The sequence below is a fragment of the Sorex araneus genome, chromosome 11 (assembly GCF_027595985.1).
Source record: "Sorex araneus isolate mSorAra2 chromosome 11, mSorAra2.pri, whole genome shotgun sequence".
Classification (NCBI taxonomy): Eukaryota; Metazoa; Chordata; class Mammalia; order Eulipotyphla; family Soricidae; genus Sorex; species Sorex araneus.
The window spans coordinates 879,525-982,482 of NC_073312.1; the positions used below are offsets into that span (position 1 = coordinate 879,525).

At 66.3% G+C, this 102,958-nt stretch overlaps 2 protein-coding genes across 3 annotated transcripts in view; both read right to left on the reverse strand.

The window, feature by feature from the left end:
- Nucleotides 1–308: 308 nt before the first annotated feature.
- On the reverse strand, nt 309–64,807 carry INPP5A (inositol polyphosphate-5-phosphatase A). Of its 2 annotated transcripts, none has more exons than XM_055119041.1 (16): nt 64,479–64,807; nt 42,990–43,031; nt 39,331–39,431; nt 38,743–38,830; nt 25,621–25,684; nt 24,538–24,641; nt 21,510–21,562; nt 20,603–20,722; nt 16,038–16,122; nt 10,448–10,543; nt 9,842–9,916; nt 5,473–5,546; nt 2,670–2,781; nt 1,713–1,781; nt 1,277–1,313; nt 309–1,143 (listed from the first exon to the last, which is right to left on the reverse strand). In XM_055119041.1, the coding sequence occupies exons 1-16, from the start codon at nt 64,557–64,559 to the stop codon at nt 1,097–1,099; spliced, it is 1,248 nt and encodes a 415-aa protein (XP_054975016.1). In that variant the 5' UTR covers nt 64,560–64,807; the 3' UTR covers nt 309–1,096. The 2 variants fall into 2 exon arrangements, with proteins under 2 accessions (XP_054975016.1, XP_054975017.1); XM_055119042.1 differs by having other exon boundaries at nt 1,226–1,313; nt 64,479–64,806.
- A 29,022-nt stretch (nt 64,808–93,829) lies between these two features.
- The window catches only part of LRRC27 (leucine rich repeat containing 27), a 12,734-nt gene continuing 3,605 nt past the window's right edge, over nt 93,830–102,958 (reverse strand). Inside the window, exons 3-9 of the mRNA XM_004617822.3 lie at nt 102,220–102,278; nt 100,926–101,078; nt 99,070–99,430; nt 97,745–97,808; nt 95,756–95,868; nt 94,843–94,972; nt 93,830–93,961 (exon numbers count right to left, since the gene is read on the reverse strand). Of these exons, the coding sequence (XP_004617879.3) occupies nt 93,830–93,961; nt 94,843–94,972; nt 95,756–95,868; nt 97,745–97,808; nt 99,070–99,430; nt 100,926–101,078; nt 102,220–102,278 (1,012 nt within the window). The remainder of the gene's footprint in view (nt 93,962–94,842; nt 94,973–95,755; nt 95,869–97,744; nt 97,809–99,069; nt 99,431–100,925; nt 101,079–102,219; nt 102,279–102,958) is intronic.

Sequence of the window (102,958 nt, forward strand, 5' to 3'; positions counted from 1 at the left end):
GGTCAATTAAATCTAATTCAGGAGGAGGCGGAGGCGGGGCGGGCAGGGTGTGTGTGTGTGTGGGGAGGGGGGGACGGGCAGCAGCACCGACCCCAGGCCAGACCAGAGAAGGGGAGCGAGTGCCTGGGTGGGTGGCTCCTCTGGGGCCAGCAGCTGATTCTCTCAGCGCCGGTCAGTGAAGATTCCGGCTGCAGAGCGGCGCCCAGGTACCTCGGAGGAGCCCAGGGAAGGTCAGTGCTGTCTGCAGGGTTCTGGGAGCCGGGCCGGGAAGGCGTGCGAGGGCGCGAGGGAAGAGACCGAGGCAGAACTCTTGTCACCATGATCAGGTTTATTGCTTAGGAAACAAAACGGCCACTTCTAAAGGCCTCCCAGGTGACCCGCAGGACGCGGGGCCCCACCCCCAACAGTAGTGATTCATCTAGGGCAGGAGCCCGCCTCGCGGCCGGCCGCCGGGGTCTGTAGTGTTCTGAAGCGGGTCGGCCCAGGCAGCCCGAGCTAGCGGGAGCGGCAGGCAGAGCCGGCTCTGGGCGGTTCCGCTCTGGGTCCAGCTCCCCACCACAGAGCAGGAGGGGGCCGGGCGGGGCTGGCGGGGACACTCGCTGCCCACCGCTCTCAGCCTGGAAAGTCTATTTAGCCTAAGTTTGGGTAAGATTTATAAATTACTTTAAAAAGTATATATTTATATATATTTATAGATATAAAATGGGAAGCAGCCGCAGTGATTCAAAAACCATGGAGCATGGCAGTAGAGTGACTGACAGAGGGTCGCGGAGTGAATGCGGGGACCCGGGTCTCCGGCTGTCCCCGTCCCCGGCTGCGGAGGGCCTGGCGCCTGTGTGCGCTGCGCGGGGCCGCAGCGGGATCCTTGCTGTCTACGAGACTTTTGGCAACAGCACTGTGACTTATTAAAAACCCAGTATTTCTACTTGATGTCACATGAGCAGACAGGACAGTGAGGTATGTGAGGCTCGGAACAGTCCGGAACAGTCCGGAGCTGAAGCGGAGTGTGCGGCCAGCCGTGGCGGCGGCTCAGGGCTCGCGGATGGACGGACGACAGACGGACGGACGGACGGATGGACGCTGCTCCCGCCGCCAGCTACGGGGGGTCACGAGGGGGCTTCTCGTGCCGCTGCCCTCTCCTGCCTGTGTGGGAGCAAGGGTCAGTCACGGGCTCACACGCACCAGGAAAAGCTCAAAAGGAACTCGAGGGAAGGAGGATATTTACCCACACGTCACTGCACTACACAACACTTGCGCACACGGGCGTGAGGTTTACCTGCCCCGGGCGCCAGGCGGAAGGCCAGGAACACGGGCTGCAGTGGGGAGAAGAGAGACGTCAGGACCCCGGCCCGGCCCCCCACCACCGGGAGTGAGCACTGCCCGGCCCTGCCACAGGCAGAGCGTCCACGTGGGACATGAACGCCGGCACTGCCACCACCTGCAGGTCGAGGGCAGGCCCCGGGGCGGCCCACGAGCGGCCACCTGCTGCGGGTTCCCAGCAAGGCCACCGGGTGAGGGCCACGGCTGCGGCCACGTGTCCGGACACCCCAGACCTTCCATGCTGGACTCCCGGCGCCTGGCCCTCGGCTGCAGAGCGTCTGACCCTGCGGTCAACAGGCGGGTCCGGTTCTGGCCACCTCTGCGCCTTACCCTCGCCCGCCACCAGCCCTCCTGCCTCGCTCGGGCTGCCCGGCCGCGGGGGGCCCCGTCACCTTGTGGTCTCCCATGCAGACGCTGGGCCCCATGTGGTCGTAGGTGACCACCTTCTCCTCGCTCTCCGACTGGGGAAGCAAACAGAGGGCAGAGGTGGGGGCTGGGGCCTGCGGGAGCAGCGCGGCCCCGCTGCCCACCGCCCACCGCCCGCCCGGCTCAGCACTGGGGCCACTGCGGCCAAAGGCTCTGCAGGGGGGATGTGCGGGGTGCCAGGCTGACCACACCGTGGCCACGGGCCGCCGCTCTGTCCCCGCGCCCGGCATGGCGGAGACGGCTCCTTCAGCAGGCCCCAGGACCGGATCCGAAGCGGCAGGAACGCGGTTCCGGCTGCGTGATCGAGACACAGCCAGCGTGCCGCCCGTCCCCTCCCGCGGGACAGCGCTGCCTCCGCTGTTTCCGGGCCGGGCAGACGTGGACGCGGCGACGCAGCCGAGCGTGGTGTGATGGATGAGCCTCGCGCCTCAGAAGCTGCTGGCGTCTGCTCGCCCGGCCCTGCTGCGGGGGCGGGGCCGTCCCGGGAGCAGGGTGGGGCAGGTGCGGGGGCGGGGGTGCCAGCGTGTGCTCAGGCTGACCCTCGGCCGTGTCCACAGCTCAGGCCTGGCCCAGCTCCGGCTGTGGCCAGGGTGGGGCTCGCGGGGGACAGGCAATCGGGGCGCCCGGGGTTGGGGTGGGCGAGGGCCGTGGACAAGCCTGACCCCACACATTCCCTGCAGGCCCCAGCTGACCCAGCCCTGGGCGGGGCTGTGGGTGCTGACAGGAGGGGTGGGCTCAGGGGGTGCCTCCTGGCAAGGGGCACGGCAGAGGGGTGTGTCCCGACACTCCCCCCAGGCTGCAGCCCGGGGCCAGGCCTACCCGCAGCGCCTCCCCGCTCCACACAGGCCCCAAGGGCTGGGAGTGGTCCACCCACAGCCCACCCCCCAGCCTGCCAGCGAGCTGGGCCCCTGCAGGGCACTCACCCTCAGGACCAGCTCCTTGGCGGTCGGGGACATGAGCACCCGGTCACACCAGGCTGGGCAGCGCGTGCTCATGTACAGCTGGCCCTGGCTGCTGTCCTCGCTGTACGGGTAGCTGCGGAGACAGCGGGGGGGGGGGGGGGCAAGTCACGTGAGGAAGCTCCTGGGACAAAGACCACCTGGTGGCCGCCGAGGGCCAGCTCCCGCTGCCGCCTTCTGGGGGTGCTGCCCACAGGGCCCCCCGCAGGCCGGTGCCGGACACCGCACCAAGCAGCCCTGTGGGCAGCAGGGTCCTCTCACAACACTTCGGGGCTGGGGCCCCGGGGGTGAGGCCCGGGGGCAGGATCAAGCGCTGGGGCGGACAGTGCAGCGGTGAGGGGTGGGCCAGGTGTTTGAGGGCCCCAGGGCCCCTGCTGAGGTGCGTCCCTCTGGGCCTGCACGTCTGGGTGGCTGATTCGTGGGTTCTCAAGGTTGCTCCCACCTGTGCAGGTGAGCTGGGGCCCTGGTCTCCCCGTGGGGGTTTCAGACAGCTGACCCTCAGAGGGCCGGGGGGCTCAGCCTGCTGCATCCTGAACCAGACCCACCTGGACCCACACCCCAATCAGGAGACTGGCCTCCACGGGCACCCCAGGACCTCTCCAGATGGGCTGGACACTGCGGAGCCACGGTTCCCACAGACCTCACTGACCCGGGTTCGAGGCCGGGCACTTGAGGACAGGAGGTTCTGCCGGACACAGGGGAACGGCTGACCCATGTGTGGCCAGCTTGCTGGGGCTAAGGCTTTCACCTGGCACCCTGAAGCCCAAGGAAGGGCCAGCCACTGTGAGTGGGCAGCAAGAGGCGGGGTGCCCGCAGGTGGGCACTGCCAGCCCTTCTCTGAAGGTGCCGCAGTGGGCGTGCGGGCGTCATGGGGTAGGGCTGGCCCTGCACGCTGAGCTGAGAGCAAGCCCGCGGGGTGATAAGGCCACAGTCGCCCACCACCCCGTCCTGCAGGGTGTGGGTGGCCGAGTCCCGGGTGGGAGACTGAGGAGGCTTAGGGGAGCAGGGGCCACGGCTGGGAGAACATCCGGCAGCTCTGAGGGGCCCTGCAGGCTGACAGGGGACCCCCACACTTGGTTCCCAAATATGGTCACTGAACTTCCTGTAGGAGCCAAGTCCAAGGAACACATTCGACTGGGCAGGGGGCCGAGGGTCACTGGCTCAGCAGCTGAGAGGCTGGAGGCTCGGCCCCCTCTCCGGAGGCCTGCTCGGGCCCAGCACTCGGCCCAGCTCTCCCACATGGCTGCCCCACTGTGGCCAGATGACCCCTGGATGCTCTTAGCCCGTCATGACAGATGCATGCTGGCGGGGAGGGCTGAGGGGGTGGTCTCCAGGCATCGGCCAGCACCTCCACGGGGGTCCTCCCCGAGCATGGGGTCCCAGGGGTGTCTCACTGCTAAGGGCCAGACAAGGGCAGGACCCAGGAGTCCCAAGGGCGCAGTGGCGGCCCTGGAGCTGCCTTTCAGCCTGGGGTGGGCGTGGGCTCTGCAAGAGCGACCTTCTGGAAGGAAGTGTGGGCCTGCGGTGCGCCCACTCCCCCGGGAGCAGGGCGGTCAGGCACAGGCTCACTGGGGGCCCCAGAGAAGTGACCCAGGCTGGGGTCCCCACTTCTGACAGCCAAGCTCTGTTCTGATGACCCACACCAGCCACACAGCACATGCACACATACCAAGACCACACGCGAGACTCGAACACGCAGGGCTCCACCCACACAGTCCCGGGACACACAGGTGCTACGCCACCAGCTCTGCACACATGGCCCACCACGTGCAAACTCTTACACGCCTGCACACGAGCCCAGGTGGCCCAGGGCACCAGGCCCCGCCTACCACCCCACAGCACGGCAGTGCCAGGGGGCCCTTCTGGGGAGGGAGGGGGCGTGACAGTGCGGAAGCGGCCGGGTCGCTGATGGTGGCGCCCCCTCAGCACCTGAGCAGGGCCCCCTTCCTGGCGGGGGGGTCTCCTTGCTGGAGTCGGCCGGGCCGCAGGGGCTGCTCACAGCACAGTCTGACTCCGCTCTGGCCGGGCAGAGACACTCTGCCACTGACCACAGCCGCCGGACAGCCCGCGCCCCAGCGAGACCCACCCCCGAGACCCGCCCCCCAGAGACCCACCCCGAAACCCGCCCCCCGAGACCCACCCCCCCAGACCCGCCCCCCGAGACCCGCCCCCAGTCAGCCTGGGGTCAGCCCCGAGCCCTGGACTGGGCATGTCCAGAGCTGCCTGCACCCCAGATCTGGCCCGCCCAGACCCCCGACTCAGGGCCGCACACGCCCCCAGTGGGCAGGGCGGGATGAGAAGGCCTCGCTGCCCACGTGCTGGGGCCCCTGGCACCCCCTATGCCCCCTCTGTGCCAGGTGTTCTCCAGCTCAGCCCTGGGCGCACACTGCACACCTGCTCCTCCCGACCCCTCGGCAGGGCCAGCGCAGTGTCCCCGGAGGGGCCGGGGTGCCGCCATCCCCGGGGCAGACTGGGCCAGGGTTCCCGCTGAACAGTCCTTAAAACTGCCCACTGGTCCGCGTGCCAACTGCTGAGCACCGCGGCGAGGGCTGGCCGGAGAGATGCTGCTTGGCAGCTGGGCTGCGGTGGCCGCATGGACGGGTGCCTGTGTCCGGGGCGGGTACCACCCCCCGCAGCCCAGACCCCTGGCCGGCGAGGGGGGCCCGACAGCCTCGCGTGCACAGAACGTGGAGCACAGCCGGCGCCCCCATAGCCGAAGGGGTCAGGAGCAGGACCGAGGGGACGCCCTGTGCCGGGAGGCCCTTACCTGGGAGGGAAGCAGATGTCCAGCTCACACAGCCTGTCCTTAAACACGGACAGCTCTCTGTCGAACTCTAAGAGCTGCGGAGACACGGAGAAATGGGGAGTCACGCCGTGAGTCCCGGGGCTGTGGCCAGCAGAGGGACCCAACCGGGGCCTTGCCCAGGGGCCTCCTCACCCGTCCTGCCCCATGGCCGTGGGCACCCCCCACACGTGTGACCATCAGCACATCTGCTCTGGTATCTGCGTGCCAGGCTGGCGGTACCTGAGCCGCTGCCCCGCCCTGCCCTGCCTGAACCAACGGCGGCTGCCTGACTGCTGTCCTAGGGTGGCTGAGGGGCAGTCCCCCCCGCAGCGCTTTGGGGGAACCACCACTGCAGGCACTTGGGGGAGCTGACAAATTCTGGTGCCCCCCCACATCCCTACGATCCAGGGGACACGAGGACAGACACAGACCTCAGGCCCTGCCAAGTGAGGAAGAGCACCCAGGAGGGCCCAGGGCACCGCTCATCACACAGTCACCCAGTTCCTAGGGAACAGTGGCAGTTAAACAAAGTCCCTCCCAAAGTGAGTTACACACACACTCAGAATCAGAGAAACAGGGACAGTTACACAGCCACCAGAAACAGGGACGGTGATACACACCATCACTCAGAAATAGACAGAGCTACACGCAGTGACACTCAGAAATGGTGAGTTATATGTGCATTCAGAAATGGTGACAGTTACGCTGTCACTCCAAAACAGTGACAAAACTACACACAGCAGACACACTGAAAAATGATGACAGAGTTATACACAGTCATACACAATTGCTCAGAAATGGTTACAAAGTTGCAAACAGAGCCCGTGACTAGGAGCTACATGGTTAAGTCCAATTACTCACAGCCATACAGTTACAGTTACTGGGTTATAAATGCTACAGTGACATTCGGTTACTCTAGTGACAGTTACTTGGAAATTGTTACCAGTCACCCTCAGTTACATTCTGCTACTTAAGAGTCATCTGAAGTTACACCGTTGCTGTTACTTAGTGACACTTCTAGTTACACAGAACAGACTGCAGTCCGGTCACACAGACACAGTTGTGCAAGGCTGCACACTCCAAGCCAGTCAACCCCAGCTCATCCACATTTGCAGTGACTCGGCCACACAAAGCTGCTCCCCTACCAGTCACGCACAGCTCGAGGCAGGGGCAGCCCGCTTCAGCACCTCCAGAGGGGCGCCCCCGCTTGCTCTGGCAGTTTTCACCAGCCACTTCCTTTCCCCATGCTGGGGGCACGCGGGGCCAGCACCCACCTGAAGTCCCCAGTCCACTTTCCACCTGTCCCCGTTCCCTGTGTCCAGGGGACACCTGCTGAGTGTCCCCGTGTCAGGAGCTGGCTGCTCTCCACCTGTCACCTCCTCCCTGGCTGTCCTACCCGCTGGCCGCTGGTTCCAGGGCACTCCTGAGGGTGCACATGGACACTGGATGCCAGCCCGGCTGCTAGGGCCACGCTCTGGTTCCCAGTATCAGTTCCCCAGCCAAGCTCCCGTCCCCAGCACGGCACGTGGGGATGCCCGGCCGCACACTGGCCTGTCCCCTGCGGCAGGTCTCTGTGTGACATCTGGCGTGCTGTCATTCAGACTCAGTCCGCCTGGGGTGCACTGGCAGTGCCGGCACTGGCGTCTCGCCCAGCAGCTGTGCGGGCTGGCGGCAGGGGCCAGACCCCTCGCAGCCCCCGACGGAAGGCTCCTTCTCTTGACTGTCGCCAACTCGCGCTGCCTGAGGTCACAGGTCGACTGTGGTCACCACGCGCGTGTCCTTCTTACGGGATGGAGCAACCGTGCTGGAGCACAGCGCTGGGTAGGGAAGTGTCTGGGCACTGCCCACGGTAAGACCCCGTGTGTGGGCACAGGCGTGGGTCCGTGCGAGGGGCCGTCCGCTGTCCCCCACTCAGGCGGGTTCTGGGCCACTTGGAACCCCAGCCAAGAGGGCTGCAGTGGCCCTGGCGGTGAGACCTCGGCGGGCTCTCAGGGTGCTGTGTGCTCTGGGGAAGGGCTGCGGCCAGGGCAGTGCCGTGACGGAGGTGCTTAGACCCCATCCCTTTCCTTGGCCCAGGCGGTGAGTGAGAGTCAGACCAGGTGAGGATGTGCTGTGGGGAGGCCTGGGGCCTGTCCTGGGGGGCTTCAGGGCGGCCTGCGCTGGCCCCAGACCCGGAGGGCACGGCCGGGCAGTCTCGGAGCTCTGATCGGGAGTCACACTGCGTCCGGCCCTGCTCAGCCTGCGTCTGCGGGGGCCGCTCGCAGCGTGCTGACGGATTTCACGTCTCGCCGATGTCCCTTGATTACAAGGTGAAGAAGCGCCAGGCGGTGCCTGGGCGGGGCCGGAGCAGCCGGCTCGTCCGTATCTGTCAGCGCGCCCGCACGCGGCCCACGCCGCCCGCACGCGGGAGAGCCGCAGCTGGCGCGCAGCTCGACACAGAACGTCTCCATCCACGCGGCCGCCTGCCCTGGGACAGTCACGGGAAATTTAATCTCTCCAAATCCTCACCAGGGCACTCCATCCTGCCGCCTGACAGCCACACTTATAATTAATTATACAATTTCGATGAGAATATCGACTAAACAAAGCTATAAATCATAGAAAAAGTCAATAGGCATGGACACATTCAATCATGTCCCGGCCAATGATTACTACCCTTAAAATACAATAATTATTTTCAGGAGCCAGCTCGAATTAAATTTCTGTCAGTCGGGTACAAGACCGGTGGTTGATGGCGGGGGCGAGCGGGCCGGGCTGCGCATCCATCCTGGCCGCGGTGGGCCGCAAGGCCGGGAGGCGGTGGCCCTGCGGGCGGCCCCGCCTGGAGTGTGGCACGGACGGGGCGGCCAGGCAGGGGCGTGTCTGGGGGCCGAGGCTGGGGCCAGCCACGCGTGTCCCGTTGCTGCCGTGACGCACAGCAAGGCCGTGGACATCTGCCCATGGGCCCCTCTGCCCTCCGAGTCCTCCTGACGTGAGGATGCGTGTCCCTCCAGGGGACCCTCGACAAAGGGAAGACGCGGCTGTTCCTGGGCAGCGACTCCTGCCCTCCCAGACGCTGAGGACCCTTTCGGCAGGGCCTGGCCCCCACTGCCCAGTGCCACCTTCCCATGCCCACCGCTACCCTCAAGGGGCCGCTGTCCTCCTGGGCCCCTGGGGGCTCAGACCCACAGGGTGGAGGGACACTGAGCCTCCCTCCAGTACAGCCCCCCGTGTAGCAGCCCCCACGCGGGGACAGGAGGCTCTGAGCCGGGGCCCGGGGCCGAGGGGGGACGGCAGGGAGAGGGGCTGAGAGCAGTGAGGATACCCGGCCTGTCCAGTGAGGAGCGGGTCTGTCTGTGAGAGGACATGGCCTGGCCCGTCACAGTCAGAGACTCGCCTCTGAGCACCTGATTCATTCTGACATGAAGAACCCTTATCAACACAGGGGAAACTGAGGTACCGGAGACAAGGGCACCTGCACGATGTGCCCTGACTGCAGAGTGTGTGAACTGAGACAGGACTCAGGACCCCAAGGGGGTCTAAGGGCAGCCCGCAGTGGGGGGTGAAGGGCCCAGGGCAAACAGGTGCCATGGGGCTGAGGGTGCCCTGTGGAGGCTGAAGGGCCTGCATGTGCACACACATGCACACAGGTGCACACAAAGGGACACACACATGGGTGTACATGCAGGTACGCACAGTATACACACGGGGATACACGGGTGCACACGCAGGGACACACATGGGTGTACATGCAGGTACACACAGTACACACACAGGGACACACATGGACACAGGTGCACACGCAGGGACACACATGGCTGCACATGCAGGGACACACAGGCACACAGGTGCACACGCAGGGATACACACAGAGTACACATACAGGGACACACAGGCACACAGGTGCACATGCAGGGACACACACAGGTGCACACACAGGGACACACACACAAGATACAGACACACACAGGTGCATACATACAGGACTATATATGTGCATGCAGACATGCATGTAGTGATGTGTGCATTGCATGTACATGCAGAGATGTGCACACTGACAGGACATGCCTGAATATATAGGCACACAGACGTGCAGATATGAGAGTACACATTCACACATGCACCAACATGTACAGGTGAAGAGACATGCAAATGCACAGATAAGGGAGGCTCTCCCTCTCTCTCTCTCTCTCTCTCTCTCTCTCACACACACACACACACACACACACACACACACACACACAGGACAGGGTCCCAGTCAGAGGCTGCCCCGCCCTCTGCACAGCTGGGGGAGTCTGTGGGCAGGGCACTGGGCGGGCAGCAGCTAAGCCCGGGTCAGCAGAGAAGGGCCCAGTCCCGGGGCGGCACTCACCGCGGTGCCATTGCTGTCCCGGAAAACATCCTGGTTGAAGTACTCGAACAGCTTCTTCTCCAGCTGCAGCATCACCTGCAGAGCCGGCGTCAGCAGGGGCCACCCGGACCCTCAGCCCGCCCTGGGCCTCAGCCCCCCCGCCCCGCCCTGGGCCTCGCCCCCCTGCCCTGCCCTGGGCCTCAGCGACCCCCCCTGCCCCGCCCTGGGCCTCAGCGACCCCCCCGCCCCCCCCTGCCCTGGGCCTCAGCAACCCCCCCGCCCCCCCTGCCCTGGGCCTCAGCCCCCCCCCACCCTGGGCCTCAGCGACCCCCCCTGCCCCGCCCTGGGCCTCAGCAACCCCCCCGCCCCCCTGCCCTGGGCCTCAGCAACCCCCCCGCCGCCCCCCCTGCCCTGGGCCTCAGCAACCCCCCCGCCCCCCCTGCCCTGGGCCTCAGCCCCCCCCCGCCCTGGGCCTCAGCGACCACCCCCCCCCCCCGCCCTGGGCCTCAGCAACCCCCCCACCCCCCCTGCCCTGGGCCTCAGCCCCACCCCCGCCCCACCCTGGGCCTCAGCGACCCCCCCACCCGCCCTGGGCCTCAGCCCCCCCCCCCGCCCCGCCCCACTTACCTTCCGGTCGTTGTCGGACTCCCTGAAGATGAGCTTCACCACCTCGTTGGTGTCTGCCGCCCGCACAGTCTGCATGGTGGCCTTGGTACAGAGGGTCTGTGGGGAGAGGGGCCTCATGGGGGCGCAGAGCCCACCACCAGCACCCACCCCGGCGCCGGACAGGCAGGGAAGGCAGCAGGGCTGGTGGCGGCCTGGAGACCCCCCGGTGGCTTCTGCCACTTGGGCGGTTGGACCCTCCTGGGTGAGGGGCGGCTGACTGGGTCCCTAACTGGGTCCCTTAGGCCACGGGTGGGGCTGAGCTCGGCAGGGGCCGGGGGGCGGGGGGAGTGGGCGTGGCCTGGGGGGGCTCTGCAGCGCTCACTCCCCAGTGGGCCGAGAGTCCCCCCAGCAGTTGCTGGCACTCAGCATGGAGCAGGGTCAGGTCAGCCGGCTTCCAATGGCCCCGAGCAGTGCGGGCACCACACACTGACAGCAGGGCTGGGCAGCGGGAGGGGCGGGCTCAGGGCACTCAGGCAGAGCCAGGCCCCCGCCACTCAGGGCCCTTTCCAAGAGAGCCCCCAGAGCTGCTCCACGGGGAGCTGGGCAGGATCGGACAGAGCCGGGAGGAGCAGGGCCTGGCGGCCGAGTGGCCTTCACGGCGACGGGCCCGAAGTCGTGCAGAAGGCCCCTGGCCTGCTCCGAGTGTCCCCCAGGACCCCGCGGGCTGGACGGGCAGGTCCAGGGCACTGGCGGGTGCGGGAGTAGGGAGCCCCAAGCAGCTGCGCTGTGCCGCGGTTCCTCCAGGCCCCCCACCCCCCGCCCGGAGCTGGTGGGGCACAGGTGAGGGTCCCAAGGTGCTGAGATGAACTGAAGCTTCTTGGGAAGTGGATCAGATTGGTGGGATTCAGGAGGAAGGCCCAGGGTGGGGGGGCTGAGGGGCCTGGTGAGGCCCCCCCAAGGCCTCCTGGTGGGACCGAGCAGAGGTTTTGCATCACCCCGAGGGGCCAGCAGGACCCCAAAGATGACCACCTCACGGGACCCTGCCCACTTGGCCCTGGGTACAGTCGTGCACCAGCCCTGGCTGCAAGCTGGGGGTTCCTGGGGACTGACCCCCTCAGGCGAGGAGATGAGCCGGGGCAGAGAGACAGTGCAGCACCCACGGGCCCTGGAGACCCCCCATTGGCCTCCCTGCCGTCTCTGCCAGGGCCACGCGAGCCCTGCAGGGACGTGGCACCGCGGAGGACACAGAGCTGACGGCGCAAGGCCAAAGATCAAGCAGGGCCTGCAAGTCCCGGGGGCAGGTGCCCCGTCACCCCCCACCCCACCCCGGTGGCCGGCATGCAGGAGTGCGGGGCCAGCACCCCGGCCTGCTGAGCCGGGTGAGGCCGGTGCCGCCCCCGCAGGACAGTGCTCCCCTCCCTGACACCCGGTTTCTCAGGGTCCTGCACTGCCCCTCTCCAGGGACCAGGAATCTCGGTGGACGTGCCCCTCACGGCGACTCACGCCCCAACTTCACCGAGGGGCACTGGCCGCCATGTCCTTTGCGAGGACAGCTCTGACCACTGAGAGGCAGACCCCTTTTCCTTAGACGCCAGTGAAACCAACGGCCCTCACCACGGACTGTTCCCTGGAGACCAGCAGGACGGCCGGGGAGGCCAAGGAGTTGGCCAGGAGGCTGCCCCCATGGCTCGTCCTGCAGTGCCCCCGTCCCCAGCCTCAGCTGTGTCTGCTCCACGCTGCCCCCACCAGCCTTTATGAAGGTCCAGCTCCAGGGCCTGCCGGGACGGCCATGCAGGAGCCCAGAGGTGCCAGCCTGGGGAAGGGCACAGGCCTGGGTGGGCACTGCCCACAGCACTAGGGCACCAGCCTCCACGGAGCAATGCCAGCACCCCCCCGCCCCCCGCCCTGTGCACATTGTCAACTGTTTGCCCAGAACAACAACGCGCCATAAAGACCCTTTCATCCCTGCGGCACCCATGGCAACAGCCAAGGCCCTGCTGGCGTCAGCGGGAGGCGGTTCCCAAAGGAAGCGCGAGTGGGCCCAGCCTGCGTCCAGGGAGGGCGGTGCCGGCCAGGCCGGGGCTGCCCCGTGTCCCAGCACGAGGTGTCGGCAGAGGCCCCGCCCCCAGCCCGCGACCCTGGGAGCCCAGCTTGTCAGAGGCAGGGCGCGTGCGAGCACAGGACACCTGCCTGCACACAGCCAGCCCCGGGGCCCTCAGGTGTGGCCCTGAGCAAAACACGGAGATCTACCCTGTGAGAGCGAACACGCAGGAAGCGCCCCCCACGGCCCTGGCACCCCATCCCGCAGCATCCCGCCTGGATGTGACATGCAGAGCAGCCGAGATCAGGAATGACACCCGGCTGGTTTCACGGCTGCTGTCACGGGCCCCATGAAACCAGCCGCGGCGGGTGCGAGCAGCGACTAAGGATGTGCTCAGCATGCAGGGCACCCGCAGCAGCTCCACAGGCGGCCAGAGGCAGGCGGCAGGCTGGGGAGCGGCAGGGGCACGCGCCTCGGGCTGACGCAGAGCTCTGGAGCTGCCCCCCCGGGTCTGCAGTTAAGGCTGACGTGCTGGGGTCTGCAGGGCCGGGCCGGGAGGCAGGACTGGCCACTGCAGCCCGCGGGGCAGGAAGCCCGTGTCCTGCTGGGCTGGGGAAGCAGCAGGGGCGCCCAGGTCCTGCACGAGGTGCGTGGGGTGGCCCTGGCACAGCTGTCCCCGCCCCGCTCTGAGCAGGGCTGCCCCCGGGGAGGGCAGTAGCCTGGCAAACGCGGGACCGTCCCACACCGCCATGCCCCGCCCGGGCCCGCACCTGCCCTGCCCTGCCAGGGAGTGGGTCTGAACACGCCGCCACGCTCCACAGGCCATCCATCACGGTGAAGGACGGCAGGTGGGCGGGCCGGGGCGCGCGGGGACGAGAGCGCCTGGCACCACCGTCACTCTCTGTCACTGGGGCCAGCTGAGCGCCCAGCTGCCAGTTGTCACCGCGCAGAAAACATGCTCTGTGAGCCTCGTGCCGGCGTTCCTCAGCTCCGTGCCCACGGCCCGGCAGGCGCACAGGATGAGCACGTTTGATTTGCGTGTTTAATTATGGCTGAAGCAACACGCTCAGAGCTGGGCGCCGCCCTCGGTTCTGCTCCAGCGGCTCCGTATAAATTAGCATCTGAAATAGGAGCCGGAGCCAGACACGGCCTTCCCCGCCCTGCCTCTCCCACCCACACCTCGGGAGCAGCCCGCACAGCCCTGCCCGCAGCCCTGCCCGCACCTGCACCCCTACACCCACACCCACACCCTGCACCCGCACCCACACCCCTGCACCAGCACCCCACTCCCTGCACCCGCACCCACACCCCGCACCCGCACCCCACACCCCTACACCCGCACCTACAACCCGCACCCGCAACCCACACCCCTACACCAGCACCCCACACCCTGCACCCGCACCCACACCCCTGCACCAGCACCCCACACCCCTACACCAGCACCCACACCCCTACACCAGCACCCACAACCCTGCACCCGCACCCCACACCCGCACCCACACCCCACACCCCTACACCAGCACCCACAACCCTGCACCTGCACCCCACACCCTGCACCTGCCCCCCACAACCCTGCACCCCAAACCTCACACCCGCACCCACAGCCCTGTACCTGCACCCCACAGCCCTACACCCACACCCTGTACCTGTCCCCACACCACTACACCAGCACCCACAATCCTGCACCCGCACCCCACACCCCTACACCCGCACCCACAACCCTGCACCAGCACCCCACACCCCTACACCAGCACCCACAACCCTGAACCAGCACCCCACACCCTGCACCCACACCCACACCCCTGGACCCACACCCACAACCCTGCACCTGCACCCACAACCCTGCACCTGCACCCCACACCCTACACCAGCACCCACAACCCTGCACCCCAAACCTCACACCTGCACCCCACAGCCCTGTACCTGCACCCCACAGCCCTACATCCACACCCTGCACCCTCACCCCACCCCTACACCTGCACCCACACCCCTATGCTCACACCCAAATCCTGACACCCGCACCCCACATCCCTGTGCCCGCACCTCTACACCCCTACACCCACATCCCACACAGCCCTACACCCACACCCCACACCCCTATATTGGCACCCCACAGCCCTGCACCCGCACCCCTGTACCCTCACCTCTGCATCCCTGCAGCCACACCTCCAAACCCCTATCCCGGCATCTCGACACCCCCACCCCGTAACTGCACCCCAAGGCCCCATGCCGCACCTACGCCCCTGCACCTGCACTCCACACCCGCTTCTCCAACACCTGCCGTGACCGCCCACAGGGCAGCCAAGTGCCCTCTGCCTCGAGTGCTGGAGGCCCGGTGTCCGGCCACTGGTGACCTGCACTCTAGCCCTGTCCGCTCCCCCCAGCACTCAGTGTCCTGCTGCAGTGACAGCACCTGAGAGCCGGCCCGGAGTGGACAGGGGCCCAGCCCCCGGGACAGCAGGTCAGGGTCAGAGTGCAAAGGGCAGGGGCAGTGGCAGGTGGCTGGGCAGAAGAGTCTGGGCCCCGCAGCCCCACGTGCCGAGCAGCGCGGGGGTCCTGGTGGCTCACCCTGCTCCAGGGACCGCTGTGGGCTTCAGGAGCGCAGGCGTGGGGCGAGAGCCCAGCAGGGACCCGGCTGAGGCCACGCGTGCGTCCGCCCCCCGGGGCTGGGGCCAGGGCCCGGCCTGTGGGGACGCTGCCCTCCGCAGCTCCCGGGAGAGCGGCCAGACGGCCTGGTGGGTCCCCCGGCAGCTTCCGTGTCTCTCCCCGGGCAGGCTGGGTGGTGCGGCCCACCCAGGGGTCCCAGGGGCTCTGGGCATGAGCAGCTTCCTGTCCCTCCACAGGGCTGCCTGGGGCACTGGCTCAGGGCGGCCTGAGGGAGGGTGCTGGGGCGGGGGCGGCCCCGTCTGCCTGCTCACTGTGCCGTGACCACCCCGACCAGCCCCTCTGCAGATGCGCCACTGTCCCAGAGGGGCTCGGAGGGGTCCCCCGGCCCTTCAGGGTCTGCTTCTCGGGGCTATGGGGGTGTCCTGACGGCTGCAGACCCAGAACGTCTCAGGACTGAGGTGGCTGCTGCCCTCTCCGGGGTCCGGCCCTTCCCCCTTCCCGGGCCGTGGACCCTGACACCACCCACAGCAGAGAAAGTTCTGGGGTGACCTCAGTGTCTCCCCTGGCCTGTGCCTGCCACACAGACACCCGCTCTGTCCAGGAATATTCTAGAAGCCTCCTGATGGCCAACGTGGGTCTTGTGAGGCCTGGAGCCCCGCCCCCCGACACAGGATGGACACAGGTGGGACAGAGGCTGTCACTGGGGGGAGGAAGGGGCAGAGCTGGCATGGACGGCCACACTCGCTTGTCCAGTGCTGGCACTGGGCCCCTGGACACCAGCATGGACTTCACCATGCTCTACCCAGCGGGGACCTGCTCGGGAGCCCCAGGGCGTCCAGGCCCCTGGTGAGTGAAGCCGCCGGCGCCGGGGCACTGCTCCAAGGCACGCGGGCCGTCCTCGGGTGGGCTGCCCTCGTCAGGGCCGGCCCAAGTGCAGGCCGCGCGGGGCCCCGCGGCACCCACCTCCACCACGGACTTGGAGTCCAGCCGGAAGTTGAAGTCGCCGAAGACGAAGTAGGCGGCCTTCTCGAACCTCTGGTCGACGATCCTGCGAGGGAAGGGGAGGCGCCACGGGCTCAGGGTGGGCGGCTCCGGCCACACGCCCACCCCGAGATGGGGTCACCACGACGGGCGCCAGACAGCCCGGTGGGTGGGAGAGCCCGGGGCCGCAGCAGCGGGAGAGCTGACTCCCCCGCTCGTCACTCTCCGGCCCGGTCGGCGGGGCAGGGAGGGCACCCTGTGGCCCCGCGGTGGTCAGTGCCCGGGAGAGGCCGCTGACCGAGGCGCAGAGCGGCTGCCCTCCTGGCACCGGGCAGCACCAGCTTCTCCTGATCCACTCCTGGGTCGGGGGAGCCCAGGGGCCCGTGTGATTCCAGGGACACGCCAGGAGGTGGGGATTAGCAGGCGCCACCAGCACGGGCACGTGTGGGGCAGTGGGTCACGCCGGTGCCCGTCACCCCCGTGCGTCTGGGCCGGCTGGGCTGCTCCCGCAGGCTCCGCTCTTCCTTCCGGGACAGAGGGGGGCTTCCTGGCGTCTCAGCAAACTCGGTCCCACATGGCCCGTGGGCCTCAAGGCTGGCCCCTTCCTCTCTCGGCTGCCCTGACCCTGGGTCCCTGTGTGGGGCACGTGTCCACTCGGGCTCACCGGGGTGGCCACAGCCTTCCCTGGGCCCCTGGGAGGAGCCTTGTGCTGTTCCCACGTCCTCCCAGGCCAGACACGGCGCCTGAGACGCCCGTTCCCACAGGGGCTCCCAAGGCGAGGCCTCCTGGCCACTGTGTAAGAGCCGGGGGCCTGGGCTCCTGGGCCCCTGTACTGATGCGCCCAGCAGGTGTGGCTCAGGCCCTGGCTTCAGGCCGCAGGCTGGTCTCTGTGGCCACGCGGGTGGGGGCTGCCCTCCATGCCCTGTGCTGGCTGGTGAGTGCCCAGCAGGCCTCGGAGGGTGGGATGGGAGTGTGGGGACGGGGCAGGGACCCGGCCCGAAGGGAGCGGGCGGTCCAGGCCGTGACTGCCCAGGACGTGCTGGTGGCTGACTGGGCACCCGGGGGTGGACACTCGGCTGAGTGTCTGACCTGTGAGGGAGAACACGAGGGCAGGAGGAAGCAGGACGAGTGTGTGCGAGGGGTTCTCTGGACTCGTCCCTGAGGCTGCCACAGGCGGTGGGACCCACGTTGGGGACGCAGGGACCCCGCCGAGGCCATCAATAACGCCGTCCCAAAGGTCGGCGGCGGCCACGGTGAAGAGCTGTCAGGCCGAGCAATCGCCTGAGTGCCAGGCGCTGCCCCCACGCGCCCACTTTTAATTCCGACATAGCGCCATTTAGCACAAGAGGAAAGGGCTGCTTGAGAATTAATTACCCTGTCAGCGGCTATTATGATTAAACAGGCGGCCATCAATGCCGTGTGTCTGACTCAGAACGAGAATTACAAGAAGAGCCATAAAAATCCATTTTTAGGCCTTGAAAATGGTCTCTGTGGTGACAGGAAGGACTACGTGGTCGCCTGGGGCTCGGGGACGGCCCGGGGCAGGGGACACAGCTTTGTTGGCCGGGGGCAGAGCTATCGCACCCCCAAAGGTTCCTGACTCTCGTTCCCGGGAACCTGGCGTGGGCGGGCCTGTGTCTACTGGGCGGGGGCAGGAACGGGGCCTGCCCTGCTGGGCCTCCGGCATGGCCCCAACCGGGCATGGCCCAGGCTTGGGCACCAGAACAGGGGGTCGGTCAGCCCTGAGACCCAGGCCTGGTGGGTGGACGAGGCTCCCCCTGCACCCTGGAGTCTGCGCCTGCTGGGAGCGGCCCAGACTCCGCTCTGCCCTCGGACGTGAGGGCTGCGGGGAGCCAGTGCAGAGGACGCGCTCAGAGCACGGGCCGGGCCGAGGAGGGGCCAGAGCACTTCTGATGGGGCGTGGGAGCAGCTGAGGAGGGGCCGCCTTGGGGTCACAGCACCACACCTTCTAGAAGTTTCTGGAAGCTCTCTTGGGGCATCTGGTGAGGCCTGCGAAGGTCAGGCCTCGTGGCCAGCAGCGGGCTGCCCTGGGAGAAAGGTGCTGTCTGCACTGCCAGCGGACACGGGCGGTGAGGGCCGCCGGCTCTGGGCCCAGGCGACACCCAGGCAGGCCCGGTGACCAGGAGGGCTGGAGCAGAAGCAGGTGGATCTACGAGTGAACGTACAGGTGCAGGTGAGGGTGTGGGTGCAGGTGAGTGTAGATACAGATGTGAGCACAGGGGCAGGAATAGGTGCAAATGCGGGAGTTATGCACGTACAGGTGTGTGCAGGTGTGGGTGCAGGTGCAGGTACTGGTGTGGACATAGGTGCGGGTGAGAGTACAGATGCAGTACAGGTACAGCGTGGGAGAAGGTGCAGGTGAGGGTGTAGAAGCAGGTACAAGTGTGGGTATAGATGCAGGTAAAGGTGTGAGTGCAGGTGAGGGTGTAGAAGCAGGTACAGTTGTGGGTGTAGGTGAGGGTGTAGAAGCAGGTACAAGTGTGGGTGTAGGTGAGGGTGTAGAAGCAGGTACAGCTGTGGGTGTAGGTGCAGGTACAGGTGTGAGTGCAGGTGAGGGTGTAGAAGCAGGTACAGGTGTGGGTGCAGGTGAGGGTGTAGATGCAGATGCAGGTGTGGGTGTAGCTGCAGGTACAGGTGTGGGTGTAGGTGAGAGTGTAGGTGCAGGTGAGGGTGTAGGTGCAGGTGTGGATGTAGGTGCAGGTGAGGGTGTAGGTGCAGGTACAGGTGTGGGTGTAGGTGAGAGTGTAGGTGCAGGTGAGGGTGTAGGTGCAGGTGTGGATGTAGGTGCAGGTGAGGGTGTAGGTGCAGGTACAGGTGTGGGTGTAGGTGAGGGTGTAGGTGCAGGTGAGGGTGTAGGTGTAGGTGAGGGTGTAGGTGCAGGTGAGGGTGCAGGTGCAGGTACAGGTATGGGTGTGGGTGAGGGTGCAGGTGCAGGTACAGGTGTGGGTGTAGGTGCAGGTGAGGATGTAGGTGCAGGTGAGGATGTAGGTGCAGGTGAGGGTGTAGGTGCAGGTGAGGGTGTAGGTGCAGGTACAGGTGTGGGTGTAGGTGCAGGTGAGGGTGTAGGTGCAGGTGAGGGTGTAGGTGCAGGTGAGGGTGTAGCTGCAGGTACAGGTGTGGGTGTGAGGGTGTAGAAGCAGGTACAGGTGAGGGTGTAGGTGCGGGTGAGGGTGTAGGTGCAGGTACAGGTGCGGGTGTAGGTGAGGGTGTAGCTGCAGGTACAGGTGTGGGTGTAGGTGCAGGTGAGGGTGCAGCTGCAGGTACAGGCGCAGTGTGGGAGCAGAAGCAGGTGTGTGCGGTGTGGACGCGGGGATCTGGGAATGGCGGCAGAGGCGTGTGGGGGCAGGGCCGTGAGCACTGACGGCTGATGGATGGGTGCCCCGTGACAAAAGGGGCCGGGAGGGCCCCTCCTGGGAAACTAATTGCTCCCAATTGTGCTGGCAACATTATTTTTCTGGCGATCATTTCCTTTGAATGCCCCAAACGAGCATGAAGCAAGTCTTTTGACCGGACATAAAAGTTAAATGTCCCAATGTTGATCAAATTAACTTCGGGCTGTGACAATGGTCTGTGTTTGTGAGGGGGTGACAGGGACAAAGGGGTGCTTTGTGCTCGGATTTCACAGTTGTGATGTAAAATGTCTCTGTTGAACTAGCCAGGCCACATTTCAAAGGGGAGACAGAAGCGCCTGTCAACGGGAGAAACGCTGGTTCACAGCAAATCTGGAGGGAGCCCTCACAGCTCCAGGGCCTGGCCAGAGGGACAGGGTGCGAGGGACGGTGGCGGGGGGGGGGGGGGGGGGGAGGGGGGAGGGACGGGGAGCTGGAGGGTGGGGGGCTGCCGGCGGGGGTGCGGAGGGACGGGCACGGGCTCGGCTCCTGCAGGTCCGGGAGCCCCGGGCTGGGGCCCCACCAGGCCATCTTCCCTCCTCACCTTTCCAACGTTAAAAGTAAAACGGGGAAGTCTGAGCCAGAGCCTGGGGCAGCCCTCGGGGTGTGGCCGGAGCGCGGGTGGGGGTCCCCGTGGCACGCGCAGGCCCCTCCCCGCGGAGAAGGTGCCGCGGCTCAGGCGGCTCAGGCTCCCGGGGCAGAGGCCAGGCTGGTGCCCCTTCCCGGGGGGGGGGCTGTGCAGCCGGGACAAAGCTGCGGAGGTTCCCAACGGCCTGAATGGGCACTGTTGGTGGCAGCGCCATTCACAGCCCCGCGCATTGTCCCCCGGCCGGAGAATGCGGCTGCTGATGGCTGCCAAAAGGTTAGCAGCCCCGTGAAAGGCAGCCGCGCATTCTCCGCGCCCACAGAGCCGCCTTTTGTGCGCCCGCACTGCCGGAGGTCCGGATCTGTGGCCGGCTGGGGGCTCCCGCGCCCTGGGAATGTGGGGCGTGCTGAATGGGCCCCCAGCCCCAGCTCTGCGGGAGGTCCCAGCACGACCCCCAGGGCCCCTCCCGCCCCTCCCCCCACGGCGTGGCAGCACTGTTCACCCTGGGAAGGCGCTGGCGGGGAAGGGCGGGCAGAGCGGGCAGCGCCTACCTGTCGAGCACGTAGCCCAGGGCCCTGTGCCGGATGCCGGCATACACCGAGGGGCTGCTCTCCCAGGCCACCAGGTTGGACGCGTCATGGAAAAGATGGATGTTCACCAGGTCGAAGGCGCTGCAGGAGAAAGGACAGGGAGCCGGGAAGGACAGTGAGCCGGGAGGGACAGGGAGCAGGGAGGAGGGACAGGGAGGACAGTGAGCCGGGAGGAGGGACAGGGAGCCGGGAGGGACAGGGAGCCGGGAGGGACAGGGAGCCGGGAGGGGACAGGGAGCTGGGAGGAGGGACTGGGAGCAGGGAGGAGGGACAGGGAGCTGGGAGGAGGGACAGGGAGGACAGGGAGCCGGGAGGAGGGACAGGGAGCCGGGAGGGACAGGGAGCAGGGAGGAGGGACAGGGAGGACAGGGAGCAGGGAGGAGGGACAGGGAGCTGGGAGGAGGGACAGGGAGCTGGGAGGAGGGACAGGGAGGACAGGGAGCTGGGAGGAGGGACAGGGAGCCGGGAGGAGGGACAGGGAGCTGGGAGGGACAGGGACAGGGAGCCGGGAGGGACAGGGAGCCGGGAGGAGGGACAGGAAGGACAGGGAGCCGGGAGGAGGGACAGGGAGCCGGCTGGAGAAGCCCCGGGGCCGGCCTGCCCTCCAGGGAGAGGCTCTGTGGCCGTGCCCACTGAGGTCCTGGGGCCCAGCTCCCTCGGGGCCCTTCTCCCAGGAAGCTACAGGGCTGAGAGCTCGGCCCCCTGAGGGAGATGGTCCCAGGACGCCCGAGGGTGGAGCACTCGGCTGGGCTCCTCTGGGGACCCAGCAGAACAACTGGCATGAGACACAGGACAAGACGCCCCCCACCTCCCGCCCCCGCCCGCCACACACAGCAGGGAAAGGTCATGTCTAGCAACGGGCACCTACCAGTCGGCGATGCACCACCTCGTCCGGATGAAGCCCTTCCTGGACCATTTGCACTGAAAGGCAAGAGAGGCCTCGTGACCCTCGAGAGCGTGTGCACAGGGACACGGCCCGCCAGCCACGCCTGGGGCACGGGCAGACACGCCTCCGGCAGCCCCGGGGCACGGGCAGACACGCCTCCGGCAGCCACGGGGCACGGACATGGCCCCTCCCAGCAGTGTGAAGGACTCAGGGCTGCAGTGCTGGACACACAGGGATCCCCAGATTAGTTTCAGCTGGGGACAGGAGGAATGCAGAACACCACCTCCAGGAAGCCCCAGACTTTCAGACTGGATTGCTCTGCGGGGAGCCCCACGGCCCAGCCTCAGAGCAGGGTCTGCAGGTAGGGCTGGCACGGAGGGGTGGTCTGATGCAGGACCCTCAGGGACACACCCAGAGGGTCAGGTCCCTGTGTGGGGCCGGACAGGAATGAAGCTTTTGCCTGGCCCTCCTTGGGGGCTGCCCCAGCAGTCAGGGCCAGGTGACAGCAGCTGCCCCCACCCAGACTCCAGTGCCCCCACCGGTGCTCTCTGAAACAAGCGCAGAAGCCGTACAGCCCGGCGGGCGCTCCAAGGCCCCACACAGAGCCCGAGACCCCCGTGCCTGCACCCGCAGGGCCTGGGCCGACACCCCCGGGGGCACCAGGGGCCCGTGCTGGCCACCCTCATGAGTGGGCTGCATTCTTGTTTGTGGTGAGTGGGGGTGATTTCCCCCAAGTCTGTCCAGGTGGACGGGACATGCTCACACACACGGGCACCAGCCTGTGGAGCCACACGCCCCCCACCAGCGGTCTGTGGTGCCTTCATCCGTCTTCCTACAAATGACCCTTCCTGGCGCCCAGGAACGAGCTGCCAAGGGCCTGAGCCGGGGATTCCGGTGCAAGGACTTTCACTCAATGGCAAACGGGCCCCAGGGAAAAGGCCCCACTGGGGAGTGTACGACGGCAGCCCTGGGCCTGACTGAGGGCACCAAGTGGCCCTCAGGCTGGACGCTGCCCTGCTAGGACCACGCCTCCAGGAGTACCTGTCCCTGCTGGGCCTGCCAGGGTCCCTCACAGCATGGACAGTCCCTCTGCAGTCACCTGGATGCTTCGTGTGTGCGTACCACACATGCAGACACGTGTGCATACCTGTACTTACAGTGCAGAGGCACATCCAGCAATGGTGCAAAATACACACACGTGTGCACATGCATGGAGAGCAAAGCACACATGCAGACACGTGTGCATACCTGTACATACAGCACAGAGGCACATCCAGCAATGGTGCAAAATACACACACGTGTGCACATGCATGGAGAGCAAACCACACATGTACACATAGGTGTTGCACACGTATACACACGTGCTATGTACATGGTTAGCACATGTGCACATGGGTGCCACACACGGACAGCAGACACGTGCACACAGGTGCAGCACAGACACAGACACAAGAGCATGCGTGCAAAGCATGTCCACGTGCAGCAGCACAGAAACAGGCCTGCACACGCGGCCGCCCACCAGTCCCAGGGAAACACCTGTGCCAGGGAGCTCAGTCGGACAGTGCTCCCATCCCGGGGCGGAGGGCGTGCGGCCCCCTCGGAGCTCACACCCCTTGGCTCCGGCCTCACTGCCCACAGCCCGAGCGAGCTGCCCACGGCAGGCAGCAGGCGGCGGGCACGACTCCCCTCGCCACCCCGAGGCCCCGCTCCGTCCCCGTAATGGGATTCCTTAGCAGCAGATGGATTGCGAGTGCGGGCGGCTTCATCTCCTAAAGGCCGGCATAAATCACGGCGGGGAGAGCGGCGCTGCGGGAAGGCTCCCGCCACGCAGCCGCGCCGTGGAGGGCCCGCTTCAGAGCATTAGTGGAATTAATTCATCTTTCATAGGAGCTCGGAGGGACCGTGATCTATGGGAACAACCAATTTCTCACTACGGCCGGGAGGAAAAAAGTGCCTCACCCCGATCGACTACACAAATCTGCCTTTTAAAAATGGCCTCACTTGTCTGAGCGCGGCTCCCGGCGGCACGCCGAGATCCATCCCACGCCCGGAGCAGCCATAAATCAACAGTGCGAGTTTTGTTAGTTCTGTGTGCCGCGGCTGTAATTATTAGGGCTTGCATTACGTCTCCATCATGGTAATTACATTTAGATTATACTCCCGCGACGCAATGAAACGAGGAGAAATCAGCCTGGAACGAGTCCCCCCAAACACGTCCGCCTCGGCGAGGACGGGCCGTGGGGGACCCTCCCGGCTGGGGTCGTGTGTGGGGAGGGGCCCGAGCGGGAAGCAGGAAGCCGCGCCAGGCGACTGGACTCAGGGGACGTGGCTTCTAGCACTGTCAGAGAGGGGCGCCAGGCGGGGACAAGGACACACGGCCCTGTCCTGACCAGGGTCCACCTGGGCCCCCCGCGCCCAGCTGTCCCTGCCAAGGTGACCTGGGGCCCGGGCTCTTGTCCACGGGGTGGTCACTGCCCGTCCCTCCAGAGCCTCAGGAGACGTGCCCTGAGGGCTGAGCAGGGGCGGGGGCACCCACCCCGCGTACCCCCCGTAGCGCCCGGGCACTCTCAGCCCTGCAGCTCCAGGCGGCCTCTCTGGGCTGCGGCCTGGCAGCCCTCAGGGGCCCCGGGGAGCTGGGAGAGGCAGACAGCGTGGGGCTGAGCAGGCCATGCTGGGGCCAGGCCAGAGCCCGCCGGGGTCTCAGGAGCCCCCTGGACACACAGGCCCAGCACTACAAATGTCCAGGCCTTCCTCGGCCTGCGGCAGGGACAGAGGTGCCTCCAGGGCAGCGGGGGGGCAGGACTGCAGATGGGGACGGGGCCAGAGACACAGAGACATACACAGGCCCTCGAGTGTGCCTGGGGCGAGGGTGTCCAGCCTGGAGGTTGTGTGAGTGTCCAGCCCCAGGGCCCGCGTGACTGCCCTGCCACCGCAGCCTGTGGAAGCCGGTGGCCGGGCCTGACCGCCACAGACCTCCCGGGTGTGCGGGATGGCGCGGGGGGCACGAACCTCGGGGAAGTAGCACTGCGGGAACTTCTCCTTCTCCAGCATGGCCGTGCTCTCCAGGGTGTCCGAGTAGATCTCCTTGCCCGTGACCTTCTTGTACTTCTTGGCTGGACGAGAGAGGGCCGTGTGTGGACACATCGCAGCGGGGGACGGGAAGGGCAGAGGGCAGCACCCAGGCAGGCCCACTGCTCCGTCTGGCGGTGGCCTTGGGCCCCTAACCTCGGGTCCTTCCCCTCCTTCGCCCCCGTCAGCCGGGCTGACCTGTGCCCTCTAACCTGTGTCCTCTGACCCGTGCACTCGCCACTCATCAGATCTTACGTGACTCTGTCATGTTATTGACACCCCTGTGTCGTGCTCGTGTCCAGGAGGGGGAGTCCTCGGGGCGAGGGAGGCCCCCAGCTGCCTGCCCAGCACCTCCTGAAGGCCCCGGGCGGGGGCTGTCCCGGGGTCCCCACTCCCATAGTGGCGAGCAGACGCACGCCAGGGGCCCAAGCAAGCCTGTGAAAGCCAGGCTGGGCCGGCTCGTTCCCAGAAGATCCCTCCCACAGCGGGGCCCTCTGCAGCGCGCCCTGGGGTGTGGGCGGCCCACAGCAGCCCCCACGGCCAGTCCTGCTGGGCTCCGAGCTGTGGACCGTGCAGTTCTCGGCCCCGACCACCACGGGTCCTGGGAGATGGCCAGAGGTCTCAGTGACCAGGCACCACTAGGGCTCCCAGACCGGGGGAGGTGGGCAGCGCCCAGTCCGGTGCCTCTGACCCTGCCCAGTGGATGGGTGGACGCCCCGCAGAGATGGGGCCTCCCGGCCAACGCAGGGCCTTGGGGACGGAGACGGAGCCTGGACATTTGCCGTGACTGTGTTCGGCGGAGTGGGGGGGTGGGGGGAGGGGAACTGCAGGCCACAGCCTGGGCCCCAGAGCGAGGACCCTGCTGGCCACGTGTGCTCCGTGTCCCGGCCCCACTTCCTCACATCCGGGACTCCCAGGCCACGTCCTCCCCGAGCCCAGAGCAGGGGGACGGGCCAGCCCAGAGGAGCTGGACACGTGGCCACAGGCGCTCACGGGCGCTCAGGGCGCAGGGCCCGCTCTTACCTTTGAAGTCGAACTGGTAAATGTTTTTTAGGGATTCGTGGAGAAAATAGAAGCTTCCCAGGGCCTGCAGAGCCGAGAGAACAAGAGGGAGGGTGAGAACTGGCCCACAGACCCGGCCCCACACCGAGCCCCACCCTCGACCTCACTCGGGGACTCCCCGGCCCCAGGTTCCTGGCAGGTGCCCCCTACACTCCGGGCCCTGGGCAGCCCCTCCACAGAGCAGGGTGCGGCTATGTCAGGGCGGCGGGGCCTGGCCGCCGGATGCCAGCCGAGAGGGTGTGGGCAGGGGTCGGCCCTGGGCCCCCTGTAGTCCCGGCCGGGCCTCCGGGAACAACGGCTGCCCCTGGGACCCTCATCGCTGCATCTGCAGCCAGACGGAGGCCACCATCGATCACTGCAGAGGCCCAGCCTGGCTCAGACCAGGGGCTCTGGCCTCGGCACACAGAGGGGCCTAACACGGTGGGCGCAGGGCACCGGGGCCCACATGACTCGGACCAGCCTCCCCTGTTGCTGCAGCCCCTCTCAGAGCCGGCTGTGTCTCCAAGAGCCGCCAGCACGGGCGACCAGGCCCCGGTGGGGGTGGGCAGGGGGAGTGGGCGGGGAGTGGGCAGAGTGGGGGGAGCAGGTGGCAGGAGCAGGGGCAGTGGGCGGGGGAGCAGGAGGTGGGGAATGGTCAGGGGAGTGGGCAGGCAGGCCCAGGAGTGTCCCTCGGGGGAGGACCCACGGGGGCACGTGTCCTCTGTAGCACCCGGGCACACTCAGCCCTGCAGCTCCGGGCGGCCTCTCTGGGCTGCTCACTACACGCAGCCTCACGTGTGCTCACTCTGATGTGGAGCTGGGGCCAGGCTGAGGGCTCGGGGTCGAGGCTGCACGCCCACCGGGCAGCAGACCCACTGCTCCTGCGGCCTCAGGGTATGCCGGCGGACCCCCGGGGCAGGACGCCCTGCCCACTCCCCGGCCTGCAGTTCCTGCCAGGCACACAGCATGCACCTGTGCCTCCCGCACTCCTCCACCAGCCTGGGCCCTGCCCGCGTGGCCTCGCCTCCGTCTGCAGTGCCGCCCGCCCGGCCCCTCCTCAGCTTCTCTCGGGACCCTCTCGCGAGGGCTGCTCTGCAGGGCCCAGGCCCCCGGGGACTCTGAGCTGGTCTCCGGGGCCCAACAGGGAGGCCTTGCGGGGGCGTGTCCTGCTGGGTCCTGCACAGACCTAAGCCCTGGCCGTGGGGAGTGGCCAGTGCCCCACGCCTCCTGCACAGTGCTCCCGAGAACAGAGCAAGAAAAGCACCTGTGCCCCCAGGGAGGGACCAGATCGCTGGGAAAGTCGCCCGAGATTCCTGCTTTGAGACAATTTAGGAGAGTGAGTAATAAATCAAAGCAAAGTGACTCTAACACTCATTAGATTACAAACAATAACAGATGAAACCGAGCTTTTGTTTCAATCAATGGAGGCTTCATTGATCTCCTCCTGGAAAGCAACCTCATGGCCCACAGGCTAATTGGATGAGGCTGTGGGGCCGGGCGGGCCCTCGGAGCACTGAGCAGGAGCCTCTCCAACAAGAGCTGACTTCTCCGCAAGGCCCTGCCGCCCCGGTGCAGCTGCTGGGGCTCAGCGCGCACCGGCGGCCCCCGGGCGGCCCCCCGCCTGACCCGCGGGGCGGCCCCCCCCGACGCCAATGCACGTAATTTCATTTGGTCTGTGGCGACAGCGGCCCTGAGCAGTTAATGGAATTGCCTGTCCATCGTCCTCATCCACTTACGGAGCTAACGACATTCTGCCGAGCGGGCGCTTTATGAAGCGTGCGCCGGGGGCTGGGGCCCTACACGGGGGCTGCGCCCCGTCTCGGCCCCGTCGCATGTCCCCAATTAGGCAGCCCAGCCAAGGTCACTCAGCCGCCAGCTCCGAGCACAAGTCATCACGGCAGGCGGCAGATCGGGCCACGGCCACCCCGGGCCTCCAGGGGCCCCATAAATCCCAGCAGATTAATCCACTGGTGACCATTTCTCATCACACGGGACGAGACGCCTCGAGACGCCTCGCGGGGGCCAAAGGTGCCGGGAAGGGCTGCGCGGGCCGGAAGCTGCTGGCACGCAGGGCGCCCGCCACCTGTCAGCGACGGCAGACCAGAGGCAGCCGAGTGGGAGAGGGCGGGACGGGGCCGGCCACGCGGGGTGGCTGCAGGGGGGCCGGAGGCTGGGAAGGGGCAGGGCCTCCTGGAGAGTGTCCAGGAGAAAGGTCAGCACACAGCCATGCTCCACCCAGTACCGCGCTCATGGGAGGGGCAGGGCAGGCGTGGACACTGCTGGCTGTGGGGGTCAGGAGTGGGCACAGGCGGTGGGGCAGGTGGTGGGGGCAGCAGTGGGGGCAGGTGGCGGGCACAGTCAGCGTGGGCAGCGGGTGTGGGAGGGTGGTGTGGGCACAGGCGGTGTGGGCAGGCAGTGGGGGCAGGCGGTGTGGGCACGGCTGGTGTGGGCAGCCGGGCAGAGTGGCACGCCCCGCAGCCCTGGGCAGGTGCTGGCGCCCCCGGCCTGAGGCCAGCAGACGGGAGGCCCGAGGGGCGGGCAGGGCTGCTGTAAGCACAGTCTGCGTGGCCGTGTTTCCCCATGTCTAAACTGTTGCAAAAGTAAATCAATAAACTTTTATGCCGATTAAATTATGTGGAGAGTTTGCATCATAATTAAAGCAGCTCTGACTGCTACCTTTGTCTTGTAAAAATCATTAGCTTTTCAATTACAATTTCATCCTCACAAATGTGCCTGGCACCAGGCCGTGCATCCCAGGCGGGTGATTAGCGGAAGGAGCATTTGAGAGGGAGCAGCACCGACATGGGCTGTTTACAAACTACCCTCCATTAGGGGGGCAGGCAAGCGTCATGTGGACGGAGCTTAATTGATTTTTAAATTCCGATTAGATTGGGAGCACGCCATTTCCCCTGCTCCCGGCCCCCGCCTGCGGGGTGCCACCTCCCGGGCCCTCTCTGTTCTCTGGCGGAACTGGGGGCTTCCCTCTGCCAGCCTTGCCAAGCCCACCGCCGAGGGCCACTCCAGTGGCAAGTGGTGCCCTCTCCCGCCACACCTGTGCTGGGCGCTGCCCCGGGGCCCCTTCCCGAGGAGCTCCACGGCGGTCTGCCCCGGGTGCTGGAGGACGTGTCCCCTCGAGCTTCCTCCTGCTGCAAGGCTGGGTCTGAAGGGGCCTCTGGAACCAGTGCTGAGCAAACCCGGCCTCCTCCACCCTGGGATCTCGAGGGCTGCCACACCCCCTCTGCCCCACTCCCCATTCTCCAGCTCAGGCTGGGCGGGCGAGATGGAGCACTGCCTGGGCTGGGCTTTCGAGGGGCCCTGCCCCCAAGCGCCCCCGAGGCTGGTGCCTCCGAGGAGCCCACCCTTGCTACCGGGCCCCTCTTCTGCACGACCAGCACACGCAGCCCCGCGCCTGGTCTGGGCGCCAGCAGACGCGCCCAGCCTGCAGAGCCTCCCGTGTTCAGTGGGGTGGGGCCCGGGGGCTGGCCTCCCTGCTGCGCCCCAGCCCCTGTGCCCTGGACGCTGCAGGCCAGAACTGTGGCCGGGACGGAGGCCCAGACTTGCCATCCAGCTGGGGGTGGCGGTGCCCAGCTCTGCTCGAGCCCCCACGCCTAACGCGTCCTTGGCCCGGGGGCCACTGCCCGCCAGGGGCTGAGAACAGGGGGTGTGGGCACGCCCGCCGCCGTCTGCAGAGCTCCCCTAAGGCCACGTCGCCGTGCACTTTTGGGGGGTCCCCAGGAGGCTCCTGGGTCTCAGGCCATCAGGCCAGACACCGCGGGCCAAGGAGGCCGCCTGTGAAGGACAGGGCGCCGCAGAGTCCACGATGGGCGGGCGGCAACGGGCAGGTGCCAGGTCAGGCCCACAAGTGGGACGGGAGGGGGCCCCAGGCTCAAGGGAAAGGAGGGGCCCACCCAAGGACCCTGACGGTCAAGGAGCCAGCAGGGCTCAGGATCTGGGCAGACAGGTGAGACCCGAAAGGGATGTGCAAGACTGGCCTGGACACCGCAGGGCTGCGGGCTGTCTGCTGCAGCATAGCACGCACCTGTAGGTGTGCACACGCATGCACGTGATGTGTCTACATGGGTGTGTGCACACATGAGATATGCGCGTACATGTATACTTGTGGGACAAGAACATGCTGTAATGTGTGCACATATGTGAGCTGTGTATTAGGCATGCCCACATGTGAGATATACAGATGTGAAGCATGGGCAGACATATGTGAGGCCTATGCATGTGTATGCATGTGAGATGTGTGCATGCATATGGGTTTATATGTAGAGCGTGTATGCTATAAGGTTTGCACAGGTATGTACATGTGTGTGCACATGTTAAATCATATGTACACAGGTCAGGAATGTGCATATATGCATGTAAGGTACACACGTGTTTTGTACATGTGTTAGGTGTGTGCATGCATGTGCCTGTTAGGGGTATGTGCTCAGTTAAGTCCACCCCATCCTGCTGTGGGCAGGAGCTGGTGGCAGGGCTGGGGAAGACGGGCAGCCTCAGTTACTCTGGGCTGCCAGCCTGTGCTTCTGACAAGCCATCTCTTGGCTTTTTGGGGTCTCGGTTTTCCAGGCTATGACACAGGAGCTGCCTCGGCTAGCAGTGCCCAGGGCCATGAGGGGTGACAGTGCAGTCCTGGGGGGCCATAGACCCCACGATACCCCAAGGAAGTTTCGGCTGCTGTCAGGTCGTGGATGGGGTCAAGGCCCAGCCTGAATTTCCCCGACGAGTAGTCGGAGGGGGCCCGGAGTGCCCGTGCACGGGTCAGAACCTCTGGGAAGGAGCCAGTCAGCAAGGGACCTCGACAGCTGCTGGCCCTGGGGCTCCACACCGGAATGCAGTTGTGGGGGCACAGCCGTGGGCATGAGTGTGGGGGCACAGCCGTGGGCATGACTGTGGGTGCACAGCCGTGGGCATGTGTGGGGGCACAGCCGTGGGCATGACTGTGGGGACACAGCCGTGGGCATGACTGTGGGTGCACAGCCGTGGGCATGTGTGGGGGCACAGCCGTGGGCGTGTGTGGGGGTACAGCCGTGGGCACGACTGTGGGGGCACAGCCGTGGGCACGAGTGTGGGGGCACAGCCATGGGCACGAGTGTGGTGGCACAGCCATGGGCATGAGTGTGGGGGCACAGCCGTGGGCATGACTGTTGGGGCACAGCCGTGGGCACGAGTGTGGGGGCACAGCCGTGGGCATGACTGTGGGGGCACAGCCGTGGGCATGACTGTGGGGGCACAGCCGTGGGCACGAGTGTGGGGGCACAGCCGTGGGCATAACTGTGGGGGCACAGCCTTGGGCATGACTGTGGGGGCAGAGCCGTGGGCACGAGTGTGGGGGCACAGCCATGGGCACGAGTGTGGGGGCACAGCCGTGGGCACGACTGTGGGGGCACAGCCGTGGGCACGACTGTGGGGGCACAGCCATGGGCACGAGTGTGGGGGCACAGCCGTGGGCACGACTGTGGGGGCACAGCCGTGGGCATGACTGTGGGGGCACAGCCATGGGCACGAGTGTGGGGGCACAGCCGTGGGCACGAGTGTGGGGGCACAGCCGTGGGCATGACCGTGGGGGCACAGCCATGAGCACGAGTGTGGGTGCACAGCCGTGGGCATGACGTGGGGGCACAGCCGTGGGCACGAGTGTAGTGGCACTTCCATGGGCACGAGTGTGGGGGCACAGCCGTGTCGGAGTTGGCGGGTCCCCCCACCCCCCACTCCACCGCCCAAGCCCACGGGCTGGAGCTGACCCTTAGGGAAACTAACTGTCCTTGGTGTCACCTACAAATGGGGAGAAATAACAGACCTATGAAAGTTACACCCAAAACACCCTCTCCAACTGGGCTCAGTGTACTTAGCGAAAAGGTCAGCGCCCGGGAATCTGCTGGATAAATAAACGCCGGCAAACACAAGGATGACGGAGAGTCGGGGCATGGCAGCGAATGAATAACCTGCAGCCACTTCCCCAGCGCCATCATCCCCCTTCCGAGCGGCGCCTGAGATTCATGTTGCCGCATGCCGCCACTTCATTACCAAGACGCTCCATCCCTCTTCCGTCCGCGCCGGGCGGGGCCGGCCCCTGGAGGGCCCTTCCACGTTTAATTCCCCATCAGCCGCTCCAGTGAACAGCTTAATCTCTGCTTGTATGATCAATACTATATCAGTGTAAATTAAAACGACAATTTTAAAGTAATTAAGCCTGTTAATGCTCGATTCAAATGTCATTATTTGCGCAAGGGATTGAGGAGAAATTGCACGGTGTCCAGGGTGATGGCGGGCACGGAGCCTCCCCAAGCGGCCGCTCGGGGCCACACGAGGTTCGAGCAAAGCGGATTAACTTCTGCCTCGCCCGCCGGGGTGCCGATCCAATTTCTAAAGAGGATAACGCAATTGGATAAATCTAATTCCAGCTACAAACTCAATTACTGTGATAATAGATGAGAACGAGGAGGGGTTCTCCAAACAAGGCCCATTTGTAGAAACACACTTAGCCCGGGGGCGGCTGTCGGGCTGCATCGGGTCTGTCCCCCTGAAGCCCCGTGAGCAGCCGTGACAGCAGCGGGACGCACTGTGCCCCTCGGCGTGTGCTCTCCGGCGGGGGAGACTCCACAGGCACTGCTGGGCCCCGCGCTGCCCCAGTGCCAATCTGGCGTGCACGGCAGAGGCTGTGTCAGACGCGCCCAAACAGCAGACAGACAGACAGACACAAGCTCCAAGACATGGGCCGCAGGAAGCCGGGGCCGTGGGGCGAGGCCAGACTGCGGCTCCCAGGAGCACAGCCTGCTGTGAGGCAAGGAGACGCTGCTGCTCCCGCAGCAGACGGGCCCGACTCTGCCTCTCGGGGGGGAGCAGGGGAGGGGGTGCCCACCGCAGCTCAGGCCGAGGGCACCGACTTCCCAGTCAGCAGACGTGGGGCTCCCCCCTGCCTACTCTGTTGGGGCAGAGGGGGCCACAGCGGGACCATCCCACAGCCCGCCCAGAAGCCCTGGACGAGCCCCGCAGCCTCGGGACCTGACCGGCAGGGCCACTCTGCCAGTCCCTTGGCAGCCAGGGCAGCGGGAGCCGGGAGCCAGGCCGTGGCCGCCACCCCGCACGTGCGTGGCTTCAGTGATTTCCTGTCAGACGCGCTAACGAGCGCCTGCAGCCCCGAGCTCTGCAGGCTCAGCGGCCGCTGTCCACGCAGCGCTGGGCTCCCCAGCCTGCCCATGCCTGACAGGGAGTGGGAGTCCCACCAGGAGGCCGCGGTCTGCTCCGGGCTCAGCGCCAGGCTGCAGTCTCCAGCACTGACCCGGCAGGGCCAGCAGGACCCGGGGCCCCGCTGCAGCAGGGGACAGCAGGGGCAGCTGTGTCAGCCCCCAGGGCTTGTCCTACCCTCGACCAGAGCCTCAGGCCACCCCTACACAGGCCCAGAGCGACTCTGTCCACTGCTCCATGCAGGCCCCGCGCGTGAGGCCCCGGAGGGTGTCCAGGCCCAGGGGGTCCCAGTGTCACAGCCCAGGCCTGCCGGCAGCCAGGGCCAAGCCGTGCAGGGCCAAGCCAGTGCTCGGGGCACGCTCTAGCTGCGTGGGGACCAGGCTGTGACCAGCAGCAGCTGCAGACCCAGGGGCCACAGACCGGCGGTGATTCCTGCACTGACTCTGGGGCAGAGACAGGCTGGTCCCCGGGCCAGCGGCCCCTGCAGGGCAGAGGCTGTGACCTGATGGTGGGTGGACGCCCTCCGTCCCCAGCGGGGCTGCGGGCCCTGGCACGGACCATCTCCAGCGTGGCAGATTCCACCTGGAAAAGGTCTTCTGGTGCCGGGCGGCCACAGGCGCATGGCCGGGACTGGGCTGTGGGTGTGGGGCCCGGACGGCCAGAGCAGGACTCTCCTGAGAACAAGCCCCGGGGCAGGCAGAAGGGTGGAGCCTCCACTGAGCATGTGGACAGAGGTGCAGGAAAGCGCATGACCACTGCAGCCTGCCCCCCACACACAGGGAGGCGCCCCCCAGCCTCCCCCAGGGCCACTGGGCCGCAGCCCCACCCCGCAGTCTCCAGCCCAGGGGCCCAGGGACACTGTGCTCGCAGCACCTTGGCAGGCAGCTCACGTGAGCCTGTCTCTAGACTTTCCAGCCGGGCCTGTCATCCAGGCACTGGCCTCAACACCGCGGACCCAGAACCAACCAAGCCCCTCCCCTCCAGAGTCTCAGCACTCTGCCTCCAGTGCACGCCCTGGACGGGCCCTGCTCAACACGGGCCGCAGAATCCTGCGGAAAGCCATAGTTCCGGCACTCCCGCCACGCCACACGCAGCTAACTGCCCTGTGTCACGCAACACCACGTGAGCCTACTCCAGAACATGGTACTGCTCACACACGCCCCAACTGCTGCCATATGTGGCCTCACATGCAGCCCGACATGCTCAGCAATGTGTCACATCACACACTGCGCCACAGGAGTGTAAGATTTATGTACGCTGCCACATTACTCACACGCCATCATGTGAAGCTTTTCCCATGTCTTGTCATGCCATCAGTCACACCCACGCAGACTTTCAGCGTGGACGTGTATCCGGCACACGGATGTTCCTGAGGCCTGTGTAAGTGTCAGGCCACAGGAGGGTGAGCATGGGTGTGGCACAGCCTCTGACTGGGCTACAAACCCTCCCCAGGGAGGAGTCTTGCACACTGCCCGCCACTCAACTCCAGGAGTCTCTGCACCCCCCCAGGCAAGCCTCTTGTGCTTGGGGGGGCAGAAGGAATGTTCTAGAACTCGCTGATGGTCAGACAGCAGACTGAGTTCAGCCACGAAAGGTTAGTCTGGTCAGGCCCACAGAACAAATCCATGGACCAAGCCCACCAGTCGTCCCCTTGTTCCTGTCTACAGTCCACTGAGTACACCACCGGCCAGCGTGGCCTCCCACGACAGAGGCCCACGACTAATCCCGCCCACAGCCCCGCAGGCCCCGCCCACAATGCCCACCACTAACCCCATCCACAACCCCGCAAGCCCCGCCCACAACACAAGCCCACTGCTAACCCCGCCCACAAGCCCCACCCACAACACAGGCCCACAGCTAACTCCGCCCACAGCCCAGCAGGCCCCGCCCACAACACAGACCCACAGCTAACCCCACTCACAGCCCAGCAGGCCCCGCCCCCAACAGACCCACAGCTGACTCCCCCACAGCCCAGCAGGCCCCGCCCACAACACAGGCCCACAGCTAACCCCGCCCACAGCCCAGCAGGCCCCGCCCACAACACAGGCCACAGCTAGCCCCACCCACAGCCTCGCAGGCCCCGCCTCCAGGAAGCAGGGCTGGGCCCTGTGGCCTCTCAGCCTGGGTCTCCCCACGGGTCTTGCAAGACTCCTGGGTCCCCGGTCATCCCAGGCGCAGCTCACCCACAAGCGCGCGACAGCTGCCTCGTGTGCAGCCGGCCGTCCCCGCAGCTGGGGGTCCCGGGGGCTGCAGGACTAGGCCAGGGAGGCTCCTGCGTCCTCCTGCAGGGCCGGCCGGGCCAGCGTCCCCACCGCCGCGACCCGCGAGAGGGAGGCTGCGGCGCCCAGCGTGACGGATCTGGTGGCCCCTAAAGAAGGCAGGGCGGGTCACAAGTCAAAGATCGATCAATCAATGAGCCAGTGGATTAGCAGCGCCTCAGGAGCCGGGAGAAATCGCCGCCCAAATGCTGGGCTCGCCCCGCGCTCCAGTCCCAGCACTTTTAGGAAGTAAATAATGAAAAATCAATCGGGAGAAAAAACAGGCCGGGAGCCCTGGGCCTGGCGAGCGACACATTTATTGCTGGGCCCCATTTCTCGGCTGCCCCGGAAACTTCTGGAGGGTTATTTACTTTCCGCACCTTCCCCGATCGATGTTTTTAATTTGGATCCGAGTTATTATTTTTCACATCACAGCAGCGGGAGTGGAGCAAAGTGGCTCATATTTCAGTGCTAAAAAGATCGATACGACAGCTTCACCTTCACGGCTGCCCCGCCGCCACGCAGTCCCCAGGGCAGGCCGCGGCAAGCACTGCACGGCGACCAGCACTCCGGGCGCGCCTCCGGGCCCATCTGGGGTCCTCGCCGCGCGGGCCCCTGGGGAGGACGGGTCCCCAGGCCTGTCCTGGACACTCGCCACCGAGCCCTGTGCCCGCAGCAAAGTCCACCCACTTCCCTGACCCCCTGGAACCTTCAGGGCACAGAGGGGCAGAGAGGGGCGGGACATCTGTCACCCGCATCACCTGCAGCAGGTGTCCAGGTCAGGGTCAGGCCCTGACCTCCTGGGAAACGAGCCCAAAGCCAGTGTGTCTCCATGAAGACTTCCCACACCAGACGGGGTGGAACTGTGGGGTCCGGGATGAGGGTGTGGGGCAGGGATGAGGGTGTGGGGCAGGGATGAGGGGGTGGGGCAGGGATAGGGGACATGGGGCAGGGATGAGGGGTGGGGCAGGGATGAGGGGGTGGGGCAGGGATGAGGGGGGTGGGGTAGGGATGAGGGGGTGGCGCAGGGATGAGGGGGTGGGGCAGGGATAGGGGACATGGGACAGGGATGAGGGGTGGGGCAGGGATGAGGGGGTGGGGCAGGGATGAGGGGGGTGGGGCAGGGATGAGGGGGTGGGGCAGGGACAGGGGGCATGGGGCAGGGATGAGGGGGTAGGGCAGGAATAGGGGATGGGGCAGGGATGAGGGGGGTGGGGCAGGGATGAGGGGGTGTGGGACATGGATGAGGGGGGCGGGGCAGGGATACGGGGTAGGGCAGGGCTGGGATGAGGGGGGTGGGGCAGGGATGAGGGGGGTGGGGCAGGGATGAGGGGGTGGGGCAGGGATGAGGGGGGCGGGGAGGGATAAGGGGGGCGGGGCAGGGATAGGGGGCATGGGGCAGGGATGAGGGGGTAGGGCAGGGATAGGGGATGGGGCAGGGATGAGGGGGTGTGGGACAGGGATGAGGGGGGCGGAGCAGGGATAGGGGGTAGGGCAGGGATGAGGGGGTAGGGGCAGGGATGTGGGGAGCAGGGCAGGGATGAGGGGGGTAGGGCAGGGGTGAGGGGGTGGGGCAGGGATAAGGGGGTGTAGGACAGGGATGAGGGGGGGTGGGGCAGGGATAGGGGGTAGGGCAGGGATGAGGGGGGTGGGGCAGGGATGGGGGCATGGGGCAGGGATGAGGGTGGCGTCCCTTGTGCGTGGTGCTCTCTCCTGACCGAGCGCCAAGGGGAGAGGCCAGCGGGCACTGGGCAGGCCGTGGCAGAGTCCCCGGGGGCCCAGCCCTCCCCAGCTGGAGCAGAGCCAGGAGCCGGGCTGTCCCCCCACCCTGTCCCTGTGCAGCCCCCCGAGTCCTGTCCCACGCAGCCTCCGGCAGGGTCACAGGTCACAGCCCTGCCATGGCGCCTGCCCGCCCAGTGCTCCTGGCTGACAGCACGGGGCCGCACCCAGACCCGCAGCAGGCAGTGCCAGCGGCAGCCACGCCCGCGGCACCGGGGCACCGGGGCCACCGAACCCACCAGGAACCAGGCACATTCCAGGGGCCTCAGCCTGGGACCAGGCACGCAGGCCTGGGGGTGCGGAAAGTTCTGGAGCCTCAGCGCGGCTCTGCCCAGACGCTGCTTTGGCGCCACCTTCTGGGGGCGACGGAGGCCTGCACCCCTGCCGGCACAGCCGCCAGCTCCGGGCCCGCCCCTCGGCCAAGCGGTCCTCCAGGGGCCCCTCCAAGGGCCCCTCCAAGGCCAACGCCCCTGCCCAGAAGGCCCGTGGCCCCCAGGGCCCCCTCCGGGCCCCTGCCGGGAGCTGCTCGGGCCCAAGCTCCTCTGGGAGCAGTCGCTGCTGCTGGGCCCCACCAGTGCCGTGGCGCATCTCTGGGCGAGATGAATCCGTTCCCACCTCCTCTCGAAACGGCCTATCACGGAACCACCGCCAGCCAGAAATGCTGCGCCGAGCCCATTAGTCTTGTGAGAGCTAGAAGTCGTCCCTCTGAGGGCCGGGGGGCCCCGACGGGCCAAGAGAGCCGGGCGACGGGCACCCACCCGCGTGGAAGGGGGCTGAGTCCGTCCCCTCGGTGGCCAGGGGTCAGGGTCTGCTCTGGGAAGTCACCCTGAAGGGCGGCCGTGTGTCGGGCCTGGGAGGCAGCAGCCGGCCACACCCCCCGCCACAGCCCAGGGACGGGCGCTCGGGAGTGCGGACACCTGCCTGCACGGGACACGGGAGGGCTGTGTGCTGCACACGTGAGCGAGTGTGGACACGTGTGTGGGGTACGCGCAGGAAGTGTGCACGGCACGTATGCAGTGTGACGCTGCGGCGTGTGGAGTAAGTGCGTGCAGGTGTGAGTGCACGTCTGCGTGTAGCGTGTGGAGGGGCGGCTAAGGCGAGCCCCCCGCAGCTGCTCAGGGTGTGAGGAGGGGCGGCCTGGGAGGGGCTGTGTGGGCGGGAGCCCCCGGGGACACTGCAGGGCCGGGACGCACAGCTGCCCACAGCCCGCTGACCCCACGGCCCGCTGACCCCACGGCCCACTGACCCCACGGCCCGCTGACCCCACAGCCTGTTGACTGACCCCACGGCCCGCTGACCTCACAGCCTGTTGACTGACCCCACAGTCCGCTGACCCCACAGCCCACTGACCCCATAGCCCGCTGACCCCACAGCCCGCTGACCCCACAGCCCGCTGACCCCACGGCCCACTGACCCCACGGCCTGCTGACCCCACGGCCCGCTGACCCCACGGCCCGCTGACCCCACGGCCCGCTGACCCCACAGCCCACTGACCCCACGGCCTACTGACCCCACAGCCTGCTGACCCCACGGCCCGCTGACCTCACAGCCTGTTGACTGACCCCATAGCCCGCTGACCCCACAGCCCACTGACCCCATAGCCCGCTGACCCCACAGCCCACTGACCCCACAGCCTGCTGACCCCACAGCCTGCTGACCCCACAGCCTGCTGACCTCACGGTGCAGCTGCCGTGGCCAGCTGACCCCCTGGCCCACTGACCTCACGGTCCAGCACGCGGCAGGGTCCACCACCACCGCTGCTGTGTGAGGGTCGCCACAGCTCTGCCCTCCTGCCTACCTCCCTGTCTGGCTCCTCAGCTCCCTGCGGCCTGAGCTTTGGGGGTCCCCGGGCCCTGGCAGAGGTACTCACCGTGAAGTGCTCCTGGGACTTGTAGTTCTCGTCCAGGTAGACGCGAGCTCTGTTGTACTCCTTCATGGCGTCACTCGACAGCAGCTCTCTGCAAGCAGGCGGGCGGGCGGTGGGCGGGCGCCCCAGGGAGGGGTGCCAGGGGCACGGGGCGGCAGCCTGGCCAGACCCCGTCTACGGCACCGGGACCTCACGAGCAGGACAGGGCAGGGCTGAGGACAGGACGGGGCGGGCACGGGCTGGGCAGACACGGAGAGGCCCGTCCCCCTGCCGCGTGGCTGTGAGGGCCGGGGAGGCAGGGAGGGGCACGGCAGGGAGGGGCCGCAGTGGCCGCAGGCCACACATAGGACGGGCCCGAGACGCCGCCTGCACCGGCCCCAGCGTGGCAGGACCCCACGGGGACCCCCACAGGGAGCTGCGGGCGCAGGGTCCCCCAGGGAGGGCTCGAGCGCACGGAGGCCTGGGCCATGCACGCACGGGGCGTCTCGGGGCCGCGCCGGCCGTGACCCCTGCACCGTCTGTGACCTGCCCCCGCGTGACCCTGCCCCGCCCCGCGCCCGGCAGCATGCAGGAGGCGCCGCAGGGACTCACTTGACGAACTTGTCCACGTGGGCCATGGACGCCTCATAGTTCTTCCCGCCGAACTCCTGGCAGTGCAGAGCCAGGAAATGGGGCGTGTGTGCGTGCACCACCTGCAGAGGCACAGGGCGGGCGGGGTCACAGGGCAAGCAGGGGGAGGGCAGGCAGAGGTCAGGGTGGGGTCAGGGTAGAGGTCAGGGTCGGCGTGGGGTCAGGGCGGGGTCAGTACAGGCTCAGGGAAGTCCGGGCACGCGATGGGTTCAGAGAGGGGTCAGGTGAGGTCAAGGCAGAGGTCAGGGGACAGAGGCGCGTGCCTGGCGGTCGGCAGGACTGTCCCCATGGCCAGCCCACTGCAGCCAACGGGCTGGGGACCGCATGCTCCCCGCCCACAGGAAGCCACAGGGCTCCCCATGACACGCCAGGGGCTGCCTCCTGGGGGCAGCACTGAGCCAGTGGGCGGCGGCACAGCTGTGACAGGTCTGAGTGCCTGCGACACGCAGGGCCTGGGGTCCCGGCTACCCACCCGGTGCCAGACCACACAGGGCTCCCTCCCTGCGGGCAGCATGCCCTACCGGGACCCACAGCGTCAGGGTCCGCGTGGGCTCATGCCATGTGGTGCGGGAATGGGGGACAGGCTGTCTGCGGGGGACAGGCTGTCTGTGGGGGACAGGCTCTCTGTGGAGGACAGGCTGTCTGTGGGGGACAGTCTGTGGGGGACAGGCTGTCTGTGGGGGACAGGCTGTCTGTGGGGGACAGGTTGTCTGTGGGGGACAGGCTGTCTGTGGGGGACAGGTTGTCTGTGGGGGACAGTCTGTGGGGGACAGGCTGTCTGTGGGGGACAGGCTGTCTGTGGGGGACAGTCTATAGGGGACAGGCTGTCTGTGGGGACAGGCTGTCTGTGGAGGACAGGCTGTCTGTGGGGGACAGTCTGTGGGGGACAGGCTGTCTGTGGGGGACAGGCTGTCTGTGGAGGACAGGTTGTCTGTGGGGGACAGGTTGTCTGTGGGGGACAGGCTATCTGTGGGGGACAGTCTACAGGGGACAGGCTGTCTGTGGGGGGCAGGCTGTCTGTGGGGGACAGTCTATAGGGGACAGGCTGTCTGTGGGGGACAGTCTATGGAGGACAGGCAGTCTATGGGGGACAGGCTGTCTGTGGGGGACAGGCAGTCTGTGTGGGACAGGTTGTCTAGGGGGGGCAGTCTATGGTGGACAGTCTGTGGGGGCAGGCAGTCTGTGGTGTACATGCTGTCTGTGGGGGACAGGCTATCTGAGGGAAAGGCAGTCTGTGGGGCACAGGCTGTCTGTGGGGGACAGGCTGTCTGTGGGGGAAGACTGTGGGGGACAGTCTATAGGGGACAGGCTGTCTGTGGGGGACAGTCTCCGTGGGCAGGCCGTCTGTGGGGGACAGGCTCTCTACATCTGGGGGGCAAGGTGGCTGCACCTGGTTCAGGGCAGGGTCCGGGCAAGGACACGGCTGGGTGAGGGTCTGGATGTCCCCGAGTCTCCTTCTAGAAGGGCCATGTAAGCCACCCACCTGACTGACCAACGACCGCCGGGTGACCCCCGGGCCCCAGAGCAAACCGAGACGGGCTACTTGCAGCCCACTTGGCAGCACAGTTTGGAGCTCGGGCCACGCGGGGCTCAGACTCGGCTGCTCCCCATCACTGGGGAGACGTGCAGGTACCCACGGCCCCGTGGGGGCCCCGTACCTGTGGGGCTGCGGGAGCTGGGGGCAGGGCACAGCTCGGCAGAGGACACTGGCCTCGGGCCCTGCCCCCGGCAGCCACCCGGCGGCTCTCCCTGGCGCTGCCGCAGTCCCGCAGCCCCTCCACGCGGCGGGCTGGGCTCCCGGGGAGGGCTCTGCAGGGCCCACCGGGTCTTCCCTGGCCAGCGGGCAGAGGCCGTGCAGGCTCCCGCTGCCCCTGAGGGCGGCCCCGGCCAGCCAGGCCCCCACGCCCAGCCCTGGGCGGGCGCCGGCACACTCAGGGCCGAACCTCTCCCAGGAGCCAGTCGGGTCACAGAAGCACTTCCTGGCAGAGGAGGCTCCAGAGGCTTCAGCAAGAACAAGGGGCTCTGGCTGGAAGATCACAGGCAGGACGGCTCCCGCTCGCAGGCGCCCCGCGCCCGGGCTCCCTGCCCGCCCGCGGCCGCCCAGCCCCACCAGCGCGAGGGTAAAAATAGCCCAGCCGGCCTCAGCAGGGGCCGCTGCATGACCGAAAAAGGACAGTGTTGGCCGGAGGGTGAAGACAGAGGGGGCGGTGCCGGCCACAGTGGGGGAGGGCGGGGAGGCGCTGCTGCCCGGGCCCGGGGAGATGGGCTGACCAGGCTGGGAGTGGCCCCGGACCCCCGGCGTCACCCGGGACACCGAGGTCCTGGCCCTGCCCCACGGCCAAGGTGGCTGGCACGAGATGCCCAAGAGGCAGGGACAGCAGCACCCCAGGAGCCACACTGAAGAGCCTCAGCACCCCTAGTCTACACCGACAGGGTCCAGAATCCCCTCTGTCTACACGAGCAGGATCCAGAATGTCCTGTCTACACAGACAGGGCCCAGAATCCTGTTTACACTGACAGGGCCCAGAATGTCCCCTGTCTACACTGACAGGACCCAGCACCCTCCCCTGGTAGGCATAATCACCTCCATGTCTATACTGGCAGGCTTCATCAATCCACGTCTACACTGGTGGGACTCAGGATACACCCTGTCTACACTGACAAGACCCGACACCAGACCTCAAGGGCCCAGGGCCTGACAGGCAGCCCTCTGGGACGTCCCTCCTAGCACACAGGGGCCTGAGCAGGCCTGGAGTCCCCCGGCCCCAGCAGACCCCCCAGCCCAGGTGTCCAGACGGGCCAGAGGGCCCGGCCCAGGGCCCAAGAAGATGGCGTGAGGGTCACAGGACCGATCTTGGCACCGTCCCCTGGGTCTCAGTGCTACCCCAGACCTGCCCTCCCGTGACCCGTCACCCGAGTATCCTGACGTCACCTGACACTGCGGCCCAGACACCCCACTCCTCACGCCCGCAGGACGTCGCCATGGGCTGGGGGAGGTTCTGGGTGCACGCCAGGATCAAACCAGAGCCCAGGCCAGATTCGGAGGGGCCGAGAGATTCCAATCAGACCAGAGAGGAGGGGACACAGTGGTCGAAGGGCTCCGGGGCGGAGTGTGCTGTCACCCCGGGGAGGGCCCCTTGGGAAGGGTCTCCAGGCAGGATGAGGAGCTGCCCACGGTGCCCTCCTCCTGTGGTGTCACACGCCCACTCGGGGTCATGTGTCCTGACACACAGGGACACACGTGCACATCTACGGCAGGGCTGACTGCACAGTCCTCCCTCCCGCACTCCCTGGACGGAGCCTCCCCGGCTGGCCACTCTCCCGAAGGGGAGCAGGGCCACAGCCACTGACCCTCACGGGCCTCGGCGGCCTGCCAGCCCCAGCCCTGCTCTCCGAACTCTGGTTCCCGCAGCCCAGCCACCCGGCGGTCCAGCTGTGGCCAGAGGCCTTGAGCCGCCCTGCACAGCCCCACACGCGCCCGTCACTGCCCGGCCGGGGCCCCACTTCCCACCCTGTCCACGAGGCCCGCGTGGGTTCATGCCTTCAGCGTGTCCCAGGCTCCAGCGCCCCTGGGCAGGGCAGCACCCTCGGGGTCACGCGGCCTCGCTGCGGCCCCTCACCTGGTAGAACTCCCGCAGCCAGTTCTTCTGCAGGTTCTCGGGCTGCGAGGGGGAGAAGGACAGTCAGTCAGTGGCCAGGCGGCCGTGCCACCCGCCCACAGGGCCCCCGGCAGGACCCGCGGCTGCCCGGGCTGGCTCGTGCAGGACATGCTCCCTGGGAGACAGGTGGCCGTAGGGGCTCCGAGTGGGCAGCCTGCCCAGGGGAGGGGTCAGAGGGGCCAGTTCTGGGGGACTGGCTTGGAGCCTGTGTCTCACGGCCCCTCTCCAGAACCAGAGGTGACCGAGAGACCCAGCAGCTGTGACTCGGCAGGGTCAGAACAGGGTGCCAGGCCGTGGGCAGGGAGGCCGGAGACACCCCACTAAGGACAGCATCACCCAGCGCCCCCCCCCCCCTCCCGCCGCCGGAAGGCAGTGTGGCACAGAGCGGGAGCTGCAGCCTCCAGCTCTCGGATCTGTCCTGCCTCCCTCTGGGGCCCACACCCCAGCATGGACCACATCCCACCACAGGCCTCGGTCCACCACAGGCCCACCCCACCCTAGACCATGACCCACCACAGACCACACCCCACCATGGACACACCCGCCTGTGGCCCACGCCCCACAATGGACCACACCCCACTACAGAACACCCACCCCGTGGCCCACGCACCACCATGGGGAGATACTGTAAGGGGAGGCACTTGTCTTGCACAAGGCTGGCCCCATTCGGTCCTCTGAGGTCCTCCAGGAGTGACCACTAGGTACAGCACCAGTAACCCCTGAGTACTGCCAGGGGTGCCCCCTAAGCTCAGAGCCAGGAGGAAGCCCTGAGCATCACCGGGGGTGTCCCCTAAGCACTGGACAATCCAGACACTGCAAATGGGGACGACTGGACACTGCGGGTGGGGCCGGCCGGCCACTGCAGGTGGTACAGCCCAAACCACCAGAGCTGGATACGGTCAATGGTGTATACCCCTCAGACAGGGGTGTGGGGGCCAAGCACTGTGACAGGAGCACGTGGCCAGGTCTGACCAGTGCAGTGAATCTGTCACCAGACACAGGAAGAACGGGAGGGAGAGAATGGAGGTGACGGCCCTGCCTTCTCACACACAGCGGACCCCAGAGCACCGCCATGAGTGACACCGAAGTAACGCACCAAGAGCGAGCACCGAGCACTGAGCCAGGAGTGATCCCTGAGCATCACCGTGGGGTGCCCAAAGCCCCCCAGAGTGAAGACGAGGGTCGAGGACGTGCCCAGCACGTGAGCAGAGTCCAGGCAGCTCCATGCTCTCGGGCTCTCAGGAGGCAAGACTGCTCGGGTGTGGCGGGAGCTGGGCAAGCACGCGTCCTTCACACGCTACTTCTGGAGCCGATGCTAACGCAGCCTTGGGAACAGCAACGTGCTCTGACCGCTCCCGCACCCACCATCCTGGCCGGACCCCGGGCAGGGCCGCGGGGGTGCGAGCGGCCAGCACCTGGTGGGCGAGAGAGTTCTGGGGCCAGATGGCCTCACGCCAGCCCCATGGCTGCGAAGTGGCCTGGCCGGCCACTGTCCACCCGACATGACCTTGGGGCCCCGCAGGAGCAGGGAGGCCTTCAGGGGAGCCAGGGTTCCAGAGCGCACGCAGGAGCAGGGAGGGACCCCAACCCGGTCCCAGAGAGGCAGGAGAAAGCCCGAGACACGCGTCACACGCAGACGTCTGGCTCCGGGGCCCGGCATGAGCTGCCCCAGCAGGGGGTGTGGCCCAAACCCAAACCAAATGACTCCGCCTCCCCGAGCTCCCCACAGAGCAGTGGACGCAAGGCCACCGCTACCTCTGTGCTCCTCTTTATTCTGCTCGGCTTATGACTGGCCACACCGTGCTCGCGTCTAACTGAACCAGCTCTGAAGCTGGAGGGAACAACCAAAGCTTCAGTCGCCACACAGCCCGCCAACACACCCGGCTGCCGTGGGCACCAGAGCACGGAGGACACGGCAGTCTCGGGACCTTCCACACATCTGCCCAAACAGCACACGCGAGGCACGCGCCATACACCACCCAGCACATGCTCCACACATGCCACACCCACCACGGCCCACATGTGTCATGCACAAACCACACAGCACAGGCTAAACATGTACCACGCCACATACATGCTGCCCACATAACACACAGCACACACTACACAATTACACATGCTGCTCATATACCAGACGCCACCCACGCTACATACCCACATGCTAGAACCATGCCAGGACACATCACACAAACACAACAGTCACACACCCCTCACACACCTCATACACCCCTCCAATCACATCACACACACTCTGCCCCTTCACACATTACACACTCCTTCCCTCCCATCACACAGGCCATGCACCACACATACACACCATCTACACAGACATGCCGTATGCACCTATGCAGCGCAGACACACCACATATACACTTTAGACAGGCCGCATGCATCCAGACGCCAGACACACACCACACAGCTGTATGCCATGAACACCACAGGCCACACGCTAAACACATACACACGCACACTCACACTAGCTACACACATTCTTCCAAACGAAGGTGCCTCTAGGGGCAAGACGGAGAGAGCGGGAGGGTCTCCCAGCGTCTCCCAGGAGCCTGAGTGAGAGAGGCAGGGGGCCTGCCCACGGCCACAGGGCCCCTCTTCAGCAAAGCAGGGCAGAACCCAGGACAGTCCCGAGAGCTGCCCAACACAACACACCCCTGCACACCCGGACACTGGCCTTGCCGCCCAGCCCCTGGGAACAACCTCAAAGCCAGCTTCCGTAATCACAAGCATAGCCACAGGCAAAACTACAGCCACAACCTGTCACAACCACAGCCACACTATGCCACAGCAACAACACACCCACACCCACAGCCACACTAAGCCCTCTGCCACACAACACGAGAGCAATAATACATCCACACTCAGCTACGCCCCCAGCCCCACTGTACCCACAGCCACAGGACACACACAGCCACAGTCACACTCCACCCACAGCCATGCTACACCAAAGTCACGCTACACCCATAGTCATACTACACTCACAGCGACAGCACAGCCACGCTACACCCACAGTCACACTCCACCCAGAGCCACACTACACCCAGAGCCACACTACACTCACAGTCACACTACACCCACAGCCATGCTACACCCACAACCATGCTACACCCATAGTCATACTACACTCACAGCGACAGCACAACCACGCTACACCCACAGTCACACCCCACCCACAGCCATGCTACACCCACAACCACGTTACACCCATAGTCATACTACACTCAGCGACAGCACAACCACACTACACCCACAGTCACACTCCACCCACAGCCAAACTACACCCAGAGCCACACTACACCCAGAGCCACACTACACTCACAGCCATGTTACGCCCATACCACAGCATACCCACAACCACACTACACCCACAGCCACATGAGGCCCATAGTCACAGCATACCCTCTCCCACAGCCACACTACACTCACAGCCACACTACACCCAGAGCCACACTACACCCAGAGCCACACTACACTCACAGTCACACACTACCCAGAGCCACACTCCACCCAGAGCCACACTACACCCAGAGCCACACTACACTCACAGTCACACTCCACCCAGAGCCACACTACACTCACAGCCACACTACACCCAGAGCCACACTACACTCACAGTCACAACTACCCAGAGCCACACTCCACCCAGAGCCACACTACACCCAGAGCCACACTACACTCACAGTCACACACTACCCAGAGCCACACTCCACCCAGAGCCACACTACACTCACAGTCACACTCCACCCAGAGCCACACTACACTCACAGCCACACTCCACCCAGAGCCACACTCCACCCAGAGCCACACTCCACTCACAGTCACACTCCACCCAGAGCCACACTCCACTCACAGCCACACTACGCCCATACCACAGCATACCCACAACCACGCTACACCCACAGCCACAGCATACCCTCTCCCAGAGCCACACTACACTAGAGCCACAGTCTGCCCGCACTACGCCACAGTCATACACCACATCCGCAGTGACACTACACCCACACCCAGCCACACCAGACCCACAGCCATGCTTCACCCAAAGCCACACTACACTGAAAGCCACACTACACCCACGGCCACACTCCACCTGCAGTCACAACACGCTCAGAGCCACACTACAGCTGCAGTCACTCTACACCCTTGGCCACAGCCACAACACGAGTTTGCAGTAGGGAGAAAGGGAGCCTGCGTCACGGCCTGAGCGCACCAGGCCTCACAGAGACAGGGTGACGGGCAAGCGGAGACGGCAACATCAGCAAGACAGAAGCCCCGGGAGGGTCCACAGGAAAAGCTGGAAACAAGCCTCCACGGGAGCGGCAAGAGGGAGACTCAGGCAGAAGTGAGAGCAATGTCCCGCGAGCAAGAGCTCGGGAGCGACCCCGGATGATGCAGCGACAGACAACGGGGGCGTGAAGAGGAGGGCAGGAAACGCTCGAAGGTCTCAAAACCCGCGACAGCTGCCAAGCACGGATCCCAGGGCTCAGAGAAAGCCAGGTGGGCTGCACACTTGAGAAGCACCGCAGTCAAAATGCAGGACATCGAAAAACAAGAGACCCTTAGAGGGGAAACAGCACCCCCGCCCCAGAGGGACCAGACACGCAGCACTCAGCGAGGAGTGAGTCAGAAGGCTAAGAGCGAGCCAGCCGCCCGGCCGGGCCACACGCGGAGGCCAGCAGAGACCTCCCGACAGAAGCGGGGAAGAAGCGGGGCCAGTGCCAGGGGCGCAGCGGGGCAGCTGCGCCCGGCTCCGGGGCCCCATCTCCCATGGGGGCCTGGCGCTAAGAGGAGATGTCGGGCCCCTGCACAGAACGCCCTGGGGCTGACCGGGAAGCGAGTCTGCAGAGAATCCGTTGCCCAAACCAGTGACTGACGGCGGAGCACCCCAGACGGAGCAGCTGTCAGAGACGGGGCGGAGGCAGAGCCGGGGCCTAGGATGATGGAGGCGGAGGCCAGCTGCAGCCACAGCCCGAGCGTGAGCAGATGCTCTGGTGAGGTGAGCCAAGGACACGCAGAGATTTACGATCACCGGGGCCCACGACACAGGGTGACGTGCGGGGAGCCGGCCGCTGCAGGCACAGCCCCAGGCCACGAGAGTCGCACACGGGCACCGCTGGCTCCCGCTGGGTCTCACCCACAGCAGAGACCACGTCCAGCCCTGGCCACTGCGGGCAACGGCGATGTTCCTGTGTGGGCAAACACCCCCTGCCTGACCCCGCACCACTCGGAACAGACCTGCAGCACTTCCAGCCGGGCCGTGGAGCACACCTGGTCCTCGGGGCAGCAGTGAGGGCCAGAGCTCCGGGGACACACCCGAGACCAACAGGATCACCCCAGTGTCTCGGACACACTGTAGACAAATGTGAGTTCTTGGTTAATAGCAACCTTGGACATCCCAGGACAGACACAGATCAGAAACATCACCCCCCGGGTGTGGTATGAGCTCAGCATAGCCAACATCCAGTATCGCAGCCCGGTAGGCGCAACCCCACTGGCCACAGTGCCACACCCGGCCCGAGGCGCGCAGGGACGAGTGGCCAGAGGAAAGCAACCCGGCAGCCTCGTGCCACGGCGCAAACAGCTTGTGAGAGGAGCGGCAGCAGGGAGGAATCCCTGCTCCCGGCAAAGAAAGAACCAGTGGAAGGAGACCACGGAGGCAGTGTCCACAGAGAGAGCAGATGTGACTGTCCTGGGGGGTCACACGGGGTCGGCCAGCCTCCACTCAAAGTCCGGAGAAAGAGAAATGGTGAGGGAGAGATGGGGTGGCAGGGACCCGCCAGGCCCGGCAGCCCGAGCAGCGCGCAGGGGGGTCTGGGGGGCGGGAAAGACACGGCCCAGCCTGGGAGCCGGAAGCAGGACAACCCCAGACAGGGCGGCAGAGCAGGCCAGGAGTGGCCACGTCCCCCCGCCGGGGTCCCGGCTCTGACCCTGGCCCAGCTGCCCAGGTCAGCACAGGGGTGGCCCCCCCGGCAGAATGGGCACTTCGGGGCGGGGACCCCTCTCCCAGGGTTAATAGCCGACACCGGGAGTCCACACCAAGGACGGGCCCGCTGGAGGCTCCACCCTCCCGGGACGGGCTGGTGCCAGCACAGACCGGGGGGGGGGGGCGGGGGGCCCACCGCACCAGACACCAAGGAAGGGGAGGGCTGGGACCAGCTCCGCGCTGGGCAGGGACGCGGGACGCAGCCCACCCACCCACCCTGCCCAGGACAGGGGCCCCAGCGGTTCTCAAGGTTTTTTGCCCCTTAACACGTGTCATAAGCAAGATGGTGGATCAGGGCTTAGAACACGCGGCCACGTGGCTGAGTGTGGCGATGGCACCCACGGGACAGAGATGTGCAGGACAAGGGCGGAGGGCAGGGCGCGACGGGGCACGGGGCTCAGAGCACACGAGGCCAACTGCCCAGTGCAAAGGCAAGGTGCGCAGCGCAGACAAGCACGAGACGGCCACTGCCCGGCCTGGCCACGGCCAACTCACTCACGCCGACTGAACCAGGGCCTTCTCCGAGCAGGGACACAACATCAGGCGCAGGGAGACTCACAGGGGCCCCAAAGTGAGGTCCCAGACACTGCACAACCACGGAGGTCCTCGTGCCCCAGGGGGCACCAATCACTGTGCCACACCATCCAGGGGGCCACGTCCAGAGGGACACTTCAGAGGGGACACCGTCCAGAGGGGCAATGTCCAGGGGTAGACACCATCCAGGGGGGCACCGTCCAGGGGGGGCACTGTCCAGGGGGACAACATCCAGGGGGGCACTGTCCAGGGAGCCATCATCCATGTAAAGGTGCCCCCAGGGGTGCACCCTGCCCAGGAAGGGCCACCAAGCACAAGGAAGCCCAGTTTGGATGAGCAGCAGGGGCTCAGCCCCCGGGGAAGTGGCAGTGCCGTCACCCACAGGGACTCGGGCACTCCTTGCTCACTCTGGCTTCAAATAAGCAGAACTCCTCACTGGAACAGTTCCAGGGCCAGGCCCCACCCCTACCTCCAAGGAAGGGAGGGGTGTGTCTCAGACTAGTCTGTCTGTCTGTCTCTCATACACAGAGAGAGAAGGTCCTAGAAAGCACTAGAAGGTCAAAGCACTGTTGCACGGGGTCATACATGGAGCAGTCCACAGGGCCGCCCATCGGTCCACCTTCTCCCGCCCCTGTGCAGTGCCCACCTTGCCATCACGGGGCTGGTGGACTCACGGGGTGTCACTGGGAGCGGGAGGCTGACCACACGACACACCAGCAGGCGAGAAGGAAATCCTGACAGCCGAGAGCAGGCAGGAACCAGGCGCCCAGTGTGGAGCCCCTTCGGGGTGAGAGACGGGGGCCACAGAGACGAAGGTCGTGGAGACAAGGGCCACAGGGGTCGGGCCTCTGGCCTGCAATGGCAGCTGCACCGGGAGGGCACCTGGGGGGCCTTACAGCCACCCTGAGGGGTCCAGGCCTGTCCTGGGTGAGGTTGTGACCCCTGAGCCTCATGAGCAAAGGACGTGGCCCCAGACCACAGTGGGGCCAGCACCCTGGGCACTGCCGAGCCCCGTCCACTCCCTACGTGGACGCTTCTGTCCGCCAGCCGACGGAGCAGCCCTGAGCAGTGCCACACGCAGGGCCCTGCCAACGGTCCTCCGATGGAGCACAGCCCGCGGGGCCCACCAGAGCCGCCGGGAGCCCCGAGGAGCAGCACAGGGCGGTCAGCAGGGCCGGGGCCACCCCCGGGAGCCGGGAGCTCCCAGCCAGTCATTGGGGCCAGTGGGTGAAGATGCAAAGTGGCATCCTGCCCGCGGCGAGTGGCCGGGCGCGCACGGGTCTCGGGAAACATTCTAAGAACTTAGACTCTGTCCAGAATAGCCGCGTCTAAATATAGCCCCAGCCGGACACGGTCCGCCCTTCCGCTTCCCTTTCCTCTCGCCGCCCAGCGGAGCCCCTGGCAGTCCGGGGGAGGGCGGGGGGGCAGCTGCAGGAGGCCAGGCAGACCAGACCCGGACCCTCCCCCGGCCCTGCTGCCCGGAGCCAGAGCCCCAAGGGTCTCCGGCTGCCCCACACAGCCTCATTGGGGCCCTGCAGGGAAGCAACCAGCTCCAAGGGCTGTGGCCGACTCCCGGACACAGAACCTGCATGCAGCCCCCGTGCCTGCCCTCACCTGTCCTCCCGGCACCCCCGCTGAGGGGCCGTACGCCCAGCCCGGTCTCCCACAATAAAGGGGTTGGTGCGAGCAAGCACCCCGGGCAGCACCCACACCCCCGGGGCCATGGGTGGTGGTGAGGAGGCTGGAGCGGGCAGGGGTGTGGATGGGAGGAGGCTGGAGCGGGCAGGGGTGTGTACAGGAGGAGGCTGGAGCGGGCAGGGGTGTGTACGGGAGGCTGGAGTGAGCAGGGGTGTGTACGGGAGGAGGCTGGAGCGGGCAGGGGTGTGGATGGGAGGAGGCTGGAGCGGGCAGGGGTGTGTACGGGAGGCTGGAGTGAGCAGGGGTGTGGACGGGAGGAGGCTGGAGCGGGCAGGGGTGTGGACGGGAGGAGGCTGGAGCAGGCAGGGGTGTGGACGGGAGGCTGGAGTGAGCAGGGGTGTGGACGAGAGGAGGCTGGAGCGGGCAGGGCTGTGGACGGGAGGAGGCTGGAGCAGGCAGGGGTGTGGATGGGAGGAGCTGGAGCAGGCAGGGGTGTGGATGGGAGGAGCTGGAGCGGGCAGGGGTGTGTACGGGAGGCTGGAGTGAGCAGGGGTGTGTACGGGAGGAGGCTGGAGCGGGCAGGGGTGTGGACGGGAGGAGGCTGGAGCAGGCAGGGGTGTGGACGGGAGGCTGGAGTGAGCAGGGGTGTGGACGAGAGGAGGCTGGAGCGGGCAGGGCTGTGGACGGGAGGAGGCTGGAGCAGGCAGGGGTGTGGATGGGAGGAGCTGGAGCGGGCAGGGGTGTGGATGGGAGGAGCTGGAGCGGGCAGGGGTGTGTACGGGAGGCTGGAGTGAGCAGGGGTGTGGACGGGAGGAGGCTGGAGCGGGCAGGGCTGTGGACGGGAGGAGGCTGGAGCAGGCAGGGGTGTGGATGGGAGGAGCTGGAGCGGGCAGGGGTGTGGATGGGAGGAGGCTGGAGCTGGCAGGGGTGTGGATGGGAGGAGGCTGGAGCTGGCAGGGGTGTGGACAGGAGGAGGCTGGAGCGAGTGATGCCTGAATCTATTTCACGGAGCACAATCACCTCCCAGGGGCAGGGAGGCTGGTGGGCAGAGCTGGGGCCATGAGAGGCACCACAGTCTCCTCAGGCCCCGGGAGCACTGTGCGGAGAGCCGGCCAGTGTGGCCCCAACAAGGCAGAGGCGAGGCTGGCTCTGCTCAGGTCCCTTCAGCGCCCAGTGAGGTTCCCCACTAATGACGTCAGAACCTACACGGCCTTCTCGGCACCAAACTTCACCACACCCCAGGCAGACCGTTGCATTTGCTGATAGCGACATGTGACCACCACGTGCATTTTTTGTAGCAATCAAGCTGGCTCTGCTGGGAAGGGCGCGATGAGGAAACCCGGCCGACCGCCACAAACAGCTCCCAACTGCCGCTGTCGGTCCCTGGGGCTGTGTCTGGGGACGGGGCCTCTGACAAGGTGAATGCCATCTCTCCAAAACGGCCACATCTGTTCCCCCCCCACCCCGTGCCAGGCCACACACTGCGTGTTTTTTGCCGGAGAAGGGTATGTGCTCCACACTCCAGGTGAGGCGGACACAGCTGAACAACGCTCGGGCTGGTCCCTTCGTGTTTCCGCAAGGCCAGCGCTGCAGCCCGCGGCTCCTGGGCAACAGCGGGGTCTCGTGACGAGGCCCAGCAAGGAGGAAAACGCAGCAGAAGGAAAGGGACGTGCCATACAGGTGGGACCCTCGGAGTCAGCCCACGAGGCAACGGCGAGGTCAGGAGGGGTCCTAGCAGCTGGTGGAGCCCCTCAGACACTGCCTTCGGGGGGCTATGGGGAGCCCCTGAGACACTGTCTTCGGGGGGCTGTGGGGAGCCTCTTAGACACTGCCTTCGGGGGGCTGTGGGGAGCCCCTCAGACACTGCCGCCGGGGGCTGTGACACAGGCACCTCTGTGCATCCTGGTAACATGGGCAGCACATGCCCGCAGCTCGGAAAGCAGGTGGCGCCATGGGCACCCTGAACCCACGTTTCCGTCGGCCTGCGGGAAGTTTCCAACTGGGGCAGGGGGCCCCGCTCCCACCCAACACTGACGCTCTCTCTTCCCCTTTCCCAGCCTCGCTGGGTTCGCATCAACACACCGACTCTTCTAAACATCGTTGCTTCACCCGTTTTCTCCACTGCTTTTGTTTTCAATTGCATTGTTTCCGGCCCCGAAGTTTCTTATTTCCAGGGCTGGGAGATAGCCCAGGGGCTGGCCAGAAGCCTGGCAAGGAGGAGGCCCAGCTCTGATTCTGGGCACTGCGTGGGCCCACTAGTGCCTGCACAAGTGACCCCTGAGCAGAGCCCAGCACGCGCCCAGCATGGCCAGGTGTGTCCCAGAATGAAAAAAGAAGACTCCTCTCCTGCCTCGAGGGAGCTCCTGCACACCTGCTCTTCCGTCCAGAGATTCTTCGTCCTTTTCTTCCTTCTCCAGCTGGGGGCCCCGCCCTGCCCCGCCCAGCCCAGGTCCAGGAGGTGCCGGCGAGGCTGCCCGCGTACTTCCTGCATGCTCTCCCTCCAGTCCACTGGGCTCTCTCGGGCCCTTTGCTGGATTTTCAAAGTAGGACAGATGGCTGGTCTGAAAATGGTCCTTCTCAAAAATATAAGCACTTAATACCGAGAATTTCTCATTAAATTTTGCTCAAAAATTTCCGAACAGTTTCTGATTCTTGGCAAACTCTGCCCCCTTAGCCACAGGGGGGAAGCAAACTGCCTCATTTCTAAGTATCTGAAAATCTCTGCTGCATTTCTGGGACTGGCTCGTGCTGGATGCGAGGTGGACTCAGGACTGAAACCTCCAAAGGCTCCCCAATGCCCAGGGGCCAGGATGAAGCCCAGGGGCCGGCCTGCAGAGACGCCCCGGGCAGCACGGGACAGGCTGCATGGCCGTGTTCCAGCATGCATGCACACTTGTGCCCATGTGCCTGGACACATGGCTCAGCACGGGGGCTTGGCCGGGGGTGCAGTGGCTGAGCACCCCACCCGGTGCCTGGCAGGGGGGTTGTCAGACTGGGGATGTGGCAGAGGCCCAGAGCAGGTACCCTGTGGGGCCAGACTCCCAACAAGCTCCAAGTCGCTCCCAGGCCCACCCACTTCCCACTTCTGGCTGCTCTCAGACCCCCTTCAGAGGGCACCCAGGAACACGCCCCAAGAAAAACACGAAAAGCTAAGGCAGAGGGTCGCCGTGGCTCACCCCGTCCTCTTCTCATGCTGTGTCCAGGGGCCAACTCCCAAACCACAGGGTCAAATGGCCCAGGATGACCCCAGAGGTGAGCCAGGCCAGGATACTGCGGGGTCAGTGGCCCAGGGATGTCACGGGGTCAGCAGCCTAGGGATGGCCCAAGAGGTGAGCCAGGCCAGGGGTACAACGGGGTCAGCAGCCCAGGGATGGCCCCAGAGGACACCCCGGGGCCAGTGGTCCAGGGCAGGATGAGTGCATGCTCAGCTGACGTGCCCTGCCAACTCCTCACCGCTCTTCCCAGCCCCAAAGACACGAAGGCTCCGCCCAGAGCAGCAGCTGGCATGACCTCCCCCCCACACGCACCCAGAGAGCAACTCTCTAGGGCCTTCCACTGGTGGGCACAGGCACCAGGTGCCAGGCCCAGGCCCACCGTGGGCAGGAGAAAAGCCAGGACTGCCCAACAGGGCATCCAGGCTGGCCCCGGTCCCCCACCCCCCCGCCCCGCAGGACGGCACAGCTCAGAACAGTCTGGCAGGACACGCACCACTGTCCCGCAAGAAGCAGGGGCTCGGGGCGTGGGCCAGCAGGAGCCCGGGAGAGAACAGAGTCCATGCACCTGCAGATCGGGAGCATTGCGGGATGCGGGCGTGCTCATGGGAGGGCGTGCGCAACACGGGCATGGTGTGCAAGGGCATGCAGAGCGTGCACACACATGTGTAGGGGCATACAGACTTGGGCGTGCGCGTGAGGGCATGCAGAGCATGGACACACGTGTGTAAGGGCACATAGAACGTGGACACACATGTGTAGGGGCATACAGACTTGGGCGTGCGTGTGAGGGCATGCAGAGCGTGGACACACATGTGTAAGGGCACATAGAACGTGCACTTGCCTGAGGCATGCAGAGCGTGGACACACGTGTAAGGGCACATAGAACGTGGACGTGCCTGAGGCATGCAGAGCATGGACACACGTGTGTAAGGGCACATAGAACGTGGGTGTGCATGTGAGGGCATGCTGAATATGAGCATGTGTGTGCGGGCAAGCAGGACACAGGCCTGTGCTATGGGGGCATGAGGAGACAGCACACACGTGTCTGGCTGAGCCACGGGTGACGTGCCCAGGAACACACAGAGCCCCAGTTTCCACGGCAAACCTTCCTGACGATTCCAGGGCAGACAGCGGGGGCCCTGGGGGTGCAGGCAGAGGCGGCTGGGAGGGGGTGTGGGCGTCACCAAGCATGTGGGCCTTCATGGGCCTGCAGAGCTGTCCCGGGCCGTGAGCTGTGCGCCAGTGCCCGGGCAGGAGCTGCGGAGACTGGAGACGCTGGCAGGAGGACATCCCGGGCCTGCCGCCTCACATGCCGCTGTGGCCCCTTGGCCATGCCAGGGACCTCGGCCAACCCCACAGCTCCCAGCAGGCCAGGCTGGAGGCAGCCCCTCCACCCACAGCAGGAGGGCTCTGGGGGCAGCAAGCGGGAGACCCCCTTCTCCCCTGCTCCTGAGCTGTCGGACGGGGACACGCTGACACCCCAGCAAGACGCTGCTGCACAAGTGTGCCCGTCACGCCAGCTGGGGCTCCTGCTGCACTGCGGGGGGGGGGGGGGAGGCCCGAGGAGGTGCCCTGGCCCTGACCCAGGCCGAGTGCAGAGGGAAGGGCCAGCGGGGCCCAGACGCCCAGCGCCTGCAGCTGACGCGCCCCTCTGGCCTGCAGTGGGCGCCCAGCGCGGCTCCGCAGGCAGCAGTCTCCCCGTGGGTGGTCTGCCGTGGCACTCAGCCCCTGGCCTGGCAGCACCAACCACAGCCGAGCCCCCACTGTAGGGCGCGGACCGGCCGGGTGCCGGTGCCCAGGAAGGCTGTGCCCGGGAGAGGGCAGAGAGGAGCCGGCCACGGTGCGACCACGGTCCTGTCACGACCCAGCCGCCGTCCAGTGCTGATGGCCACGTGGCAGCCACAGAGTCTCAGCTCAGGAGCGGGGGAGAAGGGCAGCGGCAGGGCCGGAAGGAGGCGGGCGGGAGCCCCCGCTTGAATCAGGGCAGCAGCGGGAACCTCACGCACGGCTCCCGTGGGATCGAAACCCGCAGCCGAGAGGAGGCAGGGCCGAGGGCCGGCAAGAGCACTGTGCCAGCTCTCAGAGAGCAGGGGCACAGGGGACAGAGCCGGCAGGAGCTGCAGATGCCTGTACGCGAGACACGAGCGCGGGTGCGAGGCGGACGGGGGTGAGGCAGGAGACGTGGGGGGTGCGAGGCTTGACCAAAGCTCTGGACGTGGTCAGCACTGGGGGCTCTGCAGGGGCTGGGAGAGTGGGCGGACGCGCTCCCGGACTGGCCGGCGGGGTGCTCGGGCCCTCGCTGGCAGGCGTGCCCTGTCCAGCACTGAGCGGTGACCCTCGGGCTCGTGGGGCCTGAGGGAGACCCGCAGCTCTGGGGCTCGCGTGACAGGGCTGGGGGCTCCCACACGCTGGCTCAAAGCCCCTCGCAGGTGGTGCTCTAGACGACAGAGGGCCCAGGGCCGAAGGAGCACCCAGAAACAACTCTACTCGCGCCTGAGTCTGAGCAAGGGCGGCAGGGCACCCTGGGAGAAGAGTGCCCGCAGCAGCTCCGGGCCAACACGCGAGGGTGCGGGGCCTTCCTCGGGAAGGGAAGGCCAGGCCCGGCGGCAGACACCGGGACACAGAGGGAGGGAGCGCCCAGACTCCAGCCTCCCTGCGGAAAAGTCCCACAGAGTCTGCTCACTGAAAGTGCTCCAGGGGCTGGGCACACCTCTCCCCGAGGCGGACTTGCCCAGACACGCGTGGGCACTCTCCCAGCTTTGGCTGCGCGGAACGCGGACGCCCCAGCCCACCCAGCAGTGCTGGGGATGGGCCTCGCGGAGCCAGAGCCTCACGGCGGGACCCACAGACAGTGGACGAGCTTGGACGCCGTCTCCCAGGCCCCAGTTACCTGGACGGCCTCGAGCCCTGGGAGGCACAGCCCTGCACAAGCCACTGGGACACTCCCTGAGAGCAAAGTCGTGGGCAGAGGAGATGCACGGGGTCAGTCTGGGCAGCGTGGGGGCCAGAGGGGCCGGCTCACTGGTGGAGGACAGTCTGGAGGGCAAAAGGGCCGACACGCAGGTGTGGGGCAGCTGCCCTGGCAGAGGGCAGACCTGCCCGCTGCTCGGCCCTCCGGCCCGACTGCCTACTGGCCTACCCCGCGTCCACCCTGGCAGACTGCTCATCCTGTGTCTTCGTGTCCTCCTGTGTCCACTCTGCCCTCCCTGTATTTCACGTCCATCCAGACCACCACGGCCTGGCCTGTTTCCATCCGTGTCCACCCCATACCCATCTCCTAAGCCTTCCACAAGTCCATCCTGCGCCCAACTGTGTGTGTCCTATGTCCACCCTGTGTCCACGCAGAGGCGTGGGGCTGCTACGGTCTGTCCGGAGGCTGCCCAGCAGGAAGCCCGTCACTGCAGGAGACTCGTGAAGGCAGGGCTGCCGCACCCCCCCTTCTCCCAGGGCCCAGCCTGCGTTTTCTCTCTCTCTCTCTTTGGTCATACAGGGCGATGCCCAGGGCTTACTCCTGGCTCTGCACTCAGGAATCACTCCTGGAGGTACCTGGGGGCCTCTATGGGGGGCGGGGACTGAACTCGGGCGGTCGCCCGCAGGGAAAATGCCCTCCCCACTCTGCTATGGCTCCGGCCCCGCCAGCCTGCTCTCAAGCATCTCCTGAGTCTGAGCACTGGAAACCAGGATGCTCAGGGTGGCCTGGGCCACGACACGAGGATAAAGAGCCCAGCGGACGCCCCTCATTGCCCTGGTCCCCAAACCCGATCCGCCAGACCCAAGGCCCCCAGCCCCGACCCCCAGTCCTCACCTCCGCCCCGGGACTGCTCCCAGGAACACCCCTCTCTGGCCAGCACCCCGGCCCTGGCCCCTGCCCGCTCTCCTCCCCTTCTGGTACACAGCGGTCAGGCACACACGGCCCGAGTGGGGAAGGGCTCGGCGCCCACCCGAGCACAGGCAGTGGGGAGGCGGGCCGGGCGGGGCACCCGCAGCTAAGAAGCCTGAGAGGCCTCAGCAGACAGCCTCTGCGTCCCTCCCGGGCAGCCCCCAGGGCCATCCTGGTCTCCGCCTCCCCCTCTGGCCGGGCACCCCGAGTGCCTCTCGGCCCACCTGTGTGTGGGGGCCAGGCAGGTGCCACGCCCCACCCCACACGGGGAGGCCTAGCGGACCTCTGCTGGTCCCGGGGACCCTCCTTGCACCCCGGCCCCCACCTGAAAGAACTCCCCCTGACGCCAGGGTCCCACCTCCCCCGCCCTCCTGCTGCCCACCGCGGCCCGCAGGCTAGCAACAGTAGCAACAGGGTAGGGGCCAGTCAGAGAAGGTCCCCGGGGAGAGGCTGCAGCAACAGGGAGAGGGGCCAGGATGCCCCCCAGGAGATGCTCATCAGATGAGCAGACCACGAACAGAGAGAGAACAAATCCTTCAAGCAGCTGCTCCCGTGGCCCTCCTCCCCACACCCCTGCACCCAGGGACCCCGCCCTCCTCCCCACACCCCTGCACCCAGGGATTCCACTCTTCTCCTGCACCTTGGGACCTTGCTCCCCACTTCCTACTCCCTGAACTCAGAGCCCCCTCCTCCTACATCCCTATACGCAGAGCCCACACTCTCCTTCCCACACCCCTGCACCCGGGGCCTCACTCTCCTTCCCACACTGCTGCACCCAGGACCCCCACTCTCCTCCCCACACCCCTGTACCTACTCTCCTCCCTGCACCTGGGGACCCTGCCCTCTTCCCCACACCTCTGCACTGAGCAATCCCACCCTTACACACCCCTGTGGCCAGGGACACTCCCCTCCTACTCACACCCCTATACCCAGGATCCCCACCCTCCTTTTACACCCCTCCTCCCAGGGCCCCTGCCCTCCTCCACTCCATTAGAGGCTCCACCATCCTCCCCACACCCCAGCATCCACCCCCACTCCCCTCCCCATACCCCAGTATTCAGGGTCTCTGCCCGCCTCCCAACACCCCTGCAACATGACCCCCAACACTTTGGCTCATACTCCGACTTCTTACCGTACTGCAGACCCCCAGCCTTCCTCAGTGCACACGTGCATCCCAACTCACCCAGCCCTCCTCCCACACCCCTGCACCTAGACCCCTAGCCATCCTCTCCAAAGCCCTACACCAGGGATCCCCAGCCCTCCTCACTGTACCCCCGCACCATGAGAACATAATGTGGAAAAGGGAGGCAGCCCCGGCTGGCCTTACAGAGTCGAAGAACCACCCCCCTCCAACAGGACAGGCACCCCCTGCCATGCAGGCAAAGAATAAGCCCCAAACAGACAAGGGCCCCCTGGCCCAGCTGACCATCGCAGGGACCCCAAACGGTCCACCACCAGGGATCCTGCAGCACCACTGCTGACCATCACCAGCAACTGCAACACACCTGCCAGCCCCCCACATGCACACACCTTCTGGCCCCAGGACACACACACCTGCCGGCCCCCCACATGCACACACCTTCTGGCCCCCGGCACGCACACACCTGCCGGGCCCCAGGACACACACACCTGCCGGCCCCCCACATGCACACACCTTCTGGCCCCAGGACACACACACCTGCCGGCCCCACTTGCACACACCTTCTGGCCCCCGGCACACACACAACCTGCCGGTCCCCAGGACACACACACCTGCCGGCCCCACATGCACACACATACCTGCCGGCCCCCCACATGCACACACCTTCTGGCCCCAGGACACACACACCTCCCGGCCCCCCACATGCACACACCTTCTGGCCCCAGGACACACACACCTGCCGGCCCCACGTGCACACACCTTCTGGCCCCCGGCACACACACAACCTGCCGGGCCCCAGGACACACACACCTGCCGGCCCCCCACATGCACACACCTTCTGGCCCCAGGAAACACACACCTGCCGGCCCCAGGACACACACACCTGCCGGCCCCAGGACACACACACCTGCCGGCCCCACGTGCACACACCTTCTGGCCCCCGGCACACACACAACCTGCTGGGCCCCAGGACACACACACCTGCCGGCCCCACATGCACACACCTTCTGGCCCCCGGCACACACACACCTGCCGGGCCCCAGGACACACACCTGCTGGCCCCACATGCACACACCTTCTGGCCCCTGGCACACACACACCTGCCGGCCCCACATGCACACACCTTCTGGCCCCTGGCACACACACACCTGCCGGCCCCACGTGCACACACACACCCTGAACTCCCAGCACCGCCAGCTCCCAGTGTGCGGTCAGGAAGAGCAGGGGGTCCACAGCCTGAGAGGGAAGGCGGAGGCCGAGCCCCACCGGAACCAGGCACAGCTCCCCGAGACTGGGACCACGGCCACACTGGTCCAATGAAGCGACTTCAGCCTTTCCAGGGAGGCCGGGTCACAGGTCTGATGCCCATGGCTGGGCCTCTGTGGTGAGGGCCAGCCTGCAGCTGAGCCCCGCCCGTGCCACGCTGGCACCCTCCACGCAGAGGGGCCTGCAGGGGGCTGGCTCACGCAGATGCCTCCCAGAGTCCTCTGCGCCAGGGCAGAGGCTGGCGGGGACCCCCACCCACAGCTCCCAGGGAGTGCCCAGGCAGGACACGCCCCTGCAGGCCCCGGACACAGGCCTGTGGACAGTCCCCGAGAGCACATCGTGGGCAGGGCTGACCACGGCAGGAGGCGGGGATGGCACAACAGACCTGGTGCACAGGGTGTCCCCTGGGCTGGAGCCGAAGAACTCAGACACCCCAGGGGTCCTACACCAGCCCCCCACTCGGACCCTCAGGCCCTTGGCCACACCTGAGTCGAGACCCCAGATCCCAAGCTAAAAGCGAGCTGGGCCCCACACCCAAGAGCAGGAACAGTCCAGCCCAGTCCAGGTGGGGCACAGGGCATAGGTGAGGCAGCCACGGGGGGTGAGGGAGGCATGGGGGGCAGCCACAGGGGAGGGCGGCTACGGGGAGGGCGGCCACGGGGGCAGGAGTCATGGGGAGCACCAGGTGGGGGAGGCCACGAGAGCAGACACACGGGGCGGCCTCGTGCAGTGCTCAGGAGCAGCTCGAGAGACACGGACCACCAAGGGGAGCAGCGGGTGTTCAGGGGAGGGCAGCGGGGATGGACGCCAGAGAGGTCACGGCCGTCCCAGGTGCCATAGCGAGAGCACTGGAGAGCCCAGCTCCCAGGGGGAGAACGCGAGCCTCAGAAAGGCGTCCGAAAAGGGGACAGTGACGGCACCAGGCCGCAGGGGCACCCACTCTCTGGGCCAAGGTGCCCGACACCCACACCAGGCTATGCAGTAGCTTAGCAGGAGCTGGTGGGGCCAAGAAGGGGCCGTCTGAGTGCCAGGACCACGAGTCTTCAACGCAGGGCACAGCCAGGACAGCTGCACGGCACAGGCGTGAAGACAGGCTGGTGGGCGGAGGGCTCTGCGCGTGCTCCCGGGGGGCAGAGGGTCCTCCAGCCCAGGGCCCACCGCCCAGGACTCCCACAGCCAAGGCCCTGCCTCTCCCACGTCCTGCGCGGACCCGCCAGGGTGGCCCCCAGCTCTCCCCGAGTCGTGTCGACATATGCCCCCCAAACAGCGCTGAGAGCAGCCCAGGCTCCCCACACCAAGGAGGGCGGGGACCCCACAGGCCCCACATCACACCTGGCCGGACAGAGGCGGGGGGGGGGCACCGTGGCTGTGCCCGCTCACCTGTCCCACAGGCCTGGGGTCAGCACAGATGTGGTTTGAATGTCTGGAAGCCACTGAGCCCCCCCAGGGGGTGGGGGGCCACTCAAGAGGACCCCAGGGTGGAGGCAGCCTGGACAGGAAGCACCCCCACTGAAGCAGCTGCCAGGGGAGCCGGGAGAGGACCGCTGACCACCCCAGGGGCCCGCTCGGGGCCTCCTCCCCAGAGACAGGGGCTCAGCAGCGCAGAGCGGCGTGGAGACAGGGTTCCCCAAACCCAGACCCCCTCCCGGTATCAGCAGCGCTGGGGGGGCCGGGGTCCCTTCTCCCGGCGCTGCCGTGAGTCCCTGTGAGGACCTGCCGGCCCTGGGCCCCCCGGACTCGCACGAGAGCATGTCACCCGAGTCAAAGGGCCTCCACCCCACAGCAGAGCCCCGGGACCCCAGGAGGCAGCGGCAGGAGGCAGAGGCAGGCCAGCCCCCGTGAGCCTGACCCCGCGCCTCACCGAGGGGCAGCCCCCGACAGACCTGCACAGGGATGGCAGCAGAGCCCCGAAACTGGGCACAGGACCCCCACAGAAAACCCGGGGGAGCACCTCACTCAGGCCTGGCCCTGGGCGCCGTGCACACACGTGTACATACTCACATGCAGACTTAGGACACATATGTACATATGTACAGGCATATATACACACGCAAACCTGTGTACATGTATGTGCGCATACCCAATCCCAAACGTCTACACACGTACACCACACACAGTGCACACACCCATGCACACGGACATGCCACCTCCCATGACGGCCGACTGCGCCTTGCTCAGGACCCCACAGCAACCTGACAGGGGGAGGGGGAGGTGAGAGGGGGACCAGCACGATGATGCAGCCCTGACGGGCACAAGAGGGGCTGAGAGGCCCTAGGAAACTTCACAACAGCATCCAAATGCGGCAAAGTCCCAGAGACAGGAAGCAGCGCGGGGGGGGCGAGGGGGTCCCTGGGCGAGGGGAGACTGTAGGTGAGTGAGGGGGTCCTGGGGGGCGAGGGAAGACTGTAGGTGAGAGAGGGGCTCCGGGGAGGGGGTGTCGAGGGGAGACTCTGCAGGTGAGAGAGGGGCCCCGGGGGCAAGGGGAGACTGCAGGTGAGTGAGGGGGTCCTGGGGGGCGAGGGGAGACTGTAGGTGAGAGAGGGGCCCGGGGGCGAGGAGAGCCAAGTGCCAACCACTGGCAGATTCTGCGGGTGCTGGATGTCAGAGAAGGCCCGGGCTCAGCCCTCACTCTGGGTGGGCTTGGGCTGGCCTGGCGACACCCGCAAACGAGAAGGGAAACATGGGAGCCCACAGCGTGCCTCCCTGGACCCTGTACGGGGCCCCAAGCCCCAGTGGAGGTGGGGAGAGAGTACAGGCTCCCTGTGGGCAGGGCTCACGGGAGCATGAAGACACAGGGGGGTGAGGGACACGGCCCGAGAGGGGTGTTATGGGGGGGGGGGGTCTGAAGGCCCTGGCCCTGGCAGCAGGGCAGAGAAAGCCCAGAGCAGCAGCAGGAAGCCTGGGGGTCCGGGGGAGTGGAGGGAGCCGGCCAGCCCCGCCTCTGCATCAGGTGGGTCCTGGGGGCAGCAGGACCCGCTCTGGCCAGGTCTCAGGAGGGCCCCTGGGCGCGCACCCCGGGACCTGCGTGGAGCGTTCGCTCTGCGCCATCACCTGCTCCCTCGGCGCCTGCCCACGCGGCAGAGGTGACAGCCACGCAGGACCACTCGGGGTCCCTCGGACCTCCGGAGGGGCAGTCTGGGGGGGCGGGGAGGCGAGAAGTGACGCGGTGACAGGAGATCCTAGCGGCCACCAGAGCCTGTCCCAGGGCCACGGCTGCGCCTGGCTCGCCGCGCGCCCCTCCTCGGCGCAGCCCACCGAGCCCGGAGCAGCCGTGCCCACCGCGGGGACCCCGTCCCGGGGCCGGCCCCGGGGCGCAGGGCCCTTCCGGGCGCACGCGCCCCGCCGGGGACGCCAGCCCGGGCCAGTCCGGTCCTGCCGGCCGCCCCGGAGCCCAGCGCCTCCCGCGGGCGCCCCGCCCCCGGCACCCCACCCGGCCGGGCTCGGGCGCAGATGCCGCCCGGGAGAGGCTCCTGCGGGCCGGCGGGCGCGCGGAACAAAGGCGGGAGGCGTGTGTCCGGGGCCAGCGGGCAGCGGCGGCCGGTCGGACCCGGGCGCGCGCCCCGACACGGCCCAGGCCCGGGGCCGCGCGAGGGTCTGAATCATCCCGGCCGGCGCCGTGGCCTGTTGCTGGAGCCCAGAATAGAAGGAGGCGGGCGCCCCGCGCGCACCGGGGCGCGAGCACAAAGCGGAGCCGCGCGCGCGGCCGGGGGGGCCGGGACGCGGCCCGAAGTTGCGCGAGGACCCGCCGCGGCGCCCGGCGGCCCCCGCCCGCGGCGGCACTTACGTCGTCGAACAGCGAGCCCACGTTGGCCGTGACCAGCAGCAGCGCGGGGCCCGCGGGGGCCGCCTTCCCCTTCCCCGCCATCGCGCCGCGAGCGCGGGCCGCGCGTCAGCTGCGCCGGGGGGCGGCCCCGGGGCGCATCGCGGGCCGGGGTCGGGCCGGGCCTGGCCGGGGTCCGGCCGCGCGCGCTCGCTCGCTCTCGCCTCGCTCCCGCCGCTCGGGCCCCGCGCCGCCCGCCGGCCGCCCGCGCCTCACCGCGGCCCGCGCGCAGCCATTAGGAGCGCCGGAAAGTTCCCGCAGCCGCCGAGCCCGCACGCCCCGCCCGGGAGAGCGCCCGCCCCGAGGCCCGCCCCGAGGCCCGCCCCGAGGCCCCGCCCCGGCCCCGCCCCCGGCCCGGCGGCCGCGGAGTGGCCGGGCGGAGAGGCCCCGTCCCGCCCGCGCCCCGCCCCCGGGCCGGCGGCCGCGGAGTGGCCGGCCCGGAGAGGCCCCGCCCCGCCCGGGCCCCGCCCCCGGCGGAGGCCATCCCGGAGAGCGCCCGCCCCGAGGCCCCGCCCCCCGCCCCCGCCCCCAAAGGGCCCGGCCCCCACAGCCAAGGTCTAGCCGCGCTCCAGCCGGCGGGGCGGGGCCGACCGGCTCGGAGGGCGGGGCCTGCGCGGCGGCCGGTGCTGGGTGGACGCGGGCGCCGAGCGAGGCGGGGCCTGTGCGCCTGCGCGGGCGGTGGGCGGAGTCAGCCGGGCTCTCCGGCTCTCGGGTTCGCTCCGGCCCCGCCCGAAGAGCGTCTCACCGACTCCGCCCGCGCGCGCTCGTGACGTCACCGGCGGCCCCGCAGGCGCCCCTTAAAGGAGCCACTTGCTTTTCCGGAGCTGCCCCTGTCCCTGGGGCCCGCCGTGACCGGGCTTCTGTGCACGGCCCGGTTCGAACCCTGGCTGTGGAGGTCGGGGTAGAACGGGGCAGGGCTGGGAGCAGAGCCAGGATCCAAGGAGCCGGGTCCCAGCCCCCGTGGGAGCTGCAAGCCTTCCGTGAGCCAACAGCGGACAGATGGGCAGGTGCGTGGCCGCCAGGCGGTCTGGCCGCTGGAAGGCCACGCAGGCCGTTTGCTCGTGACGCTGCGCGGCCAGACACCCACTGAGAGAACCCTGCACCGGCATCGCACCGAGCCCCCGGCGCATGCCACACCCTTGTCCAGCCGCCTGCCACTGGTCCTCGGGCAGGCCGAGGCCCGCCTCTGACCCCGGGGGCTGTCTGGAGCCGCCACGCGGCCAGCGCATCTCCGCTTGTCATCTTCCTGTGGTTGAAGGCTTCCGCAGGGGCAGGTGCAGCCCAGGCCTCCACCCACCTGGGCCACGCCAGCCTTCAGCTCCCTGAAATGCCCTGCATTTGTACCGGGAATTGGGCGGGCAGGGGCGGCTCCGTGGCCAAGCACCTGCTTCGCAAGCGTCCGTCTTGGAGTTGTCGCCCCAGTAGCATCCACATGCACCCAGCGCTTCTTCCCTGAGGCGCTACTACCTGCCCCCCACACACACCTAACCCTAACTCTAACCTAACCCTAACCCTAACCCCACACCAGCTCCACTGCCAGGTGTGTGAGACAGCTAGCGGTGTGCCCGTGAGCACCACAGAGAAATGGGAAGGGAAGAGGGAGAGGGCAGAGCGGGAGGGAGATAAGTGTGTGTGTGAGCTGAGTGTGAGCTGGCATCAGGAACCCTCTGAGAACTGGGAGCCTGGGAACCCCTGGGAGCACTTCCTGCCCTGCTTTCCGTTTTATTAGAGCAGTAATTTGCTGGCTTGCTCTTTGGGGCCCACAGGTGGAGGTGGGTGTGGGTGTGGGGGACCGTGCAGCACGTGGGGTCACACCAGAGACCCTACGTGCAGAATGCTCTTCAGCCCTTGAGTTAGTGCCCCGGCCACTCTATGCTGCTGTGGCCAAAGGGCCTCATTATGTTCCAAGAGTCTCCCGTGTGCTTCCTGCAAAGAGACAGCTGGCTGGAGGTCATGGGCGTGACCCTGCTCCAGACCCGCCACAGGAGATCCGGTGAGGCAGCCCACAACCCCCAGGGAGGGTGGGAAGCCACTGCTGTAAGGCCACCCAGCCACAGAGACCCCACGGTGCCCGGTGCAGGGCCCACTCCTCCAACCAGCTTCCTGGGAACTGCCATGACCTCCCCTCTCCCACCCACAGCCTGGCCAAAACGGTTTACGCTCACAGAGTCAGGCATGCACGGGGGCTTGCTCGTCACCCCCGGACCTTGGGAATGCTGTCCCGTGTCCCACCTGTGGCCTGGTTCAGCCTCCATCTGGATCCCACCCTGGGCATGCCTAGGCAGCGGGAGCAACTTCCCTGCCAGGCAGGGGTGTGCCCGTGAGCCCAACTCGGGAAAGCCCACAGCCAGCCGTGGGCCTCACCCCGTGGTCCCCACCCTGGAACATGCGCCACGAGAGCACAGGCTGCATGTTTCCCAGCGGTCACCCTGCCAGCGGTTTACACGGGGCTCCCAGCAGTCACATCCAGACCCCCACAAGCCCTTCTCCAGTGGAGAGAAATGCATGTGGCACAGCAGAGAAGGGTCTGCCAGGGGCCACCTCCCACCCCCTCGCTTTGCCCCTTCAGCCACCCCGCCCGCTCACAGTAGGGTTTTTTGGGGAAAGTCTCCCACAGCAGGACCCACTTGCTGTTCGGCCAGAGCAGCCCTCCACAAGGATGAAGACAGACCAGCCGGGGAGGGGCTGCAGCCACCAGGGCTCAGAAGATAGCCCCCCACCGCAGACCGGGACCCGTCGCAGTCCTGACCTTGTCTGGCTGTCTTCCTATCTGCTCATCCTCTGTGGCCATCAGTGGCTCTGGCTGGGCTGAAAAGTCTTCACTCTCTCCGGGGTGATCGTGTCGCCATGTAGCAGCTCAGCCCCATGCCTGCAGGGGTGCCTGCACCTGTGCCTTGCCATCAGGCTCCAGAGTGCCTGCCAGCTGGGCCGGCCTTGCTGCACCGAGTAGAAACTCAGCCACCACAAAACAGGGTTGGGTGTGCAGGAAATAAACCCAGCTCAGCCCTGTGAGGGCTGGAGCATGGCACTCACAGCTCTGAGGACAGGAAGATAATGGCAGTTATTACGTGACCCCAAGCTCATCTGGGGAAAGGGTGGTGTGGCTACTGTCCCTCGAGATCACCCGACAGGCACCCTGGGGTGCTGTCCCACTGCCATGGTCCTGCCGTCCCCGAGACTCAGTTCTGTAGGTAAGAAAGCCCAGGCCTCATGATGGCTGCAAACTTCACATGGTCAGAGGTACTTGGGCTGGGTAGAGCCAAGGCTGGCTCAAGTCCAAAAAGAACTTGTAGGCTGAAACACCGCCCGTCCCCTCTTTGTCTATCCATCACCTGCCCTTCCCCCCCCCACCTACTCTGTCCTCCCCAGCACCTGCCCTTCCTCCACCATCACCAGTCCTTCACCCACCCCTCCTTCCACGTTCCCACCCGTCATCCATCCATTCATCCATCCATCCCTCCACTTCCCCATCTACGCCTCCCTCTGCCCATCGGTCATTCATTGTCTCGTTCTACCCATATTCACTGAGTGCCTTGACTGGTGGGCACTTCCCCACACAGCAGGGCTGAGGGTTGGTGCTGTGCAGAGAAGAGATAGACTCTGGAGTCACAGAACAGAGCTGGTGCAGGGGACTGGATGACACCAGGCCCACTTCTGTGTCCACGCATTCCCCACCGACCGTGAGGGAGCCGGGGGCATGCACGGAGCACACCCGCAGGCGCGACCCTGCCCAAGTCCCCAGCAAGCTGAGCGGAGTGCTCCTAGGTCACTCTCCTCGAACCCTGCTTGGCCTCCTGCCCCACTCAGCATTCTGCGTGCCGGGGCAAGGCTCTTTCCTAATGCCCAGCACCCGTACTTTGTGGAGCACTGACGGCTCTTCTTAAGGCCTGGACCCAGGGCTTCATTCCTGTGAGGCCCTCACCTCTGTGTCCTCCTGTGAGCCGAGCTGCCTGCAGTGCCCATGGGAAGCACCTTCTTCTATTCTTTCTTCCCTTCACTCTTTCTTTCTCTTTCTTTCTTTCATTCTCTTTCTCTTTCTTTCATTTTTGGTTTTTGAGACACACCCAGTGGTGCACAGGACTTCTTCCTGGCTCTGCACTCAGGGATCTCCCTTGGTGGGACTCAGGGACCATACTGGATGCTGGGATCGAACCCAGGTCAGCCGCATACAAGACAAGCGCCCTGTTAGACTCTCTGGCCCTTTCAGTACGATCCTTAATCCAGTAGCAAGGCTGACAAGGGCCATGAGGAAGAGACATCAGCACTGAGACAAGAGCAGGACAACAGGCCACCTCAGGCCACAGAACCCACAAAGAGGGGGACAGTGCACTCCTGGAAGCAAAGGGCTGACACGGCTGAGGCCTCGCAGGGAGACGTGGCCTGAGTGGCCGTGTGTCTCTCCCAACAGTGGCTCCATCAGGCCACTCCTTCCCACAGAGCACACTGCACGCCCACTGTGAGTGAAAAATCACGCCAGCTCTCCACTCGCTTCCAGACATCTGGAAACGTTTCCCAATGCACTTTATCATACTGGTTCTTGCCCTGATACCAAAATTAGATAAAGACAATACAAGAACAGATGTATAGGATCCCATGTCCCTGGTGTTTATCAAGGAGAAGTCCTGGGCAATCATTAGCAAATCGAATCAGGCTGTAAAAGCAGTGATGTGTCGTGTCTATCTGGGTTCTGGCCAAAGGACACGAGACGGATCAACAACACAGCACTGTGGTCTGTCATGTCGAGAGGTGAGGGAGGGAGAGAGTGCTCGGCTGGAGGGACCAGAAGGGCACAGGTCAGAATTCAGCATCCCCTTTTGCAAAAGACCACCACGAAAAAGTGAAGGGAACATTCTCAATCTCACCAGACCCATCACAAAGAATGTCCATGTGTCACAGGCTCTGACAGACTGTCTCAGGACAGGCAAGGTGTCCCCTCTCACCTTCCAGGCTGACCTGTGCAATGTAAGGAGCTATGGGAAGGGGAGAGGCACAGCTGCCTTTACTCTCGGGCGCCAGGTCAGCCACCCAGCAGCTCCTAAGGAGGACAGAAACTTTGGCCTGTGAGTGCAGCAAGGCTTGAGAGCAGGCTTCAAAGGGCCGCTGTGTTTCTAAGTATCTGGTTCTGCAAAATAAGACTTCAAGTTGTTTCACTAACAAAATGGTACAGTCAGGATACTTAGGAACAAAAGTAACAGAAGATGTAACCACTTAGGCAAGAAAACCCCAGAATCCGAGCCCAGGTGGAGTGAAGGCAGCTGTGAGTTGGCAGGACCCCAGCGAGGTGCAGCCTGCGCCTTGTCCAGGGGCTGGTTTTACCTCCAGCTTCAGTGACCTCACTGGAGGGTCACACAGTCTCGCTGGCCCTGGGAGTGGAGACAGTGACTGTCTGCTCACCAGCATCCACAGGGGTGCCAGTCCAACAGGAAACGCGGGTCCGGGCGATCAGAGCCAGTATGGAATAGACACTGACACAGGATCAAACAGACCTGCCTCTTCACACATGGTACCCAACCTCGCTGGGAGCAGGCCAGACCCCAACAAAAGCTAAAGCCAACGGCTTCTAGAACATATGTGGGTATTTTTAGGCTTTGGAATGAGCAAAGAGTACTTAGAAAAGATAGAAAAACTCTAGAAAAAAATGTTTTTAAGAGATAAATCGAATTTGATCAAAAGTTGGAAATGGCACACTTTGGAAAGTCCCTTAATAACTTGCAAAGGCACATCAGGTTACTTTTATATGCCTTTCACATCCAAAGGACAGAGGAGAGGCCCCCAGCCCCATCCACCCACCCACACTCGCACGGGGTGGGGCACACTTGCGCAGAGGGTGAGTGCAAAAGGAGCTGACTTGGCCGCTCACAATCCCAAGAACAATCCCAGAAAGGGCTGAGCCCCGGGAGGCCTGACACGCTCACATCAACACACGTCACAGAGCCCTTGCACCTCACACCACGCGCCCACCGCGGAACACACGCCCCACCACGGCCCACAGTGCTGAGGTCAGGGGGCTGGGAGCATGCCCTGACTTCCTCCGGAGGGCAGCTGAGATGTGACTTCCATTTGGTTCTGCAGTGGGGGCAGAGTAGTCAGACCGGGGGAACACCGAATCAAGGGGCCTTTGGCAGAAGCACATCCCCTCTCCCCAGTGGGCACCTGTCCAGAGAGCTCGTGACCTGAGCCTCGGGCTCAGGCAGGATGGCCCTAGAAGCCTACCAGGGAAATGCTGATCATGGCACTAGGTCGGAGAGACAGGGTGGGTGGAGAGCACCTGCCTTGTCTGTGGCCAACTCGGGTTAACCCCCTGCACTACATTCCGAGCACAGAGCCAGGAGTAAGCCCCGGGCACTGCTGGGTGTGGCTCCAAAGCCAATAATAACAATAATAGGAATTAATAATGGAACATTATTAAGAGTGTCTGGTTGGAAGACCTTCCCAAACTGATATGGTCTGACACCCCCTTTCTCAGAAAAAAATATTTGCTCAGTGCCACCCAGAAATCAACCTTCTTTAAGCGGCAGCCAGAATGACTAAGTGCACACTCCCTGCTGCTGTCCCGAGAGTCCGAGGCTCACTCTGATGACACAGATTAGGTTCTGGGCGCGACAGCAAGGCCCAAGTGCTGGGAAGGCACAAGGACTTTGACCCTCCTCAGAGCTGAGGCAGGTGGCATCTCCAGGGAGGTTCCAGCTGGCAGGTTGTGCTGGGGGGCAGAAGATGCAGGGGCCACATCTCCCCTACCAAAACTGAGGAGCGGCTGCATCCAGCCCGGTCCCTGGGCCCAGGCAGAGTTGCACCCTGCCTCTGAGCCTAGGCAGAGGACCCCCCACTCCTCTCCGTCAAAGCAGAGGACGCGCCCCCCACCGCTGCCCCTGAGCTGAGCAGAGGCTGCAACGCCCCCATCCCTGACTCTGCACCTTGGTGGAGTTGGTATGGACCCGTCAGGCCTGGGGTGGCTCTATCAGCCTTCACCCGGAAGCCACGTTCACGGCACCACACTGGAAGGGGGTCTGTTTCCGGGGAGCTGCCCACCAGTGACGCAGAGAACCACCAAATAACTTTTCACAAGCCCTGAGCGAAGAGGGGGTTGGGTGGTCTCAGCAGCCAGAGCTCAGTGCCCATGGGACACCCCTCCTTGGGGCCTGGCTCCTTCCCCTTTGGGTCTCCTCCCAGGACCACCAGGAACTGCATCGGTCCTGGTCCAGAGTGCCCACAGCTGCGGGCGGGTGCGGGACTGCAGTGGCAGGCACAGCACGGCCCTGCGCACTTGGGGCCTGTGTCTCTGGTGGGACGGGCGTGGGGCTGAGCCAAGGCCACTGCAGGCTGCCAGCCCTGCTCAGGTGTGTGGTGTGCCGCAGGCTGGCTCTGCGGGCCAGGCAGACGCTCCATCACCAGCCCCGTCCCAGGTGTGCTCAAGATCGGGGCTCGGTGCGTGGGTCCGGTGCAACCTGTGCCCTCCCGTGCCCCTCATCCCAGCCCTCCCTGGGAGTGTCCCGCGGTGCCCTGGAGGCGGGAAACAGGAGGCTCGAGGCCACTTCAAGCGAAGCGAAGGCAGTGGAGCCCTGAGAATCCCTGGCAGCTTCTCCACGCAAACTGGCGGATTTAATTAGGCTGTTTCCTGTCTGAAACATGAGTCAAGTGAAATATTTACTCCACAAACGGCTTGGCGTCACTCCTCACACGGCAGGCCCCGAGGACGAGCGGCAGGGCCCCCTCTCTTCTCTTGGTGCTGGGCAGGAGCCGGAGCACACCCAGTGGGGGCTGGAGCCTGGGCCCCCCTGCCAGAGCTCAGGGGCCCAGCAGCACGTACAGAGCTGTCCACCTCCAGGCCCACCGCTTGGCTGCCCGTCTCCCCAGCGGGACACCGGTCCACGCAGGGCAGCTCCCCCGCCAGCACGCCTGGCAACAGCAGCCCGCCTGCCCCGGTGAACCCTCGGCGGAGCCCAGCAGAGCCGCGGACCCCCGAGGAGTGGAGATGCATGCCCCAGATTTGGCCCCAGGGCTGAGCCGGGGGCAGGGCTAGGCTCCCGGTCAGGCGTCCATCCTGGGGCCCTGGCTGGACCCCCCTTGGCTTCTCCCTGGCCCCACGGTGCCACCTGGGAGCGGACGCCTGCCTGAGTGCTCTCAGGAGCACGTCTCAGGAGAGGCCTTGTCCCCAAGGTCCCTGAGGCTCCACCACGCGAGGGCGCTTGGACACCTCAGCCCTCAGACTCCCCTGGCCCCCACCGGGGTCCTGCACAGTGTCGCCCACCCTCCTCCCAGCAGGCACCGCCCCCACGAGAGCTAGCACGAGGCAGGACCAGGGCGAACAGGGGGTGGCAGCGCCCGGACGGCACAACCTTGAGAGAATCTGGGTCGGAGGTGGGCCGGCTAATGAGGACAGAGACTAATTCGGTGCGGCATGAAAAATTCATGAAAGCAGGAGAAAAGCTCCAAGAATAGGCGAGAATAAACGCATCTGTGGGCGAGACACGTGCCAACCAGAGGGGCAGGTCCTGCAGGGAGGGTTGCCTGGGGCCACGGCAGCCCCAGAGGGAGAGGTCCCAGCCGGGCTCAGAGGGCATCAAGGGGGTCGGGGGGCAGCATAAGCCCCATGCTTCGACCCCAGGTTAGCCCCCCAGCCCCCAGGACGCCCACCGTGAGCTGTGGGGGGCTCGGGCCCCCACAGTGGGCTCGGCCCAGACTGCGCTGGAGAAGCTTCCAGCCCTCTGCACTGCCCCACAGCCTCTGCCAGGAAGCTTGAGCGTGCCGGGCCCCGGGAGCTGACCCCCTCAGTGCCTGGGCCCGGCCAGCTGCCCCGTACACAGAGGCCTGGCCCTGGGGTTCCATCACCTCCTCCACTGTCACATAGCTGGAACTCTGCGGGGGCAGCAGAACACAGGGCCATGCCCAGAGACCATCGGAGGGTCCCTGTGCCCTCCAAGGCGTGCAGGGGTGTGGGGAGTCAGCCACCTTGCTGAGCACCTGCACGGGTGGGGGGAGGCAGCCTGAGCGGTGGGGTCAGCAGCGTGCAGGCAGCATCTGGACTCCTGGGGTTGCCCCTGTTGGCCCCAAGTCTCGTGGAGCAGGTGGACTGGCCTGGGCCACACCGCAGGACAGAACCTGACTCGAGGGATCAATGAGAAAACTTCGGAGTGTCTGGAGGTGTGGCAGCCCCCCCAACACGTGCTCAGGCGGCAGCCCTGGGTGGGGTGGGCATGGGCCTGGCACAGCTGCACGCCCGGTCCCACCATCGGCAGCAGCAAAGGGCGCCCTGGACCATGAACAGGGTCTGAGTCACCTGTGCCAACAGCCGCGATGCAGGCGGGGAGGGGCAGGTGCCTGCGGGAGACAGGAAGGGCCCGGGCACCCGACACGCCCCTCCTGACTCACTCGCACTGCAGCACTGCCCCCCACGCGGGGGTCCCAGCTCGGGCCTGGGGGCGGAGGAAGGGGGCTGTGAGCAGGGGCGCGTCGGGGCCCTTTGCAGGGACAGCTGGGATGCGGCGGGTGCTGCTGCCCAGAGCTGCCCAGCTGGGTGCCGCGTGCCTGGGCACGGCCTGGGCCTGCAGGCGGGTTCCTCTCAAGTTTCCTGATTCCTCAGGCAGGTGCAGTGCAAAGGCCGGGCAAGCACGAGCCACGGGCTCCCAGGAGGCCTCTCAGGGCTGCTCCTGCCCACAGGTCCACCTTCCCGGGACACCCCTGGGCCTGGGTTCCTGCCCTAGGCAGCACCTGGGGAGCCAAGGTCGGTGGGAGGAAGGGCCCCGCTGGGAGGCACCCTTCCTCTGCCTGCCACCCTCGCCCGGCACCAGGTGCAGAAATGAGCTCCTGTCCCAGGGACACCCCCATCAGAGCTCAACCCCCACACTCCCCTTCAGGAAGACAGAGCAGGCTGGGCCAGAGGCAGGAGTGGGGTGCAGGTGGGGCGTGACGAGCAGGAGAGGGGAGCTGAGAGGAGCGGGGTGCAGGGGACGGGTGCGGGGAGGAGGGGTGCAGGGAGTGTGGTGAGGAAGGGTCAGGGGTGTGGGAGGAGAGGGATGCAGGGGTGCGATGAGGAGGTGGGTGTGGGAGCAGCAGGGTACAGGGGAGGGGTGGGAGAAGGAAAGGGGCAGGGAGGATGGTGAGGGGAGGAGTGGGATGTGTGTGGGGGGCGCCCCAGTCCGTCCCAGAGGGGCCAGCGGTGGGAAAGGGCCCGAGAAGGGGGCTCCTGCCTGGTGCAAGGGGGCGTCTGAGCGGGCGGGTACCTGTGGGCGGCAGGGCCTCTGCCACTGCCCCTGCCAGTCACTGCCGCACACCCCTCGACTCCTCCAGCCCTGCGGGGCGCCCCTCTGTGTCCCGCGTCTGTCCAGGGCAGGTGTGGGGTCGTGCACTCCTGCTCCAGCACGTGTGGCCCCCCTATGCTCCCACCTCCCCGCCTCAGGGCACCCCTGCCCTCACACCTGGCCTCTGCAGCCTGGGTGGGAGGCAGGGAAGATGGGGGCCGGGTGGAGAAGTATCCACTCTGACTTGCAGCCCCTCATCCCCGGGGCCTGCCCTGCTGGAGACCCCACTCGGTGGGCGGGGCTGCCCAGCCCTCTGCACAATGCTGCTCCCTGCCCGCCCCGACCCCGAGCTGGGGCTGCCCTGGCTGGTGCCAACCGGGAGCTGGTCCCTGTCTCCGGAGTAGCCCAGGCTGGTGGAGGCTGGTGTGGGCCCCCCGGGTCAGTCAGCGGTCCTGCTCCACCCGGGCCCCGCAGCTCTGGGCAGCCAGCGCCCGCCCGGCGTGAGCGCGGCCCTTTCTGGTGTCTCTCACAGGGCTCGGCTCCGGGGTCAGACCTGCAGGTGGAGCCGGGCATCTGCGAGGCACAGGGAGCGGCCAGCAGGCCCTCTGGGGTCCCTCCTCTGGGGCTGCGCACGTCAGGGACCGGCCGAGACCCCCACGGAGCAGCTCCCAGATCTGGACCCTGTAGGGCCCCTGCAGGAGCCGGTGTGAGAGGCGAAGACGCAAGTGCCCTTGCGGCGGGGTCGAGCTCAGAGGGGCCCACGTTCCCCCGTCATTCTCCCGCTGGGGCCTGAGTCGTGCACCCCACCCCTGCAGCCCAGCACTGCACACCCATCCCCTACACCCCACCCCTGCAGCCCAGCACTGCACACCCATCCCCTACACCCCACCCCTGCAGCCCAGCACTGTACACCCACCCCCTACACCCCACCCCTGCAGCCCAGCACTGCACACCCATCCCCTACACCCCACCCCTGCAGCCCAGCACTGCACACCCATCCCCTACACCCCACCCCTGCAGCCCAGCACTGCACACCCATCCTCTACACCCCACCCCTGCAGCCCAGCACTGCACACCCATCCCCTACACCCCACCCCTGCAGCCCAGCACTGCACACCCATCCCCTACACCCCACCCCTGCAGCCCAGCACTGCACACCCATCCCCTACACCCCACCCCTGCAGCCCAGCACTGCTCACCCATCCCCTACATCCCACCCCTGCAAACCAGCACTGTACACCCATCCCCTACACCCACCCCTGCAAACCAGCACTGTACACCCATCCCCTACACCCCACCCCTGCAACCCAGCACTGTTCACCCATCCCCTACATCCCACCCCTGCAAACCAGCACTGTACACCCATCCCCTACATCCCACCCCTGCAACCCCGTACTCTGCAACCCCACCCCTGTACACCCCACCCGTATGTCCCCACCCTCTGCATACCCAACTCCCTGCACATCTCACCCCCTGCACACCCCTCCTCCTGCACAGCCCACATCTGCACACCCCCGTCCCTGCACACCCCCCTGCACATTCTCCCCCTGCACACTCCACCCCACGCATCCTCCAGTCCACACACCCACATCCCCTGCACATACAATATCTGGGTCTGCAGGGAGGGGGCTTGGGCCTAAGGGGGCAGTGCTGAAGGGCAGAGGAGGAGCCCCCCCCCACCCAAGGGGGCAATGGTGCCTCCCCGGGTCTCACTCCTCCAGGGGACGGCAGTGGGGACGAGGAGGCCCCAGGAGCAGCGCTGGCCTTGTCGAGCAGTGGCCAGGCTGGCCGCCGTGGCTATTCTTGGCACCCCTCAGCAGCCGTGACTCAGGAGCAGAGCGGGAGCAGGACAGAAAGTCCCAGAGGACCAGGAAGCTCGGGGAGGCCAGCAGGCCGGGCCCAGCCCTGAGCAAGGCCCCAGCATGGCCGACTGCAGAGCCGGGAGGCCGAGCCTCTGCCCACTGCGTCCTCCTGGCAGCCGCCCAGCTCCTCCCCCTCGGAGCATGGAAAATCTGATGTCAGAATTCCAGCGTCCCAGCGCCAGGAATGTGGCCGACCTTCACCTCTGGAGCCGCCTCCCCCGCCCGCCGCTGCCTGTGCTCAAGGCCTCCCCCCCATCCGCTGCCCCCTCCCCCACCCCGGAGCCCTGCCAAGCTGACTCTGAGGGCTCGCCCTGGCACACTTGCTCCTGGCGCGGTTTCTGGAGCAAGTCACCAGGGCAGCCTGTGGGAGGCGGGGTGAGCGTGGGACCAGAGGCCCGGCGGGCTCCTCCCGGCATGCTCTGTGGCCAGGCTAGGACTGCATGCCAGTGTGTGCCGGCACATATGCGGAGCACACATGAGCAAACGTGGGACACATCTGCCTGTGTATGTGTGCACGCATGAGTGAATGTATGCACATATGAGCAAATGTGGGACATGTGTTTGCCTATGCATGTGTGCACGTATGAGTGAATGTGGGACGTGTGTTTGCATGTGCATGTGTGTGCATGCACATGATAACAGCCACACGTGCCTGCGCTATTGCTTGGGTCCGCGTGTCCCCAACCCTGCTTACCTGCCCCCACAGGATGAAAGGTGAAGCTCTGTGTGGTCCCCGGAGGGCCCACGGAGCAGAGGGCAGCCGGAGCAAAGGGAATGGGGAGCTTGGCAGGTGGGGCCAAGACCCCAGATCGAATCTGCCCTTGGCTGGGAAGGGAAGTCCTCACCGCCTGTGGGCCTGAGGTCTGGCAGGCACCCAGCAGCACAAGGAGAGGCCTGTGGTCCAGCATTGTGTCCCCAGGACATGCCTGTGGCCTCCTCTCTCTTGTCCTTTGTGTCCCAGGACAGGCTTACCAGGGCTCCCTGGGCTCTCCCGACAGTGCTCAGTGGGGGAGGGGCCTGAGGAGGAAGGTGAGAGGAGGTGGGAACCTCGTCAGTATTTTCACGTACACCCTAGCACCTCCCTTAGCTCCCAGCCAGGCACCCCAACAGAGGCCCCTCCTGGGAAAGGGGGGCTCCTGGGTGAGGGACACGGCTGTCCTGTCCCTGAGACCCTTTTCCTCAGGAGGCCTCTGATCAAGGGGGCTGTGCCCTGCGGCCCCAGGACACAGTTCAGGATGTGGGGCCCTGCGGGTGCACCCCAGCCTACCCCCACTGGGAGCACAGGAGGGGCTGCAGACTGGGGCTGGCTCAGCCCTGGGGCCCGGGCCCGGACCCCGTGCAGCCCCAGGTGGCAAACTCCAGTTCTGGGCTGGGGTTTTGGTACAGAGGGGCTCGGGCCAACTGGCCTTTGCCCTGTTTGAAAGGAAACCACAGCCTGCACGGGGGGGTTCTGGCCGGGCCTCTGCAGCCCCCCAGGGGCCAGCATGGAAGGCTCCTGCTCCCCCGGAAGCCCTCCACCTCTCCCCACAGAGCCCACTGGGGCCTCCCACCCTCGGGGGTTCAAGTCCCAGGCCAGGCCGGAGCCTGCTCGGGGGTGACTGACGGGGTGAGAGGCAGGCACGGGGCGCGGAGACGCGCCGAGGGCCTTACCACAGGCCTGGGGCACAGGGCCAGCCCGGGGGACCCCCACTTGCCTGGGCAGAGGCTCTGGGTGTGAGGGCACCCTGGGGGGCGAGTGGCCATGGAGGGGGCCTGGAGGGAGGCAGGCCCCAGGTAGGCCCCAGGGCCCCGCCACCATGACCTCTTTCCAGTAGCTTTCAAGGAGCCTCCGTTCTGGCTGAGCACCCGCGGGAGTCTTTTAATAGGGCAGAAAACTGAGTCACCTGCTCTCCAGAGCCCAGGGATGGCGTGGACAGGGCCTTCTGCTGGGGAAGCACGTCAGGGCCCAGCCTGTGGGGGGCTGCCTATGGGAGGGTCCCTGTCTGTGGGGGTCCCTGTGTGGGGGTCCCTGTCTGTGTGGGTCTCTGTGTGGGGGTCCCTGTGTGGGGGTCCCTGTCTGTGGGGGTCCCTGTCTGTGGGGTCCCTGTCTGTGGGGTCCCTGTCTGTGTGGGTCCCTGTGTGGGGGTCCCTGTCTGTGGGGGTCCCTGTCTGTGGGGTCACTGTCTGGGGGTCCCTGTCTGTGGGGGTCCCTGTCTGTGGGGGTCCCTGTCTGTGGGGTCCCTGTGTGGGGTCCCTGTGTGGGGGTCCCTGTCTGTGGGGGTCCCTGTGTGGGGGTCCCTGTCTGTGGGGGTCCCTGTCTGTGGGGGTCCCTGTGTGGGAGTCCCTGTCTGTGGGGGGTCCCTGTCTGTGGGGGTCCCTGTCTGTGGGGGTCCCTGTGTGGGAGTCCCTGTCTGTGGGGGTCCCTGTGTGGGGTCCCTGTCTGTGGGGGTCCCTGTGTGGGAGTCCCTATCTGTGGGGGTCCCTGTCTGTGGGGGTCCCTGTGTGGGGGTCCCTGTCTGTGGGGGTGCCTGTGTGGGGGTCCCTGTGTGGGGGTCCCTGTCTGTGGGGGTCCCTGTGTGGGGGTCCCTGTCTGTGGGGGTGCCTGTGTGGGGGTCCCTGTGTGGGGGTCCCTGTCTGTGGGGGTCCCTGTGTGGGGGTCCCTGTCTGTGGGGGTCCCTGTCTGTGGGGGTCTCTGTGGGGGTCCCTGTGTGGGGGTCACTGTCTGTGGGGGGTCCCTGTGTGGGGGTCCCTGTCTGTGGGGGATCCCTGTCTGTGAGGGTCACTGTCTGTGAGGGTCCCTGTCTGTGGGGGTCCCTGTGTGTGGGGGGTCCCTTCTGTGGGGGTCCCTGTCTGTGAGGGTCCCTGTGTGGGGGTTCCTGTCTGTGGGGGTCCCTGTGTGGGGGTCCCTGTCTGTGGGGGTCCCTGCCTGTGGGGGGTTCTCTGTCTGTGAGGGTCCCTGTGGGGGGGTCACTTTGGGGGGTTCTCTGCCTGTGGGGGTCCCTGTCTTGAGGGGGTTCCCTGCCTGTGTATGGGGGTCCCTGCCTGTGTGTGGTGCCCCTGTGTGGGGGTCCCTGCCTGAAGGGTCTCACTGGAGGCACTGGGATGGGCACCCTAACCCCTATCTTGACAGCAGGAGTTCATGGTCCTGTCATGGACTCTGGCACCAGCGTCCCCGAGGACCCCTCCAGAGAACCTTCGCTGCTGGCACGTGATCTCCACCTCCATCCCCACCCATCTGAGGCCTCCTACTTCACTCAGGGGGTGTCTGCCTGCGAGGGGGCGTGGTACAAGGGGCGCTGTCACCCTGCGGGCGAGAGGGCCACGTGACTGTGTGGGGCTATGACTGACAGCTCCACGGGGGCCTTCAGCAAAGCCTGGAGATGAGTGTGGGGGCTTAGTCAGAGCACTGCACAGGGAGGGACACTCCCAGGAAAAGGTCAGAGTATGACCAAAGCACAGGAGCACAAGCGTCAGATAAGCACACCCAGAGTCAGAGATCAGAGACCAGAACCCAAGCCCAGAGATAAGAGGCCAGAGATCAGAGCCCAGACCAGAGATCAGAGCTCAGAGCTCAGAGATGAGATCAGAGAAAACAGATCAGAGAAAACAGATCAGAGATCAGAGAAAGGAGATCAGAGAAAAGAGATCAGAGATCAGAGAAAAGGGATCAGAGATTAGAGATTGGAGATCAGAGATCAGAGAAGAGATCAGAGATCAGAGATTAGAGATTGGAGATCAGAGGTCAGAGAAATCAGAGATCAGAGCCCAGATAAGAGATCAGAGATCAGAACTCAGAGATAAAATCAGAGAAAAGAGATTAGAGATCAGAGAAAAGAGATCAGAGATCAGAGAAAAGAGATCAGAGATTAGAGATTGGAGATCAGAGATCAGAGCCCAGATCAGAGATCAGAAATCAGAACTCAGAGATGAAATCAGAGAAAAGAGATCAGAGATCAAAGAAAAGAGATCAAAGATAAAAGACCAGAGCGAAGCCCAGAGATCAGAAATCAAAGATGAGAGATCAGAGAGATCAGAGAACAGAGAACAGAGATCAAAGATCAGAGATCAGATATCAGAGCCCAGAGATCAGAGACTGGAGATCAGAGAATAGAGCCCAGAACCCAGAGGTCAGAGGATCCCAGAGATCAGAAAAGAGAGCCCAGAGACAGAGATCAGAGATGAGAACCCGGAGCCCAGAGGTGAGCCCAGAGCCCAGTCGAGTCATCCTTCGGAGGCCCCAGTGTAGGAAGTTAGGGAGACCCACGGAGAAGCATCCCCAGCCCCTCTTTCCAGAGAAACCCGCTGGGACCCCATGACGGGCACGGTGGTGGCAGCCTACTTGGCCCAGGATGTCCCCAGGCACCAGCCCCTTGTGCTCTCAGCACAGCCTGGGGCGTGTGTGGGCAGTGCCAGGGCAGGTGTTGCTGTTCTAGACACTCGGGGGTCATACGGCGTGTGTGGGTGCAAGCGTGGCGCCAGCTCACCAACCCGGCCAGGCCCAGACACACAGGAGGCACATCCCGACCAGTGTCGCCCCCTCTGTCCAACACCCTGCTGGGCTCCATCTCTGATGCCCACCTTCTTCCACACCACTGAGGTCCCAGCCTTTACGCAGGAGAAAGAGCACAGGGGGAAGGACACTCACCTGGCACATTATATTCCTGGGTCCCATGCCCAGCCCCACCAGCAGATGCTTCTGAGCACAGAGCCGGGAGTAAGCCCTGAGCACAGAGCCAGGAGTGAGCCCGAGCACCAAGCCAGGAGTGATCCTGAGCACAGAGCCAGGAGTAAGCCCTGAGCACAGAGCCGGGAGTAAGCCCTGAGCACAGAGCCAGGAGTGAGCCCTGAGCACAGAGCCAGGAGTGATCCTGAGCACCAAGCCAGGAGTGAGCCCCGAGCACTGAGGCAGGAGTGAGCCCCGAGCAGTCAGGAGAGAGCTCTGAGTGCAGAGACAGGAGGGAGCCCTGAGCACCCCCACCAAGAAACAGGCCACAGGTCTCTGGCCATGACAGAGCCTGAGCCACGTGGAACCCCTCAGTGGCCCAAGCATGTGCAGACCCCCACCATGAGCACACGCCCACAGTGCCCTGAGACTGGGAAGGTCGCTGTGTACAGGGCAGACCAGTCGGGGTGAGAGTCAGGGGCCCGGGGAGCCCCACAGAGGGAGGTGGTGGGGCCTGCACAGAGCAGCCCGTGGCTGCCCGGAGTCAGGAGGACCCATCAGTGCCAGCTCCTAGAGCAAGGACACGGACACCAGGGGGAGCGGCCAGCCTGGGGCAGCAGGGACGAGAAGGCCACAGTAAGCCCAGGCGAACACAGAGAGGTGGACAGGCCCTGACCCCTGGGCCCTGCTCGCCGGAACCAGCCTGTTTCACAGCCTCTCAAGAGGACGAGCAGAAAGGGGTGCATAGGAGAGTGAGGAAGAGGACGAGGAAGGGGAGGAGAAGGGGAAGGTGCCAGAGGCGGTTCGAGGAGGGGCAGGAGGAAGGGGACAGGGAAGGGGAAAGCTGCAGGGGGAGCAGCAGGGAAAGGGGCAGGGGGGAGGAGGGCTGGGAGGGGAGGCACTGGGGTGGGGGTGGGGAGGAGCACAGGGAGGGACAGGGGGAGGGGGAGGAGCAGGGGGAGGAGAGGTCCAAGAGGAGTTGCAGAGAGAGGGGGGAGGAGCAGGGGGAGGGGCAGGGGTGCAGGGGGAGAGCAGGGGAAAGTAGCACAGATGTGTGCATGCACCACAAACGCAGAATGTATTCATAGACATGGAATACACATACAACACATATGCACATGTATGAATACATATGTGCCACCAACACACCTGCATCCACATGCATGCACTTATCCAAAACACATGTGCATACAAAACACACCTGCAATTCACATGCATACATACACAGAAACACAACACACAGCACACATGCATATTATAGACCTATATGCTCACACACCAAAATACACATGGATAAACACGTTCATACTTTCACACGCAACAAGCACATAAAACATCCACACCAATAAGCACTCAGAACCTGTGCATACTTACCTATACACACATATACACACATACGTATATCCCCTCCACACACATGCACAGTCACCACATCCATGTGTGGATGTACCACATACTTACGTGCACACACAGTGCAACCATGCATGGACATACACTCCCCACACACGCCCTAGGTCTGACCCGCTTGAAGGTGGAGCTGGTGACGAGGACCACCCAGGCGGTGGCACGTGGTATGCCCATGCTTCAGGGACACCCGGGACTTGGCAGAGGAACCCACAGGAAGGTCGGTGCAGGGGACACCCGGTTCCATGCAGTGAACAGCAGGTGGTCAAGTGGTTGGGGGGTGGGAGAGGGTGCAGGGGGAGCAGGGCCAGGTCCGGGCTGCAGCAGGCCTGGGGGAGCAGCAGGGGCCGAGCCCACCAGCCCCAGGGCTGGAGCCTGGGAGCTCGCCAGGCCGCCTCAGGGCGCGAGGTCCCACGCCAGGGGCCTCGGGGCTGCCAGGACACTCATCCATGTGGAAGGACGGGGCGCCCCGACACACCTCAGCTGAGCCTCCCTCACAGTCCACAGACAAGGGCACGGGTGCCCGGCTCCGGCTGGTGGCACCTGGGCTGACCATCGGCAGAGCCAGGGCCGCCCATGCACCCGCCTCCCAGAGCGCAGACACGGGAACCGTTTCCTAAACAAAGCAGCAGCTTCCCCTCACACTCGGGGCTGTGCCAGCCGACTGCAGGAACAGCAGTTCCCAGCCAGGCCCGGCACATGCCGCCCCCACAGGCCTGCCTGCGCCAGGACCTCAGTGACAGCTCCCGCTGCCCCCTCTGCACACGGGGACCCACCGGCAGCCTCCCAGACTGCAGGGCGCCCGGCACTGCGCCCCTCAGGGGGCGTCGGCCCTGAGACCCTCAGCCTGTGCCCACTGCTGCCCGTGCCCCCTGCCAGCCCCCAGGGAGTCTCCGTGAAGGGGGCGGGGAGCCGGCCTGTGCCCTGGCCCCGCTGAGGACAGGCTGGGGGCTCTCCGGCAGGGCCCCCTGAGCTCCGCTGCCTGACTGCGTGTTTCCAGAAGCAGAATCTGGGGCGCGGGGACGAGCCTGGGTCACCAGGTGCAGGTCCTCCAGAGGGGCCGTGAGCAGACTTGGCAGCGTGTCCGGGTCAGCGCGAGGCACAGCCCACTTTCTCAGAAGCCCAACCCAGAGGCGGGACCAGTGGCCCCGCTGTGGCCCCAGCCCGCACGATCACTCCTGGGGATGGCCCTGGACAGACTGGGGGGCCGGAGAGACCACGCCTTGCCCACTGCAGGAGGCCTGCTTGTGGCAGTCCTTTCCTCCTCCCACACCCAGGGCCCTCCGTCCTGCAGGCCGACCCACCTGACCCACCCCAAGGCATCCAGAACCGCAGCCCCCGCCCCATCCTCCAGTCCCCAGGCGTCCCCCTGCTCCCAGTGCTCCCGGGGATGTGGCTTCCTGAGGTTGCCAGAGGTGGAGCCCTACACCTGGCTGCCCCGTCCAGCCCTGCCGCGAGCCTCTCCCCTCCAGAGAGCCACCTGCCTCGGGGATTGGTCTGCGGTCTGTCCCTCGGGTCCCGTGGGCCGGCCGGACACCTGCACTGCGTCCGGGACCGGCCATGAGGTTCCCCTGAGTGTGGCCCTGGCCGAGGGGAGCTGGAGTCCCGCCAGCTCACGGCTCCGTGCTGAGGCCGTGTGGCCTGGCCAGCACGAGGCCCCCGGGCACAGAGGGTGCCTGATGTGCTGGCTGTGTTGGGGGCCCAGTGGAACCCCAACCTGGGACCTCACCCAGCTTGTCCTTCTGTTCTCGGGGAGGCAGCCCTGCGGAGCCAGGCCTGTGGCCAGGAGCCTGGGGGGGTGGCCACCGAGGAACCCCTCCCCCTGGGTGCGGGTCACGCCCAGGGCTTCCCACACCGCCCAGCCTGCTCCTGGGGCGGGGCGTCCCCACAGGCGCTCCACCCCACCCTCTGGGACCCCTGCGCCCGGCACAGGGCCTGGGAGCCCCGAGGCCGCAGAAGCTGTGCCCCCATGGCCCTGCGCGTCTCGCCCGTGGCCTCGTGCTGTCCCGAGTCTGCCATGGGCCCAGAACTCGGGGTGCCGCTGCCAGGCTGGGCCTGCCGTGGGCCCCCCTGCCTGCCTGCAGCCTTGCCCCCTGCCCACGCTGCCCTTTCCAGAACCCGCAGACACCGCCCCCTCCACCGTGTGCTGCTGGCGGGGAGGCAGAGGACCCCTCCCGCCTGACAGCCAGGAACTCCCCCTCCCTGCACCCCCGGCAGCAGGCAGGGCTGTTCCCAGGCGACAGGCGGGAGGAGGGTGACCCTGTGGCTGATTTAGAAACACTGATGGCTGCGCTGTCCCCATTTCACACGGCCCCTTCTCCCTCGGGAGGGAGAACTTGCTTCCCGCCCAAGCAGCAGAGCCCCCTTCAGCCCCGCCTGGGGCAGACCAACCCAGAGCCCTTGTGTGTCCCACCCCCGGCCCCACCACGGTGCTGGGGCTCAGTCCCCGAGCATGGGGCAGTGAAGGACCGGTGAGGGAGCGACAGAGAGTGCAGAGAAGTGAGCCAGCGTCCACTCTGCTCCCACAGCCCTGTCGCTGGTCCGGTGTGGGGTCCAAGGCTGGAGGTTGCCCCTGGACCAGAGCCGCTCGGGCAGGCGCCCTCTGATGGCCTCTGCCACCCCGCCCCCGCCCCCCAGCTCCTGCTCAGGCTGACACAGGGCCCTAGAGGCTGTCCTAAGCTTGCCAGGGGAAGGGGGAGGTACCTTCTCCAGCCTTAAACCCCTGAGCCTGCCTCGCCAGCTGGGTGGTGGTGGGTGGGTGTCTGCGCATAGGGGGTGTGCCTGCACCAGGAACCTGCGCGTGCTGGGGCTGTGTCTGCGCGTTCACTTGCGTGTGCTTGGGCTGTGTCTGCTGTGCTGGGCGTTCACCTGTGCGTGCTGGGGCTGTCTGCTGTGCTGGGTGTTCACCTGCATGTGCTGGGGCTGTGTCTGTGTGTGCTGAGCGTTCACCTGTGTGTGCTTGGGCTGTGTCTGCTGTGCTGGGCGTTCACCTGCGTGTGCTGGGGCTGTGTCTGTGTGTGCTGAGCGTTCACCTGTGCGTACTTGGGCTGTGTCTGCTGTGGTGGGCGTTCACCTGCGCGTGCTGGGGCTGTGTCTGCGTGTACTTGGGCTGTGTCTGCGTGTGCTGGGCGCTCACATGCGTGTACTTGGGCTGTGTCTGCTGTGCTGGGCGTTCACCTGCGCGTGCTGGGGCTGTGTCTGCTGTGCTGGGCGTTCGCCTGCGTGTGCTGGGGCTGTGTCTGTGTGTGCTGAGCGTTCACCTGCGCGTACTTGGGCTGTGTCTGCTGTGGTGGGCGTTCACCTGCGCGTGCTGGGGCTGTGTCTGCTGTGCTGGGCGCTCACCTGCGTGTACTTGAGCTGTGTCTGTGTGTGCTGGGCGTTTACCTGCGCATGCTGGGGCTGTGTCTGCTGTGCTGGGCGCTCACCTGCGCGTGCTGGGGCTGTGTCTGTGTGTGCTGGAGGCTCACCTGCGTGTATTGGGCTGTGTCTGCTGTGCTGGGCGTTCACCTGCGTGTACTTGGGCTGTGTCTGTGTGTGCTGGGCATTCACCTGCGTGTACTTGGGCTGTGTCTGTGTGTGCTGAGCGTTCACCTGCGTGTATTGGGCTGTGTCTGCTGTGCTGGGCGTTCACCTGCGTGTCTGCGTGTGCTGGAGGCTCACCTGCGTGTATTGGGCTGTGTCTGCGTGTGCTGGGGGCGCGCCTGCAGGCAGCGGACCTGCGGGGTCTCGAGCCTTGCAGGCCCGCGGGGTCTGGGGCGGCCTAGCCATACCGCAGAGCAGCTCTGGGGCTGACAGGGGCTCGGTGCCGGCCGACCCCCGTGCCGCAGCCCCTCCCCTGCCGCGCGAGGTCCCGGCGCGCCCGCGCTGGCTCCCCAGGCCGAGCCCCTTCCTTGCAGCCTGCGGCCAGGCTCTGCACGTTGGTGCGGAGCTGACCGTCGTTCCGAAGCCGTTCCCAGGGTCCGTCACCCCCGCTGCCCCACCCCCGGCCGCGTTCCCAAGGCGCCTGCGCGGTGCGCGCACCGAGGCAAGCGCCGGGCCGAGAAGCGCCGGCAGGTGGCGCTACGGCGCCGCACCCCGGGCAGCCTTAGGCGGCTGGACCCCGAGGGGCGGGTCCCCGCAGCCGGGACCCCGGGAGAAGGGCTTGGACACGGCGGTGGGGCTCACGCAGGGCACTGTCGCTCGCTGGAGCTGTGGCCATCTGGGGCCCTCCAAGAACCCCAGGGAGACGCGGGACCCGGGATTCGGAGGGAAACTGAGGCACAGAGGGGTCTGCCAGCTCGGAAGCCGGTGATGCTGTCTCTCCTTCCCGGACCCCCGGGGGCGGCCCTGGTGCTGGAACACGGGGGGTGGCGTCCAAGCAGAAGCCCCAAGCCTGAACCATGCCACAGTGGGGGTCATTCCTCCCGAGGCCAGGCCGCGGGTCGGGAGCTGGCCCGGCGCAGTGCCCACTGGAGGGGCAGGCGATGTCTGAAGGGAACGGGGCGGGCTGCTCCGGCTCGGGTTTCTCCAGGCCTCGCTGGCACACTGGCACCACGACCCCCGGGTCACGAAGGGCACGCCGCACCAGGGCTGCCCCCACTGAGCCCGGACACTTTGTGTCCAGAAACGGGCCCCACCACCTCTAGGGAACCCGGGTTCCTGGGGTCACGCGCCCCCCTGAGGGGTCTGCAGTGGCGTCCTGGGCAGCGGGCACCTGGGTTCCTGGCTCTGGTGATCGGGCACCACCTAGTGGTCACACACAGAAATAGCACCCCCCCTCCCCTGCCAGCAGGTGCCCCCAGGGCCATGAGGGCAGGGTGTGGACAGGGGCCAGTCGGCCATGGGCCCTGCCCTGACCTGGGACACCACCCTACCTTCAGCACAGGCCTGGCCACAGACACAAACCTGACCGTGGCCACCGCCCTGCCCTCAGTCGCTGCATGTACGGACGTTAACAGGTGTGTGCATGGGTGTGCGCAGTGGTGTGCCTGTGCGTGCATGCACGTCAGCGCAGGTCTCTGTGCACATGTGTAGGCGTGTGCAGGTATGCCCACACGTGCACTGTGCATGTAGGCATGTATAGGCATGTCTGCAGGTGCGCATGCAGGTGTGCAGGTATATGTACACATGTGTAGGCGTGTGCAGGTATGCCCACATGTGCACCGTGCATGTAGGCGTGTGCAGGCATGCCTGCTCATGTGCATGCAGCTGTGTGCATGTTTGAGTGCAGGCATGTATGCAGGCATGTGCACATGTGCATGCAGGCATATGTGTATGTAGATGTGTGCAGGTACGTCTGCGCGTGTGCATGCAGGTGTGCATGTGTGTTTCAGGGCAGGCCATCACCATGCAGCCCGGAATCGAGGTTTCGGGCTGCCACACCGTCTCCGCGGAGCAGGCGGCAGCTCACGAGTCCTCCCGGCTCCCCCGGCGGTTGCTGGCAGAGCCTCGTGCTCAGGCCGGGGTCTCCCCAGGCCGCCTGCTGCTGCCCCTGGCGCAGAGACTCCAGCGAGAGCTGGCAGGGAGGCCTCCAAGCTCGTCACTGTCCCGGACGTAAAACAGCAGGACGAGGTGCCCCTGGGCCCAGCGCCAGGCGTCATCTCTGCTGGGCCCAAGTCCCTTCCTGCTCCCCATGCTGAAGGGCCGTGCAGGGTGGCCGTGGTGGTCTGCCTCTGGGACCCCCGCTGCCCAGTGAGTAGGGCCAAGCAGGCGCGGGGGCAGCGGTGGACTCTGGGAGGAGGAGCCCATGGCTGTGGGCGCCGCCCGGGGCTCCTTTAAGAAGTGCCCAGGAAGCAGATAGAGGATGGAGCTGCCCCTGCACGCGGCCAGGGTCACGTCTGTCGCTGCAGGCTCCCGAGCTCCGTTTCTGACCCCGTCACCCCTCACAGTTCCGGGCTCCCCCGGGACACAGCAGCACAGAGGCCGCGCACCCTGCAGGGCGGCCCAGCTCACCGCGCATGTCCCAGGGCCGCGGAGGCTCCGGCCAGCTCATGAGGCAGCGCGGGAAGCCACGGCCCGTCCACCTGTGCAGGAGGGCTTGATCCAGGGAGGAAACTGAGACGCTGCACCAGGGTGAGCCGGCGCGCAGGACACAGGAGAGGGAGAGGCGCCGGGTCTGCGCGAGGTGAGGGGAGAGACAGTGAGGTGAGGGAGAGACGCTGGTTCCCGTGAGGTGAGGGAGAGACGCCAGTTCCCGTGAGGTGAGGGAGAGACGCCGGTCCCCGTGAGGTGAGGGGAGAGACGCCAGTTCCCGTGAGGTGAGGGAGAGACGCCGGTCCCCGTGAGGTGAGGGGAGAGACGCCAGTTCCCGTGAGGTGTGGGAGAGACGCCGGTTCCCGTGAGGTGAGGGAGAGACACTGGGTTCCGTGAGGTGAGGGAGAGACGCCGGGCCCCGTGAGGTGAGGGAGAGACACTGGGTTCCCACGTGAGGTGAGGGAGAGACGCCGGTCCCCGTGAGGTGAGGGAGAGACGCCGGTCCCCGTGAGGTGAGGGAGAGACGCCGGTCCCCGTGAGGTGAGGGGAGAGACGCCAGTTCCCGTGAGGTGTGGGAGAGACGCCGGTTCCCGTGAGGTGAGGGAGAGACACTGGGTTCCGTGAGGTGAGGGAGAGACGCCGGCCCCGTGAGGTGAGGGAGAGACGCCGGGCCCCGTGAGGTGAGGGAGAGACACTGGGTTCCCACGTGAGGTGAGGGAGAGACGCCGGTCCCCGTGAGGTGAGGGAGAGACGCCGGTTCCCGTGAGGTGAGGGGAGACGCGCGGGGGAGAGGGGAGAGGGGAGAGGGGAGAGGCTCCAGGTCTCGGCCCCCGACGGCAGCTGCAAGCAGAAAGGCCCCTGTCCCGCTGCAGTCCGCAGGGCCTGTCCGGAGATGGCTCCTCCGCCCCCAGCCCTCTGCTTTCGGCCCTGGGACAGGGTTGTGGGGTCTCAGGGTGCCACCACCTCCCTTCAGAACATGAAGTCCCCCCGCGCCGCGTCACTGCTCACCAAGGCGGCGGGCTCTCCCTCAGCTCACCGATCCAACCTCCGCTCCCAACGTCCACTCCTCTAGGAAGCCTTCCCAGAGTCCCCGTTAGTGTCCACTGTACCTTGGCCCCGCCCCTGGCCCCGCCCTCTCTCAGCTCTCCTATGAGATGATGGGAAAATGTGAAACCACCAATCAGCTTTACCAAACCCGCCCCGCCCCTTTCAGACCTCCTATGAGATGATGGGAAAGTGTGAGCCCACCAATCAGCTTTCTTAGCCCCGCCCCTCCCCTCTCAGCCCTCCTATGAGATGATGGGAAAGTGTGGGACCACCAATCAGCTTTCCCGGCCCCGCCCCGCCCCTCTCAGCCCTCCTATGAGATGATGGGAAAGTGTGGGACCACCAATCAGCTTTCCCGGCCCCGCCCCGCCCCTCTCAGCCCTCCTATGAGATGATGGGAAAGTGTGGGACCACCAATCAGCTTTCTTGGCCCCGCCCCGCCCCTCTCAGCCCTCCTATGAGATGATGGGAAAGTGTGGGACCACCAATCAGCTTTCTTAGCCCCGCCCCTCCCTTCTCAGCCCTCCTATGAGATGATGGGAAAGTGTGAGCCCACCAATCAGCTTTCTTAGCCCCGCCCCTCCCCTCTCTGCTCTCCTATGAGATGATGGGAAAGTGTGGGACCACCAATCAGCTTTCTCGGCCCCGCCCCGCCCCTCTCAGCCTTCCTATGAGATGATGGGAAGGTGTGGGACCGCCAATCACAGCTTTCCCAGCCCCACCTCACCCCTCGGCCCTCCTTGTGATGATAGGGAATGCAGGTCCGCCAATCACAGCCTCCCTCAGGGCTGGGTGAGCGGGGACTGTGAGCAGGTAGTGACGGGGGGGGGGGGGGGGGGGCCCAGGAGGAGGCTCTGCCCGGGACCCTCTCGGGGCTGCCGCCCTGCGGGCCCAGATCTCAGCGACTGCCCTTCCATGGGTCACAAGGAGGACCCTGGGGAAAACAGCTCCTGTTTGGGATCCCTCATCTCCCACCCAGCCCGGGCGGCGGGGCTGCGGGTCAGCCCAGACCCATGGAGGAGCAGGGTCCGTTGGGTCAGAGCAGCAGGCAGCTGGCCAGCACACGGGGGTGAGGGCTTACGTGGGGACCTGCCTGGCCCCTTCAGTGAGCGCAGGGGCCCTCCGTGCGGAGGCGCGGGGCTGTGCAGAGCCGGCAGGCCCCCACCCTCCGAGCACAGCGGGGCGGTGGGCCCAGGAGGAGGGCGGAGCTGCACTGCCCGCCTCCTCCCGCCGGGTGGGGGCGGGGAAGGGCACCCTCAGAGTCTGTGGGACGGGGGCACGCTGCTCCGAGCCTCGCAGGGGACCGACCCCACCTGCCTGGACCTGTAGATGTGGGAGCGGGAGCCCGAGATCAGCCTGGGGTGAAACTCTAAGACGCGGGCGCCTTGTGTGCTCTCCTTCCTGGTGACTGTGTCTGGGTTGGTCCTCAGAAGGGCTTCAGGGGGCTTCCAAGTGCCAGCCCTGGTGGGCCCCTTGGACTCCTCCCCCTGCAGGTCCACCTTGCACTTTGCCCAACCTGCATGGCCCTGGTGTCACCTGGGGAAGGTCTGTCAGCCCTCATTCTCCCCCCACAAGCTGGGGCCTGGACTCTGGGGCTGCGGGAAAGCTGCCTCACCCCCAGCCTGTTCTGGGTGCACTGGGGTCACACGTGGCCCCACACCTGCTCCTGACCCCCTTCCTTGACAGGTGACCTGGTGGCCCACCCTCCCCTCCCCAAAGCCCCTGCTGCTAAGGTGGGACCACAGGTGCCTGGCCATGGGGTCTCAGGGCAGAGCTCAAAGGCACAGGGGTTGGGTGCACCCTGGAACTGCCCCCACCGCAGGGCGGGTCTCATGACTGGGCAGTGGCCAGCAGGGAGGGAACAGAGCGAGGCCGGCAATGAGGCCTGGTGAGGACAGAGATGGCACCAGAACCCGCCCTGGCATCAGTCACCCCTGGCCGCCCCAAGGCCCCCGGCTCTGATGAGAAGGGTTGTAGGGCGCAGTGGCAGGGAGACGTGTGACTGGAGAGACCGGACCTGCTGTGGGGCCCAGTGAGGAGCGAGGTTCTGTCCAGTGGGGAGCCCCGAGCCTGCAGGATGTGCTCACGTGCCCTGCAGGGCTGGCTGGGAGACTGCTCGCCACTGTGAGCACGGCCGTGGGGAGGTGTAGGGTGGCACGGAGGGAGGACAGCCGTGGGGAGGACGGCGGGGGGAGGACTGAGGATGAGGACCACAGCCGCACGGGCGGGCCGGCTGCCTCATCCCTGAGGTCACAGCTCACAGCCCCATGGCACAGGATGGGTGACCGATCGCCAGTTTCTCAGCGACGCCGTCTAAAGAGGAAATGCTGAAAGTAGGTGCCATGAAGGTCCCTACAGAGCATAGCACTGGCCCCTGCTGTCACCATCCCAGTCACCGTCATATTCACCGCTGTCACTACCATACCATCATCTTCTTTAGCACCAGCACCAAAACCATCACCACCGTTCTCCACTCGCGCTGGGCCTGGCAGGAGCAACAGTCTGGGTGCAGGGCTGACGGGACAGGGGCCCCTGAGGCAGTGCTCAGGACGCAGACCGGAAAGGCCCAGCCTGATGCCCAGTCTGGGCCACACCATGGGTGAGCGGCAAGGGCAGTGCCGGTGGGGAGAGACAGACACAGGATCAAGGTGGAGCCACCACTGCAGCCACAGCAGCCCCTGGGGCTGGGCCTTGTGAACAGACCTGTGTGGATGGCTGGGGCACGGCTCAGTGGAAGCTCCACACAGCCCACCGAGGGTCTCACACACACACACACAGCCCACTGAGGGTCTCTCTCTCTCTCTCACACACACACAGACCACTGAGGGTCTCACACAGAGCCCACTGAGGGTGTCACACACACACAGCCCAGTGAGGGTCTCTCTCTCTCTCTCTCTCACACACACACACACAGACCACTGAGGGTCTCACACAGAGCCCACTGAGGGTCTCACACACACACACAGCCCACTGAGGGTCTCTCTCTCTCTCTCTCTCTCACACACACACACACACACACACAGCCCAGTGAGGGTCTCACACACACAGCCCACTGAGGGTCTCTCTCTTTCTCTCTCTCTCTCTCACACACACACAGCCCAGTGAGGGTCTCTCTCTTTCTCTCTCTCTCTCACACACACACAGCCCAGTGAAGGTCTCACACACACATAGCCCAATGAGGGTCTCTCTCTCTCTCTCTCTCTCACACACACACACACACACACAGACCACTGAGGGTCTCACACACAGCCCAGTGAGGCTCTCTCTCTCTCTCTCTCTCACACACACACACACACACACACACACAGAGCCCAGTGAGGGTTTCACACACACACACACACACCCCCACACACACACACATCCCAGTGAGGGTTTCATACACACACACACACACACACACACAGCCCAGTGAGGGTCTCTCTCTCTCTCTCTCTCTCTCTCTCTCTCTCTCTCTCTCACACACACACACACACACACAGAGCCCAGTGAGGGTTTCACACACACACACACACACACACACAGCCCAGTGAGGGTCTCTCACACATAGCTGGGGAGCTGCAGACTGTATCTGTGGGTGTGGTGTAATGAGTGCTGGGTAAGGGGGTGTCAGATTGCTGCTGTTGTTGGAGTTTTGGGCAAGAGGGTGTTGGGGTGTTAAGTATGGTGGTACTGGGTGTGTGGTGCTCGCATGTCTTGGAGGGTGGGACGGCTTCAGGGTGGCTGCACGTGCTTCCTTCAGGTGACGGTGACATCTGGTGCCCAGAGGAGGGGAACTCCTTGTGGCACAGCCAAGGACACATTGTGAGTTTTTCGGGCAGGAATGGGGGCTGCCCTCATTAGGCGAGTCAGTGCTGAAAGCCTTTGTGTGAGAGATGGCACGGACGGGCAGAGGCACAGGGGCCCAGGCGAGCAGAGGCGGGACAGGTGGGCACGGCTATGGAAGGTGGACAGGCGGGCACACCCCCTCCCATAGGCTCTGAGATGGCGCAACCCCAGGCACAGAACAGGTGGCTGTGGTCCCCTTTAATCAGCGGAGCCCGAGGCCCCGAGCAAGCCGCGGGGTGCTGGGGTCTGCTCGGGCAGTGCCCACGGGTCCGCAGGGTCGAGGACAGCCGAGCAGGGCGGGGGAGCTGGGAGCACTCCCAGCTGCTGGAGCCGCCTCCCGTTCTCCTACTTTGTGCTAAAAAATATATTCTGTGGGTGCCGCGAGAAGCTGGCGGTGAGTGTCGGGAAGGGCCGGCTCTTCTGCACGGGCGCCCCCACCTTGAGCTTCATGGCGTCCTCCTCGTGGAGCACCCCACCCTGGGGAGGAAGCGGCTGTGAACGGGAGGACTCAGCCCCCGCCTCTGCAGCAGCGCCTGCCCAGCCCCTGCTGCTCCCACAGACAGACCAGATGCACCGCACGGCCCCCACGGCCCCTCAGGCAGAGCCCCCCACCCCCAGGGGGTCCTGGCCCCCACCCCCACACTCCACGTGGGCCCGGTGCTTGGGTCCCAAATGGGTCCAAATGGGTCCAAGCTCCAGGCAAACTCTGAAGCTCCCCTCTGTGCCCCTGGGGCCACCCAGCAACGCCCGCAGCACCCTCTGGGCCACGCGGGCTGGACAGTGGCTCACGCGTGTCCCTGCTGTGTCTCGGGAGCGTGCTCTGCCCGCAGCGTGTGCTGGCCTGGCAGTGTGTGGAGGTGGCAGTGAGGCTCTGTGCTTGTCCCTGGGGGTTCCTGAGGGGCTATCTGTGGCTCCCCCTGCAGCCTGCACTCAGCCCCTTCCCTGGGGACACTGCTTTGTCCTGGCTCTCCCCTGGGGTGGCAGGACCGTCCCTGGCCCAGGGGTCTCCTGGGAGCGAGTGTCTGTGCCCCACCTGGACATGAGCCCAGATCTGAGGCTGTGGCAGGAGCACAGACAGCTCTGGGGGTAGGTGTGAGAGGAGGCACTCAGGGCATGGCTGGACTCGCCCCAAAGTGCTCCCCTCTTGCACTAGGCCACCGCTACAGCCAGTGGAAGGCATGAGGGCGCTGGGGGGCCGTGGGGGGCCCGACAGGCGGTTTGATATCCAGCCCATGTGGCCTCAGCCGCCCCCAGGTTTTGAGGGGGTTGTGGCTACTGGGGCACTGGGCACTCAGGGCTGCCCTCTGACCACCACAGGGGTCTGATTCCTGCACCCCCCCCAGCCCTGCATTGCTCACGATCTCCCAGTCCTGGGCTGCCTGGGGCACTTGCTCCAGCGTCTCAGGGTCCCGGAAGCACTTTCTCCTCTCCTGCATCCACGGCCAGCGCTGCTGCAGCCTCTCCCCACCGGGCACCTCCTGGGGCGAGCTGTGGGCAGAACCCCACCTGGGTCCAGGTGCCAGGAGGGCAGGTGAGCCCACCTGAATCGGGGTCTAGGGCAGGTGACCCCACCTGAGCCCGGGGTCTAGGGCAGGTGACCCCACCTGAGTCGGGGTCTAGGGCAGGTGACCCCACCTGAGTCGGGGTCTAGGGCAGGTGAGCCCCACCTGAGCCCGGGGTCTAGGGCAGGTGACCCCACCTGAGTCGGGGTCTAGGGCAGGTGAGCCCCACCTGAGCCCGGGGTCTAGGGCAGGTGACCCCACCTGAGCCCAGGGTCTAGGGCAGGTGAGCCCACCTGAGCCCGGGGTGCTGTGGGCAGGTGACCCCACCTGGGTCCGGGTGCCAAGAGGGCAGGTGAGCCCACCTGAGCCCAGGGTCTAGGGCAGGTGAGCCCACCTGAGTCGGGGTCTAGGGCAGGTGAGCCCACCTGAGCCCGGGGTCTAGGGCAGGTGACCCCACCTGATTCAGGGTGCTGTGGGCAGGTGACCCCACCTGAGTCGGGGTCTAGGGCAGATGACCCCACCTGAGTCGGGGTGCTGTGGGCAGGTGCCAGGTATCACCCACCTGAGTCTGGGTGCCGTGGACCCTGAGCCCCCCTGAGCACAGCCCTGCTGGAGTCCCGGGGGAGCTTCTCCCCGCAGAAGCCCCTGGTGTTTTGAGGGTACCAGGGCACCACCCAGATCCTGCAGCCCTAAGTACCCGTCTCCACCTGCTCCTGCAGGTCACATGCCGGTCAGGGGTCGGGGCCCCTGCGCGGCCTCGTGCGCTGACCTGATTCCCACGCATGTGCGCAGCGCCTGGCGTGTGCTGGCCCTCCAGGGACCGCAGCTCACGATGCTCTCGGGGCCCGGAAGACCCCTGGCAGGGGGGACCTTGGTTGGCACCTGCGGGTGGCAGATCTCAGGGAAAGCAGAGCCTGTACCCCAGCACGACCGCCGCGCTCCAGGCTGGGCGGGAAGCACAGCGTCCTGGGCAGCGGGCGTGTCCACACTCTGCCGTGCTGCTGTGTGTGGGCACGCGGCAAGGAAGGGCCCCATGGGAGCCCCGGGACACCGCCCTGCTCGAGCTGAGCGGCCCAGAAGACTGCGGAGTATGTCCAGGAGGACCAAGACTCGGAAAACGCAGGCGACCCGGGACCCAAGATCATGGCGTGCCGCGCCCTTCCCACCCTCCCACACAGCCTGTGGGGGACCCGGTCCAGCCCGCGGGGGACCCGGCCCAGCCCACACAGCCAGAGACCCCAGTATCGCCCACTGTGGACCCGGCATGGCCTAGCGGCCCCTTTAGGGTCTGTGCGGCAGCGCCAGCAGCAAACACCCCGGTGCCGTGTGGGTCCAGGCGGGGCAGGATTGGCCTGTGTGGCAGCTGCCCAGAGTCACGGCAGAGCATCGAGCAGCACGAGCTGCCCGGGCAGCACCACGGCTCTCCTGAACCCCACACCCCTCCCCCGCACCCTGTGCCTCTCCCCGCCTCTCCCCTGCCCCACCTGCCTCCCTTCCAGAGCCTCCTTTCCTCCCTCCCTCCCCACGCCCCTCCCTCCCGGCCATGGAAGGAGTCTGGGGTCTTCAGGGAGGAGTCTGGAACCAGGGAGGTGTCTTGGATCAGGGAGGAGCTGGAGGTCAGGGAGGACTCTGGGTGGGGAGGAGTCCGGGTAGAGGACTCGGGTAGGGAGGAGTCAGTGGGGAGCACTCTGTGTAGGAGGTGTCTAGGAGGGAGGAGTCTGGGTAGAGAGAACTCGGGTAGGGAGCACTCAGGAGTAGTTGTTGAGGTGTCTGGGTAGGGAGGACTCGGGTAGGGAGGAGTCAGTGGGGAGCACTCTGGGTAGGAGGCATCTAGGAGGGAGGAGTCTGGGTAGAGAGAACTCGGGTAGGGAGCACTCAGGAGTAGTTGTTGAGGAGTCTGGGTAGGGAGGACTCGGGTAGGGAGGAGTCAGTGGGGAGCACTCTGGGTAGGAGGCGTCTAGGAGGGAGGAGTCTGGGTAGAGAGAACTCGGGTGGGGAGCACTCAGGAGTAGTTGTTGAGTCTGGGTAGGGAGGACTTGGGTGGGGAGGAGTCTGGGTGGGGAGGAGGTGGTGGGGCGGGGAGGGCTGGGCAGGGCTGGGTCCCTCCCCTCGGTGCTCCTTAGCCCACACTACGGCCAGTGCAGTCCAGTGTGGAGCCGCGGGCTGGGCGTCCGGGCAGGCGGAGGGGGCCAGGCCACGGGGGAGCCAAGCGAAGCGGAGTGTAGAGCCTAGTGGACATGCCCAGCAGGCCCCGGGCACAGGCTCCTGCGCTGTCCCCAGCCCCCGCAGCGGCCCCTGGCTGTGCCCCTGAGGGCCTGGGAACCGCCTGTGCCACCCCTGAGCACTGAAGCCGAGAGCTGTGGGAGCAGCACGGGTCCCCAGAAACAGCCCGGAGTCGGGTCCAGGCCCTGGTCAGTTGCTCCCACGTCACAGGGACCGGGGCCACTGGCGCCCCTGCAGAGACCAGCCCCACGAGGGGACCCCGCGGCGGGACAGGAGGGGACCCTGTGGGACCCCGGTGGCCAGAGCGACAGCACGGAGCAGCCGGGCAGGTCCCCTGGGCCCCGGGAGCAGCACCCTGAGCGCTAAGTTCCAGGGTGAGCCGGGGCGGGCCTGTCCAGCACCGAGCATGGCAGGGGAAGGAGGCACCCACTCCCAGCCCGGGGGTCCAGGCCACGGCAGGCAGAAGGCCGGACTCTGCAGGCCCTGCCCCAGGACCAGTGTGTCGGCCCGCAGGAGAGGGCCCGGCACCCCTTACCGGGCTGCGGTGCTGGGGCGGGAGGGCCCGGGACTCCGCCTTCCTCTGCGGCGCCTGCTTCTCCCTGGGGAACAGGCCCCAGTCACGCTGACGACCCAGCTCCTGCCCTCGGCCGGCCACCCCCGCCCTGGCCGCCTTGAAGCCCTCGGCCCTGCCCGTCGCCAGCACGGCCCAGGAGTCCCCCGGAGTGCTCGCAGGGCAGTGCCCACGGTCGCCACGGCGCACGGCTCCCTGGTGGCTGACTTCCTGTGGGCTCACCAGGGGGAGCACCACGCCTCCCGGTCACGCCCCGCACACGCCCCTGCGGCCACCTCTGCGGTGCCCAGCAGCCCACCGGCCTACCCCGTGCCAGCCCATGGCTGCCCTGAGGCTGGACAGCAGCTGGGGCACTCCCATGACCTAGAACCCCGCTGAGGACACTTTGGGGGGTAGGTGGTCACTGAGGCTGCCCTGTCCATCGGGCCCTCTGCCCCTCAGCCTGCTGTGCCGCAGTGTGCCCCAGGCTCTGGGGACTCACAGATCTGACACAGGCCTGGCCCGGGGCTCAGGGTGGTCTGTCCCGGGGGGGGGCTCAGTGCGGAGCAGTCCTCAAGGGAGGCCCAGGGGAATGGGGCTGGGAGGTGCAGGGAGACCCCCACCCCTCTGCCCTGTCATGGCGCTGGGGGCCCCACAGGCCAACCCTTACTAGGAAGGGACACGTGTGGGGACACGGGGCTGGGGTCCTGGCCAGGAAGCCACTCAGTGCCCAGGGCTGGCTGGGAAGGGGCCGTCCACTGAGTCAGAAGGCAGAAAGCAGGGGGGGGGGCTGGGCCATGCCCCCAGGACCCGCACCTCCGGTTCCCACATCACTGCTAGGCCACACCGGCTGAGAAGGGGTCCTGAGGGGCTCGGGGCAGTGGTGGGATGGACAAGGCCGTGGCCTGTGCACACCCCCAGGCTGCCCGCTGAGGGGGTGCGGGCGGGGGCAGGGCCCCTGGGCAGCCACCTCGGCGCTGCTCCGCCTGCAGCTGGGGCCCCGCACACCCCGGGCTCAGCCCCACACTCTGGCCTGCTAGGACCCGGCTGTGCCAGGGCGTCAGCTGCCCTGCCCGCGACCCCCCGCCACCCGCCGTGGCCCCAACACCATGCCCCGCTCCGCCCTCTGCCCGCCATCCCACCCTCCTCGGCACTCACACCACACCCCCACTCGGTGGCTAAGGCCTCCACACGAGCCGCGCACACGTGTGCACACGCACAGGCCCGCCCCGGGGGCAGCAGCGCGGGGACATCCCGAGCTCCCGTGACGTGGCGCCGGGCGTGGCGGTGCGCCCTCTCGCCTCCCTTACCCGAGGAGGGGCGCGGGGTCCGGGCTCGGCTCCCTGGAGCGCAGGGCTGCCTGGAGGCGGGGCGGCAGCTCCGTGGCCAGGAGCCGCCCGCGCGGTGCCCCCGCCTGCTGGTTCTGCACGATCTCCTGCCTCACCTTCCAGAAGCGCCTGATCTCCGCCGTGATCGGCCACGGGCCCGGGCGGCTGGCGGAGGCCCGGAGCCCGCGCGGGCCCTGCCCGTCCACAGGCGGGAGGGGGTCGCCCTTCTCTCTGGGCGCGGGGGGCTGCAGCCCCTTGTCCCCCCGACTCCGCTCACGCTCCCCAGAGCGGTTCCGGCTCAGCAGGGGATCCGCCATCGCCCAGAGCCGGGTGCTTTGATTCGCTGTGGAAATCAAACCCCACGTAAGGTTGGCAGTAGACACGCCCCACAGCAAACGGGCCTGAGTGCACACTGCAGAGGTTATGTCTGGTGGGCGTGTGACGCGTGGCGTGAGAATGTGTGTGGGACGTGAGTGCGTGTGAGTGTGTAGGTGTGGGACATGAGTGAGTGTGAGAATGTGTGTGGGACATGAGTGCATGTGTGTGTGTAGGTGTGGGACATGAGCGCATGTGAGTGTGTGGGTGTGGGGCATGAGTGCGTGTGAGCGTGTGGGTGTGGGACATGAGTGAGTGTGAGAGTGTGTGTGGGACGTGAGTGTGAGCGTGCGGGTGTGGGACATGAGTGTGTGTGAGCGTGTGGGTGTGGGACGTGTGAGCGTGCGGGTGTGGGATGTGAGCGTGTGGGCGTGTGGGTGTGGTACGTGAGTATGTGTGAGCATGTGGGTGTGGGATGTGCGTGCGTGTGAGCGTGTGGGTGTGGGACGTGAGTGCGTGTGAGAGTGTGTGGGATGTGAGTGCATGTGAGCGTGTGGGTGTGGGATGCATGTTCGTGTGAGAATGTGTCTATGCCGAGATGATGTGTGTGCATGTGTGTGGGCTGTGTGTCTGAGGTGTACGTGATGGGCTGTGTGATGCTGCACCCACTGGCCGTCTGCCTGCACCCACAGCCCCCTGTGCCAGGGTCTGCAGCTGTGCCCGGGGGTGCCCCGCTGTGCCCATTCCCACCACTGTTGGCCTCCCCCAACGCCACACTCCTCCTCTCTCGCTCCTGGTCACCGGGGAGAGATGGGCGGGGTCCCATTCCTCCAGTGGTTTTTGTCCTGGGCCCGTGGAGTGTTGGGGTGCAGACAGCCGGCTGGCAGGCCTGGGGCGCCCACAGCCAGCACCCACCTGGGCCGTGCCAGCAGGAGCCTGCCAGGCTATGGGCACAGGCTGCCCAGGAGCGGAGCTGCTCTGAGTCACGCCCTGGCAGTGTCCAGCAGCCACAGGTCACGCGTGAAAATGCACCTGCCAAAGCCGTTCCCCTCCAGCTTGGCCCTTCCTGAACCCGGGGCCGGGGAGGGCGCAGGGGTGGGCCAGGAAGCGCTGCGGGACACTGTCACGGGTCCGGCTGGGCGGGCACCTAGGCTCGAGCTGGGGGCTGGGGGCCGAGCAGGACCCAGTGGGCCCCGCAGGAGACCCCTCTCTCCTGAGCCCTGTCGGGTGGGAAGACGCTGCTGCCCGGGGCCCGTCACAGCAGCTGGGGCTGCGGCTGCGTCCCCCAGGGGCCCTGGCCCAAGCTGAGAGCAGTCCTGTGTCTGGGGGGAAAAGGGCCGGGGGGCCCAGGCCCCACACCCCTGCCTGGCCTCTCCCTCGGGGCCCTCCTCCCCAGGGCAACGGGCAACGGTGCCTCACCGAACTGACCCAATTCCCTGACTCGGGGCCTGTGCAGGGGGTCCGGCCTGGACACAGCAAGGCCCCTCCCCTCGACCCCCACACGCCAGCCCTCCCCCGCACACCTGGTGGGGGCCGCAGGGGGCGGCGGGGACCGCCCTGGGCGCAGGAGCGCAGGAAGTGCAGGACGGCGGCCGGGCCCCTCTGCAGGACGAGCTCGGGCGGGAACTCCAGGGGGCAGAGCCTCAGGTTCAGGGACTTCAGGGTCCTCACGTTCCCTGCAGGACAGCGGGGTCCTGCCCTCACGGCCCGCTCCGCCCACTGCCCGCGGCTCGACGGCGAGAGCCGGGGCACCACGCAGGAGGGCGAGTGTTGCGCCCGGGAAAGGCCCGAAGATGCGTCTCTCCCGGCCGGGCACGGGCTCCGCCCCCCGAGCCCCCCCCACCCCCCAGCGTCAGGGCGGCCCTGCAGGCCGAGGCCTGGCAGCGGGGAGGCAGCACAGCCCGGGGCTCTGCCAGGCACGGGCGGCAGCGTCCAGCCATCTGGGAGGGACCCAGGGCCAGGCCAGGAGGGAAGAGAGTGGCCTCCGGCGCCCCCTGCAGGCCTGTCTGGGAACAGCCCCTGCAGCCCAGCACGGCCTCGGGGAGCCGCGTCCTGCTGCAGTCCCCAGGGACACGCGGGGCCGCCCTGCAGTGCAGCCGCTCGCGCACACGGGCAGGGCCCTGAGGGGCAGGGGGCGAGGGGGCGAGGCTGCTGGGGCGCAGGAAGCCCAAGGCCTGGGGCGCGGGCACGTGGGGGGCCCAGGCGAGGACAAGCACCAGCCACACTCAGGCCTGGGGACGGTGTCCATGGACACGGCCCTCCACGGCCCCCGTGCGGACTGGCCCTGGGCCTGAGCCAAGGGGAGAGACCACCTTTGGGCCCAGCCGGCCTGGAGCCCGGAGGACTCCAGGGCATTGCCAGCAGCGGCTGGTCCTCCTGCCTCTCCCTCCTCCCCTCCCTCCTCCCCTCCCTCCTCCCCACCTCCCCCCCCCACGACTGTGGACATGAACAAGAACCAGGCCGGCAGCATGGTTGATGAGCCCGGGACAGCGCTGAGTGACGGGGCAAGTGACAAACACAGCTGGTGCAACTCCAGTAGAGCCGTGGGCGTCCCTCGTGCCCAGGGACACGGGTGGGTCCACCGGAAACGAGCTGTGACACCCAGACAAAGTGTTTCCAGGGCAAGGAGGGGGTGTGGGCCGGGCTTGCGGCGCTGGGAGTGGTGCCCGCCCTGAGCCCCGGCCTGGCCGTTCCTGTCCCATGCTCGCGGCGTGTGTGGCCCACGCCGTGAGTCGGACACGGGCGCCCGCGGGAAGCGTGTCGCAGAGCAGGGCCAGCGCGTCTCCAGCCCCGGGCCCCGCGTGGGGCGCCACTCACCCAGCTCCAGCGGCAGGGCCCTGATGGGGTTGTTCTCCAGGAGCAGGGTCCTCAGGTGCCTGCGGACAAGACGGGGCCGAGGGCAGGGCGGGGGGCCGGCCGCCTGCACCAGTGCCTCACCCCCGATTCCCCCTGGGGTCAGACACGCCCCCGCCCCGGGCGGTCAGCTCGGCCCAGCTTCTCCACCCGGGCCTGGGGGAGGCAGCCTCACGTCCAGGGCAGGCCCGGCCCCAGCCCCGGGTGTCCAGCACCAGGCCCCATGTTCTCCGGGCAGCAGGTGGGCACTGTCTGGGCAGGGAGAGGAGCAGCGGCTAAGGGCGACTGTGTGGTCTGAGCACCCGGGGCCAAGGGGAGGAATAGGACCGGGGGTGACCCTGCCGGCCACGCCAGCACGTCTGTTCTCAAAGGAGCCGCCTCGCTCCCCAGCCAAGACCAGCAGGCCCCGTTCCAGGCAGGACACGCAGCAGGAGACCTCAGTGCTCAGGTTCCTTGGGCCCCTCTGCCCCACGCCCGCCCGCCTCGGCCAGGCCCTGACCACCCCCCAACACCTGCCCGCAGAGCTGGGGGATTCTCAAGCCCATGGCAAGCACAGACTTCAGGGTGTGGTCAGGGGCCAGGTCAGGGCCTTGACAGGGGCCACTTTGCTCTGTGTCCTGCCTTAGCCCAGCTGGCGCTTGGAGGCACCGGGCACCCCCTGCAAGCCTGGCAGTGCCCCCTCAGCCTCCTTTGTTCAGATGGC

What these genes read in the sequence shown, in the direction of transcription:
- INPP5A (XM_055119041.1), bottom strand. Translation starts at nt 64,559, where the DNA reads ATGGCGGGGAAGGGGAAGGCGGCCCCCGCGGGCCCCGCGCTGCTGCTG. An exon ending in GGCTGCGGGAGTTCTACCAG is followed by an intron (nt 39,432 to 42,989) that starts GTGAGGGGCCGC and finishes GTGCCTCTGCAG; the next exon opens with GTGGTGCACGCACACACGCC. An exon ending in AGTCCCAGGAGCACTTCACG is followed by an intron (nt 25,685 to 38,742) that starts GTGAGTACCTCT and finishes TCGGCTCTGCAG; the next exon opens with GCCCTGGGAAGCTTCTATTT.